We start from the raw sequence: 144179 nt of genomic DNA on the forward strand, positions 1-144179 counted from the left end.
TTCAGAAAGGATTAAAGATTTGTTTCGTTTTAAATGTTTGCCGAAAATGAACCACATCACTGCCTACAAAAACTCACCGTCCAACCTGCGGAAGCATATTGAGGGATGAAAACATTTTATTCCAAGAGAAAGCTTGTAATGAAGTTGTCTGTACTTTTAGAGCTAGCGATAATGTTGCAATAGCTATGCAGTCTGGTTAGTCAAATGACTTTCTATGGATTTGCCCACCAAGTTGCCATTGCCTTGTCTACGGCTAACGTTAACACATAGCTAGTTAACCTGGACACTGTTAGTTAGCATGTAAACACGGAGTTAGACTAAGATGAATAACATTAACTTTAGCATAATCTTGCCAAATAAACAAAATGTAGAAATCTTTCCTTTCTAGTAGCGTTAGCTACCCAATATGATTTTGAAAAGAGTTTGCTAGCATGTCAGGCGGAGCTTCAGCTCTACAGGTTCTACAAACTAGTCAGAAAATCCGGTCGGTTGCTTCAGAGGCGTTAGGTTTTGTAAGCGTTATGGCAATAATGCAATGATGCGTTGACAGAAAATGTACTTTTAATACTTAAGTATTTTTAAAAGCAAGTACTTCAGTACTTTAACTTAAGTAAAAATTTGACTGGACAACTTTCACTTGTATCGGAGTAACATTTAACCAGCGGAATCTGTACTTTGACTTAAGTAATAAACTTGGGTACTTTGTCCACCTCTGCAGTTTTCAAAAAACAATAAAATTTCTCAGTTTCAACATATGTTGTCTTTGTACTATTTTCATTGAAATATAGGGTTTCCATGATTTGCACTTTATCACATTCTGGTTTTTATTTATGTTTTACACAGTGTCCCAACTTTTTTGGAATTGGAGTTTCCATTAGTGTCACAATGTTTTCATAAAACGTCCAATTTCTCAAAAATTCTATTACTTAGCTGATAATATTTGCTAGTTTGTTATCAGAGTAGCTATTACGCCTGCTAGCAAACCAGTACAGAGGTAAATTTTTAAATAAGGATTTGAAAAATATATACTTTTTTTGTTTTTGGTGCTTGGAAACATCGCCACAATCAGCGACATAAACTGAGCTAAAATTAAAAACAATGTTTAAATTGTCACATAGGAGGCTTATAAAAGGCATGTTAAGCTTCATCAGCAATCTTAGTTCAATTGGATCCACTCACAATCCATCTGGGTAAATTCTAGTCCTGGTGGTTAGCTTTTTTTTTTTCTGTTTTTGGTCCTGATCCTTAAATCTGATCATCATCTGAGTTAAAAAGTACAACCCCGATTCCAAAAAAGTTGGGACAAAGTACAAATTGTAAATAAAAACGGAATGCAATGATGTGGAAGTTTCAAAATTCCATATTTTATTCAGAATAGAACATAGATGACATATCAAATGTTTAAACTGAGAAAATGTATAATTTAAAGAGAAAAATTAGGTGATTTTAAATTTCATGACAACAACACATCTCAAAAAAGTTGGGACAAGGCCATGTTTACCACTGTGAGACATCCCCTTTTCTCTTTACAACAGTCTGTAAACGTCTGGGGACTGAGGAGACAAGTTGCTCAAGTTTAGGGATAGGAATGTTAACCCATTCTTGTCTAATGTAGGATTCTAGTTGCTCAACTGTCTTAGGTCTTTTTTGTTGTATCTTCCGTTTTATGATGCGCCAAATGTTTTCTATGGGTGAAAGATCTGGACTGCAGGCTGGCCAGTTCAGTACCCGGACCCTTCTTCTACACAGCCATGATGCTGTAATTGATGCAGTATGTGGTTTGGCATTGTCATGTTGGAAAATGCAAGGTCTTCCCTGAAAGAGACGTTGTCTGGATGGGAGCATATGTTGCTCTAGAACCTGGATATACCTTTCAGCATTGATGGTGTCTTTCCAGATGTGTAAGCTGCCCATGCCACACGCACTAATGCAACCCCATACCATCAGAGATGCAGGCTTCTGAACTGAGCGCTGATAACAACTTAGGTTGTCCTTCTCCTCTTTAGTCCGAATGACACGGCATCCCTGATTTCCATAAAGAACTTCAAATTTTGATTCGTCTGACCACAGAACAGTTGTCCACTTTGCCACAATCCATTTTAAATGAGCCTTAGCCCAGAAAAGACATCTGCGCTTCTGGATCATGTTTAGATACGGCTTCTTCTTTGAACTATAGAGTTTTAGCTGGCAACGGCGGATGGCATGGTGAATTGTGTTCACAGATAATGTTCTCTGGAAATATTCCTGAGCCCATTTTGTGATTTCCAATACAGAAGCATGCCTGTATGTGATGCAGTGCCGTCTAAGGGCCCGAAGATCACGGGCACCCAGTATGATTTTCCGGCCTTGACCCTTACACGCAGAGATTCTTCCAGATTCTCTGAATCTTTTGATGATATTATGCACTGTAGATGATGATATGTTCAAACTCTTTGCAATTTTACACTGTCGAACTCCTTTCTGATATTGCTCCACTATTTGTCGGCGCAGAATTAGGGGGATTGGTGATCCTCTTCCCATCTTTACTTCTGAGAGCCGCTGCCACTCCAAGATGCTCTTTTTATACCCAGTCATGTTAATGACCTATTGCCAATTGACCTAATGAGTTGCAATTTGGTCCTCCAGCTGTTCCTTTTTTGTACCTTTAACTTTTCCAGCCTCTTATTGCCCCTGTCCCAACTTTTTTGAGATGTGTTGCTGTCATGAAATTTCAAATGAGCCAATATTTGGCATGAAATTTCAAAATGTCTCACTTTTGACATTTGATATGTTGTCTATGTTCTATTGTGAATACAATATCAGTTTGAGATTTGTAAATTATTGCATTCTGTTTTTATTTACAATTTGTACTTTGTCCGAACTTTTTTGGAATCAGGGTTGTATGAAGGGAATAACCTTTAAATGGCAACAGGGATTCTTTTATGGTTCCTCCATTGGTGAGGAATGCTAATGGAGGATGCTAATTAGGCATAATAAACCCATAATAAGTCTTTGTTCCCATGAGGAGGTCGATCACGGTCAGTGATTCAAGTTCTGACCCAAAGTTCAGACCATAAAAAAGAGGTTAAAATGGGGCTTTGTAATGCCTTCTGGGTAAATTCTTCTCCTGATGTTCACTTCAACCCCCTAAAAGCTGGAAAGTAATGAATCGAGCCTTAAGATGGAGGCAGGTGTGTTGTCAAGAGGGGGAAGGGATTGAGACAGAGCCCATCCATCCTTGCTGGAAATTTTGGTCATGACCATGAGATGGCAATACACACACACAGGGAAGGTTTGTGGTGATCCTGAAAGACCTGCATTGACTGAAAGCTCGGTTTGATCTTGAACGTGTCCGTGTGGGTTTCCTCAGGGTTCTCCGGTTTCCTCCCACCAATATGTCATTAAGTATCCACCACGATCCTGACCAAGATAAAGTGAACGAATGATACTTAAAGGTGCTAAAATGTTTATGATAAATCCTGAGAGAATTTCAAAGTGAAATGTCCAATAGTGGTCTGAGTCTTTTTTTTTTTTTTTTAAATCTTGTATATAATCAAACAACCATATTTTATTAATCCTTAAGACTCAAATTCCACAAGATAAAGATCCTTTTTTTTTTTTACAGACACATTCCTTCATCATCCAAACATCATTCACTGTACAGACTACATTATAAATTATTAATGGTTATTACAGACATGAGTTTGAGGCTTTAAGTAACAGGAAGGGTATGAGAACATTCCACTCACGTTGTATAAGTGCTCTGTCCTGAAGGGAATCGCATCAACTGTTTATGCCTCATCGGTTCATCAGCTTTATGGGCCGGGCCAGGTGTGTGTGTGAGAGAGAGAGAGAGAGAGAGAGAGAAATAGATACTGAGAAATAGTATCTGTCCTGTGTGTGTGTGAGAGAGAGAAAGAGAGATAAGAAAGATACTGAGAGAGATGAAAAGATACCGAGAGAGAAAGACAGGTACTGAGAGATAGACAGACAGAAAGAGATACTGAGAGAGAGATAAATAGCATCAGTCCTTCTGTCAGAGAGATATTGAAAGACAGATACTGAAAGAAATAGACAGATAGAGTAATATATAAGAGATACTGAGAGAGACATACTGAGACAAAGACAGATGCTGAGAGATAGATAAAGAGATAGAGTGACATACTGAGAGACAAATAGACAGAGATAGAGATACTGAAAGATAAATAGGCAGACAAAGATACTGAGAGAGAGAAAAATAGACAGATACTGAGAGATAGACAGAAAGAGATAGATACTGAGAGACAGATACTGAAAGATAAATAGACAGATACTGAGAGACACAGAGACAGATACTGAGAGATCAACAGACAGACAGATACTGAGAGAGAGAGACAGAGATACTGAGAGACAGATACTGAGAGATAGAGACAGAGGTAGAGAGATAGACAGACAGATAAACAGACAGATACTAAGATACTGAGAGACAGACAGATACTGAGAGATAAATATAGAGAGACAGAGATACTGAGATAGAGAAAGACAGATACTGAGAAATAGAGAGACAGATAGATAGATAGATAGATACTGAGAGAGAGAGAGAGAGAGAGAGAGAGAGATCCTCATGTGTTCCTGCACCTGCCTCCACTTTGTCACACTCATCGAGTTGCTCATCATGGGGTGTGCGCGCACGTACACATATAAGACCCAAATACACATATTGCACAATTCCATTTTAATTACAGAAATTTATTTTTACATACACAAGCTATTCAGTACATCAAACAAATTCTCACAAAACATGTTCAAAGGTCTGATCAGCCTTCCATCCCTGAAACACCCATTAGTCATTAACATTTGTATTAAAAAAAAAAACATTGCCATCTTTTTTCTTTGTCCATCTTCCATCCTGATCCGAGGCGTACACCAGATCTGAAATGAAACGCTCGTATACTTGATACAGCATGGCAGCGTTTAAAGTGAGCTGTGAATCTGTGTACCATTAGATCACTTATCTCATCATCAAGCCATTAACATGACTGGCTTTTTAACATTTGGCTGAATATTAAGTGCACTTGATGCGTGTATTCTGTGCTACAGTAAGTGCACTTCTTGGGATTGCATCAGCGTCTGCAACCTGCAAATCGTTCAGACCTCACAAGCCGGCAAACGGTGTTGCACATCATAGTGCTGCGGAGCAAGAACACTACTCACCTGTGCAACTCTCAGGCAGAAAGGTGTGTGCACAAATTTCAAGACAACCAGTGATTTAAAAAAAACAAAAAACAAATGTACTAATCACATCACACGTGAGGGCAAAGGGAAATCCACCAACAACCAATTGCTCAAGGAGTTATAAACAATTCCACGTTGAGGAGTGAATAAAATGTAAACATGTGAAATCTTACTGAGAATCCAGCTCATGATGAACGGATGGAGGAGTGGAGAGATAATGATGCACAAAGCAGGAAATGATGGTTCAGCTTCACGAGCGGGATGCAAATGTAAACCGGAGCCAAGATCGAGACTTTACGACAAAATCACAGTCGTGAAGGCTTCAGAGTTTCACTTCATGAAGAAAATGGCAATTTCAAGCAATACGTTTATATAAAGAGAATTATTATTATTATTGGATCTACTATAAGCATCTTAGTTTTCTTTTAGGATGATAAAGTGGTATCAAAAGACAAAATATTAAAACAGACAGTTCTTCTAAACACATCACCACAAATCACATCATCCAAGACAAGTTTTGGTGTCTGAAATTTCCTCCCCTTTTTTTTTTTTGAGCTAAATGTAATATAGTTAGCAAACAAGGCAAGGTTACAGCTACCAGTTTAGCACAGAGCAAGCCTAAATTAAGAAAACCCAAGACGAATTACATAAAGCTTGCAAAGAAACAGAAAAGTTACGGACAAACGTCTGTCACCAGCTGTGCAAGATTTTGAAAAGGAATTCAATCGTAATGACGTGTGACAAATTAAAGGGAAAAAAAAACCAAACAACTGTTGACTCTTTTTATGCGCTGGGGGCATTTATTTATTTTCATTCCCCACTTGGAGAGAGAAGCAAGCCCACTCTGCAGTTCTTCTGACCGATCATATTTATCCGATAATGGCATTTCTTTTCTGATGGGTGTGGCCTTTTCCAGGATGACTCCACCCATATCCAGAGTGCAGGAGAGCTTAAATGGATTGATGAAAATGTAAATCATATGCTATGGCCTTCACACTCAGCAGATCTCAACCCAATTGAGCACCCATGGGGGATTTTAGAAAGCACCAGCGCCTTGAAACACAAACTGAAGGAAGATCTTCTGTTCATTGCTCCTGTATAGTTCCAGAGACTTGAAGAATCGATATGAAGGAGCAGTGAAGCGCTTTTCGTGGCTTGTAGTGGCCTTACTAACACACCTGGAAATATAGGCCTATAATTACACGTTCAAACATTGGGCTTAGTCTGATGCTCATATGGAACAGCTTCATCAGCTTGGAGAAAACTTCAGCCACCAAACAAGTCTTGTCTGATCAGCTACCTTTGTCTACATTGTCTCCATTTTATTTCCAACCAAAATGTTGTTTTCGACCCATATCAAACATCACATGACATGAACAGACCGAATTCTGATTGGTGCGTGGTGAGAACACCGAAACGTAGCCCTTTTGGGAATCAAGAGTTCATGAAAATCTTTATATTTTCATATCTATATAGAAAGAGGAAGGAAAAAGAAAAAAAAAAAAAAACTGGCCATGAATGTCTATTGCAAAACAGCACAGTAACAAAGTACTAAATCTCATCTCCTGCAGAAATCAGGACCCTTTCTTCAACATTTGAAAAACTCTAACTCTATAAATATACAAGTCAGATGTTTAGAAAAAACTGCAGTAATAGTAAAACGGCTAAATACAAAAGCTTTTAGTTGAGCGCTGAACATTCTGGACTTCTTTGGTTGCAGTCTTGGCAGCTAACTAGCAAACACTCCGACGATAATGATGAGCAGAAGAATAAGGCACACCGATCCACAAATGGCAACATGCACAATTTTCTGATTTAAAAAAAAAAAAAAAGAGAGGAAAAAGTTGTAAATTAGTCATCTGTGAATAAATCAGTCATCGTTATGAGCTTACATAATGAGATACATACTCGGATTGGTCAGTGCGTTAGTAGAGGAAGGAACCGTGCTTAAGCAGGATTGGTTGATGTGGTAATGGAGGAGGCGGGGGTTATCGTCGATTTAGACGACAAGCCGACGGAAAGGCCGACGATTAGCGCAAGAACTCCGATTATCACCAGCAGGATCACAGCCAGAATGAGGTATTTCTGTCCAGAACATAGAAAAACAACAGACGCAAGGCATGTGCTGATTACATTTCCTTATCATGATAATTAAACAACACTGATATAAATACGGAGGTGATTCTAGAAAATCGCATGTACTGATTGGTCGAGAAATTCTGACTATTTCTCGATAATCACCTCGAGTGACTCGGAAAAACGGCGGCCGATCACGTCGTCACCGCGAGTGAGGAAGAATTACAAAATGGTGAAAGGAAATGCTGCTCCTAAAAGCACTAAAGTTTGGTCTAAAACTATTCAAAAGTAAGGTGGAATTGTGATTTATTTTACGTGACTTGGCGTAGATAAGTGACAAGTCTGCGCCACACCATTATTACATTTACATGCCGCTTTTGAAGTTTGAAATAAATTTTTTCTTAAAATATATTTTTAACACCTTTTTGAAATAATCACCTGTGTATTTATACTGAAACAATTATCCGCCTCAGGTTCGGTGAATAATAACCTCGACTTCGATATTCACTTCGCCTTCAGCGAATAAATTGTTAATTACTATCTCCACATTCACTGGATATGAACAATTGTGCGCTCCGATTGACGATTCTTCTACTAGGATATCAACTCGTATACCGTGAGTAGAGAAAAACAAAACGGCGGAGCGTGTTGCTGAACCAACCGAGGACGAAATAAAAACTCTACTCGAAAACAAAGCTCCAAAAAAAATACAAACAAAATACGGAATGAAAGAATTTGATGGCAAGAACGCATCTGTGTTTATTTTTCAAGAATTATTATTATTATAATAGCATTTTTCACAAATTGCTCCTGTCATTTCGCCAGTTTATTTACGCTCTTCATCTTTAAGCATTAAAATTTACTGAAATTTTTTTTTTTAGACTGATTCAAAAGCTCAAAGAAGTTTGAAAATTACAGAACTGAAATGTCCAAGGAAGAATTAAATAAAGGTCTAAAGTTATTCTATACGGGGCGGCACGGTGGTGTAGTGGTTAGCGCTGTCGCCTCACAGCAAGAAGGTCCTGGGTTCGAGCCCCATGGCCGGCAAGGGCCTTTCTGTGTGGAGTTTACATGTTCTCCCCGTGTCCACGTGGGTTTCCTCCGGGTGCTCCGGTTTCCCCCACAGTCCAAAGACATGCAGGTTAGGTTAACTGGTGACTCTAAATTGAGCGTAGGTGTGAATGTGAGTGTGAATGGTTGTCTGTGTCTATGTGTCAGCCCTGTGATGACCTGGCGACTTGTCCAGGGTGTACCCCGCCTTTCACCCGTAGTCAGCTGGGATAGGCTCCAGCTCGCCTGCGACCCTGTAGAAGGATAAAGCGGCTAGAGATAATGAGATGAGATGAGTTATTCTACACCTCGGCATGACAGCAAGACGGCCCTTTGGGCAAAAAAAACCCAACCAACCAACCAACCAAACAAACATTATTACTCAAGTCAATTCGTACAGCCATCGATAGGATTTTAAGTCATCTGCCTCAGCGGAAATAATTTTGTCGGATGTTTTGCAGAAAGTTTTTATTTATCGAATTTGCAAAAAATAAAAATGCTCCGTTTCCCAAAAACCAGTGAACGTGGATAGAATAAAACAGTTATTCCACTCAATTTGTGTCATACATTGCTTGTAGACAACTCTGCACTACACGCCTCATCGGCTATCAGCTCATATATGACTCGATTTCATGGAATAAATGTCATCTTACACTATTCTGTTTAGGCGATCAGTGGGCGTGTCTATCAGACAGACAGCTCGTTGTGTTTGTCTTTGAGTCCATATCTAATCAGAGTAACACACACTTTAAATATTTCTCAAATCAACACCGAGCACTCAAAAGTAAATTAATGACTGTGCTAAAAGCGTTAAGGTTCTTTCACATATTCTTTATAATTAGCTATAGTCATGTTGACTAGCCAGCTAACATTAGATACATCCTGTCTGGTTTTGTTCTCCGACTGACAAGCATTAGCTGTAAAAATGAATAAACATTTATCAATAAAAGTTTAAAAATCTTGTCAGGGTAGCTCATGTTAGCTAGTTTTCGAGCGTTAGGAGTAAAAATCTTCAAAAGGTTCTCTCAGAAATCCTGTCAGGTTAGCTCATTTTAGCAAGCTAGCTACGCATTCGCTGTGAGGATTATGATTATTTCTGAACTTAAATCCTGTCAGGTTAAGTTTTATTATTAGCAGAGAAGATTTACGAATAGGACCTCGAAATCCTGCTGGGTTCCCTCATGTTAACCAGCTAGCTAGCTAGCACATGCACAAAATTGTACATATTTATGAAAACACCTCAAAATCCTGTCAGGTTTACCTCAGCTTTGCCATCTTGCTAGCACTAGCGGTAAAATTGTGAGTAATTTTTGAACACGGCTTAAAAATTTTATTGAATTATGAAATTCTGTCATGTTAGCTAGCAGTGAGGACTATCAACATGTACAGTATGACAAATATCATGAGTAACAAAGTCCTAGCTAGCTGGTTAGCATAAGGGGTAAGGATTATGAATATTCATGACCTAAAAATATCTCATCTCATTATCTCTAGCCGCTTTATCCTGTTCTACAGGGTCGCAGGCAAGCTGGAGCCTATCCCAGCTGACTACGGGCGAAAGGCGGGGTACACCCTGGACAAGTCGCCAGGTCATCACAGGGCTGACACATAGACACAGACAACCATTCACACTCACATTCACACCTACGGTCAATTTAGAGTCACCAGTTAACCTAACCTGCATGTCTTTGGACTGTGGGGGAAACCGGAGCACCTGGAGGAAACCCACGTGGACACGGGGAGAACATGCAAACTCCGCACAGAAAGGCCCTCGCCGGCCCCGGGGCTCGAACCCAGGACCTTCTTGCTGTGAGGCGACAGCGCTAACCACTACACCACCGTGCCGCCGACCTAAAAATATCTTTTATCAATTCATGAATTCTTTAATTATTAAATCATATCAGGCTAGATTATATCAGCTAGCTACTAAAGCCGAGAGAGGCCCGTCATATAATCCTTTTTTTTTATTCACCTTGTTATCCCAAGATAACGACATAATTAATTCAGGATCTCGAGAAAACAACACAACTAATTCGAGATCTCGAGAAAACAAAACCGTTATTTCGAGATCTCGAGAAAACAAAACAATTATTTCATGATCTCGAGTAAACAGCTTTAATTCAGGTGCGCCAAGAGACTTGTGATATGCTGACTTTGGGGCTATTTCTCATTCTGTATAGACGCAACTTTGGTCATTAGAATGTCTGGAATAATCGATCACCTAATAAGGCAATATTTTGATCAGGGGTTGACACAGGGAGAGATTGCATTCAGTATTTTAATAAGGGATAATTTCAAAATTAGTCCTCGGCACCTCCGCAGAAGACTGGCCCCCCTCTCTCTCTCTCTCTCTCAAGGCATCGTAAAAAGCCATTTCTGCTCTGTTACATGTCCGCCAATTTCTAAGTCTTCGTTGTCTGACCCACAGGGGGGCGCAGCTCTGCTAGAAATCTCAGCTGTTTTCTCGAGATCATGAAATAATTGTTTTGTTTTCTCGAGATCACGGAATAATTTTGTTTTCTCGAGATCTCGAATTATTTGTGTTGTTTTCTCGAGATCCTGAATTAATTATGTCGTTATCTCGGGATAACAAGGTGAATAAAAAAAAAAATGATTATATGAAGGGCCTCTCTCGGCTTCCGTAGCTAGCTGATAAATGTGTAGACACAATTTAGGAATGCCAATGACTGACTGACTTTATTTTAAATATTCAAAAGACTCCCATATATGGACCCGAAGACGTGCCCACACCCCTGTTTAGGACCACGCCCAGTCATATTTCTATATACAGACTTAGTGACAAGGCAACATTTCCATATATGCACTTTTCTGAAGTCCCAGATCTGTAAATAGACCTCACTGGTTCAGTATACATCTGGAGAACAGAATTCTGGGATTATATGGAACGCAGCCTTCATATTTGTCCACCTTATGTCCAGGATAACGTGTGTGTGTGTGCGTTGAATATCACTATACACCCTATAGCTGATTACCAGCACATGCCCAGTCAGTGACCTTGGATTAATTTTTGCTTTAAAATGAGGAGAAGGTGGTAAAAGCAGTTTAAGTGCAGGTTAAAACGATAATAAATGCCACCCTGCAGGTATGTTCAGACGTGTTTAAACCTGTGTGATTAGAGATTAGTAGAAAAGCACTGTGACGTGAAGGGGGACGTGCGCGCACGTGTGGTTTCATACCCGACGGGCGCTCTTCTGATACCTCACGGCTTTCTTCACCTCCTCATTAGCTTTGCCTACATACTCCACTGCGTTCCTGATGTTGTTCTCTATGTTGTCAATCATCTCACCCTGTAAAGACATGTGTGAATACAGATTGAACATTATTAAAATTCAACTATACATATAAAAGAAACAAACAAAAAAATCCACATACTACTGTACACGTTTAGCCAGCTAGCATCACACCCCTGTGTTGCTGGAAATTTTATACATTTTATTCAGTTGTGATGGAAAATCCATATCAATTTCCTAATTAAATATAAGAAAAATGTACAAGGTATGCGTCCGAAATTAATACTACATGTTACAGGGCGACACGGTGGTGTAGTGGTTTAGCCAGGGCCCGCCCATCCTAAGTGTGACGCAACACGAGGGCCTGTTGCGAGCTTAGTCTGGCAAGGCAAGCTATATACAGCTCTTCCAAGCTCCCGAAAAATCGGGAGCCAATCAACTTTGAGCATCTCCAACGGCCCTGGGTAGAGGCGTGTTCAAGGCACTGACGTAGTAGAACTGCGACTGGAAGCCATAGATTGTTTACAGAATCTATGCCGGAAGCGCTTCATTCACTAGAAACATTACGAACATGGAGCAAGTTCTCATTGAAAACGGAGCAAAGAGCAGCCCTGGAGGTATTTATTGAAAGGAAGGCCGTTTTTGCCTTGCTCCCGACCGGCTTCGGTAAGAGTTTAATCTACCAGTTAGCCCTGTCGCGTCACATACGTCAGAGGAAAGAGTGATGTGATTGGTTTAAGCTTCGTCACAGCCTTTTCTGGCTTCGACCAGTAGCAAACTGAGGCATTTCAGGGAGGCGGGTCAACCACGCGCTTTGGGAAACGGTTGGGCTTAATATCTTTGCCAGACCAAATGCTTGCAGAGCTTTGAAGTCACGTTAGCCAGACTAGTAGTGGTTAGCACTGTCGCCTCACAGCAAGAAGGTCCGGGTTCGAGCCCCGTGGCTGGCGAGGGCCTTTCTGTGTGGAGTTTGCATGTTCTCCCCGTGTTTGTATAGGTTTCCTCTGGGTGCTCCGGTTCCCCCCCCCAGTCCAAAGACATGCAGGTTAGGCTAACTGGTGGCTCTAAATTGACTGAGTGTGAATGGTTGTTTGTGTCAGCGACTTATTCAGGGTGTACCCCGCCTCTCGCCCATAGTCAGCTGGGATAGGCTCCAGCTTGCCTGCGACCCTGTACAGGATAAGCGGCTACAGATAATGGATGGATGTTACACAATATTACACTGCGAGCTCTGCCTCTCGACCAGGAGATCGCGAGTTATACCAAATACCATGATCAAAATGGTACGTGCTGCCATCTGGTGAGACGCCACAATACAGATGTGAGTAGGGAGTCAAACTCTCACGGTTACCAGAAGCCCCGCCCCCCCCCCACTGTAATCCTAGCTATGTGAGAGGCTGAGGGCTATAGAAACGGAGATCGGTGCCACCCAGCGCGCCAAGGTCCTGATTAGTACTGGGACGGGAGACTGACTGGGAAGACCAGGTCCTGGCAAGGGGTGGGATGGACTTTGATTTTTTGACAAGACATTGAATGTAAGTAAGACTTAAAGCTGAATAATCTATTAAATGCTGTGGAGACACACAACCCCCCCCCAAAAAAAAAAAAAAATCCTGAACAAAAAACAATGAGCTTAATTCAACAGTACATTACAAATTACACACTGATGAAATGACAGTTTTACAAATAATATCGTCGACTCACTCATTGTTGTCGTCCTCTTAATGGGAAGAATGGTGCTGTTTATTCTGATACATCACTGAAGCAAATGTCTGGCTCCAAACTGGACAGTTTTAATCTCATACTGGGGGCCACACTGATCTGGTTGCGCTAATTTTATTTTCTCAAACAAAGAATCATCATATCTTTGCACTTCGTCCTTGCTCGTGTCGGATGTTTCTTGTGCTTTTCTTTTGACCGACCCGTTATTTTTGACACTTTGAGGTGAAGTCTAATTTGGTTACTCGTAGTTTCTCTGCATTCCCTCCACATTCAGAGGTGACGCTGATATGAAAAGCATAACCTAAACTGACGTAGCTATTGGCAGTGTCGCAAAACTGTTGACTTACGGTACTTCATGCCAGACAAATTCGAATAATCGGCTACGATTTGAATTTACATCGGACTTTATTCAATACAGAAAAGAACTCATCTGTGCTACTCAGAACTTTGCTTTTGGAGTCACATAGACGATTTGAGAAATACTGATAAAACGCGATATTTTACGACATCAACTCGCGGACCACCAGGGGTCGCTCACAGACCACACTTTGAGAAACCGTGACTTATTAGTACAAATGCGGAAGATTATGTAGAAATGATATATTGTAGTTTAAAGCCATTATCTTAGTGTCTGGAATATTTGTTAAGATTTGGACTGGCCTCCTGTCAGTCAGTCATGTTATAGAAACGCCTCCAACGCCCCTTCACATCCTCAAAAACCATGAGGAAAAGTTGTATCTTGGCTTTAAAGCAGTCCAAGTGTGCTCGTAAATGATGTCATGACAGTCGATGCTCATGGTAACTCCAGTTAGCATGAACTGCTGTAAGTTTTGAGGATGGAGCTTTGTGTACTGGGTGGAAACAGGGAGCAGGCTCAATGACTTTGTGGTGGTGGGGTGTTTCACTCATTCTTGGGTTTCACGTGATGTCATATTAGTTATTCAAAACTTGACCTGGTGGTCTACCAAAGCTCAGTTGACAAAGCGTTTGTACGGAGAAGGTGCATTGCTCGCGTGAAAAATGCCTTACGCTTGCGTTGTTTGAATCGATCAAACCATGAAACTGAGAAAAGTTTCTTCAGGGTTCCTCATGAACTAATAAATAAAAGGTGAACGAACACAGGATTTCACAAAAAGATGTTAAGAAAAGTGGCTTTTGAACTTCTCGCTGAAATCGAAGGGAGCAGAGTCGAAGCATGCTCAAGTTCGCAGGGATCACTTGGTGAAAGGTTTGTATTTCCCTCCCAGCTATGTTCTTAGTGTTTTCCAAGTACTTTTCTTGCTATGTGGTGTTATTTTACGGCACCTTTTTTTTTTTTTAAGTCACAAAGTGCTAAAGTCCCCAGCTGTTTCTTTGTTTACTCCTGACTTGATGGCCGCCATATTGAAGAAAACGTGCATCTTGCTTTCTTTAACAGGGTGTTCTAGCGGTCTTTTCAACGACGATGACAGACTGGGCTCCAACACTGAAATTAGGTCATGATAAAGTCAAACAGCAGTTAGAGGAAGATAAAGAGTGCGAAGTACAAACCCCGATTCCAAAAAAGTTGAGACAAAGTACAAATTGTAAATAAAAATGGAATGCAATAATTTACAAATCCCTAAAACTGATATTGTATTCACAATAGAACATAGACAACATATCAAATATCGAAAGTGAGACATTTTGAAATTTCATGCCAAATATTGGCTCATTTGAAATTTCATGACAGCAACACATCTCAAAAAAGTTGGGACGGGGCAATAAGAGGCTGGAAAAGTTAAAAGGTACAAAAAAGGAACAGCTGGAGGACCAAATTGCAACTCATTAGGTCAATTGGCAATAGGTCATTAACATGACTGGGTATAAAAAGAGCATCTTGGAGTGGCAACGGCTCTCAGAAGTAAAGATGGGAAGAGGATCACCAATCCCCCTAATTCTGCGCCGACAAATAGTGGAGCAATATCAGAAAGGAGTTCGACAGTGTAAAATTGCAAAGAGTTTGAACATATCATCATCTACAGTGCATAATATCATCAAAAGATTCAGAGAATCTGGAAGAATCTCTGTGCGTAAGGGTCAAGGCCGGAAAACCATACCGGGTGCCTGTGATCTTCGGGCCCTTAGACGGCACTGCATCACATACAGGCATGCTTCTGTATTGGAAATCACAAAATGGGCTCAGGAATATTTCCAGAGAACATTATCTGTGAACACAATTCACCGTGCCATCCGCCGTTGCCAGCTAAAACTCTATAGTTCAAAGAAGAAGCCGTATCTAAACATGATCCAGAAGCGCAGACGTCTTCTCTGGGCCAAGGCTCATTTAAAATGGACTGTGGCAAAGTGGAAAACTGTTCTGTGGTCAGACGAATCAAAATTTAAAGTTCTTTATGGAAATCAGGGACGCCGTGTCATTCGGGCTAAAGAGGAGAAGGACGACCCAAGTTGTTATCAGCGCTCAGTTCAGAAGCCTGCATCTCTGATGGTATGGGGTTGCATTAGTGTGTGCGGCATGCGCAGCTTACACATCTGGAAAGACACCATCAATGCTGAAAGGTATATCCAGGTTCTAGAGCAACATATGTTCCCATCCAGACGACGTCTCTTTCAGGGAAGACCTTGCATTTTCCAACATGACAATGCCAAACCACATACCGCATCAATTACAGCATCATGGCTGCGTAGAAGAAGGGTCCGGGTACTGAACTGGCCAGCCTGCAGTCCAGATCTTTCACCCATAGAAAACATTTGGCGCATCATAAAACGGAAGATACAACAAAAAAGACCTAAGACAGTTGAGCAACTAGAATCCTACATTAGACAAGAATGGGTTAACATTCCTATCCCTAAACTTGAGCAACTTGTCTCCTCAGTCCCCAGACGTTTACAGACTGTTGTAAAGAGAAAAGGGGATGTCTCACAGTGGTAAACATGGCCTTGTCCCAACTTTGAGATGCGTTGTTGTCATGAAATTTAAAATCACCTAATTTTTCTCTTTAAATGATACATTTTCTCAGTTTAAGCATTTGATATGTCATCTATGTTCTATTCTGAATAAAATATGGAATTTTGAAACTTCCACATCATTGGATTCCGTTTTTATTTACAATTTGTACTTTGTCCCAACTTTTTTGGAATCGGGGTTGTAAGAGCAAAATCTTTGTTTTAAAATCTCTCTTAAAAAAAAAAAAAAACCCTAAAAACACACGGGCAAAAACAATCCAGGATTCATTCAGCAGCGACTTGATCTCGAGGTCCTTTACCCAGCCACATACAAAAAAAGTTCTAATTCTCCGTACTCTTCCACGCTTTCATCTGTTTTGCGGTGTAGAAGGACGTCTGCAACACCAGATAGTTCGAGATGTCGGGGAACTCGACTTTAGGGTAGTTTTCGAGATCGTACGACAAATCCTCCTTTCCCAGACTGTAGAGGTCGATTCAATTGCACATAGCAATCTTCTGAATATATCTAAAGCCAGCAGTGGCTTATAAGTTATCGATAGTTGTTTGCACTACGGCAGCCGTTTTGGTTTGCTAGACCACCAGCTGTTTTACCGGAAATGAAATCGCTAAGAGAAGTCATGTGACTGAAACCCAAGAATTGAAGTGTTAGAGGGCTATTTTTCAAAAATCTGACTTGACACGTGTCAAATATCCCACGTTGCCCTTCACTCAAAAGCCAGGGTTGATAAATATACCTCATCTCATCTCATTATCTCTAGCCGCTTCTACAGGGTCGCAGGCAAGCTGGAGCCTATCCCAGCTGACTACGGGCGAAAGGCGGGGTACACCCTGGACAAGTCGCCAGGTCATCACAGGGCTGACACATAGACACAGACAACCATTCACACTCACATTCACACCTACGCTCAATTTAGAGTCACCAGTTAACCTAACCTGCATGTCTTTGGACTGTGGGGGAAACCGGAGCACCCGGAGGAAACCCACGCGGACACGGGGAGAACATGCAAACTCCACACAGAAAGGCCCTCGCCGGCCCCGGGGCTCGAACCCGGACCTTCTTGCTGTGAGGCGACAGCGCTAACCACTACACCACCGTGCCGTCCATAAATATACCTAAATACGTTAATATGCATCATCACAGGGGCTTCACCTGCGTCTCTACGAGCATAGCCATGTCCACAAACATGTCGTGGAGCTCTTTGATGCTGGACTCGAGTCGTATGATGTCTTTGTGCCGTGACTCGATCTCGTTCAGTGCCTGCTGGGTGATCTGCGAGTCCAAGATGATCTGAGGAGCGAGTGAGAGAGAGGGGGAAGGTGCATCAGTAAGGTCCTGTCTGGAAATGTGCTAACAAACAATCAAAAGCACATTGAGCTGAACAACATGGAGGTGTTACCAGAGTTTGAGATTATTATTATTATTACAGTGTTTTCCCCAGAAAAAAATTAAAGCCCTAAATTCTGGCATGATAATACACAGACAATTGAGCGCCAATGGCGCGAAAGCGAGCGCAGAAGGCGCGAAGCGAAACTAGAGAAGTCCGGGGGCATGCCCTCCCAGAAAACTTTTTGAAAATGGATGCTCTCGGGTGCATTTTCAGGGTCTCAGAGGTTTTAGATGCATGATTACAGGATCGATTTTACCAGTGTTTCAATGATTTCTGACCTAAATAGCATTAATATATACACATTTGAAACTTCACCTTAAAGTTCAACATGCAAGTTAAACTGTTTTGTTACAGATTACTGAGGTCTATGATGGATTGAAAATCTACAGGGATCCCATACGGTAATTATCTATGATTAAGTCGTGTTCTAACAAAAACGTGCATGAAAATACGAACAGTAGTTTGCTTCATCTTGTACAATCCAATGAAGAGAATCGATCATCATGACCTCCTGTTGATCACAAAGGGATCTGAACCTAAGACCTGCCACCTTAAAATAAGTTGCTGTATTACTATAACTGTAATGATTTAGAATGTTTCTGATGCAATTACCGTAATATATGTATAACTAAGATAAGATACACTGAAAAGAAAAGTAAGGCAACTGCATATTATAAAGTTTAAATTTTGGCACTTTATTAAATGGACTAGATTAAGATTAAAACATATTTAAAGGAAAAGAAAACTTAATTCATACATTGAAGTTTGCAGAAAGATTCTGTACTTATAAACACATTCATGAAGAGAATTTGTTAATAAGTGTCAAATGTAGCATAATTTCAAATAATAACGATAAGCGTATTCGGCAGTGTGAGGTCACTGTGAGCCTTTAACAAAAGAATAATCCGGAGCCGCCTTTTGTTAAATGGATCCCAGTGACATCACACTGCCAAAAATGCTTATGATTATTATTTGAAATTCGTGTGTTTATAAGTACATAATCTTTCTGCAAACCCAAACTAATGAATTAAGTTTTCTCCTTCTTTAAAGCAGATCAATTCTCCTTGGCTTTTGCTCGGCCCAATGTTGGGCAACCCTGATATAGTCCATCTCGCTGCCATCCATGCTGATGTGGATCAGATTGTCCAGCGAGTGCTTTTTGAGCCAGTCGCTGCGATCAAAATTGATGACGTTTTCGTTGTCGTGACAATTATCTGGTTTTGTGCTCCATCGCTCACGTGGGTTTGTTGATGTTTAGTCAACCAATCTTTGATCGAAGCCATAATGATAATAGACTAGGTCAAATTTTTGTGATTAAAATCAGTCGGCTTTGTCCGTCTGGTAGGGGACGACATCGGCAGCCAGTGAGATCGTTTATAATGAATCGGAAAATTCCGGGATGTCTGACGTTTTCTTTGGATATTTTTATTGGACGGTTTGAACACGTGATCTTGACATAGCCAACAGATTACAGTTTGTTTACATCATACCACGCGGACATATTACTTTGACAGAATCAACACAAACATTGGGGAAAAAAAAAAAAAAAAAAAAAAGACCGCTTGTTTAATACAAATATCAGTCAGTATGGAAATGGATCTGTTACTTGCTCTCCTATGTATCTAGTTACTTGTGGGTAGGAAATTTAACATATCGGTATAAATCTAAGCGTATCAGCAAACAGAGCAAGCGTATCAGGCCCGATACGCTAAAACGCTTTGGGGAAAACCATGATATTATTATTATTTATTTATAATTTTTTTTTTTTAGCAGGCAACAAAAGACATTTACAAGGAAAAACATAGCAAGGCATGCTGGTATAAGGGTGATGTGATGCAGGCGATACCAAGACACCATGTTGATTATTTTCCTATAAGACCATGTTCTGAAGTGTATTCCGCAACGTTTGTGAGTTAGTTCCTGTTATCGCTTATGTTATAGCAGCTATAAACATTCTTTTTTCTCTCTTGAAGTTAATTAGAGAAAAACGTCACCCAGAAACCACAAAACGTAAACGCTGTGGTGGAAAACTTACGACTCCAGCCGACACTACAGGCTCCTTCCATAAACTTAAAATAGAGAGGGAGATTTTTATTTAACGTCTGTTGTCCTTCATAGACGTCTCTGTGAATGAGCCCTGACTATAGAAGTGATGATGCAGTTAAGCAAGCGCGTTAATCTAAGCCTGTGATTGGCCAGGACTACTGTTGCGGTTCAAGAAAATGTAAATTATTTATATATTTATGTATTATTTGGTGTTAGATTATGAATCAGCTGGACTGGCGTAGATATATACTGTATGTTTGCCATCAAATCATTTTAATAGTTGTCAAATTCAAGACTCCAGCTCATCAAACTCACATCTGAGGTAAAAATGGAGGGGTTCCCGCTCTCCAGCATGTCCTCCAGTTCCTCATTGGTGGTTCTCTTTCCAGCTGCAAAGAACACAGAGTAAGCATTCTGAATTAACACACATCCATGCCGTCTCTGATATTTATGCACAGTGTGTGTGTGTGTTTAAGTAAATGGGCTTGTGTGTAACACTATTGTGTCCCAGGCATTTATATTAATTTTTGTACAAATGTGTTTTGTGTTTGCAAGAGAAACACAACCCTGCAGGACTGTTTATTCAGCTGGGAGAAGCAGAAAGTCAAGCGCTAGAACAATAGCATGACTGAAACCTGTGTGTATACGATCATGCGCACACACGATAGGAAGAAATTCTCTTAAATTTTGCCTCTCCATCCCCTGTACACAACACCTAGAGAAAGCAATCCAACCGAAAACAGCATGACCAAAGTGATGCACACAATATTTACGAAAGCTTCATGCTGCTCCCACTGGAAAGGCGCTCTCTTACACTCCGGGGACGGAAGAGAAACGAGGGAGAGAGGATCGCAGGGAGGAACAGTGGGGGACACTCACAGCTCCTGTTTATCTACATAACATACACATGATCCAATAATGGTTCATGGGTAATTCACCTAAATAATAATAATAAAAAATTATTATTGTCATGGATGAATTTGCAAATATTACTTAATCATTTGTTTTGTCCATTATTCCACAAATTATGCAAAAAAAAAAAAGAAAAAGAGAGAGAGAGAGAGAGAGAGAGAGAGAGAGGTAGCCATGAACCCTGCCTTCTTAATATCAACAAATATACTCAACATTGATCTCAAAAAAGTTTTTTTGACAATAGGATGTATTCAGGTTTACTTCCAGAACGGGTATCGGTCATGTGACAGGGACCACCTAGAAAATGGGTAACTAAGTAACGCACTCCATTGGGAGAAATTTGGAGTCAATTACAGAAAAATGTTTTCAGAAGATTTTATAACAATTTAAAATGCTAGATGGAATGAATGATTTTAGATTTCGTGTATGAGGGAACATGCCAACAAACTGTACTGATGTAAATTAATGGCTGATTTGAATTGAAAAGGCAAGGATTTAAATTAAATCGATTCAACAATAATAAAATCAGTTATGAGTGATTCCACGCTTATGGGTACTGAAATGGGGACATGAACTTATTCACCTAAAACCATTTCTTTTTTTTACCATCAGGTCACAAAACATGTACTCTTTAATGAATGATATGTTAAAAAATAACTTTAATTTTCTGAGATGTAATAAAAACATTTATATGCCAAAGTCAAGCCTATGAGTTCCAAAATGATGTCTGTTACATTACTTCTGTTACGACTGTCCATCTCGCGTCTGTTACAAATTAATTACAATCTAGCTATATACCATGTTAATCTTATTGAAAGAATGTGTATGTTTATTCTACTACACACGTTTATTAATTATATTTGCTAAAACATCACCTTCCTATGTTTCAAAAAGTAATTCTACATTGTTAAAATTGAGAATATATATATCCACAACACTTATGTTACGTTCTGACTTTGGCATATAAATATGTTTTTATTACATCTCAGAAAATTAAAGTTATCTGTTAACATATCATTCATTAAAGATTACATGTTTTGTGACCTGATGGTAAAAAAAGAAATGGTTTTAGGTGAATTTTTAAAAATAAGTTCATGTCCCCATTTCAGTACCCATAAGCGTGGAATCACTCATATATAAAAAAAAAACCCCGACAAAAGCTTGAGAGTGAAATATAGTTCATATTTTTAAACTGATGTGTAAATGATTTAATACACTCGCAAGATGATTTTTTAAATCTTAATAGTAGCTCAACAGTTTGATCAGAGGCTACTAATTTAGTCATATATACATGAGTGTTTTATTGGGAAATACACCACTGGTATTTTTCCACATGAGCTCCCTCTGGGACATGGAGAACCAAAATTGTGACATAAATCTTTATACGTCACTCATGAGAGAATCAATTAACTGTTTTGATAAATTTGGGGACTTTGTGTTTGTGAACGTGTCGATATAATATTATTAAAAAAAAAAAAAAAATCACACTTTGGCTTGAAGATATGAACCGCAAGTCGGCCTAGTGGTTAGCGTGTCCGCCTCTCGATCGGGAGATCGCAAGTTCTACTCACGGTCGGGTCATACCAAAGACCATCCTAAAAATGGTACCTACTGCCGTCTGGCAAGGCACGCCGCAATACAGATGTGAGTGGGGAGTCGAACTCTTGCGGTTACCAGAGGACCCGCCCCCCACTGTAACCCTAGCTATGTACTAGGCGAGAGTCCGAGGGCTACGGAAACTGAGATCGGCGCCGCCTAATGCGCCATACGGCATGGGAAGGACTTGGATATGAAGTTTATCTTCTCGTGTTGAAAAACTCGCATTTTTCATACGAAATACAACACGGATCTGAGTGACACATTTACATAATATTGGCTGGCTTTTTTTGTGGTATATTAGATACTGTATATTCCATTCAGCTACTCATCTTTAACTCGTTCAGTATCATGCTAGCTAAATGGAATATATCTGATATACCATGAAAAAAGCCATTATTATTATACATACACATTCATTTCAGGTGTTCAACGCGTCTCTCATTCAAAATTCTCTCAAAATCTTATATTTTTAACGAAGCAAACCTGGCGGCCATGTTTGTTTACCTATTGTCCCAGTCGCTCACTCGTGAGCGTGGAAGTTTTACACGTCTGGCGTCATATTGTCTTGACAATCACGCGATATCGTAAACCATATTCAATGCTGATTCTCCATTGGGTAGAGTGACGTAATACACGTAGGATAAGCGATATGCTAACAATATTGCATGCTATCTAATCAAATCAATGAAGCCCGCTAGAAGGGAATAGAACACGTTTTTATTCCATTGAAAAAGTGTCCTGTGCGTATAATAATTCCTGATATTTCACTCCGATGATGTCACTCCTAGCGTTTTGCCGCTTACAGTAGACGCGTTGTCAAAATGGCAAACCGGTTCAAAATTAAAATTCTTTTGATTAACTTGCGTTTTTTTTTTTTGTGGATGTGTCCAGATAATATAAAGAACATTACACGGTGGCGTGAAGATGTGAAGTTTATCTTCTCATGTTGAAAATATTTTCAATCGTTCGCTTCACTCACTCGTAACCATGGTCACCACTTGAAGATAAACTTCACATCTTCACACAACCGTGTAATATCCTCTACGTATTGTATCGCAACAGATTCAGTGGCATCAAGAAACGTTACCTTACAAATTGAAATCATGTTTCTTATTGTGTGGAAGCCTGAGGTTTACACCACTAGTATAAACACTGTACTTTAAACTCGGGAATGAAAAGCCTCCGTTCATGTTATTAGATCACCGTTGCTAGGCAACTGGGAAATATTGACGCAAGCAATTCGTCTAGCTAGCTGAGGATGTGATATTTCCTACAGAAATATTGTCTGTACTCGAGTTGAGGGGGGATGGGGGGGGATGCCATCCCCCCTGCAATAAAAAAATGGTCAAAATCATCCCCCCTCTAAAACGGGCATCCCCCCTCCCTTCCCTTGAGCAATTTTATCAATAAATGTGGACATTACTTCTATTTAACATTGGAATTAGAAATGCCATTCCACGTAGCTTTGCTGACTTTAAAGTATTGCTGCTGGTATACAAATCTCTAAATGGTACAGGGCCCAATTACCTCTCTGATATGTTGCAGCGGCCTAACCCAATCAGATCTACCAGATCGCAACAGAAAAATTTACTATTAAAACCAGTTGTTAAAACAAAGTGTGGTGAAGCAGCTTTTAGCTACTATGCAGTACATCTATGGAACCAACTGCCAGAGGACATTAAAAATGCTCCTGCTGTTGGCAGCTTCAAATCTAGGTTAAAGACCAAGCTGTTTTCAGATGCTTTCTGTTAAATAATTAATATTTTTACATTTTTTATAATCTTTACTTTCTCTGCATGTTTTAAATTTACTTTAATTTTATTCTATTTTATTCCGCTGGTTTCTTTTTCTCCTTTTTTCTTTTTGGCATTTTATTATTTTATTTCTACTATTGTTTAATTCTTATTATTTTCTTTTAATTCTTTTAATTAATTGTTTTAGAATAAAAATAAAATTATTTTATGTAATTTTATTTCTCTATTGTTTACTGTTTTTGCTTCTGTAAAGCATATTGAACTGCCATTGTGTATGAATTGTGCTATATAAATAAACTTGCCTTGCCTTGAAACTGAGCATACAATAAGCTACCGCGAGAGAGGGCGCGTACGCGCAAGCGAAGCGTTTGAGGAGGTGACATTCAGTTGGAGTTCCGTTATTTATTTCATTCGGCGTCAGCGACAGCAGCGGATTGCAGCATCATGGCCAAGAGGAGTGGACAGCAAGACCTAAGCAAGTTCGGATTTAAGATCGCAAGAAAAAAACATTTCGGGAGGTAAGTCAAGAGTTACGAATATCGGTCACACTTTCTGTGAGCCCACTATCACGCTGTAAAGCTACCGATATGTCGCCTAATTTGTGGGCGGCGGATAACAACACAGCTATCATAATGAATGTTAGTTTGGAGTCTAGCCAGCTATCGATAGCTTACTCAGGTTCATGTTAGCTTTGATTTGAAAAACAAGAAATCCATGATAAACTACAGTATTTTTCCTCATCTATGCTGATAATGAACTGTTTAAGGCCAACTAAAAAAAGAAGTTTTTAACATGTAGCATTATCTAACATAGCCTATGTACTTATTTTTTAGTTGGCCTTAAACAGTTCATTATCAGCATAGATGAGGGAAAAATACTGTAGTTTATCATGGATTTCTTGTTTTTAAAGTGGAAAGAGGAAGGGAGGAGGAAGCAGAAGCAGGGCAAGACTAGTCTGGTTAACACCAGACCATATCACAAGTGAAATATGGTCTGGAATCTGCCTATTGAATTTCTCGTAGGGGAGGTGTGGTTTACGATTGTCAACGGCCGTTTATTGGACGTTGCGAATGTCTATCATTTGGCGTATATGTAGCCCATGGCCAATCATGGCAGTTGTACCCGGTGACGTAGTTAGAGCGACGAAGAAGACGAAGAGGCGAAGAAAGACTGAAACGCCAAACGCTGTTCTTTTTTTAAAACAAACTTTCGCTCTAAACTATTCAGAACAGTGTCTAAAGCTTGATCGAAAGTTTGGTTCGTATCGCTCGCCGCCATGTTAAATGTGATCCGTAAACAGTCCCAAATAAACTACAAGCTTCCATTTGTCGAGTAGTACGCGTCACCGTCTTTCCACCCCTCCCCACTCTCTGATTGGCTCCCTAACTCAGGCGAGCCTTTAGACCATAGTTTCCATACTGTCTTTTCAGATCGGAATGATTGTGCAAAGCAGCATGGGATTTCCCAGGCTAGGGCAAGACTAGTCTGGCTAACTCAACTTCAAAGCTCTGCGAGCATTTGGTCTGGCAAAGATACAGTATTAAGCCCAACCGTTTCCCAAAGCGCTTGGTTGACCCGCCTCCCTGAAATGCCTCAGTTTGCTACTGGTCGAAGCCAGAAAAGGCTGTGACGAAGCTTAAACCAATCACATCACTCTTTCCTCTGACGTATGCGACGCGACGGAAACTGCTTGAGTAACGGGAAGAAGATAAATACCTCCAGGGCTGCTCTTTGCTCCGTTTTCAATGAGAACTTCCCGTTGAATGCTTTCAATACAGCATCTACCGCTGTGTCAAAGGCTTGCCGCTGCTCCATGTTCGTAATGTTTCTAGTGAATGAAGCGCTTCCGGCATAGATTCTGTAAACAATCTATGGCTTCCGGTCGCAGTTCTACTACGTCACTGCCTTGAACACGCCTCTACCCAGGGCCGTTGGAGATGCTCAAAGTTGATTGGCTCCCGATTTTTCGGGAGCTTGGAAGAGCTGGAGATAGCTTGCCTTGCCAGACTAAGTTCGCGACAGGCCCCCGTGTTGCGTCACACTTAGGATGGGCGGGCCCAGGCTAGGGCAAGACAGTGATGCAGATGAGGGCCCAAGTTGTCAGGGAGATGAGCAAGATATCCCTGATTGCTGGACATCCAATATTTTCAGGCAGAAGAAACAACAATATCCATGGTTAATATGCCAAAGCAAAAAACTTGGCTGCCTAACCTGTACACAGGTTACACAGGGTACACAGTGTGTACTACACACTTTATCAGCACAAAATACTGGATGTCTGGTAAATGAACAAGGTCCACAGACCTACGTTGTGTGCAAACCCTCTTAAAAGCAAACCAGTTTCCCACCGATGGACCAACCGATGGGTCGACACGCGACTAAAAATTTCACCATCCCCCCTGGTTTGATTTTACAACTCGACCACTGAATATTGTGATGAAGATTTTTAACAAAAAACTTCACAACTAAAATTAGACTGTAATTATACTTGGTACTGATTCGATGTTCATCTTGTTCTGCCGTTTCACATCAACGTTACAACTTTATATGCCGTCTGAATTAGACAACACATTTATATTTGAGCGCAGCATAACTCACTGTGGAGTTTATGCTGTTTGTATTTGTAATAATTCATATACTTCTTGCTACTTTAGCTGCTATAACAATGCAGTTTGCTTGATACGATCAATACTGTATTTATAGAGCTGGAAGCAATCACATGACACACCTTGAACACCACCTCTGATCCTGAGCGCACATACAGCCTTAGTCAGTCACATGACCCCTCTCTCAGCCCACTGTGGCGAGGAATATCTGGCCCTCCAGTCTTGCGTTGCCGAGGAAACGCCTACAACACAGTCTCTGGTGACATAGAGCCTAGTCTCATGTGTCACATGCTGAACGAGAACCTAATTAAGCAGCTCCTGCTGGAACATCCACATCCACTGACTCACAACAGTCCCTGTGTACTGTAGACACATCTTCATATTTTAAAAAGTCAATTTACTTTAACTTGACATGATATCGATCAATATCAACGTGGGTGTTGAAATCCTCATACACCCAGTCTGTCCCCCCCCGAAATGTATAATATTCTTGAAACTCAATATTAAAAAAAAAAAGTTACAGGAGGTTAGAGGAGGATAAAAATCACAGCAAAATTTCTCCATAAGATAAAATATCATTAAGACAAGCAAGTGATATAAACATATTGCAGAAATGTAACAGTACAATCCAACACAAAGCATCATGACTGATCTGAGGCTCAAGGGTTACTGCTAAAAGTAGTCGTGGATTTGTTTACACTTCCAGATTTGTTTTATTTAATATTATGTTACTCTAATGCTTGATTTTTTTCCTAATTGGGACCATAAGCAATTTGCTAATGGCAGATTCTACCGTAACTGGATCCATTAATCACTTGCCAACAAAATAAGAAATTTTTCTTGTCCTTTTTTCAGTGAGGTAATATTTTCAAGATTGAAAATATGGTATTTGGTCTTCTAAAACAGCACGTCATTTAAAAATACACTGAGTATATCAATAAAAGATTTTTAAAGAATAAAGTTCTATTTCTTTGACATATCTGACAGACATAACTCCCATTTTAAAAATCACTTTCATTATCCCTGTTGCTATCGTCAGTGAATTTCTGTCAGATGACCTGACGATAGACTCGGCCATTATGGATCTTTGGTAGTTATCGTGTGGAAGCAGGCTTTATCATTTTTGGGTGTCAACAGATAGAGTTGAAATAGATCAACAGCGAAAAATCTATTACGTTCACGAGAGAAGCCCACAGTTATTTTTAAAAAATGCTATCGTCAGTCTGTCAGTCTAATGCACCTGACGATAGCAAAATTCAAGCCCTCGCCACGCACGTGTTGACTGACGCAAAGAGGAAATTCTACTGCGCATGATTTTTGTGACAGCAGACATTTACTTCCGGGCAAGACTTGGAGTTCTGACAGCTAGATTTCATCAAATAAATCAAGGTAAGATTTTCTGTCAGCTATCCTGACGATAGAAATTTTTGACGATAGAAACATTGAGAATATATTTGTGCATTCATAACTAAATTTTTCTGGAGGAAAATTATCCTAAGTTGAGATAAATCAGAGCCACTTGCGATGCGACCCTTTCAGCCGACAGGCCATTTCAATGTGTTATTTCCCCGCAAAAGTGACACAGTCGTGTCTATCGTCACTGTTCTGACAATTATTGTTGATTTCAATTTTGAAAATAAATTTTATCTTTTTTATTTCAATATTTTATTTTATTATTTGGTTCTAGTGATGAGGTATTTAATATTATTACTAAATTTGTCAGATTAATAATGTAAGAAACAGTTTTGTTGCTATTGTCATCTAGAGTGTCTGTCAGAATATGATGGTAGACGTTAGTTTGTCTGTCAGATTTTGATGATAGAAACCGATGTGTTTCTATTGTCATTTAGCATGTCTGTCATGCCAGGCTTTTATTAATTAGTTACCAGGACTACTGTCCTAAAAGTTACTGTGAATGTCCAAGACCCCAAATGCTACTAGAAAAACTTAATAGAATGATCAAAATAATCAATTCAGCAATTTAAGGAGATGGGACTTAACTGGCCTCTGTTATGGTAGAATCTGCCTAATTCCTACACATAAGCTCGCTGTTCCCCATCACACCATCTTCTTCTGAAGCACATGAAGCTAGCCATAACATCTTTTCAAACTGCTCATCATGCTATATCGCAGGGCAGCTGAACACTCGGAATAAAAGCACTATCTGCCCTCTTCCTAATACACCACCAGAAGCTAGTGCTGCAGTGATTGACAGGAGAGACAGAGAGGAAAAAAAATGCCCCTCCCACCTACAGAGCACAGCTAATTTTGCTCTTTCGGATTCCCGGCATTGTCGAGCCCAGACTTGCTGTGTTCTGATGTTAGGGTGTGGAATGTTCTCCATCCACTCAGCTGATCAGCAGCTAATGCTAGCAGTCGATGATGAGATAAAACACTTGAAGTAGTTCAAGCATGTGCAAGAGGATATAGACAGAGACACACACAGACAGACAGACGGATGGATAGTTAGACAGACAGACACGAAGACAGACAAGAGAGAAACACAGACAGACACAGGACACACACAGACAGATAGATAGAGACAGACAACACACACACAGATGGATAGATATAGACAGAGATGCACAGACAAAGACAGATAGATAGAGAGACATGCAGACACCGAGAGAGAGAGACAGACAGATAGAAATGTAGGCAGAGAGACACAGACAGACACACAGATTAACTTTATTGATCCAAAGGTGGGAAATTATGTTACAGCAGTAAGTTAATCAGACATGCAAAAAGAAAAAGTGTACAATATAAAATAGAATTAAAAAAATTATATATAAACTTTTTTAAATTATATATATATATATATATATATATATATATATATATATATATATATATAAAATTTTTGTACACGTGTATATATACACACACTTATATTATATATATATATATATATATATATATATATATATATATATAAATAAAAATGTGTGTATACACACACGTGTACAAAAAATTTATATATATATATATATATATATATATATATATATATATATACACACACATACACACACATATATACACACATATTAGGGAATATTCTAATAATCTGAGATACTGGATTTCTGATTTTCATGAGCTATAAGCCATAATCATCAAAATTAAAACAAAAAAGGCTTTAAATATTTCACTTTACATGTAATGAATATAGAATATATGAAAGTTTACCTTTTTGAATTAAATTATGAAAAAAAAGGAACTTTATGGTATTCTAATTTTTTGAGATGCAATAGTTTTTTTTTAATTAATATATATAATTTTTTTCAAATTACACACACACACACACACACACACACACACACACCAAGAACAAGCCGACTACACAATATACAGATAAAGAGAGGGTATGAGAGTGTACACACACGTAATCCATGGCTGCTAGCATTAGACACACACTCTTGGTATATCTGGTGAGGAGAAATGTTACAAGTACGTGCATGTAAACAAGACTGATCTCTTTGAAGAGAATGTGCGAGAGAGAGAGAGAGAGTGTGTGTGACAGAGAGAGAGGCTCACTGATCTCCAGCTGTCTCTGGATCCTGCTCTTGCTGCGATCTCTGAAGGAAACCTGTGTGCTGTTGTACTCAGTCATGACCTCCACAAACTTTCGAGACAAGACCGTGTACTACAGAGAGAGAAAGACAGAAATAACACAGTCAGCTTCATACTAAAATAAACAGTGAAACAAAGGGGCTACGCTGAGCGTTTTCTAACAAACTGCATGTCTGCTGAAACAGTTAGTCTTCTAAGTCTGAAACACGGGAGATGGTACTGCTTTATACAGAAATGCTTTCGTTTCAATTTTTTTTTTTTCATTCATCTTCAACAAGCACTTTATCCTGGTCAGGGTCACGGTGGATCCAGAATCTCAGGATCACTAGGTGTAAGGCAGGAACACACCCTGGATGGGATGCCAGTACCCCCCCACACACCCCAGGGGTGATTTAGCATTGCTAAGTGGAACATCCTGACATTTCATTTAGCCAAAGCAACTAACAGCTGAGTCTATAACAGTTGGATCATTAATACAAACTTGGTTCATTTTGCTCATTTAAAATCCTGCATCATTTCCAGAAAAGCAGGAGAATGGATTTTAATTAAACTCTGATGCCAAATAATGAAACCGGAAAATAGAAGGCCTGGATATCCAATTCTGAAGAAACAGATACATCAGGAATGGATTTAAATCACAGTGTTGAGATCTCTTCCCTTTTAACACAATTTAACACTTGCGAATAAATTGAAAAAAGGTGAGAGTGTTCTGCCTTGGTGTGTTGATTTGGAGCCAGGTTAAAGGAGGACAGGGCAATGGGGTTCATATACAGTATAAATATTTGTTTCCACATTTTAGAGCTACTGTATTTGGGGCCACAAGACTTTAAACATGGAGTTGTAATATTTTGAAGGGGAAGGAAAAAAATAATAAAAATCAAATCATACTATGGGCGGCACGGTGGTGTAGTGGTTAGCGCTGTCGCCTCACAGCAAGAAGGTCCGGGTTCGAGCCCCGTGGCCGGCGAGAGCCTTTCTGTGCGGAGTTTGCATGTTCTCCCCGTGTCCGCGTGGGTTTCCTCCGGGTGCTCCGGTTTCCCCCACAGTCCAAAGACATGCAGGTTAGGTTAACTGGTGACTCTAAATTGAGCGTAGGTGTGAATGTGAGTGTGAATGGTTGTCTGTGTCTATGTGTCAGCCCTGTGATGACCTGGCGACTTGTCCAGGGTGTACCCCGCCTCTCGCCCATAGTCAGCTGGGATAGGCTCCAGCTTGCCTGCGACCCTGTAGAAGGATAAAGCAGCTAGAGATAATAAGATGAGAAATCATACTATCTGATATGAGGAAAAAATTGCAATATTTCAAGAACAAAAGTTGTAAAATTTCAAATCATAATTATATTGAAATATTGCAACTTTTATCTCACAATATCATACATGTTGACATTTTTCTCCAAGTTGTTCAACTTTACTCTCGAACAGTGGCCCTAAAACGCTGTCGTAGTTTCTCAGTCATTGGTGCTGAACTATGACTTCCTTGTTTTTCATCGTTCGTTTTAGCCGAGTTCAAGTACTAGAGTGGCAGCTACAATTATCGGCACCTTAATGATCTTTTGGCCATTGCAAAAGTAGAAAAGACTTTCAGTATGCAAATTGTGCATGAATAATTACTCAAACTTCCACTGGGCCCCCCCCGAGTTGATTCCCGATTACTTAGCATATCAGATCATGTGACACTGTTCCACAATTATCAACACCCAGATGATTATTTAAAAAAAAAAAAAAAGCAGTATGATGTATTAAGTTAACAAAACAGTTTTTATTTAAAATTTGTTTTCCATAGACTTATATTTAGTACAAAATATCTTTTATATAAATATATGGATGTCAGTCTTCACGTAAATGAGGAAATAATTCTAATGTTTGTAAACAAATGAACTGATAATGTTTAACCTGCGTCAGAAAATCTTTTTGTTCCATTAATTTCTAGTTTTGTAGTTTACCAATAAATGTCAACAGGCGATTGACCCTGCAACCACATGAAAATCCAAGTCAAAGGTCATGTCATTCCTCGAACCAAAATATAAAATGGCTACTGATCTTGTAATATGTGGCAGATATTTACAACAAACTGCAAAAAAAAAAAAAAAAAAATCTGAATGGAATAGAAAAATCTGAATATTACAAGCGTGTAATTTTTTCATACACTAGTAATTTAATTCTGGTCTAATTCTATTTACTGCAATAGGATTCTAAATACTCTATAAACATTCCCATTCTGTTATGAATCAGAAAAAATATATATATAAAATCACAGCATTTTATTTATTTATTTATTTTTTCAAGTACTTCATCTACTTCAACAATGTTACACAAAGATTGATCCATAACAGTTGTAAACGTCACTTAATTCCACAGGGTGTCGATAACGGTGGACACCGGTGAAAGTGATCACTATTATCGACACCTCACGTGACCTCTCAAACGCGCGTTTAGATACAAAATAGCGACTGTCAAATGAAAGAGTAAGAAACAAAGTCGGTTTCGACAAGATCATGAAATATCGGTGAATTTGGTAACGAGTTGTGTCATCAGATGACAAGATCAAAGGGCGGGGGGGGGGGGGGGGGGGGGGGGGTCTTCCGGTTGATTAATTAACCAATAATAACTGTTGGAACTGAAACTCACCTTTGTAAAATAGTTTTTTCCTTGGTAAATCTAAAAAGGTGTCAATAATTCTGGATCGTCTATAATTGTAGCCGCCGCTCTAGTATTAATTAAAACCAAAACTGAAGTCCCTGTTTCATGAAGCTTAAAAAAAAAAAAAAAAAACGATCCAAAACACTTCTGAGAAGACGAGGATCTCCACCTGCGTTCTCTGGATGCGCTCGTCCACTGAGGCACGGTTGGCTTGGTCTTCAGGAGGCAAGCTCTGCTGCATAGCTGAGGATGAAGAGAGGAGAAAGAATTACCTTATACCTCGGACTGACATGGAATTTCTTTGTGCGGAAAAGTAATTTTGAATGTTTTACTTTTGCAATTAAATATATTTGATGTGTTATATTCATGCTATTTCTGAAAATTTGATATTGTGCAATGTTGCCTGATAAAGATGACCCACGATCCACACTGCTATTTGGAGGAGAAACAAATTAGGCCTCAGAAGTTGCTTAATGTACTCCTGCGGCAGCAGAAAACCATTAGTGAGGTGAAAGACTTCTCTAATGGATGCACAATGAAAGGGATTTGAACCCTGGTTATATTGCAGCACTTTCCTTCTCCCTCCCTCCTTTTCACTCTCTCCATTTCTTTCTCCCTCTCTCACTCTTTGTCTCTCTCTCACACACACACACACACTCTTTGTCTCTCTCACACTCACTCACATTTGAGTTTGGTCCGCACCAGATTGGCATTTTTCTTGATTTCCACCGTCAGCTGTTCGAGCTCCTCTTTGGTCCCTAAATTAACAAATCAGAAATCAAATGTTAAGCAGAGCAAAGAGAAACTAGTAAAAACATACATGAACGTAGATCAGAGTTTGGTCAGCGCAAAACATTCACGAAACAAGCGAGATCCTGTTTTCACTTATGTTATAGCAGCTCTTTCCATCACCTCTCTAAGTTAATAAGCCCAATCAATCAATCAATAAATAAGCAAAAAAATAAAATGAAAAAAGGCACACTCTCATGTTACACAGAAACCCAAAAACGTCCTGAAGACTTCACAGTGTCGGTAAACATTCCCATTTCAGCTTTTCCTGACACTTAAGACTCCTTCCAAAAAATTTGAAGTAAACTTTTTTTTTTTTGGAATATCTCCGCGACACTTTTTAAAAATCATGTTAGGAAAAAAGAAACGAAAGAAATAAGTGGCTCTGAAAACATGGACCGTGTACTTAAAAATAATAATAATAATAATAATAATAATAATCTTACGAGCTGTTGGTTGTATGCACAACGGAAGCTAATTTTAAGTTGTTAAACAACAAAGTTAGCTATGATTGCTAGCTATCTGAACAGAATACAATACAAGGTGTGTTCAGATTCAGTATGTTATATTTGGTTGTGGTCTTGGAAAGAATTAGCTCAGTAATTTCCTGGCTGGTTGACTATCCATCCATCTTCTACCGCTTATCCGGATCGCGGTGGTAGCAGCCGAAGCAGAGCAGTCCAGACTTTCCTCTCCCTGGCCACCTCCACTAGCTCTTCTGGGGGAATACCAAGGCGTTCCCAGGCCAGCCGAGAGATGTAATCTCTCCAGCGTGTCCTGGGTCTGCCCCGGGGTCTCCTCCCGGTGGGGCATGCCCAGAAAACCTCCCTTGGGAAGTGTCCAGGGGGCATCCTAACAAGGTGCCTGAACCACCTCAACTGACTCCTTTCGATGTGGAGGAGCAGTGGTTCTACTCCAAGTCTCTCCCGGAATGACCAAGCTTCTCACCCCGTCTCTAAGGGAGAACCCAGCCAACCCTGTGGAGAAAGCTCATTTCTACCGCTTGTATCCGCAATCTCATTCTTTTGGTCACTACCCATAGCTCGTGACCATAGGTGAGAGTGGGAACGTAGATGGGCTAGTAAAATTGAGAGCTTTGCCTTTTGGCTCAGCTTTCTCTTTACCACCACAGACCGGTTTAGCATCCGCATCACCGCTGATGCTGCCCCGATCCATCTGTCCAACTCCCGCTCCCCTTTACCCTCACTCGTGAACAAAACCCTGAGATACTTAAACTCCTCCACTTTAGGTAGCAACTCCCCCCTGACCTGGAGTAGGCACTCCGCCCGTTTCCGGATCAACACTATGGCCACGAACTTGGACGTGCTGATCCTCATCCCAACTGCAAACCGTCCCAGTACATGCTGCAAGTCACAGATTGACAAAGCCAACAGGACCACATCATCCACAAAAAGCAAAGACATGATCCTGCTGCCACCAAACCAGACACCCTCCGCCCCTTGGCTGCACCTAGAAATTCTGTCCGTAAAAGTTATGAACAGAACCAGTGACAAAGGGCAGCCTTGGCGGAACAAGTCCGACTTACTGCCGGCAACATGAACCTAACTCCTGCTCCGGTCATACAGGGTCCGAATGGCCCACAGTAGTGGGCCCAGAACCCCATACTCCCAAAGCACCCCCCACAGGGCACCATGAGGGACACGGTCGTAAGCCTTCTCCAGGTCCACAAAACACATGTAGGTTGGGCAAACTCCAATGCACCCTCCAGGACCCTTGCAAGAGTAAAGAGCTGGTCCAGTGTTCGACGACCAGGATGAAAACCGCATTGCTCCTCCTGACTCCGAGGTTCAACTATCAGCCGGACTCTCCTCTCCAGCACCCTAGCATAGGCTTTCCCAGGGAGGCTGAGAAGTGTGATCCCCCTATAGTTGGAACACACTCTCCATTCCCCCTTTTTAAAAAGGGGAACCACCACCCCAGTCTGCCAATCCAGAGGCACTGTCCCCGACCTCCACGCAACATTGAAGAGGCATGTCAGCCAAGACAGCCCAGCAACATCCAGTGCCTTCAGGAACTCAGGATGAATCTCATCCACCCCCAGGAGCCCGGCCACCGAGGAGCTTTTTAACCACCTCAGCAACCTCAGCCCCTGTGATGGGAGAGTCCTTCCAAGCACCCTCAGACTCTGCGTCCTCCTTGGACAACATGAAGGTGGGATTGAGGAGATCCTCAAAGTATTCCTTCCACTGTCAGATGATGTCCCCTGTTGAGGTGAACAGCACTCCATCCTCGCTGTAAACAGTAGGGACAGAGCACTGCTTTCCCTTCCTGAGCCGCAGGACGGTTTGCCAGAATCTCTTCAAGGCCGACCGAAAGTCACTTTCCATGGCCTCACCGAACTCTTCCCATACCCGAGTTTTTGCTTCAGTGACCGCCAGAGCCACATTCCGCTTGGCCCATCGGTATTTATCAGCTGCCTCTGGAGACCCACAGGCTAACCGAGCCTGATGGGAGCAGTCAGGCTGAAGGAGTCCCCTCACCACAGGTGTCCACCACCGGGTTCGGGGATTACCGCCCTGACAGGCACCAACAACCTTGCAGTCGCAGCTCTGCATGGCCGTCTCAGCAATAGAGGTGCGGAACATGGTCCACTCGGACTCAATGTCCCCACCCTCCCCCAGTATGCAGTTGAAGCTCTGCTGGATGTGGCAGTTGAAGATCCAATGGATGGGAGCCTCCGCCAGATGTTCCCAGCATACCCTCACTACTCGTTTGGGCCTGCCAGGTCTGTCCGGCCTCCTCCCCCACCATCTGATCCAGCTCGCCACCAGGTAGTGATCAGTTCACAGCTCTGCTCCTCTCTTCACCTGAGTGTCCAAGACATACGGTGGTAGATCAGATGAAACAACTACAAAGTCAATCAATCATCGATCTATGGCCTAGGATGTCCTCGTGCCACGTGCACTTATGGACACCCTTATGCTCAAACATGGTATTTGTTATGGCCAAACCATGCATGGCACAGAAGTCAAACGACTGAACACCACTCGGGTTCAGATTGGGCAGGGTATCCTCCCAATCACACCCCTCCAGGTCTCAGTCATTGCCCACGTGAACAATGAATTCCCACAGTAAAACAATGGAGTCCCCTCGTAGTGCACGGTCTAGCACCCCACTCAAGGACTCCAAGAAGGCCGGGTACTCTGAACTACCATTTGGCACATAACAATGACAGTCAGAGACCGTTCCCTGACCCGAAGGCGCAGGGAAACAACCCTCTCATTCACTGGGGAGAACTCCAATGTGAGCAGGCTGAACTGGGGGGCCACCAATAGCCCCACCCCTGCCCGGCACCACTCACCCTTGGCAACTCCAGCAAAGAAGAGTGTCCAACCCCTCTCCAGGAAATTGGCTCCAGATCCTAAGCTATGTGTTGAGATGAGCCCAACTATATCTAGTCGGTACTGCTCAACCTCATGCACAAGCTCAGGCTCCTTTCCCACCAGAGAGGTGACATTCCATGTCCCAAAAGCCAGTTTTGTCAGCCGGGGATCAACACGCCAGGGCCTCCGCCTTTGGCTACCACCCGATCCACAGTGCACCGGACCCTTACGGCACCTCCTGCGGGTGGTGGGTCCACAGGATAGTGGTTCTGTGTTGCTCATTTGGGCTGGGCCCCACGGACATAGGCCCAGCCACCAAGCACTTGCCAATGAGCCCCTCCCCCAGGCCTGGCTCCAGGGTGGGGCCCCGGTATCCCTGGTCCAGGCAAGGGTACTCAGATACCTGTTTTTTTCTTTCATAAGAGTCATTTTGAACCACTCTTTGTCTGACCTCTCATCTAGGACCTGTTTGCCTTGGGAGACCCTACCAGGGGCAATTGCCCCGACAACATAGCTCCTAGAATCCTTGAGGCACTCAAACCCCTCCACCAGGAGGGGCTGGTTGACTAGCTGACGTAATAACATGACTTCACTGGAGGGCAAAACAGACGTCATGTGGCAACGCTAATGAAGTTGGATTCATCTTCACATGACCCTCGGGGATGTTTTGTTCACTTGAAGATTGTTAGAAAGATGTACACGGGTCCGTTATAGCTGACTTCAGCACTGACACAGAAGCTGAATGCTAACAGTCAAACACTATCAGAGTTGTTCTGATGGCTGTAAGGAAATTTTACATGAACTCTGGGTGAGCTGAGGTTGTGTATATTGATTGTGTGTGCGCGCGCACGTGTGTGTGTGTGTGTGTGTGAGAGAGCGAGTGAGAGAGAATGATCTAGAAAAAGGAAATGAAAATAGGTTCTGTGAATTGAGGATGTGGATTTTAAAAAGGAGTCTTTAAAGCAGATGAATGAGTATTTGATGGTGGGAAAGGTGAGGTTTCCTTCACATGTTTCCTCGAGGATGCAGTAGAAGTGTGTGCGCGCGTGTGTGATTTCCTGCTTTTATTGTGCAAGACAAGGTTATATTTAGCCTGAGCTGCACAAATGTGTGCGTGCATTTGAAACAACGACTTCAGCCAGTACCGTGACGCAAAATGAGCATTGTACATTAACTAGCATGACACAAAGTGTTGTGTTCACAAACCAGCAGATGTTCTGGAGATTGTGTGTGTTCAACAATGACATAAAATAATCAAGAAGTTTGTATCACGCAGCATTGTTAAAACTGATCCCTTAGCTCCAGTGCAAAACTTTTAAAAGACTATTCACTTCAAGTCAATCTGGGCCATCGGATATACAGTACGTCAGATGGAGTTTGGAGTGTACTGTGTGTGTATGGTGCAGGTGTGTGTGTGTGTGTGTGTGTGTGTGTGTGTGTGTGTATATACACACTTTCATCAGGGTTGGGAGCTGAGAGGATCATGCTGTGCTTCTTTTTCACCTCATTCACCTGTGAGGAAATCTTATCAAGGATACTCCTAACTTCCTCGACCTGAAACACACACACACAGCAGATTTCATCACCATTCAATCCATTTCTATCATACACTTCAATGTTAGTCATTTTCATTTATTTACCGACAATCGTGCTTTTATCAAAAGATACTTATCTACAGTTCATATTTCTTGCACTTTATATTGTTCAACAGCTCTGTGATTTGACTGAATGTTGCCTCATTAGTAAGTCTCATCTCATCTCTAGCCGCTTTATCCTTCTACAGGGTCGCAGGCAAGCTGGAGCCTATCCCAGCTGACTACGGGCGAAAGGCGGGGTACACCCTGGACAAGTCGCCAGGTCATCACAGGGCTGACACAGACAACCATTCACACTCACATTCACACCTACGGTCAATTTAGAGTCACCAGTTAACCTAACCTGCATGTCTTTGGACTGTGGGGGAAACCGGAGCACCTGGAGGAAACCCACGCGGACACGGGGAGAACATGCAAACTCCGCACAGAAAGGCCCTCGCCGTCCACGGGGCTTGAACCCAGACCTTCTTGCTGTGAGGCGACAGCGCTAACCACTACACCACTGTGCCGCCCTCATTAGTAAGTGATAAAGTGTAAATGGAAAAAAAAGTGTATTAGCCATGTACCTTTCTGAAAAAGCCCTCCATAAAGCCACCTTGATCCACAGGAACCATGACGCTGCCATCTTCCTCATCACTGGGCCTCCCCTAAAGTCAGGAAACATGTAATACACTACCGGTTTGTTTAAATTTAAAAAACACCACTTTTTTTTTTAACCCACTGAAAAACACATTTCCTTCCTGGGAAATTTAATTATTTAAAAAAAAAAAATTTGTTCACTAGTGGCAATACTTTTTTAAAATTATTCACAATAATCTAAAACTATTCCAAGATGGCAACCCTGTTTTTAACTGCCCTGACCACGGGGCAGTGTGACTATTAGCACTTGCTGCAGTTCCAATTTTTGACCACCAAGTGCAATAATAACTCTCCAGAGCTAAACTGGGCAGCGTGCATGCTGCCCCCACAATTACACAACATCTAACAAGGTGATCAAACTAAGGGAACAAATCAATTTATATCTGTCACACAGTAACATGTTTTAGTCACTCAAAATACGTAATTATTTCAACAGACTAATGTGTGCAGCTGTGAATTAGAACTCTATGAAGATTAATATTTTGACTCCGAGTCATCGAGAACATTTTACAGGGCTTGAATTTCTCCAAATCACATTTCTTAATTGTATATAAAAGTATAGTCTCAGTCAAGCTGTTCATCAGTCAGTCAGAGATACAGTCAGAAGGACAGTCAGTCAGTCAGAAAGTCAGTCGGTTGGTCGGTCAGAAAGTCGGTCAGTTGGTCAGTCAGAAAGTCAGTCAGTCAGAAAGTCAGTCGGTTGGTCAGTCAGTCAGTCAGAAAGTCAGTCGGTTGGTCAGTCAGTCAGTCAGAAAGTCGGTCGGTCGGTCAGTCAGTCGGTCAGAAAGTCAGTCAATTGGTCGGTCGGTCAGAAAGTAAAATAGTCAGAAATCAGTCAGTCAGAAAGTTGGTCAGTCAGTTAAAGTTAGTTGGTCAGTCAGTCAGAAAAAGTCAGTCAGTACGGTATATCACAAAGTCAAAAAGTCAGTTGGTTAGAAAGTCAAAAGTCAGTCAGAAAGTTGGTCAGAAAGTCAGTCAGTTGGGGGCACCGTGGCTCAGTCGACTAAGGTGCCATACCATAAATCTGGGGACCCTGGTTCGATTCCGACCCGAGGTCATTTCCCGATCCCTCCCCGTCTCTCTCTCTCCAGCTCATTTCTTGTCTCTACACTGTCCTATCCAATAAAGGTGAAAAAAGCCCAAAAAAAATCTAAAAAAAAAAAATATATATATATATATATATATATATATATATATATCAGTCCAAAAGTCAGAAAGTCAGAAATTCGTTAAAAAGTAATTCGGTCAGAAAATCCAAAAGTTAAACAGTCAGACAAAGTCAAAAAGTCAGTTGGTCAGAGAGATAGTCAGATATTCAGCCAGCCAATAAGACAAATCAATCAATCTAATTTGGACTTGAGAATATTTTATCCCCAATCCAAGTCATAACATTTTGTAAATGTCACAGAATGAGAAAAGACAAAACATACACAACTGTAAAGAACAAACAAGGTCCCCAGACCACAAAACTCGTGTGTGTATGAAACTGCAGGCCATAGGAGAGATTGCCCTTTTCAAAGTGCAACATCTTTTCGCCAACATTCATCTCTCCAAATGTGTCCTAACTGAACTAAATAACAGGACAGTGAGCTTAGTAAGACAATGGATGAGTCCAAAACTCACATACAACAAGAGACGTTGTTTTCTACAGGACTGGGAAGGGAGGACCGGGCGTCCCACATGTCAAATGGGTTTATATTGCCACCCGAATAAGCAATCTCTTAAGAATGTTAAACAATGATGACTCAGTGCGTGAGCTCGCCAGAGCCTCACTCCTTCTGCATTTGAGAAAGCATAGGATCCTCCTCACATCACCTCCTCACATCACCACAGGACAACAGCTTCCTTGGGTTTTAGAAAAAGCCCAATGGAAAACTAGATTCCCATACAACTGGCTTTGGCGTGCGCTCAGATTGGCTGGATTTTAACGACCTCTGCAACCACGCTAATATACAACTGCGCTGTGCCAGCCAAACAAGGACAGACAGCAGAGGTGAATGATAAGCTGGTCACAGATCCATCCATTACAGTGGAAGCAACCATCACTCTGGGCAAGAACAAACAATACCTTGATGTTCAAAATTTGAGAACAATTATTCTGAATTACTTTCAGTTTCGCCTGACACAGCACTGGACTGGGCTATGCTTACAGGGGAAGCTGGCTTGTTTGTCAGGCGCTGATCATAGCGTCTCGCACTCTGTACTGAAAAACAGTCTTGCATGAAGACATCCTGAAGTTCACATTAAAAGCCCGTCTTCAGGTACTGCCTACCAAAGTTTCAAGTTTTTTTAATAGCGCTTTTAACAGACATTGTCGCAAAGCAGCTTTACAGAATTTGAATGACTTTAAACATGAGCTAATTTTATCCCTAATCTATCCCCAATGAGCAAGCCTGTGGCGACGGTGGAGAGGAAAAACTCCCTCAGACGACATGAGGAAGAAACCTCAAGAGGAACCAGACTCAAAAGGGAACCCATCCTCATTTGGGTGATAACAGCCAACACGATTATAACATTTTTAACATGCAGTCAGTTTCGTTGATGTTATAACTCTTCATTGATGGAAACTTGAGTGCAAAACTGTTCATAACAACTGCAGTCCTAAAGTTAGCAAGTCAACTGTAGTCCTCAGCCATAAAAGCATTACTGTAATGGCCCTTTTCCACTACCCTTTTTCAGCTCACTTCAGCCCGACACGGCTCGTGTTTCGACTACCTTAGAGCAGCACGACTCGGCTCGCTTCAGCCCTGCTTAGCACCCAAAACTCGCACGGTTTTGGAGTAGGGCTGAAGCGAGCCAAACCGAGCCGAGTGGGGCTAGGGGCGTGAGCAGACACTCCCCTGTGCACTGATTGGTGAGGAGGAGTGTCCTCACATGCCCACACATGCCCCGCGAGCACGCTGGGATCTGTAAACACCGTAAACCCGGAAGAAGAATAATTACGAACTACGAGAATTTCTGAAGCCTTATGCGCCTCGCCTCATCTATACGCCCTTGCCAGTATCTGTTGGCGTTGTCAGTGACAACAAGCCACAGCACCAAGACCAGCAACACTAACGACTCCATGTTTATTGTTTACTATCCGGGTCGTGAGACTACCGCTTAAGAGATCACTGATGTCACTATTTGCGCCGCCTAACGACATCACGTGACGTCCACCCACTTTCGCTAACTCCACCCAATGTGTCCACCCACTTCCAGCCAGCACGGTTCAGCGCGGTTGTAGTCGAAATGCAACTCCAACAGCCCCACTCAGCTCGACTCAGCCCAACTCAGCATGGCACGGCTCAGCCCAACTCCGCCGCGTTGGTAGTGGAAAAGCGGCATTAGTGCCCAGAGCGTCTTCCAGGTGTGACTTTCAACTGTCCATACGGGGCCGTCCTCTACAGGAGCGATGTGATGAGACTCCAGCCAGACGTAGGGCATCAGGACAGATCAGGCAGGTCCAAAGCCAACCTGTCAACCTGGTACCCCTCCACACTGCCTGCTTCACAGCAACACGGAGTGAGAGACAATAGCGCGCATTATGAACGGATGCCTCGCACACAAAGAACTTTACATCACGCGTCACGACCACATTCTCAGAGAGCTTCGTACTATTGATAAATGTACAAAATTTCACAACAACGAAACTGTTAAAAAGGACTGGCTCTCCATTTCGCATGAGAATAGTGCAATAATGGACTGTGCCATAAGTAACTCACCTAACACTCTAGATATAGTGAATATTAATGAGTCAAAAAAAAAAAAAAGTCACTATCCTAGAAATTGCCTGCTCCTTTGTCGCTTATATGGACGTGTTACACATGAAACCTGCTAAAATACCAACCTTTGCGTAATGCCTTAAACAGCTGTGGCTACAAATGTAATCTCATTTGTAGCCACAGCTGTTTAGGGCATTACACAAAGATGTAATAAGTAAATTAATTAAACTTAATGATCTCCAAGAAGAAAACTTCCTCGACAACCATCAGGAACTACACCATAGACGGCCGACAGCTTGAAAGTACATCATTTATATCGTTGACCTTGGCATAATGGTCTCCAATGATCTCCAAAGCAAATAGAGTTCTTGGTCTCCTTAAAAGAGTCTGCTGGGACGTACGAGACTCCAGCACCAGAAAGTTGCTATGCTGTGCACTGGTCTGACCAAAGCTGGAATATGGTAGTAGTTTGTGGTCACCTTACACTACTAAGCATCGAACCCTCTTCGAGAACATCCAAAGAAGAGCAACTAAATTCATATTGAACTATCCTTAAAACATGACATATACTGTATAGAGAGACTAATTAAACTTAATTTATTGCCTTTAGGATATCGTAGAGAAATATCAGATTTACTTCTATTTTTCCAAGTCCAGAAATGGCCTTATATCTACTGATATTAGAAACCACCTGCGTATTTTTGAACCATATTATCATACACGTAATTATGACCTCAGTAACTAATTTTATTTGAGAACATAATCAGGATTACTATAGGGAATCATACTTTGTCAGGACTACTGAATTGTGGAACTTGTTGCCATCTAGTACTAAGGAAATTAACCTATTTACTACTTTTAAGACCAATCTAATTAATATTTATTTGTCTAAGCAAGGAACGTATAGGCCTCCAGGTTAGATATTAATTTAGCTAAATATATATACATTTTACTCTACTGCCATATTCTTATTTACTTGTATGGACTTTCAGAGTATATTCTTAATGCATGTAGTATTCTAGGGGGTTAGATTGCAATTGGGATGCAAGTTCTGTTTCTTTCCCCCCCGTCACATCCAGTCTTAGTCTGAATTATCTGTTTGAGTCAATAATTGTTCCTCTTTTTTTTTTTTTTTTAAATTTGTATTGTAATGTATTTTCGGTGATTAATTCATTAAATAATTTTTTTAAAAAAATCATTGTTTAATTTTTGGTAGTTTGGGACATGTTCATAAAATGTGTGTTCAGGGGATATAGATTTGTGGATTTACTAAAAGAAAAGCTAAACAATTTGCAAAGCTTTGCTCTGTGTCAGCCACAATTGGTAGTTATTTCATCTGGAAACGTAGATGCCAGCTTTATCCTTGATATGGATATTATGATTGATGCCGTGCTGCTATAAGAAACTAGTCTGGTTAACACCAGACCATATCACAAGTGAAATATGGTCTGGAATCCACCTATTGAATTTCTCGTAGGGGAGGTGTGGTTTACGATTGTCAACGGCCGTTTATTGGACGTTGCGAATGTCTATCATTTGGCGTATACGTAGCCTATGGCCAATCATGGCAGTTGTACCCGGTGACGTAGTTAGAGCGACGAAGAAGACGAAGAGGTGAAGAAGAGAAGGCAAAACAAAAACAGGAAAACAATGGCACCGAACGATTACTGCCGTTTGTGCAAGACAAATATGAGAGAAGCTGATCGAAAGTTTGGTTCGTATCGCTCGCGGCCATATTAAATGTGATCCGTAAACAGTCCCAAATAAACTACAAGCTTCCGTTTGTCGAGTAGTACGCGTCACCGTCTTTCCACCCCTCCCCACTCTCTGACTGGCTCCCTAACTCAGGCGAGCCTTTAGACCATAGTTTCCATGCTGTCTTTTCAGATCAGAACGATTGTGCAAAGCAGCATGGGATTTCCCAGGCTAATAAGAAACTGTTTTAAAGTAATATTTGGGTTTTGATATGCATTTTACTTGCTAATCCAAATAAAGAATTAGTGTGTGTGTGTAAGTAATGTGGATCTGTCACTTAACTCCATATACTGGGGTAAAGGAGTAGATCTGGAAGGTCCTCAGACAGAGTGTGTTTTGGTAAACTGGGATGTATGGATGCTGTCAGCAGGGCTCTACGCTAACTTTTTTTTTCAGGAGCACACATGCTCCTAAGTTAAAAATTTTAGGAGCACAGGGGAAAAAATGGGGGCACAAGCACATTTTCATTTTAAAGGTTTATTGCAGTGCAAACCTTAGACACACCAACACACAAAACGCTAAATTCAATTGAGAATGAATGAATGAACAAACAAATGAATAACGAACAACTGAATGAATGAACAAACAGTAGCTAAACAGAGAGCAGAGCTCAGCAGAGCTAACAACATCAAGGACAGCTCCCACCCTGGCTCGGAGTTCTTTGACTTGCTGCCCTCAGGCAGGCATTACAGGTGCATCAAAGCAAGGACCAACAGACTCAAAAACAGTTTTTTCCCCACAGGTCATAACCACCTTGAACAATTAGCCTTTTTCACATTATGTCACTTGCAGGGGAACTCATATCCGTTTTCAGCCTTTTGAATGGAAGAAGAGGTATACGGCGGCAACATATGTTAACAAAACTGTGTCATTCACAGATAAGATTGATAATAATATTGCGCATTGTTGTTTAACATTACGTATTGTTAGCGACCATTCCAGTCACCTATCTGCCTTGTTTTGGAAAGGAAGCTTACTGACTTTCTATGGTTGCTACTTGTTAGCCAGCAGATTAGCATGCTGCCTCTTCTTCCATTCAAAAGGCTGAAAACGGATGTGAGGTTCTCCTGCAAGTGACATAATGTGAAAAAGGCTAATTACATGCACTGACTGATGCCACTTCTGGCAGGTGCAACAATGCACCAACAAGGACCTAAAAGGACAATATTCTCACACTTACCTGATACAGTGCAATACTTATTACAGTGCAACCTCACAGAGCAACTTTTTACTTTTTATAGCTTTTATATATTTTATATTTAGATTTCTACACTTTTACATCCATACCCAATACAATACCAAATACAGTGCAATATCCTGAGTTTTGTAGCTGAACTGAGTTTCTATAACTAATGTGCAATTAACATCTGCAACTCAACATGCCCAGTTGTATATATATTCTTTGTTTTTCTGCTGTGTTGTGACATGCACCATTTGTATATACTGTATATTATTTGTTTTTCTGCTGTGTTGTATGTTCCCATCTAAATGTTTGCACGGGGGTGTGTGCTTTCCATCTCATCATATAATTTTCCCACACCTTCTCCCGTCGTTCTAGCTTTCTTCACTACACTTTCTTCCTCGTCCGTTCTTTTATTCTTGTTTCCACCATCATTGCTTTTAAAAAAACGCCGTTATTCTCTGCATAGCGAATATATTTCTCAGCTCGGTCCGAACCAGCTCTCAGTTATCTCTCAGTTGAATGATCTGATGAATCCCTAAAAAGCACTTTTCCCACCTAATGCCACACCTACAACATACAACCGTGGGAAAGAGGGGCAATCACAGAAAGATGAGTAGAAAACGGGAAATGTTACGGGGGATATTTATTGTGATAGTAGGCTATTGTAGCGTCAGCACAAAAGCACCAGACTCAAGTTTAACTGAAAGTGTTATTCAGTAGCCTAAACTTATTCAAGCTACAGACCGAGAAGAATAAAAATGCTGAAATCTCACGTCCCGGTAAAACGCACTAGCATGGCAGAACGGCAAAAAAAATGAAACTTTTTCACTCCCCCCCCAGGCTACCGTGGGAACCACCGGAGTGCAAGACAGAGGCAATGCACACAACTACAGACAGGAAGCAAGGCGCAGGCAGAACACACACACAACACTGAACACACACACAACAATACAGGCCGTTACTCGTTACACTGCCATGATGCTACAAGCATGTATCTCTCAGAGGGAGCAGCCCCTCCCCCACACGCGCGCTGAGCGCAGAGACACAGAGTGTCACACAGAGAGTGCAGGATTTTCTTAGTCTGGCTAACGCGACTTCAAAGCTCTGCGAGCATTTGGTCTGGCAAAGATATTAAGCCCAACCATTTCCCAAAGGCATGGTTGACCCGCCTCTCTGAAATGCCTCAGTTTGCTACTGGTCGAAGCCAGAAAAGGCTGTGACGAAGCTTAAACCAATCACATCACTCTTTCCTCTGACGTATGTGACGCGACGGAAACTGCTTGAGTAACAGGAAGAACATATACCTCCAGGGCTGCTCTTTGCTCTGTTTTCAATGAGAACTTCCCGTTGGATGCTTTCAATACAGCATCTACCGCTGTGTCAAAGGCTTGCCGCTGCTCCATGTTCGTAATGTTTCTAGTGAATGAAGCGCTTCCGGCATAGATTCTGTAAACAATCTATGGCTTCCGGTCGCAGTTCTACTACGTCACTGCCTTGAACACGCCTCTACCCAGGGCCGTTGGAGATGCTCAAAGTTGATTGGCTCCCGATTTTTCGGGAGCTTGGAAGAGCTGTAGATAGCTTGCCTTGCCAGACTAAGCTCGCAACAGGCCCTCGTGTTGGGTCACGCTTAGGATGGGCGGGCCCAGGCTAGGATTTTCTCAGAGTGCTCCCTCCAAACAACGGGGATTTACACGAAAACGGAAGGAGATATTCACAAAATTCTTTCACATTGAGCACTACAAGGCTCTGATGAACACATTGATGTAATTTTCTTGTCTCTAGTGTAAAAAATGATATTAGGTAGGCTATCCAGCGCTGGATTTACATACTTTGCAGTTTAACGTTTGATACATTTTAGAATGTTAAACTCGTCGCATCTGTGCTCAGTGCTTTCCTAAATTGTTGGCCGCAAGAAGCCCTCGCACGAATGCGCTTTTTTCGTCGTTCGCATGCCGAAAAATTCGCTCACAAATGCGAGCGAAATGTGCGCACTGTAGAACCCTGGCTGTCAGTCCCCACTCGCTTGCTCACTCGAGTTTGTTGACGGTGTAGTGGCTGCTGCTTTATGTCCCGGGGCTCCCTCATGCCTGTGTTACCTTCTGGCTCTCCCCTTTTAGTTATGCTGTCGTAGTTAGTTGCCGGAGTCCCTGCTTGTACTCAGTGAAATATGTATACTGTTCCTACTTATCCAGGTGACATTGGGCATACCCAATAACCTGTGTTCCCCCCCCCAAAATCTGTCCCTCTGAGTTACATGTTGGTCCTGAGATTGAGATGCTGACCTCTTCTGCTCCTCGGACCTGCCTGATCCATCCTGGTGCCCTACGTCTGGCTGGAGTCTCATCGCATCGCTCCTGTAGAGGACGGCCCCATGTGGACAGTTGAAAGTCACACCTGGAGGATGCTCTGGACTCTTACAGTAATGCTTTTGTGGCTGAGGACTACAGTTGACTTGCTAACTTTAGGACTGCAGTTGTCATGAACAGTTTTGCACTCAAGTTTCCATCAACTAAGTTTATAACATCAACGAAACTGACTTCATGTTAAAACTGTTAATGTTATAGTCATGTCGTCTGTTGTTGCCCAAATGAGGATGGGTTCCCTTTTGAGTCTGGTTCCTCTCGAGGTTTCTTCCTCATGTCGTCTGAGGGAGTTTTTCCTTGCCACCGTCGCCACAGGCTTGCTCGTTGGGGATAGATTAGGGATAAAATTAGCTCATGTTTTAAGTCGTTCAAATTCTGTAAAGCTGCTTTGCGACAATGTTTATTGTTAAAAGCGCTATACCGTACAAATAAACTTAACTTGATACTGAAACACTGCACAAATCCTGCGCTCTCTCTCTCTCTTAAACATAATATTCCTTCATAAAATATGACTCATTTTATTTTATATGGATAATTTAAGCCCATCTAACTCCAATATTGTTAATAGACATCACAAATTAAAGACTGCACAAATTATGTATAAAGCAAGACATAACCTTCTTCCGGGTGAGGTACAAAATACGTTTATGGAAAGGCAGGTTGGGTATAACCTGAGAGGGGAAATGAATTTTAAGAGAGTAAATGTTAGAACAACTATGAAAAGTAGGTGCATAACAGTCTGTGGCGTGAAATTGTGGAATGGTCTGGAAAATTAACTCAAAAATAGCACCAACATAAAACTGTTTAAAAAATTATATAAAAACATGTTAATAAAAATATATGAGAATGAGGACAGGCAGACTATATAAGTGATGATGAAATTGAGAGCAAGTCTGTGACTGGTCTTCTTGTATTTAGTGTATAGTTATAGGTATGTGTATATGTATGTACTGTATATATGTATTGTGTGTGTGTCTATATGCATAAGTATCTGTATACATGATTTGATTTGGTCGATACCATGTTGGTATGTTTTCTTTTTTGTTTATTGCTTTTGTTTTCTTTTGTATATATAGTTTATTATGGTGGAAAGTGACGTTTGATTAGCGGTGGTATAGAGGGTTAGGATTGGATAAGTTATTACTTCTTCCTAATCCTTTCTGAACATTGTTATGTTATTGCCTTGTGGCTACGCTATTCTGTTTGTTTATTATGATGTTTTGATTATTGTATTTTTTATTTAAATTTTTATTTTTATATCTTTCTTCTTTATTGTTCAGAATAAAGTAATCAATCAATATAGTCTTACTTTGAGCCAAATATCACATCCATTGTAGCAAATGGAGAGGAAACACACCCTCATTTTCCTGTTTTATGAACGAATTCAAATTGTATTATTCTGCATTACTTAGTTGAAAAGACTGGAAGTATTTCTCATCAGATTTCTGAGTCATTATTGTTTTAACCTATTTCCAGTTGTATAGTGTAGCTCCTTTTTTTTTTAAATAAAAGACACTATTATACCCCCTAGTTTTTGGGTTTTTTTGTTGCTGTTTGTACTATAAAAAAAACACCTCTGTGAAACATGGTTGGGTTTTTCCCCCTCTACGAGAGATTGTATTGTATGTTCTTGTATAAATAAAATACAAGGGGGGAAAAATCCTGTGCTTGCACAACACCCAGGGTTAACTCCCAAACAACTTTCTGATTCCTACATAGATTTACATAGAAGACTAGATTCCTCACCGTGTATTCCAGAGCGGCTGCACAGGGCGGCCATCTTACCACAGACAAGGGGTATGAAGACTTACGCAAGCCCAGCACAGCCCACATTATGATTTACAGGAAATCAAAGTACTGACTTTGATGACAAGATGATGTGTGTGTCTGTTTTAATTGTAGATGTTTATATCAGTATGTTTAGTTTTATTTTAACTGCACATTGGAGCCTAGTCAAATGAAATTTCAATCTTCTGTGTCAACATATATTGACTTTGACATTATAATCAGCTTTGAATGTTCTTTTTGTAAATGTAAAGATATCTTTTTATCTCATCTCATTATCTCTAGCCGCTTTATCCTTCTACAGGGTCGCAGGCAAGCTGGAGCCTATCCCAGCTGACTACGGGCGAAAGGCGGGGTACACCCTGGACAAGTCGCCAGGTCATCACAGGGCTGACACATAGACACAGACAACCATTCACACTCACATTCACACCTACGGTCAATTTAGAGTCACCAGTTAACCTAACCTGCATGTCTTTGGACTGTGGGGGAAACCGGAGCACCCGGAGGAAACCCACGCGGACACGGGGAGAACATGCAAACTCAGCACAGAAAGGCTCTCGCCGGGCACGGGGCTCGAACCCAGGACCTTCTTGCAGTGAGGCGACAGCGCTAACCACTACACCACCGTGCTGCCCCATATCTTTTTATCCTTGGAAGTATAACCACATGTGATTAATTAAATGCTTTTTTTTTTTGTCACAAACTACCGTGAGTCGCTGTCACTGTTTTATACTATTACTTACTCGGGCAGTGCATTTGTTATTATGCTATGATGTGAGTGCATTAGGTTTTTGAGGTGGATGAAGTATTTCTGAAGTTTTTTAAAGCTGTTTATTTAACTTTAGCTTCCCCTACGGCCCTATCACATGTAAAAATATTTTCACTAAAAATTGGAAATAAATTGTATGGTTATTTGTCCTAAGGCCGCAGTTATCCATAAGTATGCAGTGTTAGGCTTCTCACAGCAGAGGAATTTCAGCATGCATCCTGTCTTACAGTCTGTAGTAGACTGAAATATTTTCGCCAAGCTATGCGTATTTTTTTAAAACATAAAATGATTATTCATCATTAATATCATAAATACATACTTCCGTTTGTTTTTTTTATATAACAAACCAAACCGTTTGAATATCGATTGAAATTTGAAGAAGTTACGATCATCTGAAAAGTACATATCGCTACCAGCACAATGTAATGGGTAAGCCAGCTGTCTGAGGTAAGATGGCCGCCATGTGCGGACGTTCGACTTCATTGACGGGCAACGGGGACGAGGCATCTAGTCTTCTATGGATTCCTACATCACCTCCGTGCACTATGTACACTATTTAGTGCACTACATATCCAAAATGGCCGTCGTTTGGGATTCAGCCTGAATTTAACTGCCCTGACACTAGCGTCTGAAATAACAGTTTGAGCCTCAAAAATTAAATAAAAAAAAAAGAAAGAAAAAACCTGCTGAAATTCTGGTCAAACTTATTTTACTTACCGATTTCAGTTCAGCCAGACGGTCCCTCATTTTTAATGAGCTTTAAACGGGGGAAAAAAAGTTAGCTTTCTGCTAATAAGTCGTGCCGGTTTGTTTCCATAAAAACACCGAAGTCCATCCCAGCTCCGAGTGACACATCAGCAGGCGGGTAGTAAATAAAAACGGACAAAAATTAACAGTCAGATAAACATTTTAAAAGGTCAGTTAATGAGAAAATGACTCAGTAAATGTGTTGTAAAGCCGCAGCCTCAGGGATGCTTCCTGTCGCAGCCTCAGGGATGCTTCCTGTCGCCACAGTGAGCGAGCGAGCGCGCGCGCTGCATGTACATCTCCGCTCGCGCGAGCAAGGAGGAATGAGCGCGTGCGCTTGAGAGCGGAGGGAGGGGGTGTGTCCTTAGTGTTTCCATGAAAACAAACAAACAAACAAACAAACAAACAAACATTTTAGATTGATCTCAAATCGTTTAGTTTTATTACAAAATTATTCAACGGCAAGAAAAGGAATAAATCAATCCACAATGCAATTAATTAATAATTGATCAATTTCAATCTAATACAGTTCTCTGTGATGTTTTGGGATATATGATGCCTAAATCCTGTCTTGTTTTTTTTGTACCTGGGTCATTTGGAGGGCACGGTGCATGAAAGTGACCAATATTTGGTCAGGATTCTTCTGGTGGCTGGGAAGAAGACTATATTTTACTAAGAATTGGCTTAAGTCTGACACTCCAAGTTACCAACAGTGGATGGCAATCATAGATGATATGTTGGTGATGGAGCATCTCACATCTCATCTCATCTCATTATCTCTAGCCGCTTTATCCTTCTACAGGGTCGCAGGCAAGCTGGAGCCTATCCCAGCTGACTACGGGCGAAAGGCGGGGTACACCCTGGACAAGTCGCCAGGTCATCACAGGGCTGACACATAGACACAGACAACCATTCGCACTCACATTCACACCTACGCTCAATTTGGAGTCACCAGTTAACCTAACCTGCATGTCTTTGGACTGTGGGGGAAACCGGAGCACCCGGAGGAAACCCAAGCGGACACGGGGAGAACATGCAAACTCCACACAGAAAGGCCCTCGCCGGCCCCGGGGCTCGAACCCAGGACCTTCTTGCTGTGAGGCGACAGCGCTAACCACTCAAGGCTGGTGTATATAACTATATCCAGGAGGACTCGTTTCATTTAATGCTATATATTCATTTACAAGTTGAAAATGAAAGAAGATGTTTATATAAAAAGATGTGGGAAATGGTTGACTGGACATATAAGGGAAGACATGATTAATCAGATGTCAGTAACATTTACTAAAACAGTCTCACACAGGCTCTGTTTTTGTTTGTTTGTTTATATCTTTTGTTATTGTCTTTTGGGTTGTTTTTTTCCAATACGATTGAGGAGATTGTCTTGTATTGACAACTATGAAAACTAAATAAAGATTGTTTAAAAAAAATCTAATACAGTGTTTGTCGGGCATTTTTATTCAGAATTCCACCCACTTTGGGTATATATGGGTCGGTCTCAGAAACTGGTCTCTCATTTGGGACATTATGGTCAAAAAATCTCATTTCATTATCTGTAGCTGCTTTATCCTGTTCTACAGGGTCGCAGGCGAGCTGGATCCTATCCCAGCTGACTACGGGCGAAAGGCGGGGTACACCCTGGACAAGTCGCCAGGTCATCACAGGGCTGACACATAGACACAGACAACCATTCACACTCACATTCACACCTACGCTCAATTTAGAGTCACCAGTTAACCTAACCTGCATGTCTTTGGACTGTGGGGGAAACCGGAGCACCCGGAGGAAACCCACGCGGACACAGGGAGAACATGCAAACTCCGCACAGAAAGGCCCTCGCCGGCAACAGGGCTCGAACCCGGACCTTCTTGCTGTGAGGCGACAGCGCTAACCACTACACCACCGTGCCGCCCCTGGTCAAAAAATAAATTTACCTAACACTCAATGCTTCTTTTGTCATGTTTAATAAGAATAAAGATAGCATCTTGCTTTATCTGGCCTCCACTGTGGAAAATTATTTTGATTACAATTCAAATGCTTTTGTAAAATTGATTTCCATATAAAATAACGACATCATGAAGAATTAAAGCCCCTCCTTCACAGATGAGTGAAAATATTGGATAAATTTCCTCTTTTTGATTGCTTGGGTTAAAAATGCCAAATTATGATGACTGAATTGATGATTCACTTAAATATGAATAATATGATACATTTTGGGTATTTGATATGGCGAAATAGGACACAATGGAAAAATCGAGAACACACCGGAAAGATGAGAATAACGGCGGTGGTAAAAGAACAGCGACTGTACCAGCTGAAGGTCGCGCGGGTCTCTGCTGTGGCGCGCGAGCAACGGGACATCACTACCACACCGCATGGAGCACGAGGCAGGGCCGGGGCAAAATGACCGGCCGTAGATTCTATCAAAAGTTCGATCTAAATTGACCGTGGTTGCAAAAATACGCAAACACTACAAAATATGAAAGTAAGATGAAAAAAAAAAACATTCTCTTGCCTTATACTGCAAGACTAAAACAAAATAAAACCGTCAAAACGCACCTTTTCAGTGATAACGTCCGAACAGATCACCTGCGTAACAGAGACCACAAATGGAAGCGCGATCAACTTCTAACTGCTGGAGTGGAAAATTCCATTCTACACATGCAAATTGTTAAATGTGTGTCTTTCCCGCACACAAATAACACGCTACGGTAAAAAATAGACCACGACTCATTTTATAGCTCAGAAATTCATACAAGACCAGCTACCATCGTAACATATTCTGTAAGAAACATATTCTATACCTAACTTTCAGCTTTCGTTTTAAAAAACAAAATCGCAGATTTATAACAAAATTTTTATATGGCGTAGTGATTTTAAGTTCCTACTTTTGGTGAGGTTGTGACCTTGACCCTGAGGCTTTCCGTTTAGATCAAAACACACGATGGTATTGGTTTTGGGTTTGCGGAAAATGGAGTTACAACGGTGATCAAATATTCTGCATGATGTTTTATTACGGTTATGATTATTCTGTGAGCGCACCAATCCTTAGGTGTATAAAGTTACAACTTAAAATACGATTAGTGATAACTGTAGACTTTTCAGTGGACTACAACCTTTTTAAGGGAATGCGATGTAGTCGACCATTTATCATGTCCCAGATCAAGCCGCCATTTTTCCACAAATTTGTAGAATTTTTGCCAAATTCTGAATATTCACATCAAAGATTTAGTTTTATCTGTATTATTTCTTTCATCATTTGATTTCAAATTAAAACCAACATCACCATTCAAAACCATATAGTTTATTGACTGTGAGTATATTTAGTGGGCTACCCCCACAGTACCCAGTTTCTGAGACAGACCCACACACACAGTGGGGCAAAAAAGTATTTAGTCAGTCACCAATTGTGCAAGTTCTCCCACTTAAAAAGATGAGAGAGGCCTGTAATTTTCATCATAGGTATACCTCAACTATGAGAGACAGAATGAGAAAAAAAAAATCCAGAAAATCACATTGTCTGATTTTTAAAGAATTTATTTGCAAATTATGGTGGAAAATAAGTATTTGGTCAATAACAAAAGTTCATCTCAATACTTTGTTATATACCCTTTGTTGGCAATGACAGAGGTCAAACGTTTTCTGTAAGTCTTCACAAGGTTTTCACACACTGTTGCTGGTATTTTGGCCCATTCCTCCATGCAGATCTCCTCTAGAGCAGTGATGTTTTGGGGTTGTCGCTGGGCAACACGGACTTTCAACTCCCTCCAAAGATTTTCTATGGGGTTGAGATCTAGAGACTGGCTACGCCACTCCAGGACCTTGAAATGCTTCTTACGAAGCCACTCCTTCGTTGCCCGGGTGGTGTGTTTGGGATCATTGTCATGCTGAAAGACCCAGCCACGTTTCATCTTCAATGCCCTTGCTGATGGAAGGAAGTTTTCACTCAAAATCTCACGATACATGGCCCCATTCATTCTTTCCTTTACACGGATCAGTCGTCCTGGTCCCTTTGCAGAAAAACAGCCCCAAAGCATGATGTTTCCTCCCCCATGCTTCACAGTAGGTATGGTGTTCTTTGGATGCAACTCAGCATTCTTTCTCCTCCAAACACGACAAGTTGAGTTTTTACCAAAAAGTTCTATTTTGGTTTCATCTGACCATATGACATTCTCCCAATCCTCTTCTGGATCATCCAAATGCTCTCTAGCAAACTTCAGACGGGCCTGGACATGTACTGGGTTAAGCAGGGGGACACGTCTGGCACTGCAGGATTTGAGTCCCTGGCGGCGTAGTGTGTTACTGATGGTAGCCTTTGTTACTTTGGTCCCAGCTCTCTGCAGGTCATTCACTAGGGCCCCCCGTGTGGTTCTGGGATTTTTGCTCACCGTTCTTGTGATCATTTTGACCCCACAGGGTGAGATCTTGCGTGGAGCCCCAGATCGAGGGAGATTATCAGTGGTCTTGTATGTCTTCCATTTTCTAATAATTGCTCCCACAGTTGATTTCTTCACACCAAGCTGCTTACCTATTGCAGATTCAGTCTTCCCAGCCTGGTGCAGGTCTACAATTTTGTTTCTGGTGTCCTTTGACAGCTCTTTGGTCTTGGCCATAGTGGAGTTTGGAGTGTGACTGTTTGAGGTTGTGGACAGGTGTCTTTTATACTGATAACGAGTTCAAACAGGTGCAATTAATACAGGTAACGAGTGGAGGACAGAGGAGCCTCTTAAAGAAGTTGTTACAGGTTTGTGAGAGCCAGAAATCTTGCTTGTTTGTAGGTGACCAAATACTTATTTTACCGAGGAATTTACCAATTAATTCATTAAAAATCCTACAATGTGATTTCCTGGATTCTTTCCCCCCATTCTGTCTCTCATAGTTGAAGTGTACCTATGATGAAAATTACAGGCTTCTCTCATCTTTTAAAGTGGGAGAACTTGCACAATTGGTGGCTGACTAAATACTTTTTTGCCCCACTGTATATATAGGGTGGCACGGTGGTGTAGTGGTTAGCGCTGTCGCCTCACAGCAAGAAGGTCCTGGGTTCGAGCCCCGTGGCCGGCGAGGGCCTTTCTGTGCAGAGTTTGCATGTTCTCCCCGTGTCCGCGTGGGTTTCCTCCGGGTGCTCCGGTTTCCCCCACAGTCCAAAGACATGCAGGTTAGGTTAACTGGTGACTCTAAATTGAGCGTAGGTGTGAATGTGAGTGTGAATGGTTGTCTGTGTCTATGTGTCAGCCTTGTGATGACCTGGCGACTTGTCCAGGGTGTACCCCGCCTTTCGCCCATAGTCAGCTGGGATAGGCTCCAGCTTGCCTGCGACCCTGTAGAAGGATAAAGTGCCTAGAGATAATGTGATGTGATGTGTGATATATATATATAAACACTGCTTCTCACTCTTGCCAGACTGAACAACTGAGCGCAAGATGAAATATTTTTTCCCCTTTGTGGATTTACTGTATATAACTTCATGAATAATTAATTTGGTCACAGTTTCCTCGGATTTAATACTAAATTATTAAACTGATGGTTAAAGCCAAGAGAAAAGGAATCCAGCAGGCAATCATGTCAATAATTAATACATTTAAACCTTATAAGACTTCAGTAGTTTCTCCAGAAGTCCAATTTTTATGTAAAATAAACATTTATGAAGGGGGGAATCCCATAAGCAATTATGTCAAAAAATAATAAATTATTCTAGACATCCAGTTATAACATTTATGTATTCCATTTGATGCCATACACCACTATACACTAAACCAGGTTTTTTTAAAAAATTATTTTTATTGTTTATTGCACATACAAGAACAAAATTGGCTGAACAAAATATAACACACATAAGACATGCAGGGGAGGCCTGAAACCTGATGGTTTGTCGAGGGTCTCCTCTTGTGAAAATAAAAATTACAATATTAGGGTCAACTTACATAAAGCATAAAGTTTAAAAAAAAAAGAATACATAGTAAAATAACAATAATGACATCGATTTACTGAAAAAAATGATAGGGCTAAGCTAAAGATCGACTTACTAAGCAAATCTAATATTAAACATGAAAACATCATCAATTATGAACAATTTATTAATAACAAGGATTTGGAAAGATGGATCAGTGTAATTTAGTAGTTGGATTATTCAAGATTTCCTTTATCAGTTGCTAAACCAGGTTCTCAAACTTTTCTGCTTTAAAGTGCTGATGACACGTTTTTGACATCTTTGGCGATGTTTTATAACATAAAAAGTAATTCCCGATGATCCATATATTAATTCACGAAGGCGCCTATTTTACAAGTTATGATAAAAAACGCGGCTATTTGGGCAAATTTGACGGGACTGCAGCACCCAGGAGACGAAAGAGGAGGAGGGGCTACAGTATATGATGTCAGCGAAAGAATCTTCCTCCTCACTTACCAGTTTGTTGTTGATGCGAGAGGTGTTCAGTTTATCATTATTAGTATTATTATTATACATTATTATTAGTGCTGTCAAAAATGTCGCGTTATTAACGCGTTCACTTGACTCAATTTTAACGGCGATAATTTTTTTATCGCGAGATTAACGCTCTGTGACATGATGTAGGTTTTTCATAAGCTTTTGAAACTGCCAGGAACTTGGAACAGAGACTTTGCTTAGAAAAACGATAGCAGCTAGACCGTAATGCCACGCCCCGCACAGCCAGAGTCCTCTGCCCTCCCCCCAAAGAACCAGCGCGGGCAGGGCGCGCTCGCCCTGCGCCTCGGGACGAAGAGCCACGGTGCTCGGCTTAGGTTTCGTTTTCCCATCGGCGGCTCCAGCCCGACTTTGCAGTGGCTGTGACGTGTTATGCTCTGCAATAAAAAAAAAAACATTGGTACAACCAGTGCTCGAACTATGCCGATATTTTCGGGGGTGTGTGTGTGTGTGCTTGCGCTTGTCTCAGAATGCGGATCTCCATCGCGCGCTCTGAGACAAGCGCGTGCTCCACCGCGGATCTCCATCGCGCAGATCTCCACTGTTGGCACACTTCCTTTCTACTAGTTTGTGTCCCCAACCTGGCAGCAGCAGTCGTTGTCACATCGGTTTATTTTATCTTTGATGTAAACACAACACTTCGGATATGCAAATGCTTCCCGTTACACACGATTGCTATGTCAATAAACATCATTTTGCCAATATTTTAGAGACCATCCAACATTTCGCAAATCATGTTTTCAAGGGATCTCATGTCTGTTTCAGGGGATCTCGGATCCCCCGAGTACCCCCGTAGTTCGAACGGTGAGCAAGCCCATTCACTTTTTTATGCTGATAAGAGAATTACAATGGTTTTTCATGTGACAAAAATGTGCGATTAAATTGCGATTAATCGCGAGTTAACTATGACAGTCGCGACATTAATCGCGATTAAATATTTTAATCGCTTGACAGCACTAATTATTATAATATTATATATATATAGTTATCATGCCTTCGCGTTGTGTTGCCGGCTTTTGCTCCAAAACCCACAAGGATGGGGTAAGTTTATTCAAGTTTCCCAGAGATCCTGAGCTGCATGCGAAGTGGGTGAAGCAAGTCAGGCGCACTCGTGACAAGTGGGAGCCCTCACCAACATCCGTCCTGTGCTCTGAACACTTCGATTTGGATTGTTTTGACACCCTTCCCAGCTTAAAAGAATCTCTTGGGTGTGCAGTTCAGCACAAACGTGTGCTGCTACCATCAGCAGTGCCTACAGTATTCCGGAGGGGGTCTACTAGTAGCTATGCCGGATCCAGCAGTCGCCTGGGACAAGGCGACTCCTCCAAAGACAGTCCAACTGTCAGAACATGTGTTGAGAAACGACATAAGATAAAGGTACGTAGAGCTATAGAGTGCTCCGACATGATGCTAAAAATAGTAACCATGCAGTGTGCGCGGCCATCTTGGAAGTGACTCGCTCCAGAGCGCTCATAGAGTACACATTCATGATAATCATAAATGTAATCATAAAGTCGGCGTGATATCAGTCACGTATTTGCTTGTGAAAGCTTGTTTCTCAAAGCAAACACTGAGGGAAAGCTAACTTAGCCAGACAAGTAGGCTACAGATTGTCATTTGCTTACGCTGATGTAGGTTATCAAATATTTTGCTTCATTCAAGGATAAAACTAAGAAGCCATAAACTAGAAGACGTGCCTGCCAATATTATCCTAAACGTATCACGGATCAGGCGTAGTCGTAAGCTTATTATGTTAGCCGTTTACACGCTCCATTAGGAACTATGTATTCAGTGTAGCATACGGCTTACATGATATAAGCAGTGTTTACACATGCAAGACAACAATACACAATATTAAAATATTGATTCTGTAACATTTTGAACAAATAAGGGTTGACCTACCAATCCTTGTTATCCAACCTTGTGGTGTTCAATGCTGGGCTGTCTGCCTGTCCGCTGTCCATCTCGGGGTCGGAGTCGCTCTCAGATTGCACAGTAACAGGTTCAAACCTGTACGGTTGGATGCACCCGTGTTCGTCATCACTTGATTCTTCCGATCTCTCCCACTCACAACACAATTCTAGACTCCCAGAAGAGGAAGAGCTAGAGAGTTCACCGGCGTTTTCATGCGCCATTTCCATTGAGTCGAACAGCCAGTGAACCGCAGCGTGTTCTTCCGCTGACGTCACAACATGGCCGCGAGCCACGGACCCAGTTTTCTTGCGCTGTGCAATTAAAAGTTGGATATTCGCGTAACAACAGCTTCTTTTCACGTAATTATAACAGAAATCTAACATGTTTGCCATGTTGTATAGTTTATTTAAGAAATTGCATAGAGTCACGTTCGTGTCATCAGCCCTTTAAGGCCCACCTATTCATACTTGTAACCAGGGTGCGATTTGTCAAAAAACCAGAAGGGGGGATGTTTTTTTAAAAAATCATGAAACGTCACAAAATTAAGGTAACAATAGGCTAACAGCTCAGTAACATCCGATGATATCAAATGAATAACACTAAATGAAAACGAACACTAAACCAGAGATAGTAAATTCATCTTCCTATCTCTCTGACTAAATACACGAACACTAACACACAACAAAGTTCGCATTGCTTGTCGCGTTGCTGTGATGTTTCTCTCCCTCCGGATTAAATGGACAGTGACTCGAAAATCACTAAAATACATGAATACTAAATGAACAGTTTGCTCTGATGGCGCAGTTCACATTGTGCGCAGCTTTCCGATTTAAACTGTTTTTTTTTCTCATCCTTATACTTCCTGTTTCATGGACTGTAACGGATTTGCTTATTTAGTAATTTTAATACAGAATTTACTTTGAAATTATAATCAGACACTCCAACGCCCCCCCCCCCCCAAAAAAAATCGGCCGTGAAAAAGGCGGCATCCGCCAAAAGGCGCGCTGTTTGCATCCCTGACGGGGTTTTATTGACGGGGTTGTCTCCGAGGATTTTTTTTCAGCAGAGATAAAAACCAGAGGGGGGGATGATCCCCCCCAGCAAATTGTACCCAGCTTGTAACGAGTCAGGGCCCATTAAAAAAGATCCACAAGTATTTTGGCTCATCTATTCTCATCTCATATCATTATCTCTAGCCGCTTTATCCTTCTACAGGGTCGCAGGCGAGCTGGAGCCTATCCCAGCTGACTACGGGCGAAAGGCGGGGTACACCCTGGACAAGTCACCAGGTCATCACAGGGCTGACACATAGACACAGACAACCATTCACACTCACATTCACACCTACGGTCAATTTAGAGTCACCAGTTAACCTAACCTGCATGTCTTTGGACTGTGGGGGAAACCGGAGCACCCGGAGGAAACCCACGCAGACACGGGAAGAACATGCAAACTCCGCACAGAAAGGCCCTCGCCGGCCACGGGGCTCGAACCCGGACCTTCTTGCTGTGAGGCAGCAGCGCTAACCACTACACCACCGTGCCGCCGCTCATCTATTCTATTAGAATCTAATAATCTATTGTAACGTGTATTAATGGGATGCAGCATCACTCCCTGTTACAGATGGGAGCCCAGGAATTAAATAAGTGCAATTTGATTGTGGGTATTGTATTTAAAACTGTATGGATGTACCAAAAGCGAACATAAAACCATGCATGCGGGTCATTCTCAGTCAAAACGGATTAATGATCCAAAAGTGGAGTCTGGTTGATTAACACAAGAACTTACTGCCATGTTTGTGTACAACAAACAAGCAAGTTATTAAAATCAAGAAGTACACGCAAAAGAAGTGGCTATAGAAACCACTCAATGGGATTAGATCCTTACACGCTAACAAAGAAGGATTTTTCCTATGAGTTGGAAAATGATCCATCTGTTGAGTTCCCCGACATCTCAGACTACCTGGTGCTGCAGACATCGTTCTGCACGGACACACAGATGAAAACCTGGAAGAGCATGGAGGAGTACAACTTTTTATATGCGGCTGGGTTAAAGATCTGAGGATCAGGACACTACAAGATAGACAGCGGTAGACGGATCTCAGTGCAGGAAGAGTGTTTATTAGCAGGCGTGATATTTAAGTCAAGTTTATTTTTATAACGCTTTTAACAATAGACATTGTCACAAAGCAGCTTTACAGAAAATTAATGAGCTAATTTGATCACTAATTTATCCCCAGTGAGCAAGCCTGTGGCGACGAAAAACTCCCACAGACGACATGAGGAAGAAACCTCGAGAGGAACCAGACTCAAAAGGGAACCCACCCTCATCTGGGTGATGACTGATAACGTGATTATACTGTAAATAACTCGCTTCTATAACAGTGTCCTATAGAGTCACAGAGTACGACTGTGTCACCAGGAAATTCATTATAGTTTTAACATGAATTCTGTTTTGTTGAAGTTATAAACTGTTCATGACAACCAACTGCAGTCCTAAAGTTAGCAAGTCGACTGTAGTCCTCCGACATAAATGCATTAGTGTAAGTGTCCAGAGCCGTCTTCCAAGTGTTTTTTTTTTTTTAAATTTAACAAAAGCAGAATATTTCAACAACCTTATACAACCCCGATTCCAAAAAAGTTGGGACAAAGTACAAATTGTAAATAAAAACGGAATGCAATGATGTGGAAGTTTCAAAATTCCATATTTTATTCAGAATAGAACATAGATGGCATATCAAATGTTTAAACTGAGAAAATGTATAATTTAAAGAGAAAAATTAGGTGATTTTAAATTTCATGACAACAACACATCTCAAAAAAGTTGGGACAAGGCCATGTTTCCCACTGTGAGACATCCCCTTTTCTCTTTACAACAGTCTGTAAACGTCTGGGGACTGAGGAGACAAGTTGCTCAAGTTTAGGGATAGGAATGTTAACCCATTCTTGTCTAATGTAGGATTCTAGTTGCTCAACTGTCTTAGGTCTTTTTTGTCATATCTTCCGCTTTATGATGCGCCAAATGTTTTCTATGGGTGAAAGATCTGGACTGCAGGCTGGCCAGTTCAGTACCCGGACCCTTCTTCTACGCAGCCATGATGCTGTAATTGATGCAGTATGCGGTTTGGCATTGTCATGTTGGAAAATGCAAGGTCTTCCCTGAAAGAGACGTCGTCTGGATGGGAGCATATGTTGCTCTAGAACCTGGATATACCTTTCAGCATTGATGGTGTCTTTCCAGATGTGTAAGCTGCCCATGCCACACGCACTAATGCAACCCCATACCATCAGAGATGCAGGCTTCTGAACTGAGCGCTGATAACAACTCGGGTCGTCCTTCTCCTCTTTAGTCCGAATGACACGGCGTCCCTGATTTCCATAAAGAACTTCAAATTTTGATTCGTCTGACCACAGAACAGTTTTCCACTTTGCCACAGTCCATTTTAAATGAGCCTTGGCCCAGAGAAGACGTCTGCGCTTCTGGATCATGTTTAGATACGGCTTCTTCTTTGAACTATAGAGTTTTAGCTGGCAACGGCGGATGGCACGGTGAATTGTGTTCACAGATAATGTTCTCTGGAAATATTCCTGAGCCCATTTTGTGATTTCCAATACAGAAGCATGCCTGTATGTGATGCAGTGCCGTCTAATTATTGATTAAACAATGCTCACCTATTTCAATTGGGCTGATTTTAAAGCATTTTCAGCATTCTGAATATCTGGGTTCTAGGTATCATTTAGAATCTACCTATCACATCTGTTCTGTGTGCATTTTCTTACATAAAATAGTTTTTTTTTTAGTTGATTTTTATTCTCTCGACCTGTTGCCTCTGTAGTCCTGGCCTCTCCGTGCCTACTTGGTTCACCAGCAGGATCAGACTGGCTTATCTGCTGCTCTGAGGCTATAAAAACATTTAATTAAGGGTTAGCCTATTTTGCTGAATAACGTAACATGCTTGAAGCTTTTTTTTCCCCCTCACAATTTAACCTATATTGTGATTGTGTAAAATTGATAGTGATTTAGGCTAAATAAATTAGGCTATCGTGCTAACATCTTTCTGAATGTCTGAACAATTTAACATATATTTATCATATATCTGTATGTTATCTTTTACATTACAAATAACTATCTTAGTTTAAATAAATAACTGTTAGACCATCCTCTAGCTCAGTGATTCTCAAACTGTGGTACGCGTACCACTAGTGGTACGTGGGCTCCATTCTAGTGGTACGCCAAAGAATCACTTAATTAAATATAAATAAAATTAAAAAATAAAATAAAACGTGAAATACTATCCATAATATCCGAATGGATGAAAAATATCTTATCAACCGATGACAAGAAAATGAAAGCGCAGATGCTAACGACAGTGGCAAAACCAGCCCCAGAACTGCTAGGAAATGGCAGAAACCAGTGAGGAGGAAGTATGACGAAAAATACATAAAACTGGGATTCATTTGGAGCGGGACAGAGGAGCTGCCCAGGCCGCAGTGTGTTGTATGCGGGGACGTTCTGAGCAATGAGTCCATTAAACCATCGCATCTCAAACGGCATCTTACAACCAAACACAGCACTAAAGGACAAACCAATGGATTTTTTTTTTTTACGAAAACGTGATGAACTGAAGCAGTCCAAGTCCACCATTCTGTCCTATGGTACACCTGTAGCCAAAGCACAGGAAGCTTCATATCGTGCCAGCCTCCTGATCGCCAGAGCCAGTAAGCCGCACAGAATCGGGGAACTGCTGCGTTTACCATTAGCCAAAGAGATGACACGTATCATGTGTGGAGAGAAAGCTGCCAGAGAGTTAAACTTGGTGCCGCTTTCAAATGACACCGTGTCAAGGAGAATAAATGACATGGCTGACGATGTTAAAAAGACACTGATTGAGCGCATTGAGAACAGTAGATATTTTACCATACAGCTTGATGAGACTACAGATGTTGCAGATTTGGCCAATTTATTTGATTCATTATTTAAGTACAGTGTTTTATTTTCCTATATTTAAACAGTGTTACTGTTCAAAGTACTGTGTGTAATGTTACAGTGGCCAACAATATTAAATATACTTGTTAAATAAAACCTCCGCCTTGTTTTTAATGAATACTTAGGTCTACTACGCTACTGTATTTTAATGTTGGTCATTATGGTGGTACTTGGAGAGCCAAATATTTTCTGAGGTGGTACTTGGTGAAAAAAGTTTGAGAACCACTGCTCTAGCTGTCCCTTCAGTAGTCATGGCCTCCTCGGGATCATCAGTAGCGTCAGAAGAGGTTTGCTGCTCCGATGCTACAAAAACATTCCATTAATGAGATGCTATTTAATGGGAAATTTGGTTTCTGAATTTATTCCAATCGTGAATTCGTGAAATGCACACAGTGAATACACAGTGAGGTGAAGTACACACTAAATTATACCTCTAAATTATGTTTATTATTGTCAGCTTGAAACTGGATATTTGTAATTAATGGTGTGTCTTGGGCTCTACAAAATAAATTATGCTAAGTTGACATTGCAAATGTTACGCAATAGCCTTACACTGACAGTAGGCTACAAAATTATTTCCATATCTCTCTTTACTGGCTGCAACTGAGGTCTGACCTCTGGAAAACAGGTCTGTTACAGTAATTTCACACATTTGGCAGCATCTTCCAACGCCTTTCTTCTTTTTGTCCTGGCCTTTTCGGCTCCACCTGGCCTCTTCCTGCCCTCCATCACCACTGACTGACGCTTCGCACTATTCTGTTGCTATATTTAATTTTACCACTCCAAAAAAGACGACTCATGGGCCCAACCAACTTCAACATTTGGGAGGGGAGAATTCATCAGATGGTAGAACCCATCTAATTTACTGCGCTGTAGGGGCTGCACTGGCAGTTGAATAGAGAATGAATGCAAGAAGATTATTAGATAAGTGTCAAAATTATTTTTCCCATCTAACCGGCCCAAATTTGAGACCGACATGAGCCGGCCCATCGGGAATCCTCCCGATTACCCACTCCGGCTCTGTCCGTGTGTGCGCGCAGGTTTACCTTTGACAGCGCACTGACAGTTCCATCATTCTGTCGCTAAATGAACAGCTGATCACACCGAGGTGCTCGCTGACTGCCGATATTTATTAGCTTGGTCCTGCATTTCCTTTCCTTCGTATATAACATAACGTCTTTTCTTCTCGCTTTCCGTTACTGTAGTCGGTCCTCCATTTTTCTCTCCTGTTTCAAATTTGTATCCCACAATGCCTTGTGAAAACAGGGAAAGCACACCACGTGACGCATGACAGTATCTTGAATCGGGTCATGGTGAAGCAGGAAAAAAATAGTGGCGAATTTAGGGCCATGTGGCCTGAAATTCATTAATTGTTCTATTTAAAAAAAAAAAACTAATAAAATTGGAAGTCTGTGATTCAAATTCAGTAGCTTTTGATCCACTAAACAAAAATAATTGGGTGTCGGGGAAAATTCTTTTATGACCTACACGTGAAAAATCTGAAAGGCAGTCAAGCTTTAAACCTTATCTAATAAAGTAATCAGAAAAACATGGCTTGATTGCCATGTTACATTAGATTAATGACATTTAGCAAATGTTTTTATCCAGTGTGGAACAACACCCAGAGCAGCTTGGGAAGTATTTGGCGGTTAGGTGCCTTGCTTAAGGGCACTTCAGCCATTCTTGCTGGTCCAGGTAATCGAACCAGTGACCTTTTGCTTCTCTAACCGTTAAGCCATGGCATCCCATGTCAACAGAAAACTTAACGAAGAAATAAACAGAAGATGAACATGAAGAAACTAGTCAGATTTTATTCATCAGATTTGTGATGTGCTGTAGATATTTAAGAAAGGTCATCTTTTTCATCTGGATTGTGTAAACGAGCAAACCTTCACCAGCTGTGCCAAAACCCCCATAACCCTGTGAGTGACTGTTCTGTGAGACAAGGTGTAGCAGCAAAACCAAGGCTAACAATAAAGTTTATTATAGTAGCCTCGTATAAAACTGATATGACACTATTTTGTGAAAGACCACCACCTACTGGACATGGAGAGCAAAAAACTCCCCTCCCCCAGCCCGAGGCCTTTTACTTCAACTGGTTTTATTCATCACTTTACGGTCAGATAAATAAGGGCTTTTCAAAGTGTGGGGCGCGCCTCCCCTAGGGGGCGCAACGTGAGGAAAAATAAACCAGAATAAGTTACTATTGCGGACATTTAGCGAACTTCAGCTAGCCTTTGCCAGAAACAAAATGGATCGATTTTTAGTACCAAGCGTAAAGCTACAGTGAGTGAGGAGACAGAGTCTGGGCCAAGCAAAAAAAGAAGTTGACCACAATTATTTAAAGTTTGGATTTTCATGGACTGGATCTGAAGATGCTCCACTGCCCCAGTATGTTGTCTGCAAAGAGGTGCTAGCTAACGATGCTATGAGATGTTTAAAACGTGTAAAACAAGATGTTTAAAAAAAAAAAATGTTTAAAATGTGTGAAAGAAAAAAAATTGTGTACAACAACCATTTTTTAAAAATACGAATGGTACATTAAGTATAGCAACAACAAAAATTGTGTGTGTGTGGGGGTGCTGTTTATTTGCTCTCGGGGGGTGGGTGGGGTGGGGCTGACTCTCCCACACTTTGAAAACCCCTGAGATAAATAATTCAAGAACCGCAGGATAGAATTTTCCAACCCACATAAATAAAGATGTTAACCTTATAAACATTCACTGATCAAAGTATAACATGTAGATTTAAATAGCACATGAAGCTCTCTCGTGTTTTATCGATTTTGGAGCTTTTTTCACGTTTCCAGATTTGACAATTAGCTAGGAGTTATTTTTTTTACAGATGCTGTAATTAGCATTAATTAATTAGACTGGTAGATGATGTTAAGATGAAATACAGCAAACTAGTTCAAGTCAGATATTACGGGTTTCTGGCCAGTCTAAAGCCCTCTAGTATTTATGAAGTGTATTCTACTTGCTTTTTGTAATTTTATTTTATTATATATTCCCTGTGCTAAATGAAGAATAAGCAATACCACCTCATGGAGCAGAAACATGTATGAAGTGGGGACGTTCAGACAATCGGCAGAAGACAAACCACTTTTATTTGATGCACCAAAAACCCCCCCCAAAAAAACCCCACACTATTAAAAGGAAACAAAATGTCAAGATTCTTGAACCCTTACTGAACTCTTAAACACTACAAAAAAATTACCAGGCTAAATAAAGCCTAAAGTATAAAATTAAAGGCATGACAAATTACAATTATATCTGCATTTTACCAAAAAAACAAAAATATATAAATTGGGGGAGGGGGAAGTCATGCTTCATGGAATGAATACATCTCAAAACCAGAAACAGGCAACACAAGCAGCTGCTGAGGACATCTCCCCTTTACAGATAGTAGAGTAAATCGTCCAGGTTGATGCTGGGCTCCCTGTGGATGCTCTGACCAACCAGGAAGGCCAATTTGTGGGCGTACTGACACGGTGCAGGAACTCGGACGATCCCCTTCATAGGATGGGTGGCAACCCCCCCAAAAAAAAGGCATATGAGAAAGAGAGAAAAATAAACAAACAAGATCAACTGTGAGCTACTGCTCACTTGCGCATCACCCTGCTCTTGCTTATATCAGAATGCAAGCGATCAAAGGAATAGGACACTTATGAATGTTGACTTCAACAAATAATGAACCCTGAAACAAGTAAAGCGCAGTGTCTCTCGCCAGGGATTTCCAACAGCATCCTGGTAAACTCATTTTGAAATAGCGTCAAAATCCACCCCATGTTTCATAAATACATGCCAGTCAATAAACACTGTGCAACAGACCTGAAAACGGTATAGAACCCCAAGCTGAAGTGCGGTACCAAATGGCTATGACTTGTGGTTGTTGAGAGAAAAAAAAAAAAAAGGGCATTTCGGACAGATGGCGGTAAACCAGTATACCCCCCCCCCCTTTGGAGCTGGGATACAAAGAACTTAATCCATAGTTGAGCAAGATAAACTTCCAAATACACTTGACATTTACCCTCATAGGAAGCTCGGTGTGTACCAACCACTACCAGGCAAAAATTGACCAGCAGTTGAAAACTCATCAGAAATGCCAAACAAATAGTTATGGCTAAACTTTTAACTTTGTATTTACATGGCTTAAGAAAAACAAGAGTCACCAGAAGATGACACCTTCTCCCCCCCACATGAAACCCCACTCCAAAGTCCCCCCCCCCCCCCCCCCCAAGTTAAATTGGTTGCCATGGGGGGGATCCCAAAAGGCACAACTCTGTCAGGTTTCCTAACAGCTTTTGAGTTATGGCTCTGGAAACTAAAACGTTTACAGGCAGGCAGACAGAGCGAGGGCTATATCCCCCCCCATTATATGCCTGGGGAGGGGAATAGATGAAAACTCATAAGCTTGGTCTTCTTGACTTACACATGCCAGCCATTTTGCATAAATAACCAGAAGGCTGCTTATTCGTAGATTCAGATTATGTGACTACATCGGTCTTTTAAGATTACGGTACTCGTCACACTACAAAATAATCCCAATAAAATCTTGACTGAATTGTGTAAGATTATGCAATATTATGGATTCCATTTTAGAATAGACAATGCAGATTTTCGAATAATAAATGTGCAATTAAAGGTAGACTGCCTTTCAGATTCAAGTGTAGGTCATAAAAAACACTTCTCCCTGACACCCAATTATTTTTGTTTAGTGGACCGAAAGCTACTGAACTCAAAATCAGACTTCCAATTTTATTCTTGAAAATAGATCAATTAATGAATTTAGAACCCAAATTATTCGCTATTTTTTCCTGCTTCACCATGACCCAATTCAAGATACTACGTCACACATCACATGATGGGCTTTCCCTGATCACGCAAGGCATTGTGGGATGCAAATTTGAAACAGGAGAGAAAAATGGAGGACGTGAGCGTGCAAATGAAACGTGAAAGACCGACTACAATAACGGAAAGAAAGTGAGAAGACGTTACGTTATATACAAAGGAAAGGAAACGCAGGACCAAACTAATAAATATCGGCGGTCAGCGAGCACCTCGGTGTGATCAGCTGTTCATTTAGCAACAGAATGATGGAATGGTCAGTGCACAGTCAAAGGTAAACCTGCGCATGCACACACACAGACTTCCTCTGTCTGCCTGAAGCGAGCGATTTCATGCACATTATTTGCTTTAATCCGCTCAAATTAAAAAAAACTTCCCAGCCACAGAATGGCCTGATCTTTTGTAAGATATTACAGAAATTAACATACCACAATGACCACATTTCAGAGCGAACGAAATTTCACTGATTTTATGAAATTGAAAGGCCGTCTACTTTTAAAGAAAACGACTACAATCAATGTGTAGAAAGTAAGCTTGTATAAACAAACGCATACGCGGCTTTTACCTGCCAGTTGTAATACATGTGGCAGAGTTTGTAGGTGAGTCTCTGCATGTGGTCTGGTTTGAGGCCGCTGCTGTCGTACACCACGTTGTAGTGAGTGGGGGCGACGCTGCCCAAGCGCACTGCCTGACTCACAATAAAGAAGTCATACCTAACAAAAATCAAACCATCACCATTTAAAGACAACTCAGTTTGAAGTTGGAATCATACTGACCGCCAGACAAAAAGAACGACTAATCAAGTCTAAACGCACCACTCGGGTCGTGTGACTTCAGTATCGACAACCGTCCCGGAAGGAGGGTTGCCCAGTCTGGAGTCGAGGAGAGCGAAGAATCTAGAAGAAATGCGTTTCTTCACCACCACTACAGTCAGTTTGGGCCTGTACACAGAAACAGTAACAGCTGAGAGCAACCCCAAGAGTGTGTCTGTGTGTGTGTTACTGAGATGTGTCAAATCTCACGCGTAATCTTCACCCATGGCCTTGATGGACTGCATGATCTGAGGCACTTCATAGTTGACTACACTGTGCAGCATGCCATCACCCACGCCGTCTCGGTACACAACGATGCGAGACGGCAAACATTTGTTGTATTTGAAGTAGGCCTTCAGTGCAGCTGAGGAAAATAAAAATCACTCCGAGAACTCAAGTTAAATTTACTATAGAACTGAGTAGACTTAATTCACAAGCAAGCAATCAATCCACCTTGGACTGACAGAAACAAAGGAATAATGGCAATGACTAAACTCTAATTCATTCACTTGTTCCTACTTCATGACGACAGTAATCCAGGAGTATAAAACTAATTCATAGACTGCCATGTAACAAGATAATTTATGATCACATTCATCATGGACTGCATCACATACCCTGCAGAGCCACTTTGAGTCCGTCAATGATCTCTTGACCACGATTCTGCAGGACACACTTTGAAAACCACCTGAGAGAAGAAACACCACAAAAATACTGTCATTACAGAGCAGTGCCACATACTTCCAGACCCATTGAGTAAGATTAAGATGACGGTGAAGAGGAAACGCCTTCAGAGGATTCAAGACTAAACTTTGTGATCCTGTCCTTGTTCAGATACAAGGAAATGGAAATGCAGAGGACAACAGCATGAGAGATTAACAAAAAAAAAAAAAAAAAAAATCAGCTGAAGTCTGAGTAAAGAAACCTGAGATATAAGTAGTGGTGTTAAGTCACTGAAATTTCCTTCAGCCTGGGAGTGGAGAAGGGGAAAATATACAAGTTAGACTGATAACGTTTATTCTTTATTGTAGTGGAAACTCAATGCGCAGGCTTACACATGATATATAAGGGTTTAATAAAGGCTTCCTACAGCGTCAACATAAACCACGTTTTAATTACCTGGACATGCCCTGGTTGAGGCTGGCCACCAGCGCACCAATGGATCTCTTTCCTGCAGTAGTGTCGTGGTAGCAGTCGATACCCACGATCATCAGATGCTTCAACTAAAAGAGCAAGAGAAGTCACAGGAGTTAACAGAATAATATTAGGGTTCGAGACATTACTGTCTACTAGTTACAAGATCAGATACGCTTTTAGCAACCAGTCATTTTCTTATATTTCCAGTTACATGAAAAAGCACCCAGCACATGACCAGAACCATACCGGGATCTCGACGCTCCACAACTCTCCTCCCATTTTGCAGTTCATCTGCAGGGCGATCTTTGTGGCTATGGTCATGAGGGCCTGAGGTCTACTGAGGGTGCGTGCCACCACACATTGGCTTGGAGTGGGACAGTCCACACACAGGTACTTCTTCACACAATCATATTTATCCTTACGGTTGGTGGGCAGGATCACAACCACCTTACATGTACAAAGATTTATATATAAAGCAAATGCTTCAGAACATCACTGCAGTTTCACAACAACTAGTAATGGTAAATCTATAGACCAAGGCTGTTAATCTTAACATTACACTGCTATATGGTTCGCCCCCCTAAAAGTTAAACTGCCACAGGAATCAAATAATATCACATACCACAAAAGGTGAAACCAACCGAAGAAAGAAATTACTTAAACTGAGAAAAAAAAAAAAAAAAATCAATAATGTATATCCTTGATAAACATTCAGTTAATAATTCTCATAAACAGCAATAAATCAGTTTAATTTTTACTTATTTACAAGGAGATTACATACCAGTTTTATTTTCACTTTATCAAAACCTTGCGTATCAGCCAATACCCACCTGACCTTTAATCTCTACTAAAATATTTTTTCCTGAAGCAGTCACTTCACTGTTAAACATTCACACAAAAAACCTGCATAATTATAATAAAAATCAATCCTAGCATAAGAAAACATCTTTATATGTAGATATTTCCAGTTCCAAAAAGCAATTCCTTTTCTAAATCCAACTACACTCTTTACCATTTGTTATGAATTACCATCTGGCGTTTTCTACAAAAGTCAATAGTATTGGATTGGTGCTCTCTCCATTACTTACCCATGGTAATGGGCGCTTTCTTTTTTAAAAATAAAGCCCTTTCAACATGGTTACCGTCAATCCCAATGTACACATTGATCTTCTAAAATCATACAAAGATAAACTGTCAAAAAGGTTATGAAAGGCATGTACGGACAACCTTGTCTAAACATTGGGACCATATTGTGGAGGCTAGTTATCTACGTACTTTATTATTCTATCCACATTCACTGGATATGAGCAATCATATGCTCCGATTGGCTACTCTACTACTAGGCTATCAGCTCATATATCGTGAATAGAGAAAAACAAAAATGGCACAGCATGTTGCTGAACCAACCGAAGATGAAATAAAAACTCTACTTGAAAACAAAACCCCAAAAAATACGAAGACCGAGTCATCTATATCCCCCGCCCTATATACCAAGTTAATATAATATTTGTCACATCTTTCAAGTTCTGCTGCAGGAAACCAACCCTACCGCTTTACACTGACCTCAGCAGCCCATGACACAAACCCACCGGACCTTTGGTCCAAGTGAGCTAAATATTAAAATTTCACATTTCTTTGGATCAAAATGCACATATACATTACTTAAATCGACACATATACCAACTTTCAAGACCACACCACTCAGTTTTCAAGTTCTGCTCCGGAAACAAACCTATCCAAGACTAACCTGAGAGACCAAGTCTGAAGTTGTTTCCATGGAAACATGAAAAATTAAAATTTCTCAAATTTCTTAGAATGAAAAGGCACATCTACGTCACCTTGTTAACATGTATACCAAGTTTCAAATCCGTATCACAAATAGTTTTGGATGCGCGCTCCGGAAACGAACATTGCTCTTAGAAACCAAGTCAAAATATATTTTTAGGTAAAAATTTGAAACACTTTTTCCCCCAAAAAATCCAAAATAGCAAAAGGTACCAGTTCACATGTTGCTTGATAAGTTTTATGAAGATATCTTCAGTAGTTTTAAAGATATAGCCTGGAAATAAAAACGTGATCAGACGGACAGCCAGACAGAAATTGTTTCTATATCCGCTAAACTTCATTTGGGCAGAGGATAAAAAGCAACAATATGGAATAATGGCCCGGTCACACCGCCCGAACTTTGCTGGAGCGTTCCTGGAGCGGTGAAAAAAATTCATCACTGCTCGTAACCGTTCACCACCGTTTAACAAAAGTTGGCCCCTGTTAAAGCAACGCCGTATACGCTCGGCCACCGCTGATGTTTCTCGAGGGGCCCTCCTACCACTCCGAAAGTTTTGAGCTGCACAAAATATTGCGAGCGGTGAGGAGGGGGCAATTTTCCGCCCCGGCAAAGTTCACCCCTGCTCCACCAACGCCCAGTCAAAGTTTGGCACCGCTAGAAGCAAGTTCGTGGACGCTTGGGTCCGCTAGGCCAACGCAGAAATCTTGAACGCTGGACCACCGCTGCTTCGCCAGCGGTGCCCGGGCGGCGATTAAACGTTGCACAAACTTCGGTGGAGCGGTTGTAAGCGTTTTACGAGCGGACACGGGGTTGCTGGAACGGTGTCGGGCGTTGAAGCAGCTATCCATGGCGGCGATGAACTTTGGTTTGGCGTTGGTATAGAGGTGTCGGAGCGGGACCAGAATTTGGCTATAAATACAGGGAGAAATGGACCAGGAGCTCATTTGGAATCGAGCTGCCGTTGAGTTCAGACCTCATCTATATCGAATTTGCTCAAAGTTACAGTAAAACTGTATCACCATGGATGCTGAGAGACTTGCTATGATTGGTGCTAAACCAACTTTATACCCCTGCCGAGCCAAAGCCCGCATGCGCAGAACGCCGCTATACCAACGCTTGCGTCACCACTAAACCAACGCTCGCTACCGCTAAACCAACGCTAAAGCAACGCCGGCTTCAGCGGTGCACCGCTAAGCCAACACCCGTGTTTTCGATTTTTTCCCCCATTTTGTGCGCGGTGACGAGCATTGTCGAAATTCGGCCCCCCCCCCCTACCGTTCAAGGAACGCTCCAGCAAAGTTCGGGCGGTGTGACCGGGCCATTAAAAGTATTTGATCGGAAAAACTTGTTTCCCAAGAATTTATTATAGTATTTCTCACTAATTGCTCCTGTCATTTCACCGGTTTGTTTACATTCTAAGCAGAAATTATTTTGTCAGATGTTTTGTATAAAAGTTATCAAAAATTTAACACCAAAAAAAAAAACCTCCTCCGTTTCTCAAAATCCAGTGAACGTGGATAGAATAAAATTATTCCACTCAATCTCATCATACATGGCTTACAGCCAACTCCGTGCTACATGGCTCGTTGGATATCAACTCATGTACAGCTCAATTTTGTGGAATAACTGTTTAGTCTGAATTTCAACCAATCAGCACACGCAATTTTCTATAAAATCACCTATGTATTTATATTAAGGGCTCATATTAATGGTGGTTTCTTACAATCTGCCTTATGCACCATTAAATGAATATTGCATAAGACACAAGGATGAAGTATCCTCGAAACTCTATCAGTTTTCTGGGTTAGGAATAACAATTTACAGTGTCATGATTAAGTCTACCCAGTGTGAAAGACCCACCATCTGAACCTGCTGCCCCACATTCTGCTGCAGAGCTCTCAGCAGAGCCTCCTGTCGGTCATCATACTCAATCCTGGTCAGAGGGGAAAAAAAAAAAAAAAAAAGTGGGAAAATGTGAGAACACTGCACCACACTTATTTACAAGTAGGACATGATCCCTGCTCAGCATCTCTCAGGTCAAAATTAACACACTAGGCACAATGACCACTACAGTCTGATACGAATGAACGAAAGCAAAGCTGCTCAGGAGCTCTGAATTTTAGCTGAAATTCGTGCCCGATTAATCAACTGCAGTTTAATATGGACAATATTAAAACACACACCTGCTTTACCTAACTTAAGTTATTAAAGCATTAAATAAACATTGTAGTGCTACACTCTAGCATCCCTTTCATAATGCTCGCTAGTACACCTGGAGTGAAATTTAAAGGAGCCCAGGAGGCAGTAAGTGTGTTGGCTCACATTCCTGCCCTCTGTACGCGGATACCCATGGGCCCGGACACTTTGTTGAGGGTCTGCAGCAGGGATTGAGCGATGTCAGCGTTACGGCGCGTATAGAACAGCAGCCAGTTCTCGAGAGGCATGCTGCTGATCAGAGGAAGACCTCGCATCTCTTTAGACCAATCTGCAGTCCATGGGTTGTACTCGTACTGGGCGCGCGCACACAAAAAAAGGTGTTAGCAAGGATATGACACATGCACATACAGTTCTGTTCTCCCCCTTACTGTTTTTGGTCCTTGTAGGATCCTCTCAGCAGGAAGAACTCTTCCAGTCAGATTCAGCAGCTTGTTCTCAAAGCTTAGACCCCATGAGCTGAGCACAGACTGAACACTGGCATTCCTGGAAGAGATTCAGCGTGAAAACTTCAGCAAGACCAAGTGTGAACTGGTTTAATGTCTTGGTGCAATTGCACTGCTAGACCACATTCGGCTGTCGTTGATGCTGCATTAGTCATGTGCACAGCATCACGTAGGCTTGCGTACGTTTATTTCTCAAATATTTAACATAGCTACCATTCAATTTAAGAATAGTCAGCAAAACATGTTACCCAGAAGAGTCTCTGAAGTAAATACACAATTATTAGGACGCTACAGACATTTTAAAACACGAGTCTAATTAATTTATTCAAACTCTTTTGCATCTAAAAACGCAGTCAGTTTTAACCATTACTTGCTCATGTGGCCGAGGAATCTGCTGAGGCGATTCTCCCTCTGCTCTGGGGTCAGTCTGGTGTGAGATGAAAGATCCTTCATGATGTTAAAGTCGTTGCGCATCTTATCAGTCAGACCTGAGCACAAGATAAAAGTTGTCAATAATGAATCAGTGTCTGCGTTTCTCCCACCCCTCAGACTGACCTGTGAGGTAGCAGAACTCTGGGATGAGTAGAGCAGGTCCTGGTGGAGGAGCTCCTGCAGGGCCCAGCCTCTTAATGTGACTGACCAGCAGAACCTGGTTCCCATCGGTGATCTGCAGACCGTATTGCTACAAATCCACAAAGAAAAGGATGACAGAAACTGTGTCAACAATGAAATGAGGCTCACATCTAAATGTAGGAAACTCATGCATCATTTATAACCCACCTACCTTCTGGTAGTACTCTTTGAAAGTTACATCAGTGTCTCCTTTCTTAAAGGTGTTGTTGGGCGTTTGGTCCCAAGCAATGTCATCAATCCTGTAGGTCTTGTTGTTATATCTTTAAAATATTTAATAAAGCGTGGATTTAACATAGGGCTGCTCGATATTGGAAAAAACCAATATCACGATTTTTTCAGTAAAAATCGATATCGCGATTTTTAAAACGATATTTATACACCTTTTTTTAAAGCCCCGATCATCAACACCCGAGGCACCGGGCCACATTTTTATAGTACAGGCCTCATAGGCTACCTGTCAACCCTTCCCGTTGTACCCTGAAACGCCTTTTACTTAAACTATTTACTGTGCAAGCCCGTACTGTGCAAGCCCGTACTTTACATAGGTCCTATAGCCTGCACAAGGCTCATGTTCTCCTCACTCAACATTTCCGATCACAGAGGATGGAGCCAGCGCTGGTATTACCAGTGATTACTGCGTAACGTCCACACTGGCTCGTAGCCAGCCAAGGATAAAATCTCTCTCTCACACACACACACTACAACGCAAGCTTGTGTGTTGTTAAGACACCAACATTAAACATGCGCACAATATAGAGACAAGTCCTTAAGAATTAACATACATGAAAATAGGCTTCTCTTCCTTCATCTTCCAAATGTGGACTCCGCTATCTTTTTGGCATGTCAGCATTGAAATACCATTTGCAGAGATATTTCACTCGCCATTAAGAAAAGTAAAAGCAACACATGATTAGGGCTACATGATTAGCAGGGGGACACCGTTTTAAGCGCACGGAATTTTAAAAACAATGTAATTACATCTGAGTCCGTCTACATCGCGCAATAAACCCGTCCTTAGCAGAACCTACTTCAAAGCATGATGCTAGCTGCAGAAGTCAAAATCAAATGAACCCAAGTAAACGGCGGGCAACATTAATAACCAAATTGCCTTACCTTAAAACGCTGCCTTGACCACAGGACGACTCGCAATTATTCCACTTAAATCCACACGGTTTAACACATCTAACACAGCTAGCAAGCTGGATATGTGCTAATATTGTTGTGCTTGTTTTCTTCCGTAGATGCCATTTTTACATTACCCAGTCCCACATCCAAAAATATGATGTAAATATATGTTAATTGTATTATTATAACTATTAGCAAGCAAATCAAACAACATATTAACAAATCAATATATCAAATCACCTGACACGTATGAAAACAGAAGAACTGATTTTTTACTGTTGCGGAGATATCGCGGGAGTAGAATGGATGACGTATGCAAGGCTACGGTGTGCCTTAGGGGACAGAAGGGTTCGTTTTACCTTACTGTCACGTCAATGTTATTGTTGCTTTATTGCCATTGTAGAAATATTGTGCACGTCCCTTTTGACAAATGACAAAAAATCGTTTCATATCGATATTATGAATTTTGATATCGTTTGACACCAATATCGATATCGTGATAAAAATACGATATATTGCACAGCTCTAATTTAACATCAACGTAACAAAAACACTTAAAAGTATTCAAGCACTCAAATACATATGTAGGTTTAACAAAACTGTGTACAAACTTTAACATCCACCAAAACGCATTTAACACTTAAAAAAAAGTTTAGATGATTGGTGCAAAAATGCTACTCGTATTCAGCTTGCTGGGAGAAACACTGGAGTTGGTCAAAATTATTTCTGATATTAACTAGTATGAATATTAGTGTGACTGTCATACAACTTAGTAAATAAATAAATAAATAAATAAATAAAGAGGCAGATGTACTAAGTAGACAGCCTTTTGATTTCATAAAACCGGCAAAATTTAGTTCCCTCTGAAACTTGGTCATTGTGATATACGTTTATTTCTGTAATATCTAAATAAATAAATCCCCACACAACACCCCAGGCCATTCCATGGCTGGGAAGTTATTTAATTTGAGGGAATTCCCTAGCAAATAATGTGCATGAAATTGCCTGCTTCGTGCAGTCAAGCAGACAGGAGGAAGTCCAGTGCACGCATGTGCAGGTTTACCTTTCGGCATCATCGGCTTTGGGTTTTACGGCAGCTGGCATCCAGTGTTGTATTACTGCCATCTACAGGTTTACCTTGACCATTACATCATTGTCCCTAAATGAACAGCTGATCACAACGAGGTGCTTGCTGACCACCGATATTTATTAGTTTGGTCCTGCGTTTCCTTTCCTTCACAACATAACGTCTTCTCGCTTTCCGTTACTGTAGTCGGTCTTCCATGTTTCATCCGTGTCCTCCGTTTTTCTCTCCTGTTTCAAATTTCTATCCTACAATGCCTTGCGTGAACGGGGAAAGCCCACCACGTGATGCATGACAGTCTCTTGTTTTGCGTCAAATAATAGTGGCGAATTTAGGGCCATGTGGCCCTAAATTCATTAATTACTCTCTTTAAAAAAAAAAAAAAAACACAATAAAATTGTAAGTCTGTGATTTGAATTCAGTCGCTTTCAGTCCACTCAGCAAAAATAATTAGGTGTCAGGGAAAATTCTTATGAGCTAAACCTGAAAAATCTGAAAGGCAGTCTACCTTTCATAAATGAGACAGACTTTGTATGTTGTGTGCGGGTTATTACTTGGTGAGAACAATGACTCCAACCAGCTCCTTGGTGCATTTTTCAACAAAGTGCTGGTCTCCATGCTGTCTCAGACTTGCCATAAAGTCGAGAACTGTCTCGCTGCGCAAAACCTTATGGCTCACATCAAGGCACAGCATGACGCTGGACTCGTACTGCAGGATGTTCGTGACAAAGCCAGGCCAGATGGTCAGCCTGCAATGAAGAACACGGGTCAGCGACAACTACTTACTCTTATGTCATGGTATCGGTTTTACACCCTGCTTGCCCAGTGTGTTAAACCTGCAGGAGTAGAGCTCCTGTACACAGACACACCACCAAATACCTGTGCTGAGGGATGTTCAGGGGGTCCTCGGGGTTGTAGTAATGACGACCGATCTGCTGCATGTTGAGAATCTTCAGAATTCTGCATGAATAAATAACTCCAGCTGAACACTTGAGGCAAAGTTAAAAAATAAACAAATAAAGCTGCCAGATTTACTGCTTAACACATTCCTCCCCTCATACCTCCTGAAGATAATGTTGTAGAACTGCAGGCACACAGGAGAGGATGGGGGCAGCTCATTAGTCAGCGTGACTGTAATCTGGACTTTCTCTCCAGATCTGCTCTCCGTCCACAGCACCGTCTCCTAAAGAAACGCTACTACCGTTAGCTACCATATACGACTCGTTTAATTTACCAAAACAGCTAAAGCAATCTCCAAGTAATACAACAGCGTTCTCTCTAGCCTCTGCACATTGTGTACTGTAAGTGATTACCATGGAAAGTATTCAACATGTTTCCTTGTTGCACAAACAGCAGAAACTCCTTTAACCAGAAAATTGTTATTAAAAAAAGAAGCCCAAGGGTAGTTGCTAAATCCCATTTAAAAAAAAAAAAAAAACCCTACCAAGTCGTACGTACATTTAGTGGTATCCATTAGACAGAAACTTAGTATAATTTTTAATGCTAGTCTAGGCTGATAAAACATGGAGTATTCCTTTGTCTGCATGTAACCATTTACAGTGTTATGAAGTCGGTGAGGCAGGAAGAGCATGGTTCCATCAAAGGTCATCGTTTTGCCCAGTAGCTCCTCGTGATCATACAACAGACCAGAGCGCACACGCCGAGACTCCAAGGGAGGTTTAAAGTCCACATGGTACTGATACAGAGCCCACTGGGGCCGAGACAACAGGCGCATAAAGTTCGCCCTGAGCTCAATGGGTGAGCCAGACAATCCTAAAACAAACAAAAAAAAAAACCCCACATCATTCCAAAATAGCTCATGAAGCAAGAGTGAGACAGAAAAAGGCAAATCTGCTTTTGAAAATACATCACTCAAATACACTTTCAACTTAATACTGTATAATTGACACTGAAGAAACTAGGGTGCTCAGTCACATTCGCTCAACTCTTGCTTCTTAGTATAATCTAAGAATAAAATCGCATTTTAATAAAAACACTTAAAAATTAATGCAGCTATACAGGATTACAACACAAATGTACAACATTGACTATAAATACTGTAAGAAAAAAAAAAAATGAATAATTTTTTAAAAATACAAATGAATAATTTTTTAAAAATACATAAACAAGTGAAGTCAGCGCTGACCCGTCTTGGAGTCTTTGACATGTTCCATAAGTTGCCGAGTGTTAACTCCAGAATCATGGAAGTCCCGTCTGCGTCCTCCTCTCTCCCCGAGCTTCACTTGCTGGAAGCCTGCGGAAATCTGGAGTACAGCTGGAGAAACAATTGGACAAAATAAGAGACAGACATCAATATGACTTACTACCATCACGAAAAACTTTTACAAATCAAATACAGCAACATAGCATTAGATTTCAGGAGACGACAGTCGCTTATACGACAAAGGTAAAGCAGTCACAGCTACAGAACAACATAGACTTAGCTAGCAAGCCATGCAGCCATGTTTTACACGGCCAATTCCCAAAACACACTGCCATGAACCCCCAAACACGGCCTATAAATTTTATACTAACCCGTGATAACCAAGATTTTGTGAAATTGTTGTTTTGCTAAGTAATTTTGTGCATTTCTGTGGAGATTTTTGTTGACGGTCAGCGGTTTCCGGGGGCGTGCCTGGCACATGTGCTTTCCATATATGTAAGTTAAACCAAGAATCAAATTTACCGCCAAAAATGGAACGCTCTTTTTGGTCAAACTTCGAAACGAGGCAAAGCAAAATGCTACGACTTTTGAGAGCTTCTCCGGGAAAGGTTTAGAATGAGCAAGTCATGTATTTAGATAAATATCTTTGTGAATTTGACAAACTTTATACTTTCTATGTGCCCACTGCCAAATAATATTGTAGTTTTTAAATGACCTAAGGTAGATGAAACATAAAACTTGTCCCCTTCCTCAGTCACACCGGACTCGGTGCTAGAGAGCCCACTTCCGCGGTCATAAAAGACTGTTCCCATGGTAATGGCATGATAATCACTTTCACTTGGTTTCTCTTGCACCAAGATTTACATTATCTAAAATAGTACTTTCATAAACTACCATCATTATTGATTTTTTTGTACTGTTAACAGTATTTACATTAAATAACTGCAGGAAAATTTCCTTTCATTTGTAACTTAATTTCACTTATTTTTAACTCCTGATTATTGCACTTCACAGAATCAAAATGATTCCTAACATTGTGATCTAACATTTGCATATTTCGTAAAATCAAAATTTGTTAAAGGTATCTACTATTCAGTTGTGTATATATATTTAATATTAATCTTCAGAGTCGGCGGAATCTCATTTGTTCTTTGTTGTATATAGTAAAGGATGTATTCTATGAAATAGGACTTGATTGCAGCAATTTGTATTTTGTTTTTTTTGTCTTAAGTACACTAGAAATTATAATTTAAGGTTTCTTCTTTTATTGCAGGAATTTGTAGATGATTTTATTGATAATTACAGTGCTTTGCAAAGTTCTGGTTAATGAATAAGAAATGGAATTTAAACTTTATTAAGTTAATAAATGTGTTAAATGCCCAATAAAATAACCTCCCCCAAGTTACACATGCTACTTTCAGAAAAACACTCAACCTTCCCAAACCTGGCTAAGTCCCTGCAGAACAAGAGGGTTTTTTTTTTTGTCTTTAGATTAAATAACTTCTTGTGAGGCTGAAGTTCACAATTTAGGAGGGAATATCTGTAACAACAGCCTTATCAACACACCAAAGGGTCAAAAGTCATAAATGCTTCATAGATGCCACCACCTCTTCACTTGTGTAAAAGATGATTATCCTGACAGAAAATAATACAAGTAATAGCTGTGGTCAGCTAAAATGTCTGTGGTAATACTGACAGGATGCAGTGGTAAAGTAAAGCTACCTTCTGCTGTCACCGCTCCCGGGGCCGATTTCTGTCTTCCCCTCCCTACAATCTCTCCTTCAATGGGCGGCGGCCACACAGGTCGAGCTACCTCCTGAGATGGCAGTGGTTGCTGGACATGAACATGTGTCAGAAGGTTTGTATGCAAAAATTCATGCTCAAATAAGATGTCCAAGATCTTGTTCATTTTATATTCAGCAACTAACTACTTACCCATGCTCCACAGCATCATCAATAAATCATTAGGGTCATTAGTTATGACTGATCTTTGCCCCCCCCAAAAAAACCCCCATAACTATTGTATACAATGATATTCAAAAGTCCTTTGTCAGTTTTTAGCCTTTTAATATAGTCAATTGATGCCTTGATAGTTTTAAACCAAGTTATCATACTTTAATATAAATACAGAAGTGATTATAGGAAATTGCGTGCTCTGATTGGTTGAGAAAGTCAGACCATTTCTCCATAACCACCTCGAGCGACTCAGCAATATGGCAGCCAAGCACTGTCACCACAAGTGAGGAATTAGAAAAGAAAGAAAATGCTGTACCTAAAAGCACTAAAGATACTATGAAGTTTGATCTATTCAAAAGGTAAGGTGGAATTGTGATTGTTTTTAAATGGATAAAATCAAAAAGTATTTTATGTGCATCAGCATAGACTTTTGAAGATTGAAAATTTTTGGAATACGATTAAAAAAAAAAAAAAGTCACTGGCGTATTTATACTAAAACAATTATCCACCTCAGGCTCAGTGAATAATAACCTCAACTTTGTCTCAGATATCATTTAAATAATACTGGCTGGCTTTGAGTGGTCCATCAGATATATCCCATTCAGCTAACATGACCTTGAACAAGTTGAAGATGAGTAGCTGAATGGAATACATCTGATGGACCAAGAAAAAAAAAGCCAGCCAATATTATTATAATACATACACATTCTTCATATTGGCATTATTGAAGGCCAACGCTAGCTTACCTGCAACTCGGTGCTGTTAGCACGACAATCTAGTTAGCTTCCAGCTGGCGTAGCAGTAGCATTAGCGCAGGCCAATGCTAGCGTAGTCAAGCCGAATATTATTTTTTCCACTGTGTAATTTATTTGGTTACTTTTAAAATCAAACAAACATCGACAAGTACACACAACAGAGCGACCTGGCAGCCAAAATTCTCTCAAAATCTACTTTTAACAAAGCAAACCTGGCGGCCATGCTTGTTTACAAACTGTCACAGTCACTCGCTAGTGCAAAAGTTTTACTTCCCCTTTGAGTCTCTTTTCCAGTTTTTCAATGTCCATTGGTCTGTTTATCTCTTGTAAATATGCATGAAGAATATATAATGAAGTTTTGGTAGCCTTTCAAGTGTTCAGCGCATCTTTAGTTTGTTTATTTAGTGCTTAAACCTTGCACTGGATTAGCCTCATCATCTCTCTTTCCCGTCCGAAAAAGAAACGATTGTGCGCATGCGCAGCAGAAAAGTTGGACATTGGATCTTTGCATGAACGCTGATGTGTGACATCATGTCTTGACAACGTGCAATATTGCACGCTCATTCTCCATTGGGGAGAGTGGTGTAATACATGGAGGATAAGTGATGTGATAATATTGCATGCCATCAATAAACCCGCTAAAAGGGAATAGAATACATGTTTTTATTCCATGGAAAAAGTGGCCCGTATTTATAATAATTATGGATATTCACTTCACCTTCTATGGAGGAAAGTGGCCTTATGGTTAGAGCAGCAGCTTTGGGACCAAAAGGTCACTGGTTCAACGATCTGGACCAGCAGGAATGGCTGAAGTGCCCTTGAGCAAAGCACTAAACCCCCAACTGCTCCAGGTAGAGATTGTATGTCACTCTGGCTAAAAGCATCTGCTAAATATCCCTAATGTAACATTAATTTTAACCCATAACACCACTTATAATACATAGGGCCAAATTACTCAATTCTGATTGGTCAATCAAGGAGGGCTTTTTTTCCCCTTAACACAGGACCGTATTTCTGAAATACTATTGGCTGCTTGGTTACGGTTACAAAAATTAGCAAATTCTCCTTTTAGATCAAGCACAGTTTTTTTTTTTTTTTTAAAGTTTAGCAATCAGCTTTTGTAAAGAAGTTCCAATAAAATTTTGTAAATCACTTTCAAAATCCTCGTGTCATGATGAAAGACACTTTAAAAACTGATTCAAACGTGCAAGATAGTCTCGCGCCCTGATTGGTTCAGAAAACGTGAACGACAAATGTTGTGAACTTGAATGGCTTCCCAAGTATGAATTTGGCTCTATATATTATAAAAACAAGTAATCATATGGTTCCTTGTAAAATTAAGGATCGATATCACTCGTGATTTCAAAGTTTTGAAATCGCCACTTCGAAATCACTCATGAAATTAATCCTCAATTTTACTCGGCCCCATACGATTGCCTATACTAATATCCATTTGCATCTTTTATATTACACACAATGTTCTTTGCAAAATTAAAGTTTATTGAGTCTGTGATGACATGCCAATGCACTTTTAAGCACATCTGGCCATTCATTTCAGTAAAGAGTCACAATGCTGTCCCTTACCAAACCTTTACTTTATGAATGTACAGCAGGCAAAATTTTTACATTTTAATTTAAAGTGCATATCCTGGACCAATTTCATGTTTTCTTTTTTTTTTTTAATATGAAAGTATGTCCCTTTACACCAGGGGTGGGCAATTATTTTTTCCATGGGGCCACATGAGAAACAGAATTTTGTGGCGGGCCGGACCAAAAGGCTGAACTAAATTCTGCATAATATTAATTGTATTTCTTTATATAAAGCAATAAATAACATTGTTTTTACAAGCTGCTAAGACTGGTAAGAGTATGGAAAAAACGAGGTCGCCTTACAAAAAATGTAATTTATTCAATCAAATTTCCCAAAACAACGGTTAACAAAATGTGAACATTTGTACCTTTTTTCAGTCACATTCACCCCAAAACACAATAAAAGATATCACAATATTGTCTTTCTACTTCAAATATCAAGCAAGATACATCATATTATAATAATGATGCCCACATTTGTAGTCTAATCACCTCATCTGGTGTTTTTCAGTTTTTTTTTATTTGTTCAGTGAGAGAGATCTAGTCTCTGTTGGTCTTTAACGAGTGCATCAAAGTCAGGTTGAATGTCTGAGGTGGAGATGCGAAGCACAGCTGATCAGTCGATTCGGTGTAGGTATCAGATCTACAGATCGGCTCGGGCTCCGGCGCCTGCTGGTGATGTCACACTATGTGATTGGCTGGACCGTTTGAAGGATGACGTACAAGTTTGTGGTTGGTCTGGACAAATTATGGAAGTAGTTATCGCGGGATTAGGTTTTGTGAGATTTCATGTCATGTTCTTGTCGCGCGCATTGCGTTTTTGTTGAACATAACTTCAAAATAAAAGCAATGCACATTCAGTCCATGCATGAGCTAAAATACGTTTATTTTGTAATTTCTAAAATCAACCTTACGCAGGTCGGTCAGAATGAACCAAAGGGCCGGATGTGGCCCGTAAAATGCCCAGGTCTGCTGTACACACTCATCCAGAAGGGTAATTTTGCACAAGGCCATCTGTCTACAGCAGAAAAAAATAAACTATAACAGAATGCGTCTGGAGCCAGATTCGTGACATCACCTGTAGAACCGCCAGCAGGCCGTGCGAGCTTTGCACGGTTTCAATGCACAGCCTGTGTAGACCAAGTGCTCCCATTTCTCTCTCATTGTCCGGTCTTTTGGAAAACGATGAGTACTAATCCCATCAAGATTGGTGTTGCTACACCCTCCTACGATACATCTGTTAACCATTTTAATAATTACGCGATAATGTTGAAGAAACTTGCAGAAAACCACCAGGTCGTTTTCTCATAAACAAACCAGCGCTGACGTAGGATTCAGAGGAAGGCATCCCGCACGTGATGTCACGAAAATCAATGTTTCCCAGGAAATCCAAATGGCAAGTTTTTTCAGAGCAATTCACCTCAAATGGTCTGATTTCAACTGAATTTTTCTGGTATTGTGCAAGGTAAAAAAAAAAAAAAAATTTGCAGAATGTTAGATATTTGACCAAAGTTTAATACAAAATAGAAAAATAGAGTGCTTCGAGGTCAGCGCGAACCCAGCGGCGGCCATATTGGAAGTCAAAGGTCGCTGTGTCAGTGCATTATTGTTGTTGTTCAGCGAAGCAAAAAGGGGTGACAATGCCGAATACGTGCGTCATTGTTGGCTATAGTAGCCGGGGGGGGGGGGGGGGGGGGGGGGGGAAGGGTGGCAAAAGCTTCCACAGACTCCCTAAAGTCGTGACTAACCAGGGAATGGCAGCACAGGAGAAAAGCGAGCGGAGGAGACGACAGTGGCTGGCTGCCATTAACCGATCAAATTTAGGACAACTTGACTGTATCCGGATTTGTTCTGATCACTTTGTGACAGGTACGTTAAATTGTCTTGAATTTCATAGTTACTAAAATAAATGTGATACAAACTATTCTCTTTTCTATGTACTTTCAGCAATGATTAATGGATGTGTGTGTCACATTAGGTAGCTTATGTCTACTGCAGTGCATTGTTGCATCAAATGGCATTTAAGATCTAGGCCTAGTAATGTTTATGTACACATGCTTTAGTTCACAAAATGGACTTGGGTGAAACACTAGATAGTTCACAAGATCGATGTACGTCACATGCGGCAACAAGCTGGGGTCAGCTTTCCATTCCTTCTCACTAACAGTGTATGGATCTACATTCCCAATGAAACGTACCTTCTCAGCATAACGCTCCCGTGCCTGCTTATCCAAACTTTCACAGTAGTGCTCCATGTCTAAATTATTAAAAAATCCAAACTTCTAAGCCCTCTAACGCTAGCCTGGAAAATCCCATGCTGCTTTGCACAATCGTTCCGATCTGAAAAGACAGCATGGAAACTATGGTCTAAAGGCTCACCTGAGTTAGGGAGCCAATCAGAGAGTGGGGAGGGGTGGAAAGACGGTGACGCGTACTACTCGACAAACGGAAGCTTGTAGTTTATTTGGGACTGTTTACGGATCACATTTAACATGGCAGCGAGCGATATGAACCAAGCTAACCAAACCAGCTTCTCTCATATTTGTCTTGCACAAACGGCAGTAATCGTTCGGTGCCATTGTTTTCCTATTTTTGTTTTGCCTTCTCTTTCCTTCTGTTTTTTTTTTTAATTATTTATTTTTATTGTCAAATATCATTGCATACATTGTGTGTGCGCGCGCATATATATAATTATAATAAAACAGTCTGCCAGGGGTTATGGCATGGAAATAATAGTAAAAAAAAATAAAAAATTAACAGCAACAGAAAAATAAATAAAATTACATGAATGCATTGTACAGCACAAAAAGGGAATAAGACTTCACAGCTTTCTTATTAAGAGAACAAGAGATGGACGCTATATAATGATTTACATAAATGGAGAATTCAATTACATTTTGAAATTTTGACTTGTGTATATAATGTTTGGCTAAAATGATGAGGTTAATTAAGTAAAACTCAGAAGTGGCATTCCTGTCTTGAGTAACAAAACCAAAGAGTACATTTTCCCATTTCAAAGCAAAATCAGGGTAGACAGAATCTATAATATATCTTGATAGTTTAGACCAAAAAGTCTTTGTATGAGACCATGACCAAAATAAGTGTTTCTCTGTGATCCCTACAAAAGGTGCAGTTTACATCAATATCTTTTTTAAGTTTCTGTAAATAGTGGTTGGTTGGGTAAAACCTATGTATCAACTTAAAAGAAATCTCTCTGACCTTATTAGTCAAGCAGAATTTATGTGGTAGCAGCCACACTTTATCCCAGCAAATGTCCCCTACATAACTAGACCAGAATGATAAAGGTGGCGCAGTGGTGATTTCTTGTTGGAAAAGTTGACGGATTGTTTTGTTTGAATTCTTATGATTTGAAAAGCAACTTCTTCCAACGTTAGTCTCAGCAACATCACGCACGACAGGGTCATATGACTGACCCTTAAGGCCTCTAAATAAAGAAATTATGCCCGCAGGGATGGCATCAAAAACAACAGAAAAGTCCTTCGGGGTGACCTTCTGTTCTTCGCCTCTTCGTCGCTCTAACTACGTCACCGGGTACAACTGCCATGATTGGCCATGGGCTACGTATACGCCAATGATAGACATTCGCAACGTCCAATAAACGGCCGTTGACAATCGTAAACCACACCTCCCCTACGAGAAATTCAATAGGCGGATTCCAGAACATATTTCACTTGTGATATGGTCTGGTGTTAACCAGACTACTCTAACGCGGAAACGAATCGGTGAATGTATACTCTATGAGCGCTCTGGAGCGAGTGACTTCCATGATGGCCGCGCAGACCGCAGTGTTACTATTTTTAGCATCATCTCGGAGCACTAATTTACCCAAGATGTGCCCTTTAAGGTTCTGAGCTTTTTCCTTGTCTCAACTACTTTCCTAACGTGCACCCAGAAATAGAAATCCATGCTAGAGATTAATATTTGATTAAGATGTGTTTATGTTAATGAGGATGATGATGAGCATCCTTACCGCGCCTGGAGCTACAGGCTCCTGGCCGCGCGCTCTGCCCCGGGCTCGGGCTCTCGCACGTCCGGACATCACGTCTCTTTAATCCAAACCTTTCCAAGCCAATTCCACCGAAACTATAACTGAATAAATAATGTTTATATAGTTTATTTCTCAATGAATACAAACCCGTCCCAATATGTGCAGCTCAAACATCTAAGCACGTGCCACAAACCTTTCAAGCGCGTGCTCAACACCTGCTGCCTGGCGCTGAGGGAACAGTTAGCAACTGTTAGCATTTTTTTTTAACCAAAACTATTTCCAACAACAAAAAGATCATTATTTATTTACCCAAATGTCGAAAATACACAATATCTGACTGACAAGACTAAAAATAAAACATTAGGCTCAAATTCATAGAGAACTTTTCTTAAAGCTCAATAAAATATCTAGTTTTTTTTTTTAAAGTGCTAAACTCGTTGTGAAAATACCTCAAAAAAAAGTTTTAATACACATCTAATGACAAACTTTATCGAAGTGAAGTATTAGTATTTGACAAAGAAATAAAGTTGTGTGTAGGATAATGGTTATGCTAACTTTGGATTATTTATGAGGAGGGATGCTGAGTCATCCAACAAATTAACAAAAAAATATATATATAAATTAACATTAAAAAAAGTTACCGTACTTGGAGAACTTTTAATAGCTATTTATTACACTGAACAAAAAGCTTTCTTCGATTACTTTAATCTGAATTAATAATTAACAAGGGCTAATTATTTAACAAGGTTGGCTTTCATTTGCTCATTAGTTTAATGCGCAATTTATTTAATTAGAATTAGTATAAAACGATGATAAGTATGCAGTTATAATTATAAGTAGACTATTAAAGAAAGTAAACTTCATATTTTTCCTCATAAATACTTACTTTGGCTGTTCAGTTCTGACCAGGAGCTCAATTAACCAGCTGCCTTGTCTTGTATTGTCCTCTTCACCAAAATGTATCCATCCGCGCCATATTTATTTGAAAAGTTAAAAATATATACGATATAAATACAGTATATTGATTTTGTTTCCTCTGATTTTTTTGTATTTTAGTTCTTAGCTCATATTTCGTTGTCTACTGTTTGTTTTTAAGTCAAATTATTAAAATAGTTAGGTACTATTTTCTTTGGAAGAATACTATAACTAGTTAAATTCGTGCAGTGAGATGGACACCGGCGCTACTTTTTCTGTTCGACCAGATGGCATGAGCTCTAATTCAAAATGGCGGCTGTCCACCAGATGACGCTCAAACACAGATAAATACAAACGTACAGAACTTGTGGGAGTGAAAGACGTTTAAAAGATGATAGTTTCCTTTAATAAGTGATAAAAATCTTCCTTTTAGGTTAAAGAAATAAACAAGCTGTCAGCATGATCAAACTTTACTTCCTCTTCGAATGTATTCCACAATCAGTGAAATGGCGGTGGTGTGAGTCTCCAGAAAGCACTGAGATAATGAAGGATAAAGAAGGTTTCTCATAATTATCACTCAAGTTCTCATAATTATGACTCAGTACCTCAGTTATGACTTCTCATAATGACTTAGTATTTCATAACTATGAGAAAATGTTCTCATTGTTATGAAATAAGGGCGGCACGGTGGTGTAGTGGTTAGCGCTGTCACCTCACAGCAAGAAGGTCCGGGTTCGAGCCCCGTGGCCGGCGAGGGCCTTTCTGTGCGGAGTTTGCATGTTCTCCCTGTGGGTTTCCTCCGGGTGCTCCGGTTTCCCCCACAGTCCAAAGACATGCAGGTTAGGTTAACTGGTGACTCTAAATTGACCGTAGGTGTGAATGGTTGTCTGTGTCTATGTGTCAGCCCTGTGATGACCTGGCGACTTGTCCAGGGTGTACCCCGCCTTTCGCCCGTAGTCAGCTGGGATAGGCTCCAGCTTGCCTGCGACCCTGTAGAACAGGATAAAGCGGCTAGAGATAATGAGATGAGATGTTATGAAATAGTAAGTCATGATTAAGTATGATGGGTTTCTGTACTTTAAAGTGCATATTCTGGACCAATTTCGTTTTTTTTTTAATATGAAAGAATGTCCCTTTACACACTCATCCAGAAGGGTAATTTTGCACAAGGCCATCCACTGTTAACCCGAAAGTTCATTCTATTCAAACAGTTTGAGTAAATACCACTTTTAAATATTAGTTTTATTGCAGGGCGGCACGGTGGTGTAGTGGTTAGCGCTGTCGCCTCACAGCAAGAAGGTCCTGGGTTCAAGCCCCGGGGCTGGTGAGGGCCTTTCTGTGCGGAGTTTGCATGTTCTCCCCGTGTCCGCGTGGGTTTCCTCCGGGTGCTCCGGTTTCCCCCACAGTCCAAAGACATGCAGGTTAGGTTAACTGGTGACTCTAAATTGAGCGTAGGTGTGAATGGTTGTCTGTGTCTATGTGTCAGCCCTGTGATGACCTGGCGACTTGTCCAGGGTGTACCCCGCCTTTCGCCCATAGTCAGCTGGGATAGGCTCCAGCTTGCCTGCGACCCTGTAGAAGGATAAAGCGGCTAGAGATAATGAGATGAGATGAGTTTTATTGCATTACTTAAACAGTATGAGTATATGAAGAGTATATGAGACAGTCATTGGGTGTACTCATCTCATCTCATTGTCTCTAGCTGCTTTATCCTGTTCTACAGGGTCGCAGGCAAGCTGGAGCCTATCCCAGCTGACTACGGGCAAAAGGCGGGGTACCCCTGGACAAGTCGCCAGGTCATCACAGGGCTGACACATAGACACAGACAACCATTCACACCTACGGTAAATTTAGAGTCACCAGTTAACCTAACCTGCATGTCTTTGGACTGTGGAGGAAACCGGAGCACCCGGAGGAAACCCACGCGGACACGGGGAGAACATGCAAACTCCGCACAGAAAGGCCCTCGCCGGCCATGGGGCTCGAATCCGGACCTTCTTGCTGTGAGGCGACAGCGCTAACCATTACACCACCATGCCGCCCATTTGGGTGTGCTCATTTTGGAATTTAAACAAACTTAAACTATCATGTTTTACCTCAGGCCACAGGGCTGCCCTGTTGTGATTGGCTCAAAACTCAAGACAAGTCTGTGCTTGTCTGTTGACGGCTACAGAGGAAGTTGCGCCATTTTCTAATTTACACAGAGCAATTTAAGGTCTTTGCACTTTTGACAGCAAGCTAATTAGCATTTGTTACTGGCTACAGTCGGTACTCGGCACGTTAAAAGTGGGTCAACGTTGTAACGACATAACGTTACTGTACAAGCAATGCTTATTTAGCGGTAACAAACTTAAGCCCTATATGTTGAAATTCCTATCTTATTCATTCGTTAATTTATCACACAGTCTTACGTCAGTCAACTTCTTCCCTCCTTCTGTGAAAATTCAACGTCTCAGACGCGGACACAAGTGGGCGGGGGATGCGTTTGATTAAGTCTCCTGGTTGGCTGGTGATAGATTGGTGTCATTATAGCATGTCGGAGCGGTTCATGCCAGGCTCGAGTCTGATCCACCACTGATGAGTTGCCCAATAAGAATCCAGAATGTCATCAAAAGACGTATTTTTTTCTCAATAGACGCAGGTGATGTTAAAGCCTATTGGCAGTCACGAGGTAGACTACAAAACCGCAGAACCGCAGGGCATCAAGGCCACTGTGGCCTTACGGCAGATATTTTTTTCCAAGGGCACAAGGCCAAATTGAGAGGGCATGAGGGCCATGGCCCTCGTGGCCCTCGTGAAATTCCTGCCCTGGTTACTGATATAGCAAAGTGTTTTATTCCCCTTAATCCCATAGCAATTTATGATCTACACTTACTGGCCACTTTAATAGGAACTTGGTCTTGATTCTCAGATTCCTGTTCTTGGCTGCAGGAGTGGAACCCAATGTGGTCTTCTGTTTTCTTTTGCATGCTGAGATGCTTTTCTGCTCACCACGGTTGTAAAGAGTTGCTATGAGTCGCTATATCCTTCCTGGCCAAAAAATTCGAACCAATCTGTCCATTTTCCTCTGACCTCTCTTATCAACAAGGCGTTTGTTTCCACCCACAGAACTGTTGCTCACTCACTCACTCGATGTTTTTTGTTTTTCGCACCATTCTGTGTAAACTCCCGAGGCTGTTGTTTGCATGTGAAAACCCCAGGAGATCAGTAGTTTCCGAAATACTCAAACAGGTCCATCTGGCTCAAACCAACACCCATGCCACAGTGAAAGAAAGTCACACTTTGAGATCACAATTTTTCCCATTCTGATGTTTGATGTGAGTGAACATTAATGAACCGAAGCTCTTGATTTGTATCTGCGTGATTTGATGCATTGTGCTGGTGTCAAGGAAATGGCTGATTAGAGAACTGCATAAAACACCAGGTGGATTTATGGGTGTTCCTAATAAAGTGGCTGGTGAGTGTATGTCCAAAAATTACACGAGGGTATTTTAGTGAGGCCCAGAATTATGATGAGTGTATAAATTATAAGTGTTAATGAGAACTCTGATCACAAGTTTAGTCTTATTTGCTGTGTGTGGTTTGTTTTTTTCCATTTTAGAAAGATACTTACTTCCAAGATTTACACTTCCGTTATTCTTGTGTCATTATGGTATTTTTGGCAGCAATATCTTGTAGCCCTGTTATTTTCCTTTCTGAGGCCTGGAATATGGGTGCAGTGAAAGGACTTATCTATAACCAGGGTGACACAGGGGACATGAAAACACCATCAAGGAGTCCACCCTGGACCTCTGCTTTTCAAACGTTGTTTTCTCAGGCATGTGCGACACTAATGTGAACAACATTGCATGTTTAATGCTCTAGTTGTCTGTGTAGCTGTATTTATAAGTACAGTAAAAGCAAATGTGTTTTATTAAAAGAGCATCACTGGCTTCTTTGTCCTGATGATTTTAGGCCAAATATAGGGTGACCAGATTTCCCTTGTCTGAAACCGGGACACTTTTGCGCGCGGCCATGCTCGTGCACGCACACCTTTTTTTTTTTACGTAAACGTGACACTCAGAGGTGCCCTTATCATTTTGTTGAAACTCACATTTATCAACATCTCACATGAAATAAAACAAACAGGCATGTTGTTATCTAGTAGCATAGTGGTATACAGATCAGTTAAATTATGGTCAGACAACAGATTTTGTAATGGCTGAGAATAGGCCAGGCTATGTCCATAGGCCAAATTTAAACTGATTTATTTCACCTGTGGCGGCACGGTGGTGTAGTGGTTAGCGCTGTCGCCTCACAGTGAGAAGGTCCTGGGTTCGAGCCCCGGGGCCGGCGAGGGCCTTTCTGTGTGGAGTTTGCATGTTCTCCCCGTGTCCGCGTGGGTTTCCTCCGGGTGCTCCGGTTTCCCCCACAGTCCAAAGACATGCAGGTTAGGTTAACTGGTGACTCTAAATTGACCGTAGGTGTGAATGTGAATGGTTGTCTGTGTCTATGTGTCAGCCCTGTGATGACCTGGCGACTTGTCCAGGGTGTACCCCGCCTTTCGCCCGTAGTCAGCTGGGATAGGCTCCAGCTTGCCTGCGACCCTGTAGAAGGATAAAGCGGCTAGAGATAATGTGATGTGTGTGATGTGATATTTCACCTGTTTGTGAGAACACCAAGAAGAATGCATATGCACATGTAGGCTATATCTCTAAAATTGTATGCACTATAGCATGAACTTAAAAAGTAGATATGTGACCTCAACATAGCCTAGGTCAGAATCAACCTTACTAACCATTCCCCACAACTGAATGAATAAAGCAAGAAGATGTGTACAAAAGTGAACACTTTAATGGAAGGTGCAACAAGCTGTTCAACACAGCAATATGGCCAAACTGGCAGAATGGTATGTTAAACAGAAACAAAAAAAGAGACAAGTGATTTGAGAATATACACTCAAACAAAACAGCAATAAAGGAGGAGAGGGGCGACAGCCCGAGGAAAGCCCCCACAGGAGCGCACAGCATTTGCAACATAGGCTACCCAACTTAGTACAAGAACAAAGCACAGGAACAAAGCTAAGGTGACTGTCAATCCACCCACCCTAAACAAAATGCATTAGCCTATGTATATTTACAAGAAGAGCGAATCTTTTCCAGTTTCAATGTGATCCTGTATATCGGCGTTACCACCGTGGGCTACGGAGAAGGAACACTTACAGTGTGTGCAGTAGGCTTCGTGCGCATTGTTCTGCACCTCTCGGAGGAAGGGGTAGGTGCCAGCTGTAAATCTTTGGAAAAGGTACATTTTCTTTTCGGCATAATTGCTGCGGCATTACTGCTGCTAGCTGCTAGACAAAGAACATTTGCGCCAGTTAATGTCTTTTTTATTGTTGCATGGCAACACGTTCTGTTGTCTGGAATAATGTGGCTAAATGAACACCCATGCCACAGGGCCAGGGGGCAGTAACCAGGAAAGTTTGCGATTCCTGTCAATTCATCAAAATAGTAAATGCAGACATTTCTCCGCTAATGATTCCCACGCTGCTCAGTCGCAAACGTCGCGAGTGGCGAAAACCGGGACATATCCGTGTCCCGACAGACTTTTGTCGGGACTCGGGACACACAACCCCAAATCGGGACTGTCCCAGTAAAGCCGGGACATCTGGTCACCCTAGCCAAATACGACAGTCAGTTGTAGCTATGGAGCGTGTATTGTATCCCAACTGTCGTAGCCGCTTTAAACATTTTCACGGTTTGTGATTGAGCTGTGGTTGTATTCAAGGTATACGGGCTAGATGACATCTACAGCATCTGGCCAGTGATTAGGTCTATACTGCATCTTCTGAAAGAGTTGAACAATTAATTTGCACAAGATGAAGTTGCATCCCACTATAATTTGACTCATGAGATAGATTTGAACATGACATCAAAAAAACAATGATGTTACTAAAACAGTGTCTGGAATTTATCAGACCCTTGCTGAAAAGAAAAGCATTAAAAATTTCCAGTGGTTCTTAAAAACAGCTTTATATTTCTCATGAATGTACGGTATTGTAATGGAATGTATTGTCCCGAATGGTTCATGACGATGTATCTAATTTTATTCTGATGTTTATCGTTTACTCATGAAAAAAAGCCATGTTGGGTTCTGGTGCTGTTTCATGGTAACCCTCTAGTTTGGATTTATTATTATTATTATTTTTTTTTTTAATGGTAACATTTCACAGATTTAATGTTCCTCTGTCATTATGATGGTATGTATTGTTTTGAAATGGCTTCATGGACCATTGCATTTAATGCATGATATAAATAATTCCTTTAACATGTTGGAAAAAGTATTCAAGTCTGAGCAGAGTTCTTCTGTAACTGTTGGGGAAAACATGGGAAACTCAAAACAGACAATAATAGGAGTTCAGGATCAAACTTCTGATCTTCTGAATTTGATGGAAAGTACCATGTACTGGAAGCCATTAAGCCAATTCTGTGGGTAGTAAAGAAAAGAGCAACTGGACTTGCTTGAAGATTCTTGAAGATGTTTCACCTCTCATCCGAAAGGTTTCTTCAGTTTTTTCTGACTAATAGGGAGTATTACTGTAGGTATTTATCCTCTCATGGATGAAAAGCAATCCTAAGGTGTCGTTGAGTCATCCTGTTGGAGTGGGTCACTGGGGGCTGGGTGGGAACAGCCTAGAGAGTTGTTGGGGTTATCAATGGGTTGTTGGTTCTCTCTGTCCTCCTGTGAGTCACTGAAAACAGCTGGGTTTTGGTGTGCATTCAGCTGTCTGGGAAGTGTGCCAAGGACTGCATTGTAGGTGGCTGATAAATGGTGTCTTTTGCAATGTTTTTTTCTCCTTTTTTCCCCCCAACAGGGTCACTCCTTCCTTAAAGGTGCCATAGAATGGAATGTATTTACCTTGGCATAGTTGAAAAGAAGAGTTTTGTACATGGAACTGATATACCATGAACGTCAAACTGTTGTCTCTTCTTTCAAATGCAAAACATGAATATGAAAAAGAGGGCGGTAAAACGGGCCAATTCCAAAATCCTGGAGTGTTTTGTAACACGATAGACTCATCTATATTCTGGCCCCAAAAATTGGATACACCAGCCCATGTTCTAGCCCAGGCAATATTACTTCTGCTTCCAGCGCCAGTGGCTGCCTAGCCAGTAGCTCCACCCTTTCCTTCAGGATCAATAAAGTAAGTAAGTAAGTGTATGTGTGTCTATCTATCTATCCATCTATCTATCTATGACCTGCACAGTTGAAATGTCAACAGATCTACAGGTATTGTAAAGAACAAAACAACAACAAACTAACAGAAGGATTGTTCTCCCAGAACAAAGCAACACCAAAAACTCTTGAAAGATGCAGCAGAGCATTCATGCGAGCTTTGGAGACATGGTTTTTGACCGGAATGAGCTCAGGGGCTTAACACTGCAAAATAATCTTCCAAACTTTGCATGCATATTCGCAGAAATTTTCCAAAGACACTCACTGGGGAATTCACTAGCTGTCTTCCCTGGAACAAAGTGATGCTGAGCCAGAGAGCTCATGAGAGACTCCGCCGCTTTTGACCGGCACTCCCCAGCATACTTCTCTTCAACTTGCTCTCACTCAGCAACCAAATAGTCGAATTGAAACTGCTGGCAAGAACGACAAAGGACTTTTCTGCTTTCTGCTTCAGTAAGATTTAGTTCAATAAAACTATCCCTACAAGACCTCACTCCCAATCAGAAAAGCAAAGGCAGGGGTAAGTGTATGGCACATGGCGGTGTAGTGGTTAGCACTGTCGCCTCACAGCAAGAAAGTTCTGGGTTCAAGCCCAGTAGCCGACGGGGGCCTTTCTGTGTGGAGTTTGCATGTTCTCCCTGTGTCTGCGTGGGTTTCCTCCAGGTGATCCGGTTTCCCCCACAATTCAAAGACATGCGGTTAGATTAGCATGGAGTGGCCTTGGGCTGAAGTGCCCTTGAGCAAGGTACCTAACCCCTGACTGCTCCCTGGGCGCTGTAGTATGGCTGCCCACTGCTCTGGGCGTGTGTTCACTGCTACGGATGGGTTAAATGCAGAGGATGAATTTCACTGTGCTTGAGTGTGCATGTGACAAATAAAGGCTTCTTCTAAAAAAAAGGCTGTGTGAGTTTATCCACTTTTTGATGATTGAAGTCGCATCATCTTAAACTGAATGTTTCATAGTGAGCGAACAACTTTAATTTACTTTGTGTTGTTATTGATATCAATAGCATGTAGCTAGTCCTGTATGGGTAACGTTAGCTACTGACAAGCTCCAATTAGCTAGCATAGTTAACTAGACAGTATAACAACCTAACTTATGTACACAGAGGATAATTTTATATTCCTGCCTGTGTCCCATTCAAAGAAATATGTTGTCATATTAATCTACTGAGGAGCAGCATGGTGGTGTAGTGGTTAGCGCTGTCGCCTCACAGCAAGAAGGATCTGGGTTCGAGCCCAGTGGCCGATGGGGGCCTTTCTGTGTGGAGTTTGCATGTTCTCCCCATGTCTGCATGGGGTTACTCTGGGTGCCCCGGTTTCCCCCACAGTCCAAAGACATGCAGGATAGGCTAATTGGTGGCTCTAAATTGACTGTAGGTGTGAATGTGAGTGTGAATGGTTGTTTGTCTCTATGTGTCAGCCCTGCGATGACCTGGCAACTTGTCCAGGGTGTACCCCGCCTTTCACCCGTAGTCAGCTGGGATAGGCTCCAGCTTGCCTGCGACCCTGTAGGACAGGATAAGCGGCTACAGATAATGGATGGATGGATTAATCTACTGTCATGTCGGCATCAGATGGCACTTCTGAGCTTTCCCGGACTGCATTTCCCATCGTGCACTGCAGCCAGTGGCCACAGTGATCACAGACAATCACACCCTAGTGATGCACACCAGCTGCAAACCAGCTAATTAGAGTGAAGCTCATCAAAGTATTAATGAGCCAACCAAAAAAAAAGGCAAGGTGGCTTGTTTCAATCTCAGTCCAAATCCATCCATCCATTATCTGTAGCTGCTCATCCTGTTCTACAGGGTCGCAGGCAAGCTGGAGCCTATCCCAGCTGACTATGGGCAAGAGGCAGGGTACACCCTGGACAAGTCGCCAGGTCATCGCAGGGCTGACACAGAGACAAACAACCATTCACACTCACACCTACGGTCAATTTGGAGCCACCAATTAGCCTAACCTGCATGTCTTTGGACTGTGGGGGAAACTGGAGCACCTGGAGGAAACCCACGCGGACACGGGGAGAACATGCGAACTCCACACAGAAAGGCCCTCACCGGCCACTGGGCTCGAACCCGGGGCCTTCTTGCTGTGAGGCGACAGTGCTAACCACTACACCACCGTGCCACCCCTTGGGCCAAATCATAGGGTTGTAAATGAACTTGTAAAACCACCATCTGAGCATTTTTCCTACATGACCAAAGCCACATACCTTCTATTTAGACATCAGAGAACAATGTAAAATACTGAATAAATGTATTCTATGGCTCAGCCCTGCGATAACCTGGCGACTTGTCCATGGTGTACCCCGCCTCTCGCCCATAGTCAGCTGGGATAGGCTCCAGCGACCCTGTAGAACAGGATAAGCGGCTACAGACAATGAATGGATGGATGGATTCTATGGCACCTTTAAACTGCATATCATGGGTAAATTCAGGAGCAAGATCAATGTAATTCTCCTATTTTACATTAAACTTTGGTCAAATATCTGTCACATTTTGCATTTTGTGCAATTTTTTTACCTTGCGCAATACCAGAAAAATTCAGTTGAAATCAAGCAATTTGAGGTGAATTTGTCCGCCTCTGAAAAAACTTGCCATTTGGATTTCCCGGCAAACATCGATTTTTGTGACGTCACATGCGGGACGCCTCCTTCTGAATCCTATGTCAGCGCTGGTTTGTTTATGAGAAAACGACCGTATTATTTATATCCCCGATGTTGTCTCCATCATCTTCACTACTTGAATCATCATCAAATCCAAACAGATGAAGCCCCAATTCTGACATCTCATTATATTCTTCATCCAAAGGCAGAGGCTCCAACTCTCCCGCCGTGGGCAGGAGATCTCCCGCTTTAGGGAACATTTAGAAAATCCTCCCGACCTCCCGCTGACAACATAAAAATCTCCCGCCCGCCCTTACTACACACGATTAGTTAAAAAAATATATGACTTGATACTTTTATGTTGACGAAAATTAATAGTTGACTTTCCGCTTTTCATGTGTCTGACATGTGTATGGGTGGACTCAAGTGTGTACCCCGCAGTATATGCCGATTCCCTGGTCGGTACACCGATCGGCATAACGGGGGGATTGGAGTGAATGCTGGAGGCATGCGCGTGCAGATCAAGTGCGCATATGAATCGAGCGGAATTCAGTACGCCGCGGGGTGCACACTTGAGCCCACCCAATGTCTTAGCAGTTACCGATAAAGCATACAGATGACACTATTAATGATACGCACGAGAGAACGAGAAAACCCGTGACACTCAACCATTTTGTTTGCTTTTTTGCGTCTGCATTTCTTGCCTGCTCATCTTTAACTTTATGTTCTCTTGAATGAGATAATGAAATGAAGTTCCATTGGTGGAAATGGCGAAAGCCAAACTACGAAGAAAAAATATCAGAAAATCACCAAGATAAAGTTCGGATCGCCCGTCGCGATGGTCGCCAGGGACGAATGGCGGACGATTTTGGACGGCAGCAAGACGACCCTATATCTGACAAGGTTAGATCACCAGAGCAGACGTTAGATTCTAATGAACTTGTCTGACTTTTTTTTATCGGACTTTTACTAACTTAGACTTAGAGGGTCTACCATTGGCAATTTATAATCGCCATTATTGACATTAACATTGACTTTAGGCATATTAAAGTTTGGTCTATAGTCACTGAATTTATCTAGATCTGTTACTATTAATAAGATTTAATTGACACGAAATGTGGTGAATCATTCATATTCATATATATATAAAAAACTCGTCTTCGCGCCTACGGCGCTCAAACTTGTCTCCCTCCAAGCTACTCGCAGAGAGGGAGACTCTCCCTCTTTGCAATTTCCCAAGTTGGAGCCTCTGCAAAGGTGAAGTAACATTGCGCTCAAGTGACAGTTCCATATTTCAATGCAAAATCGCGAGCTGCTAAACTTGGTTTACACAGGCTGTGCACTGAAACCGTGCAAGCTCTCGCAGCCTGCTGGCGCTTCCGCAGGTGACGTCATGAATCTGGCTCCAGACTCCCTTGGGATTTTTCCAGACGCGTTTTGTTATTTTATTTTTTTCTGCTGTAGGTATGAATGTGAGTGTGAACGGTTGTTTGTCTCTGTGTCAGCCCTGTGATAACCTGGTGACTTGTCCAGGGTGTACCCCGCCTCTCGCCCATAGTCAGCTGGGATAGGCTCCAGCTTGCCCGCGACCCTGTGCAGAATAAGCAGTTACGGATAATGGATGGATGGATAATCTACTTTCTACAATTTGCATAACAGGTTTGTACTTTTAATCAATCAATATCACAATAACACTGAAAAATACAAGAAAGAAAAATGAGAATAAAATTGTGTCTTTGCATGATCTTCACAGGAAATTCGGATGATGCACCTTCTAACTGAATATGTGACTTGTGGAATATTGCGCAAAGTTCATCACGGTGAATGTGTTTAGGTAATAGGTTTGAGTGAATGAACTAAAATTTACTTTAAAATAACAAAAAAACTTATAATAGATGGATTTTAAGGTTTTAGCCTGATATAGTAAATGGATTCACATATTATTTCTTCTTCCTCCTTGTCCAGCACTATTGCCAGGTTGGGGTCCATGTGGACCCTACTGATCCACGTCATATTAATTGAAGCATGGTTTTACGCCGGATGCCCTTCCTGCTGCAAGTGCTTCTGGGTTTGGGAAACAACCATTCACACCTATGGGTAATTTAGAGTAGCCAATTAGCCTAGCCTACATGTCTTTGGACTGTGGGGAAAACCAGAGCGCCTGGAGGAAACCCACACAGACAACATGCAAACTCCACACAGAAAGGCCCCTGTCGGCCACTGGACTTGAACCCAGAATCTTCTTGCTGTGAGGTGACAGTGCTAACCACGACACCACCGTGCCGCCCAGATTCACATATTATTAATGGAAAATAATACACTTTTGAAATGTTTTGTTGATTACCTTTCAGGGTAAAGTGTAATTATAGTGGGCTGGGGTAGGAAAAATAATACGGTTGTCTCTGTGCTGTAGGTTTTGTCGGATTTATTAATGTTTTAAATTATTGATGTGGAACATACACATGAAGATGTGTGGGGGGGGCTGTACACTAGATGAAAGTAGTGATTGTGCATCATGCCTGGGCAATCACTTCTTTGCTACCTGGTAAAAATCTTTCGAATCTGAAAGATGGTAGTGTTATTTACAGTGTATGTAACATTATGTTACAGGCATTTAGCAGACGCTCTTATCCAGAGCAACGAACAACATACCCAGAGCAGCCTGGGGAGCAGTTGGGGGTTAGGTGCCTTGCTCAAGGACACTTCAGCCATTCCTGCTGGTCCAGAGAATCGAACCGGTGACCTTTTGGTCCCGAAGCTGCTTCTCTAACCATTAGGCCATGACTTGAAAAGAACTAAATCCTGTAGATTGAGAACTAAATCCTGTTTGCAAGGGTGCTTTCTCATTTGCAATGCATTTTCAAGACAACTTTGGGTAATAAATTAATTTCACTCACACCCATACGGTATGTGTTAGAACAAACCGCCAATCTGGATTTTGCATTTTTTTTGCATTGCTTCACAGCACCCTTATTGTCAGAGAAACCCAAGCTCAAGCCTCTATTCAGTATCAGCTATTTTGAATTCTGACCTGCATCCTCGATCGTTCGAATCATAATAATTATAAAGGGCATCGCAAACAGATCAGTACTGGAAGGAAACCCAGCACTGTATCACAGAACCAGGCTGAGTTTTTAATCTTTATGTCTGCCTGCCCGCATTACCTCCCTTCAGCAGTTCTGCTAGATGTGAAACAGGTCAAGGGCGCTGCACCGTCTGGCTCCGATTGTGTGTTATCATGTGTAGAGGAAGCTGATTGTGCCAAAGGCCTCAGGAATTCAAGTGTGCAATCAGGGAACCTTTGAAGGTCACATTTTCTTTGTGTGTGTGTGTGTGTGTGAGAGAGAGAGAGAGAGAGAGAGAGAGAGAAAGTATCCTGTTAATTTGCACTTTTTTGTTTAGTCATATTTTTTGTCCTGCCTCCCATCAGGCAGGCGCTTCAGATCTATACGCACACATACCAACAGACTTAAAAACAGTTTCCTTCCAACTGCAATAAACTTACTGAACTCTGATATCTCCACAGTCTGAGATATGACATGTGCAATACATCTCATCTCATTATCTCTAGCCGCTTTATCCTGTTCTACAGGGTCACAGGCAACCTGGAGCCTATCTCAGCTGACTACAGGCGAAAGGCGGGGTACACCCTGGACAAGTCGCCAGGTCATCACAGGGCTGACACATAGACACAGACAACCATTCACACTCACATTCACACCTACGCTCAATTTAGAGTCACCAGTTAGCCTAACCTGCATGTCTTTGGACTGTGGGGGAAACCGGAGCACCCGGAGGAAACCCACGCGGACACGGGGAGAACATGCAAACTCCACACAGAAAGGCCCTCGCCAGCCACGGGGCTCGAACCCGGACCTTCTTGCTGTGAGGCGACAGCGCTAACCACTACACCACCGTGCCGCCCATGTGCCATACATTGTTTTTCTATTCAATCCACAACCTGTACATATTGCTTGATTTCCATATCGTTTCTGTTGTGTATTTATGTTCGTTTTGTATACAGTATATTTAATTACTTTTAATTACCTTTCTTAGCTCTCAGGGTTTTGTTTTGTTTTTTGTCTTAATATTTTGCACCTTAACTTTTTGCACCTTGAGAAAATGATCTGGATATTCAAAAGTCAGATTAAGACCAAAGACTTTGAGTAAAGGTAATACAGTTAATGGGATACAGTTATAGTAGACAGAATATAGTGATAGAGTTCACCTTTAAACTGAGATGTTTAAATCTGAAAATAAAATTTCATAAAATTCTGAAAAGATTTTTTTCTTCATCAGGAAAGGTGTAAATTCAATAAGGTTTTTTACTCTGAGTGAAATATCCCTTAACGAAGAGACAGGAGGCAAAGTGGCGGAGTTGAGGATGTTAAGGTTTGCAATGGGAGTGACAAGGTTGGACAGGATAAGGAACGAGCACATCAGAGGGACAGCACATGTGGAGAGCTTGGGAATTAAGCTAAGAGAGATGAGACTGAGGCGGTGTAGTGGTTAGCGCTGTCGCCTCACAGCAAGAAGGTCTGGGTTCGAGCCCCGTGGCCGGCGAGGGCCTTTCTGTGCGGAGTTTGCATGTTGTCTGGGTGCTCCGGTTTCCTCCCACGGTCCAAAGACATGCACACTCAAAAAAACCAACATGGGTGTTTGTTACATGAACCTAAGTCTAACATGTCATGGTTGACATTTAGGTCACTCAACAAAATTGTTTCTGGCTAAGTTAACGCATTTTACTTGGGTGGAAATACTTTCCATAATTTTATTATGTTCACTGAGCAAGTTATTTGCAAGTTATTTTTTTGAGTGCAGGTTAGGTTAACTGGTGACTCTAAATTGAGCGTAGGTGTGAATGTGAGTGTGAATGGTTGTCTGTGTCTATGTGTCAGCCCTGTGATGACCTGGCGACTTGTCCAGGGTGTACCCCGCCTTTCACCCGTAGTCAGCTGGGATAGGCTCCAGCTTGCCTGCGACCCTGTAGAACAGGATAAAGCGGCTAGAGATAATGAGATGAGATGAGATGAATATATGAACACAACAGACTCTACATGGACAATTACAAACAGAACACTTGTTAAAATATATAAAAATGATTTTTTAAATAGTTATTAAAGTATTTCTTAAAATCACTTAGACTATGTTCAGACTGCACCCTGAAACGACCCATATCCGATTTTTTTGCCCATATGCGACCTGTATCCGATTTGTTATTGACAATCTGAACGAAACAGATCCGATTTTTTTCACATGCGACCCAGGCCGCTTGGATATGTGGTCCTAATTCCGATGCATATCCGTTATTTTCACATGCGACTGCAGTCTGACCGGACAGGTCGCATTCATGCGACCTACACGTCATCAACAAGAGACAAACGTCACTATTCTGCGTTGGCTAATCCCGCCTCTTTGGTGGAAAACAACAACATTTGTACAGTTTTCAGAATTTAAATAGACTTTTATAGAATTGATCAAGCTAATGGTGGATTTGGTAGGGACCTGGATGTTGATCTGTTAGCCTGATTAAATAAAACAGTTTCTATAACTGATTTATAACTTAAACCATCCTGTATTACAAGATTATAAGATTGTTCTGGAAATTTCCAGTAATTTGACACCTTCGGTCTCATTAGTCTGCTGCCCACATTAATCAGATTATTGTGTGAGTTCCGCCGCCGCCACAAAAACCACATCGCCAGGTCTCGCCTCATCTCCATTCTTTACTTGCAAACTTGAAGAGTGCGCTTTTTTTTTGTTTACGTATTACGTAGATGTGCTTATTACGTGTCAATTTGCACATGCGGGACACTTTTGGGTCGTTTTCCGTTCATATTGGAGATCACATACAAGTCTCATATAATTGGTAATGTGAACGGCCTAACAAAAAAATCGGATTTCACAACAAATCGGATATGGGTCGTTTCAGGTTGCAGTCTGAACGTAGTGTTAGATATTGATGTGGTGCGAGGTAACAGCTCATAAAGTGTTTTCTAAAAAAGATCTGCATGAAGTGTGTCCATCCATCCATCCATCCATCCATCCATAACCACTTATCCTGTACAGGGGTACATAGGAAACCGGAGCACCCGGAGGAAATCCACACAGACACTGGGAGAACATGCAAACTCCACACAGAAAGGCCCTCATCGATCACTGGGCTCAAACCCGGAACCTTCTTGCTGTGAGGCAACAGTGCTAACCACTACACCACCATATTGCTCCTGCATGAAATGTGTTTACAGTAGAAATGCAAGTTTTAATTATTGTTTGATTGTATGGTGTGTAAAATTTACAAAGGCTTTTTTAGTTCCTTTAATGCAGTATTTAAATAATATTGATAATATTGGCTGGCATTGAGTGGTATATCAGATATATTCCATTCAGCTAGCATGATATTGAACGAGTTGAAGACGAATAGATCTGATATACCATGAAAAAAAGCCATTATTATTATTATTATACATACACATTCCTTTCGCGTGTTCAGCACATCTTTCTCTTTCAAAGTTCTCTCAAAATCTTCCATATTTAATGAAGCAAACCTGGCAGCCATGTTTGTTTACAAATTGTCCCAGTCGCTCGCAGGCACGGAAGGTTTACATCTCTGACGTGTGACGTCACGTTGTCTTGACAACTATGCAATATCGTAAACCATATTCAACGCTCATTCTCCATTGGGTAGAGCGATGTACTGTAATACACATAGGATAAGCGATACGCGAACAACATTGCATGCTATCAAACCAAATGAATGAAACCTTCTAGAAGGGAATAGAACACGTTTTTATTCCATGAAAAAAGTGTCCTGTATGTGTAATAATAATATTTATCTCATCATATTTTATCATGAAAAATCAGCTGACAAAAAAAATCATTCATTCATTCATTATCTCTAGCCGCTTTATCCTGTTCTACAGGGTCGCAGGCAAGCTGGAGCCTATCCCAGCTGACTACGGGCGAAAGGCGGGGTACACCCTGGACAAGTCGCCAGGTCATCACAGGGCTGACACATAGACACAGACAACCATTCACACTCACATTCACACCTACGCTCAATTTAGAGTCACCAGTTGGGGGCGTTGTGGCTCAGGTGGATAAGGCGCCATACCATAAATCTGGGGACCCGGGTTTGATTCCGGCCCGAGGTTGTTTCCTGAGCTCTCCCTGTCTCTCTCCCGCTCATTTCCTGTCTCTACACTGTCCTATCCAATAATAAAGGTGAAAAAAGCCCAAAAAAATATCTTTAAAAAAAAAAATTTAGAGTCACCAGTTAACCTAACCTGCATGTCTTTGGGGGAAACCGGAGCACATGCAAACTCCACACAGAAAGACCCTCGCCAGCCACGGGGCTCGAACCCGGACCTTCTTGCTGTGAGGTGACAGCGCTAACCACTACACCACCGTGCCACCCCTGGTTTGATATTGATATTTTTATGTTGTGTTGTGTTTACCGTGTAAGAATTTTAAGAACCCTTGGTTAATAAGTATGAATTTCACTGTCAGGATCAACACTAAACCTGTCTAAACATGTTTCCACAAATGCAACCCACGTAGTCTACATGTGGAATAAACTGTCTTTGATTAGCAGGCATGCATGCTAATTAGCGCCAACATTAGCATCCTGCATCTGTCCCGTTCTGTATCTCTGGATGAGTGCAACTAATCAAAGTGACACAGCAAACATGGTACGATTTCCAAGTTGTCATAAATGTTCAGTTTCACCCTCATCTCGACAGTTTGCTTTGCTAACAGCAGGCCTAACACTAAAGATATCTGTCAACTCCTTGGACTCACGTAATAAAAGATGTGAAAGCTTTTAAATTGATGTCATTAGACCATGACCTAGGTCACGGTACATTGGGGCCTTGGTGTGTATCTCTGGAAATCATGTTAACTACTCCCTGAAAAACATGTGTTTCAAAGCCAGAAGCAGAACAGGGACGAAACCGAGCCCCATTTGCTCCACTCGTTCTGCAGACTTCAAAGCTGTTCTTCATCTTCAATTAATTGAATTGCACTCTTAGTAAGTACAGTTCGTCGTGTCTCAAATATCTTCAGACGATTAATGGGAAGCAAGGGGATTGCTTTTGGCCTGGGCAGAAGGATGAAATCGTGGTCAGATGTTTCATTTTGCTAATTCTTTCATTGCCAGTAGACTGCATGCTGAATTGGCTGAACATATTCAGCCTGTCTGTTGCAATCGCACGTTTCTAGAAGAATCTTTATCTCAAAGGACATTTGTTTCCACTTACGAGTTCAAAGAAGTCCATTCATGTTAGTCAGAGCTGGTTAGCATGAAGATAATGCTGTCATTTTGTATTTTTACAGATTAAAGCGCGGAGCATTTGGTTTATCAGGGAAACTTTGCCCGTTCTGTTCTTTCTTTTTTATTATTTATTTTTTTTAAGTTCGGTGTGCCCCATAAGGCCCGCTAAAGGGGAATGATAAAGTACAGTGCCAATCTAATGTGAGAAACAATGATGGTGGAAATGAAAATTAATAAAGAGCTAAATTGCCTGAGATGGACGTACATGCCAATTGTCATCTCTGTTTCTCCACATCTCCATAACCTTTTCAAGTACCAGTTATCAGTGGTGCTGATACATAAAATAAATGGTAAGTGTAGGCTTTTGTATGGGCCTACACTGAGTAGGCTAACACAACAGATTATGAAGGTAACCTGAATCCAATTCTTAGTACCGATTTAATATCATGTTACACTATTGTCAAATTGGGTGGCACGGTGGTGTAGTGGTTAGCGCTGTCGCCTCACAGCAAGAAGGTCCAGGTTTGAGCCCCGTGGCCGGCGAGGACCTTTCTGTGTGGAGTTTGCATGTTCTCCCTGTGGCCGCGTGGGTTTCCTCCAGGTGCTCCGGTTTCCCCCACAGTCCAAAGACATGCAGGTTAGGTTAACTGGTGACTCTAAATTGACCGTAGGTGTGAATGTGAGTGTGAATGAGTGTCTGTGTCTATGTGTCAGCCCTGTGATGACCTGGCGACTTGTCCAGGGTGTACCCCGCCTTTCGCCCGTAGTCAGCTGGGATAGGCTCCAGGTTGCCTGCGACCCTGTAGAACAGGATAAAGCGGCTAGAGATAATGAGATGAGATGAGACTATTGTCAAATTGTTCATTTTTTTCTTCTCCTCTTACTGCAAACATTCATTTAGTCAAATAATTAACAGTAATTCCACGAAATCGAGTCGTACATGAGCTGATAGTTGAAGAGGCGCATAGCACCGAGTCGGCTATAAGCCATGTATGACAAGATTGAGTGGAATAACTGTTTTTTTTTCTATCCACATTCACTGGATTTTAAGAAACAAAGCTTTTTTTTTTTTGCAAATTCGAATATATAGATTTAGGCACTGCCTAAAAGCGGAGCTCCCATCTGTTTCTGGGTTGTAGAATTTTCTTATTAGCCAGCCTCTTTTGTTTTATTTCTTTACCGTTATAGTTACTATACTGTTTCCTTATGTTGTACAAAACATACACAGAAAGAGAATAGCTCTGGCCTGATGAGTAGAGTCAGGGCAGTGATTTTATTTACAAATTCAATTTCACCATTGGGGCGGCACAGTGGTGTAGTGGTTAGCACTGTCGCCTCACAGCAAGAAGGTCCGGGTTCGAGCCCAGTGGCCGGCGAGGGCCTTTCTGTGTGGAGTTTGCATGTTCTCCCCGTGTTCGCGTGGGTTTCCTCCGGGTGCTCCGGTTTTCCCCACAGTCCAAAGACATGCAGGTTAGGTTAACTGGTGACTCTAAATTGACCGTAGGTGTGAATGTGAGTGTGAATGGTTGTCTGTGTCTATGTGTCCGCCCTGTGATGACCTGGCGACTTGTCCAGGGTGTACCCTGCCTTTCGCCCGTAGTCAGCTGGGATAGGCTCCAGCTTGCCTGCGACCCTGTAGAAGGATAAAGCGGCTAGAGATAATGAGATGAGATGAGATGAATTTCACCATTGGGGCGGCACAGTGGTGTAGTGGTTAGCACTGTCGCCTCACAGCAAGAAGGTCCGGGTTCGAGCCCAGTGGCCGGCGAGGGCCTTTCTGTGTGGAGTTTGCATGTTCTCCCCGTGTTCGCGTGGGTTTCCTCCGGGTGCTCCGGTTTTCCCCACAGTCCAAAGACATGCAGGTTAGGTTAACTGGTGACTCTAAATTGACCGTAGGTGTGAATGTGAGTGTGAATGGTTGTCTGTGTCTATGTGTCCGCCCTGTGATGACCTGGCGACTTGTCCAGGGTGTACCCCGCCTTTCGCCCGTAGTCAGCTGGGATAGGCTCCAGCTTGCCTGCGACCCTGTAGGGCAGGATAAGCGGCTGCAGATAATGGATGGATTTCACCATTGCTGAGACAAGAATACAAAAAAAAAACATATTGGAAAAATAATATCATATAAAGTATGAAAAATAAGTATATATTTTATCGACTTTCATCCAAAAATTAGAATGAAGAAGAATGAGTCGGATTTTTTTATCGAGAATCACCAAAAAAATGAAAAATAAAAATTCAGGCATGACGCACGCATGTTGTGCATAGAGATTTTTCCACCATGACTGGGTTGCATGTGATGCCAGGCATGTGAGTACGTAACACACAGCGACATCGGGCGACAACAGCGACAAGTTACTCACTACTATACTGTCACGACTACTATTCTACTTCACACTTCACTACTCACTTCACTAGTTGTTGGGTTTCCTGTGGTGGCAGGCACGCACAGGACCGAAACCATCAGAAAACAGCTCAATGGGTTTCTTTATGTATCCACACTCTATGCCTATGGGGGATAGAGCCTATGGGGGCTATAAATAAAAACTTTATACAAAATGTCTGACAAAAATCATTTCCGCTTAGAATGTAAATAAACCGGCAAAATGACAGGAGCAATTTGTGGAAAATGTGATGATAATAATTGAAAAAAAAAGATACATTCTTACCATCAAATACTTTTATTCCATATTTTGTTGCAGGGTTTTGTTTTTTGTTTTTTATGCTTGGGTGGGGGCGGCACGGTGGTGTAGTGGTTAGCGCTGTCGCCTCACAGCAAGAGGGTCCAGGTTCGAGCCCTGTGGCCGGCAAGGGCCTTTCTGTATGGAGTTTGCATGTTCTCCCCGTGTCCACGTGGGTTTCCTCCGGGTGCTCCGGTTTCCCCCACAGTCCAAAGACATGCAGGTTAGGTTAACTGGTGACTCTAAATTGACCGTGAGTGTGAATGGTTGTCTGTGTCTATGTGTCAGCCCTGTGATGACCTGGCGACTTGCCCAGGGTGTACCCCGCCTTTCGCCCGTAGTCAGCTGGGATAAAGCTCCAGCTTGCCTGTGACCCTGTAGAACAGGATAAAGCAGCTAGAGATGATGAGATGAGATGTTTGGGCGGGGGGGTTCTTCTTTAGGGCAGTTGGCAAAGCAACTTAAAGGTGCATTACTGCCACTGACTGGGCTGGAGTGTGGAACAGGAGATTGGGGGGGGACGACTACATTCTTTTAGCTATTTATGTTTTTTTTTTAAACTTGATATAAATTGTGTGGGTTTTGTTTACAAGTCTTCGTCTTCATTGGCTGTCCATCGCTAGCGATGATGACTGCTTGATTAGGATGCACAGAAACGCACATGGGCCGCGAGGCCTGCACCAGAGCAACAGAGTCGCCCGCAGTGGTGGCACGAACGGCGCGGCCGAGCTACCATGGTCTCGTGAGGTCTAGTATGCTATTCTCCTATCCTAACAAAGCACCTTGCACAGTAAGGTAAGACAAACAATGTCATGCCCCCATCATGTTGTCTCTCTGGACCTACAGACCTCATGCCAAGTGATGCACAAAAGTGCCACAGACCTGACGTGTATGGAAGTTGCCCTGCAGTGACAACTGACTTGCCGAGTGATGCCATCCGTTGGCCATTTGAGTGGCTCTTCCGCATGCCATCTGGTAGTGTGCCATTGACCCTGTTGGGTTCATCTGCCACATTGCACCAAAAAGCGCCCTGCTGCCAGCGCCTTATTGGTGATGTACTATTTAACCCATAACTGGAACCCAGGCAGGTGCTACCACTCCAGGTCAAAGTGGACCTGAGGGCAATGGTGATTAAGGAGTAACTCCACTTTCCCCAATACTCAAGTCCTCCCGGACCTGAGACTCACCACCGGTTGCAGTTTAAAGTCATACCCAGGACTATAATGTTTTCAAGTAGAGTTTTTATTTCATCCTCAGAATCGCATATCACTTTAAACCTTGAAGCAGATGAGCTACAGCAGCAGAGGACCACTCAGGGTCCACTCCTGTCAGCAGGAAACAGGTTCACCTGTATTGCACTGCTGTGTTATGATTGGCTGATTGGATAATTGCATGAATATGCAGATGGACAGGTGTTCATAAAGTTGACAGTACGTGTACATGACATGGATAAGTACAACTTAGTTCAAGTCATGGACAGAGTACGTTTACAATTGACTAAACGTTTTCAAGATGTCTGAAATTATCAAGCATGCAGTGCTTGAAATAAAACAAGCGACACTGTGTGAATCTCCATCAAAGTGAAAACGACATTCATCCATCTTGATCACGAGCAGGTAAATGTTGATGGATGGAAGATTTCTCCCTCAGGACAAAGCCTCCAATCACTTTCAGATCTCAGATATGAAAGCCAGCCTGATGTCTGCCCTCAACTGCCATTCGAGGTGCCAAGAGCTAGCTCTGAAAGCTTTCCCTGGCTGTGGATAAATGATGCGGGGGAACTGGGATGTTGGGGTGGGTGGGTGGGTGGGGCATGGAGGAGGGGGAGGGGTGACTTTGCAGCAGAATCTTTAGCATTTGAATCATTAATGTTTCATCAAAGTGTGTGGGAAAGAAGAACGGGAGCAATCAGTCTATGGAGCGCTCCTGTAAAAACCACCATTTTTGAAACAGCTTGATGTTGTGATTTCAGAAACGACTAGGCTGTGGTTATTCCTTTCATCAGGCCAGAAGGAGAAGCAGAGGAATTATTAAACCAGCTTGCTTGAAATAAAAAAAAGCCAGTTTTAGTATCTTTTCTCTGATCTTACTCTGCGGCAGTCTGTAGAAAAGTCATTTAATGTTTTTTTTTTCTTTTCCGCCCTGGTATTAATGGCTCCTTTAGGATATGTTTAAACCATGGAAATTCTGCCTTAAAACGCAGAACAGTGGAGAAAGTGCAAAACACATGAGATGGTTCATCAAAAAGGCCTGGCACTGACTAAAAAAAGGTGTGATAATAGACAAGCAGCATAACTTTGTAACTGGAAGCACAAAAGGAAGGCCCGTATTACATGGAAAAGAAGACATGCATTATGTTTTGCAAGCACACAACTAAACAAAATGACTAAGATGCAATAAACAGCATGACAGGAGAAATTTATGATTGACACAGAAATCATAAAAGGTGAAAAGCATCTGCTTTTGAGCAGGGACTAATTCTTCCCGAGCTCATTAGGGCTTTGCCTTCAATCTGAGCTCAGAGCAAGCAGCAAATGCACCAGCTCATTTGCAGACATGAGAATTCTCTGCTGATGCATGCTGACTGCTCTTTCAGGGACTGAAATGAGAAATGAGAAGTGTTCATTCAGCATTCACGTCAAGGTCTATTTCTGTGCATCCTACCGACTCGCCTCTCGCTGATCGTGTTTACATCAAAACAAATGATGACTGATGAAAGGGAGTGGGTTGGAAGCAGGGGTGGAGGGCGCAGGATTCATTTCTCCTTGCAGAACCGAGACAGGAGGAGTTTCAAATATCTGGTCAGACAGACAAATGTTAAGACGTTAAGATGTATCGAAAACCACCAACATTTAAATATTTTACCAGTACAAACTTTTTTAGATGATAGAATTTTGGACGATTGTGCAAAATTCTACACCACCATGGGCGTAGGGTGGTGTAGTGGTTAGCACTGTCGCCTCACAGCAAGAAGGTTCTGGGTTCGAGCCCAGCGGCTGGCAGAGGCCTTTCTGTGTGGAGTTTGCATGTTGTCTGTGTGGGTTTCCTCTGGTTTCCCCCAAAGACATGCAGTTGGGTTAACATGGGGCAGCCTTGGGCTGAAGTACCCTTGAGCAAGGTACCTTTGACTGTTCCCCAGGTGCTGTAGTGTGGCTGCCCACTGCTCTGAGTGTGTGTGTGTGTTCACTGCTTCAGATGGGTTAAATGCAGAGGATGAATCTCACTGTGTTTGAAATGTGCATGTGACAAATAAAGGTTTCTTCTTCTTAAAAGGTTTGATTTGGAAAAAAACAAAACACAACAACATAATAAAACGCTTAGGGGCGTGCTGTTATAAGAAAATGAGACTGTCAATGACGGCATAGCTCACTCCAGCCCTGTCAAGTCCAGAAGGAATGATCAGCTCAAATATTTGCCAGAAAGAATCCAAAATTGTTAGGACTAGGACTGTTTTGGCCTCTAGAGGCCGCTGTCATTTCCTTTTCATATCGTGTTTATTTTGGCCTCTAGAGGCCGCCACTGTTCCTGTGTTTTGTGTTTGTGTTAATTGCCTAATTATCTTCACCTGTGTCCTTAATTAGTTTGTCTATTTATACCCCTGAGTTCAGTCCTCTTGTCACGGAGTCTTTGTGCTGTTATGTTTATCTCCAGTTTCCTTTGTACTGTGTTTTTTGATCTTCTTAGCTTTTGAATTTTTGCACTTTGCTTTTCTTTTGGATTATACTCTTTGGTTTTTTTTTGTCTTTTGTTTTGCCCTGTATATAGTGTATATAGTTTAAATAAACCTTTTGATTCTTTTTCTACTTCCGCCTCACGCCTCTGCATTTGAGTCATCCCCCTGGTGGCCTAGTGGGGGTTTGCTGGATTATCACACCAACGAACCAGGTTCGAATCCCAGCAAAACCCTAACAGAAAGACTCCGTCATGACCGACTCAGCAGAGGCTGCTTCAACTGTCTACCCGGCCAACCTTCAGGGAATTATGGCAGCTTTGACACGCTTCGGAGCGACCATGGACGCTCATGGACGTACGCTCACCAGCCAACGTGAGGCCCTCGCTCGCCACGAGGAACTGCTTCAGCAAATTGGGAAAACCCTGGCACAGCTGACATCTCTGCCTGCATCTCCTGCTCCTGATCCAGTTCCTGCTCCTGATCCAGCTCCCACTCCTGCTCCAGTGCCTCCTGCAATGCTGCCTTCTTCACCTCGCGAACCCAGCCTTCCTGCACCACAGAGGTATGACGGCAAGCACAGTGAGTGCCGAGAGTTCCTTACCCAGTGTCAACTCACCTTTGAGCTTCAGCCTACCACCTACACTACGGATCGCCGCAAGATTGCCTTTGTGATCACCTTATTAGCTGGTAAGGCGCGAGCCTGGGCTACTGCTATCTGGCAAAGACAGGGACCTGAGTGCTTTGATTTCCAGCTGTTTTCTGAAGAGATGCTTCGGGTCTTCGATCAGGCAGACATCAGTACCGACGCAGCCCGAAAGCTCATGTCCATCCGGCAAGGAGGAAGCGTCGCAGATTACGCCATCTCGTTCCGAACACTCTCAGCAGTAAGTGGATGGAACGAGACTGCCCTGGTGTCAGCCTTCCACCATGGTCTGTCTGACCCCATCAAGGACGGTCTGGCCTCTATTGGATGCCCAAGTGACCTCGAAACCCTCATCTCACATGCTATTCGTCTGGACAACAGGATGAGAGAACGCCACCAAGCCTTGAGCCCCCCCAGCCTCCCTACCTCTACCTGGAGACCGTCTACCTCCTTCAGTGACTGTCCAGAACCCATGCAAGTGGGTCGTACTCGCCTCTCCGCATCTGAGAGGGAGCGCAGAAGGAGGGACAAGTGCTGCATCTACTGTGGCAAGCCTGGTCACTTCCGAGCATCATGTCCCGAACTCTTGGGAAAAGGACTGCCCCGTCCAGCCGAGGGAGGGTTGTGACGGGGCCTACCCTCTCTCCCGGACTCCCTGGCCAAGGAATCTACATCCCGGTCTCCATCTCCTGGGGTGAGTCTGTCCACTCTTGTCAAGCTTTGATAGACTCAGGGGCGGCTGGGAACTTTATGGATATTCACTTCGCCCAAAGCATCAATATTCCGACTGCACCTCTTGAAGTCCCACTGTCTGTGTCTGCCCTCGATGGCCAAGCGTTAGGTGATGGAAGAGTCACCCAAGTTACTTCTCCAGTTTTCCTCCAGTCTCAAGGTCACAAGGAAGAAATATCCCTGCACCTGATTCCTTCACCTGAGTTCCCAGTTATTCTAGGCCTTCCTTGGCTTACTCGCCACAACCCTCGCATAGACTGGGTAACAAGCCAGGTTGTGGAATGGGGCCCTGCATGCCATGCCTCTTGTCTGCTCTCTAGCTCTCCTGTGTCTCCTGCCGAGCCCCCTGATCTCACCGAGTTATCTCAAGTTCCCACAGAGTACTGGGATCTCAAGGAGGTATTCAGCAAGAGCAGGGCCGCCGTTCTTCCTCCGCACCGGGCCTACGACTGTGCCATCGACTTGCTCCCTGGGACTACCCCTCCTCGTGGCAGACTGTTTTCACTCTCTCAGCCAGAACGCAAGGCCATGGAGGAATACCTCAAAGATGCCCTGGTCTCTGGGTTTATTCGACCCTCCACTTCACCTGCTGGAGCCGGCTTCTTCTTTGTCGGCAAGAAGGATGGGGGGCTCCGACCATGTATTGATTACAGGGGCCTGAATAAGATCACTGTGCGCAACCGATATCCCCTTCCGCTGATGTCCACAGCTTTCGACCTGCTCCAAGGCGCCACCGTCTTCACCAAGTTGGACCTACGGAACGCATACCACCTCATCCGTATCCGACAGGGAGACGAGTGGAAGACTGCCTTTAACACCCCGTCTGGGCACTACGAATACCAGGTGATGCCCTTCGGACTCACCAACGCACCAGCTGTTTTTCAGGCCCTAATCAACGACGTCTTAAGGGACATGATTAACCTATACGTTTTTGTCTACCTCGACGACATCCTTATCTTTTCCAAGACCGTGCAGGAGCACCGCCACCATGTCCGCCAGGTTCTCCAGAGGCTGCTACAGAACAATCTGTTCGCCAAGGCCCAGAAATGCGAATTTCATGTTCCCGAGGTCTCCTTTCTGGGATTTATTGTACGGACAGGCCAACTCCAAATGGACCCTGCCAAGACCCTGGCCGTCCGGGATTGGCCTACTCCCAAGTCCGTTAAGGAGGTTCAGCGGTTCTTAGGATTCGCTAACTTCTACCGCAAGTTCATCAGGAACTTCAGTTCTGTGGCAGCACCCATGTCAGACCTCACCAAAGGGACAGGTGGATCTTATGGCTGGTCTCCTCAGGCAGAAAAGGCATTCAAAGACCTCAAGGACCGCTTCTGCACGGCACCCATTCTGGTTCTCCCGGACACCTCCCAACCATTCATCGTGGAGGTGGACGCCTCGGACAGTGGTGTCGGCGCGGTGCTCTCTCAACGTTCGGAAGGAAAGCTGCACCCCTGCGCTTACTTCTCCCACCGCCTGAGTCCTGCTGAGTCCCGGTACGATGTGGGGGATCGAGAACTGCTAGCGGTCAAACTGGCCCTTGAGGAGTGGAGGCACTGGCTGGAGGGAGCACAACATCCATTCCTGGTTTGGACTGACCACAAGAACCTGGAGTACCTCCAGCAAGCCAAGAGACTGAACCCTCGACAGGCTAGGTGGGCCCTGTTTTTCAGTCGGTTTGACTTCACCCTCTCATACCGCCCCGGCTCCAAGAACACCAAACCTGACGCACTGTCCAGACTGTTCTCTGCCACTAACAGGGAGAATGAAGTCGGGCCTATTATCCCTGTGTCCCGGATTGTGGCCCCTGTCCGCTGGGGAATTGAGGAGGCTGTCCGACGAGCCCAACGCCAGGACCCCGGTCCTGGGACGGGGCCACCAGGCCTCTTGTACGTCCCACATCAAGCCCGGGCCAAGGTTCTCCAGTGGGGTCACTCTTCCCCTCTCACCGCCCACCCGGGAGCTCGGAGGACCCTGGACTTCCTGAAAAGACGCTTCTGGTGGCCTAACATGGAGAAGGAAGTAAGGTCATTTGTCCTGTCCTGTGAGGTTTGCACCAGAACCAAGAACCCACGACAGCGTCCCCAGGGTCTCCTGCATCCTCTGACCATTCCCCGGCGTCCCTGGTCCCACGTGGCAGTCGACTTTATCACGGGTCTCCCTGAGTCACAAGGTAACACGGTCATTTTGGTCTTAGTTGACAGATTCTCCAAGGCCTGCCGCTTCATACCACTGTGCAAACTCCCCTCTGCTCTTGAAACTGCGAAACTTTTGTTTAATCATGTCTTCCGAGTCTTTGGTCTTCCACAGGACATCGTCTCAGACCGAGGGCCCCAGTTCTCCTCCCGAGTGTGGCACGGGTTCTGCAAGGTCATCGGAGCCACTGCCAGCCTCTCCTCTGGGTTTCACCCACAGTCCAATGGTCAGACGGAGAGGCTCAACCAGGACCTGGAAACCACCCTGCGAGGCCTGGCTATGGATAACCCGACATCGTGGAGCACCTGGCTGCCATGGGCGGAGTACGCCCACAACACCCTGCAGTCATCGGCCACCAAGCTGTCGCCATTCCAGTGCCAATTCGGGTTCCAGCCACCTCTGTTCCCGGACCAGGAGGAGGACGCGGGGGTGCCCTCGGTCAACCAATATGTGAGACGGTGTCGCAAGACCTGGAGCAAGGTCAGGAAGACCCTCATACAGACCTCCAGAACCAACCAGACTCAGGCCAACCGCCATAGAAGACCTGCACACGCTTTCCGCCCTGGGCAGCGTGTTTGGCTGTCCACTAAGGACCTTCCACTGCGGGTGGAGAACCGCAAGCTTGCTCCTCGCTACATTGGCCCCTTCAAGGTGGTGCGCAGGGTGAACCCTGTCTCCTACCGGCTCCAGTTGCCCCGGACTCTGAGGATCAACCCCACTTTCCATGTTTCCCTGTTACGGCCCGTACTGACGTCTACGTATGCCCCTGCCCCTAGGAACCCCCCACCCCCCCGCATCTTCCAGGGGCAGACTGTGTTCACTGTGAATCGCCTGCTTGACTCCCGCCGGGTCCGCGGCGGGTTGCAATATCTGGTGGACTGGGAGGGCTATGGTCCTGAGGAGCGCTGCTGGGTTCCTGCTCGGGATGTCCTTGATAAAGAACTATGTCGGGACTTCCATTCGGCCCATCCGGATCGCCCTGGGAACGTCAGGAGACGCTCCTAGAGGGGGGGGTCCTGTTAGGACTAGGACTGTTTTGGCCTCTAGAGGCCGCTGTCATTTCCTTTTCATATCGTGTTTATTTTGGCCTCTAGAGGCCGCCACTGTTCCTGTGTTTTGTGTTTGTGTTAATTGCCTAATTATCTTCACCTGTGTCCTTAATTAGTTTGTCTATTTATACCCCTGAGTTCAGTCCTCTTGTCACGGAGTCTTTGTGCTGTTATGTTTATCTCCAGTTTCCTTTGTACTGTGTTTTTTGATCTTCTTAGCTTTTGAATTTTTGCACTTTGCTTTTCTTTTGGATTATACTCTTTGGTTTTTTTTTGTCTTTTGTTTTGCCCTGTATATAGTGTATATAGTTTAAATAAACCTTTTGATTCTTTTTCTACTTCCGCCTCACGCCTCTGCATTTGAGTCATCCCCCTGGTGGCCTAGTGGGGGTTTGCTGGATTATCACACCAACGAACCAGGTTCGAATCCCAGCAAAACCCTAACAAAAATGGCGAGGAATTGACTGAGAAGAAGCGATTTTTGTTGAACTGCTCATTAAGGCTTAATTAATCCATAACTTCATTAATAATTGTAATTCAGAAAATCTGGATAGAAGTTATATGCACCATAGGTACCCCTACCTTCATGCCAGAAAGAATCAAAATCGGTGAAGAATTCAGGGAGAAGAAGTGATTTGTGTGGAAACTGCTCGTTAGTGATTGATTAATTACGCCATATCTTCATTATTAATTGCAATTATGCAAATTTGGGTAGAAGCTATTATATGCACCCCAGGCAGCCCGACCTTCCTGCCAAAAAGAATAAAAATCAGTGAAGAATTGAGACAGAAGAAGTGATTTTCATGAAATGTAGACGACGCCGGATGAACGGATGACAGACAACACACGATGGCCTAAGTTCATCACCTGTCAGCCGGATGAGCTAATAATCAACAACTGGGTGGTGTGATGTGCCATGAGTTACTGATAGGCCTGGAATTTCGTCATTTTAGGGGCAAGGCCACTTGGCCTTTTGTGCTGTCAATTTTTTGAGGGCACGAAGGCCAAAAACCAGGGCACCAAGGCCATAAAATAAAACAATGATTTTAAGTTCACGTCTATAATGAATTTAATTTAAGGACTAATGACTCTTCTGAGGAGGGCAGCACGGTGGTGTAGTGGTTTGCGCTGTCGCCTCACAGCAAGAAGGTCCAGGTTCGAGCCCCGTGGCCGGCGAGGGCCTTTCTGTGTGGAGTTTGCATGTTCTCCCCGTGTCTGCGTGGGTTTCCTCCGGGTGCTCCGGTTTCCCCCACAGTCCAAAGACATGCAGGTTAGGTTAACTGCTGACTCTAAATTGACCGTAGGTGTGAATGGTTGTCTGTGTCTATGTATCAGCCCTGTGATGACCTGGCGACTTGTCCAGGGTGTACCCCGCCTTTCGCCCATAGTCAGCTGGGATAGGCTCCAGCTTGCCTGCGACCCTGTAGAACAGGATAAAGCGGCTACAGATAATGAGATGAGATGAGACTCTTCTGAGGAAGACTGGAGTCTCAGTCGAAACTATCAAGCAGGTAAAGAAACATCTACACTATTATGTCTGAAGATAAGAAAATATTGAACACATCTAAACTTATCAATCCATCACTCACTTCAAAAATTGTAAAACTTCATCTCATCTCATTATCTCTAGCCGCTTTATCCTTCTACAGGGCCGCAGGCAAGCTGGAGCCTATCCCAGCTGACTACGGGCGAAAGGCGGGGTACACCCTGGACAAGTTGCCAGGTCATCACAGGGCTGACACATAGACACAGACAACCATTCACACTCACACCTACGGTCAATTTAGAGTCACCAGTTAACCTAACCTGCATGTCTTTGGACTGTGGGAGAAACCGGAGCACCCGGAGGAAACCCACGCGGACACGGGGAGAACATGCAAACTCCACACAGAAAGGCCCTCGCCGGCCCCGGGGCTCGAACCCAGGACCTTCTTGCTGTGAGGCGACAGCGCTAACCACTACACCACCGTGCCGCCCATATTGTAAAACTTATTAAACCTATATCCTCCCATAATTTTTGTTCAGTTGACACCGAATGTGCAAGAGCATCTTCAGACTGTACTACTACGCAGATTTTTGATTAATCAACACTGAGCCTGGAGTACATCAAAATGTTTGACTGTAAATGGAACATATACTAGCATGCAGGCTACTGATTAACCCATAAGAGCCCAGACCGATTTCTCAATCAAGGAAAATTATTGAGGAAATAAAATGAACGAAATAGCCGACAAAGAAAACATTTCTGACCTTTTATTTTTTAAAATAGCACTTTCATGTCTCAAGATCTGAAATATTAAATTGCAAATTTGCAGAACACTGCAACACTACGGTCAATTTAGAGCCACCAGTTAACCTAACCTGCATGTCTTTGGACTGTGGGGGAAACCGGAGCACCCGGAGGAAACCCACGCGGACACGGGGAGAACATGCAAACTCCACACAGAAAGGCCCTCGCCGTCCACGGGGCTCGAACCCAGACCTTCTTGCTGTGAGGCGACAGTGCTAACCACTACACCACTGTGGCGTCAAGTAAATTATTAATTAGAAAAAAAATTTTTTCAGTGAATTATCAGAATATCTATAAAGTCCTTTGTGTATTTCCTAATTCTATGCTTAAAATGTCCCAAACCCTCAACACTGTTACTCATTGAAGAGCAAAACGCAGCCAGTCAGCAAAGAAACCTTGGGGGAAAATCAAATTGTTCCCTGAGATGGGTTATGCATGTTTTTATGGATTTGGTGTTGAAAATGATTTAAATAAATTCATTTTTAAGAGTTAAAAGGGATAAACTGTAACTCATGCACAATTTGCAGCTGGAAATTACAGCTGGATAATGAGTATAAAATTGAAACATTGCACAAGTATTAGACATTATTTTGGCCCAGCATCCAAAGACTCTTAAAAACCATAAAACCACATATCAGGCCCATAACACACTTGTTCTTGCCACAACTGACCCACCCTGATGTGCCAAAACCATATTTGGCTTGGAATAGTCTGGTAGCTGTTATAATATAAGCTATATAATAAGCGACAAAGTTTGTTTGTTTGTCTTGAGCTAACGTCGCCATTTCTCAATGGATTTTCACCAAATTTGGCAAGTAGGTCTGGGGATTTTTGCAGATATAAACAAAATTCATGTATGGGCCCCAGGGGGTCCCTGGTGGGCCCCTGGGTGGTGGATGTTTGGATTTTTGTTTGTCTTGGGTTAACATCACCATTTCTCGAAGGATCTTCACCAAATTTAACATGGAAGTCTGGGGGCAACCCAGAATTTTGCAAAAACCAGGCAATGCCGGGTAACCTACTAGTATAATATACAGTGGTGCTTGAAAGTTTGTGAACCCTTTAGAATTTTCGATATTTCTGCATAAATATCACAGGCTCTGAGCGAGAGCGGGCTGAGAGGCTGCGCGGGAACAGGCTCTGAGCGAGAGCGGGCCCGGGCCGCGGCTGAAGCCTCAGATTTTCCTGCCGCGCTGCTGCCGCCCCGCTTGTTCTTTCTGCGCTTCCCATTGCTCAGAAGCTGAAAGGGGCTAAGAAGCTATCAGTGGGCATGTTGTTATGATAACGGGACGACATGCCACCAAAAAAGAATACGGCACAAGTTGAGGAGGTCGACGATATTAAAAGATCGCTCGACATGTTGACGGAGGAGGTTTCTGCTGTTAGACAACAGCAGAAAACCATCATGAGCCTGGTGGAGGAAGTTAAAGCCTTGAGGCTAAAAATCACCGAGAAGGACAAGCGGATTAACTTGCTGGAGAACCGGGTGGCTGATCTGGAGCAATATACCAGAATGAACGACATCATAATCACCGGCTTGGAAGTGAAACCTCGTTCATATGCACGGGCAGTGGCGATGCGGAACGGAGAGGAGCCGAGCGAGGAGGACGCGGCATCGGTGGAGCAACAGGTGGCGGCGTTTCTCCGCTCAAAGGGAGTTGAGTTAGACAGGGAGAACATCGAGGCCTGTCACCCGCTCCCAAGGAGAAACGAGAAGACAAAACCGGCAATAATAGTTCGGGTTACAAATAGAAAACACAAAAACGAACTGCTGAAACAGGGAAGACGGCTGAAGGGATCAGACGTTTACATCAATGAGCACCTGACAAAGAAAAATGCGGACATTGCCAGAATGGCCCGTTTACTCAGAAAACAGAAGAAAATACAATCAACATGGACTTCAAACTGCAAAATATACATCAAGTTAAATGGAACACCAGAACAAGCCAAAGTACTAGTCATCCGGGAGCTGGAGGAGCTGAGCAAATATTAATGAAACGTACAACAACAAGGTATCCTTAAACTACAGCCATGACAACTCCTGATAATAAACACACATTAGGACTAGAAAACTTTGTATATACAGAACATAAAATACAGGACATAGAACATGATATTGATCCGGATAACAATTTACTCAATGATATAGAAAACAGCTGCAGTTATTACACAGATGAGCACTACAACGCAACTTTCCAATCAAAGCATAACATATCAATCATCCACTTCAATAGCAGAAGCCTATATGCCAACTTCCACAGTATTAAAGAATATTTGAAAGAGTTTAAGAACCCATTCAACATCATAGCAATTTCAGAGACATGGATCAGCACTGACAGAGATGTGGACTTTGAGATGGAGGGTTATGATCTAAATCATATAAGCAGAGTGAAAAAGAGAGGAGGAGGTGTGGCAATATATGTGGACAAAGGACTGGAGTATAAGGTGGTGGAGAGTATGACAGCAGCTATTGATAATCTGGTGGAATGTATCACAGTGGAAATTTGTATGGAAAAAGTAAAAAATATAATAGTGAGCGGCAGCACGGTGGTGTAGTGGTTAGCGCTGTCGCCTCACAGCAAGAAGGTCCTGGGTTCGAGCCCCGGGGCCGGCGAGGGCCTTTCTGTGCGGCGTTTGCATGTTCTCCCCGTGTCCGCGTGGGTTTCCTCCGGGTGCTCCGGTTTCCCCCACAGTCCAAAGACATGCAGGTTAGGTTAACTGGTGACTCTAAATTGACCGTAGGTGTGAATGTGAGTGTGAATGGTTGTCTGTGTCTATGTGTCAGCCCTGTGATGACCTGGCGACTTGTCCAGGGTGTACCCCGCCTTTCGCCCGTAGTCAGCTGGGATAGGCTCCAGCTTGCCTGCGACCCTGTAGAAGGATAAAGCGGCTACAGATAATGAGATGAGATATAATTGTGAGCTGTTTGTACAGAACTCCAGCATCAAGTATTGATATATTTGAAAACTGGATGGAAAACATGTTTTCTAACTCAGTGCAGAAGACTGTGTTTATCTGTGGGGATTATAATATTGATCTGTTAAATCCAAAAAAGCATAAAATGACAGAAGATTTCATAAATACAATGTACAGTATGGGTTTATACCCCAAAATCACCAAACCTAGTAGAATTACTTCTCATTGTGTCACATTAATAGATAATATATTTACAAACAGTATGGAAAATAATACAGAAAGTGGGCTTTTATATAATGACATCAGTGACCATTTGCCTGTATTTATTGTCTATCACTGTAATTACTGGAAACCTAAGGATATGAATCAGCTGAAATACAAACGGATAAGAACCGAAGAAAATATAAGGACACTTAAGAGTGAATTACTTAAACAGAACTGGAAAGTAGTATATGAGGAAGAAGATATTGACAAAGCATACAGTGGATTCCTAAATATCTTTAAAACACTATATGATAAAACCTGTCCTGTAAGGAAATACAATGATGGACAAAAACAAGCAAATGGTCCATGGATCACCAAAGGATTAAAAAATGCCTGTAAAAAAAAGAACACGCTGTATAGACAATTCATAAAAAAAAGAACTTTGGAGGCAGAAATTAAATATAAAAAAATACAAGAATAAATTAACCATCATTATGAGGACATGTAAGAAGGAATATTATAATAAATTATTAGATAGTAATAAAAATAACATGAAGGGGCTATGGATCTATAAATAAAGGGGCTATAGATCAATAAATAATATGGAAGAAGTGGTAAATGGTTTTAATAGATTCTTTGTAAATGTGGGACCAGATTTTGGCAGAAAAGATTCAGGATAAAGACACACCTGGAGGGGCGGAGGCTGCTCGATGGGAGAGAAATCCTAAATCTATATTCATTGGTGCAGCTGGCATAAAAGAGGTCATAGATATTGTAAGGAGAAGTGAAAGTAAAACCTTCACTGACTGGAATGATATTGATATGAGTTTAATAAAAAAAGTTATTGAAGAAATTGCAGAACCATTTACTCACATATGTAATATGTCTTTTCAATCTGGTAAATTTCCAAACAACATGAAAATAGCTAAAGTTATACCTTTATATAAATGTGGAGATAGACATCATTACACAAATTACAGGCCAGTTTCTTTACTCTCTCAGTTCTCCAAGATCCTCGAAAAACTGTTCACAGCAAAACTAGACAACTTCATTGAAAAATATAAACTTTTAGCTGACAGTCAATACGGATTCCGGAAAGACAGATCAACAACCCTGGCATTAATGGAACTTATTGAAAAAATCACAAATGGTATAGACAATAAAAAACATGTTATGGGAATTTTCATAGATCTAAAGAAAGCATTTGACACAATAAATCACGACATTCTATTCAAAAAATTAGAGAGGTATGGTATCAGAGGGGTTGGTTTGGACTGGGTGAGGAGCTACTTAAGTAACAGGCAACAATTTGTAAAAATTGAAGATCACACATCTGATTATTTGCCCATAACATGTGGAGTACCGCAAGGGTCTGTCTTAGGTCCTAAGCTGTTTATATTGTACATTAATGATTTATGTAATGTATCATGTATAATGAAATGCATTTTATTTGCTGATGATACAAACATCTTTTGCGCCGGGGACAATGCACAGCAGCTTATGGAAACAATCACAACCGAAATGAATAAATTAAAAAGGTGGTTTAATGTAAACAAATTGTCATTGAATTTGAGTAAAACAAAGATTATGTTATTCGGAAAATATAAGTCGAACCCTCAAGTTGAATTGAAAATTGACAACATAACCATAGAAAGAGTTTATGAAATAAAATTTCTGGGTGTGATTGTTGATCATAAAGTCTGCTGGAAACCGCATATTAATCATGTTAAAGCAAAAATAGCAAAGATTACTGCAATTTTGGGGAAATCAAGACACATTCTGGACTATAAATCACTACATACTCTGTATAATGCACTTATACTTCCATATCTGAGTTACTGTGTGGAGATATGGGGTAATACCTACAAATCTAACCTGCAGCCGTTATGCACATTACAAAAAAGAGCAATAAGAATTGTCAATAATACGGGATATCTTGAGCATACAAACGCATTATTCGTAAAAGCACACACTCTGAAATTCACGGATCTGGTTAAACACAAGACTGCACAAATTATGTATAAAGCAAGACATAACCTTCTTCCGGGTGAGGTACAAAATACGTTTATGGAAAGGCAGGGTGGGTATAACCTGAGAGGGGAAATGAATTTTAAGAGAGTAAATGTTAGAACAACTCTGAAAAGTATGTGCATAACAGTCTGTGGGGTGAAATTGTGGAATGGTCTGGAAAATGAACTCAAAAATAGCACCAACATAAAACTGTTTAAAAAATTATATAAAAACATGTTAATAAAAATATAGGAGAATGAGGACAGGCAGACTATATAGGTGATGATGAAATTATGCATAAGTATCTCATCTCATCTCATTATCTGTAGCCGCTTTATCCTTCTACAGGGTCGCAGGCAAGCTGGAGCCTATCCCAGCTGACTACGGGCGAAAGGTGGGGTACACCCTGGACAAGTCGCCAGGTCATCACAGGGCCGACACATAGACACAGACAACCATTCACACTCACATTCACACCTACGGTCAATTTAGAGTCACCAGTTAACCTAACCTGCATGTCTTTGGACTGTGGGGGAAACCGGAGCACCCGGAGGAAACCCACGCGGACAACATGCAAACTCCACACAGAAAGGCTCTCGCCGGCCCCGGGGCTCGAACCCAGGACCTTCTTGCTGTGAGGCGACAGCGCTAACCACTACACCACCGTGCCGCCCGCATAAGTATCTGTATATATGATTTGATTTGGTCGATATTATACCATGTTGGTATGTTTTAGTATGTTTTCTTTTTTGTTTATTGCTTTTGTTTTCTTTTGTATATATCAGGGGTGCCCAAATTGATCCATAAAGGGCCGTGTGGCTGCAGGTTTTCATTCCAGCCATGCAGCAGCACACCTGATTTGGCTCATTCAATCAACTGAACTGTCTTCACACAGTCAAATACTTGCAGCCACACCCACCCTTGATTAAAGGGTGGGTGTGTCAGTTGATTGAATAAGCCAAATGAGGTGTGCTGCTGCATGGCTGGAATGAAAACCTGCAGCCACACGGCCCTTTATGGATCAATTTGTGCACCCCTGGTATATATAGTTTATTATGGTGGAAAGTGACATTTGATTAGCGGTGGTATAGAGGGTTAGGATTGGATAAGTTATTACTTCTTCCTAATCCTTTCTGAACATTATGTTATTGCCTTGTGGCTACGCTATTCTGTTTGTTTATGATGATGTTTTGATTATTATATTTTTTATTTAAATTTTTATTTTTATATCTTTCTTCTTTATTGTTCAGAATCAATCAATCAATCAATCAATCAATCAATCAATCAATCAATCAATCAATCAAAAAATATGACCTAAAACATCATCAGATTTTCACACAAGTCCTAAAAGTAGATAAAGAGAACCCAGTTAAACAAATGAGACAAAAATATTATACTTGGTCATTTATTTATTGAGGAAAATGACCCAATATTACATATTTGTGAGTGGCAAAAGTATGTGAACCTTTGCTTTCAGTATCTGGTGTGACCCCCTTGTGCAGCAATAACTGCAACTAAACGTTTGCGGTAACTGTTGATCAGTCCTGCACACTGGCTTGGAGGAATTTTAGCCCATTCCTCCGTACAGAACAGCTTCAACTCTGGGATGTTGGTGGGTTTCCTCACATGAACTGCTCGCTTCAGGTCCTTCCACAACATTTTGATTGGATTAAGATCAGGACTTTGACTTGGCCATTCCAAAACATTAACTTTATTCTTCTTTAACCATTCTTTGGTAGAACGACTTGTGTGCTTACACTGTAAAAAATAGAATTACGCTTTGTTCAAGGCAGATTCTACCATAACAGAGGCCAGTTAAGTCCATCTCCTTAAATTGCTGAATTGATTATTTTGATCATTCTATTAAGTTTTTCTAGTAGCATTTGGGGTCTTGGACATTCACAGTAAATTTTAGGACAGTAGTCCTGGTAACTAATTAATAAAAGCCTGACATGACAGACATGCTAAATGACAATAGAAACACATCGGTTTCTATCATCAAAATCTGACAGACAAACTAACGTCTACCATCATATTCTGACAGACACTCTAGATGACAGTAGCAGCAAAACTGTTTCTTACATTATTAATCTGACAAATTTAGTAATAATATTAAATACCTCATCACTAGAACCAAATAATAAAATAAAATATTGAAATAAAAAAGATAAAATTTATTTTCAAAATTGAAATATCAACAATAATTGTCAGAACAGTGACGATAGACACGACTGTGTCACTTTCGCGGGGAAATAACACATTGAAATGGCCTGTCGGCTGAAAGGGTCGCAAGTGGCTCTGATTTATCTCAACTTACGATAGTTTTCCTCCAGAAAAATTTAAATATGAATGCACAAATATATTCTCAATGTTTCTATCGTCAAAAATTTCTATCGTCAGGATAGCTGACAGAAAATCTTACCTTGATTTATTTGATGAAATCTAGCTGTCAGAACTCCAAGTCTTGCCTGGAAGTAAATGTCTGCTGTCACAAAAATCATGCGCAGTAGAATTTCCTCTTTGCGTCAGTCAACATGTGCGTGGTGAGGGCTTGAATTTTGCTATCGTCAGGTGCATTAGACTGACAGACTGACGATAGCATTTTTAAAAAATAACTGTGGGCTTCTCTCGTGAACGAAATAGTTTTTTCGCTGTTAATCTATTTCAACTCTATCTGTTGACACCCAAAAATGATAAAGCCTGCTTCCACACGATAACTACCAAAGATCCATAATGGCCGAGTCTATCGTCAGGTCATCTGACAGAAATTCACTGACGATAGCAACAGGGATAATGAAAGTGATTTTTAAAATGGGAGTTATGTCTGTCAGATGTGTCAAAGAAATAGAACTTTATTCTTTAAAAATCCTTTATTGATATACTCAGTGTATTTTTAAATGACGTGCTGTTTTAGAAGACCAAATACCATATTTTCAATCTTGAAAATATTACCTCACTGAAAAAAGGGCAAGAAAAATTTCTTATTTTGTGGGCAAGTGGTTAATGGATCCAGTTACGGTAGAATCTGCCTCAAGTAATTCCATATTCACAACTGAATGGACAAGAAAATATGAATAATTATTAACGAGCAGAAAAATCCACATCAAACTGATAGGGTGCACCTCAATGATGTGTAAATATACAATAGTGAATAATCTGAATTGAAAATACATAATTGCCACAGGTGTTTATTCAGCGCATGCTCTTAATGACCAAGACACGGGGTTTCCTCTCCCAAATGCAAGGGCTGGGCAATGTGGTTCTCTCTCCGGTTGAAGTTCATGTTGACATGTTGAACCTTATGGCATTTAGGTTGTGCAGGCCCATGTTCTGAACCAGCCAGTGTGTATTTAGGCTGTGCAGGGTCATGTTCTAAGTCAATCTGCATCTTAACAGTTAGAAGGGCCATGTCCCCCCCTTAAACATGAATGTTTTGACATGGATGTAGCTTGTGCTTCAGAGCAGCTAGATTAGCATGACAAGACGCCCCAATTACAAGTGCACTTATTATTGCACTGTATCTTGGCCTGTGAAACCAAGTTCAAGTACTGAAGGGCCATGTTTTGATTAAAGAAATGAAACCCCATGTAGCCTATTCACGCTTAAAAAGACGGAAAATAGATTGAACTCAGGGGGCATGCGCTGTAATTATACAAATACTTGATTTTGTTCAAAAGTGCTTATTGAAATAAAGTTTTTTAAAAAAGTGTGAAGTTTACTGTACATTATTGAAGTTTTGTAATTGTGTAGAACAATGAAAAAAGGCATGTATAGTTTAATGATAAATTGTGATAACCTCAATTGCCTTTTTGTACTACTGTGAATGCCACTGTTCAGCAAAAAGAGAAATCTATGTTGGCAGAATCTCATCTCATCTCATTATCTCTAGCCACTTTATCCTGTTCTACAGGGTCGCAGGCAAACTGGAGCCTATCCCAGCTGACTACGGGCGAAAGGCGGGGTACACCCTGGACAAGTCACCAGGTCATCACAGGGCTGACACATAGACACAGACAACCATTCACACTCACATTCACACCTACGGTCAATTTAGAGTCACCAGTTAACCTAACCTGCATGTCTTTGGACTGTGGGGGAAACCGGAGCACCCGGAGGAAACCCACGCGGACATGGGGAGAACATGCAAACTCCGCACAGAAAGGCCCTCGCCAGCCACGGGGCTCAAACCCGGACCTTCTTGCTGTGAGGCGACAGCGCTAACCACTACACCACCGTGCCACCCCCGTTGGCAGAATGAGGAATTGAAAATTTAATTAATTAAGAATTCTTAATAAAGATAACAGTGTTATCATAGTTTGGATTATCATGGGCACATCGTTGGCAAAACATAAAATTCTTAATGCAGACGGTTGCCTTGAAATTTCAAGTATTCTCAACTATTCTTTTTTTACAGTGTAGGGTCATTGTCTTGCTGCATGACCCACTTTCTCTTGAGATTCAGTTCATGGACAGATATCCTGACATTTTCCTTTAGAATTTGCTGGTATAATTCAGAATTCATTGTTTCATCAATGATGGCAAGCTGTCCTGGCCCAGATGCAGCAAAACAGGCCCAAACCATGATACTACCACCACCATGTTTCACAGATGGGATAAGGTTCTTATGTTGAGATGCAGTGTTTTCCTTTCTCCAAACAGAATGCTTCTCATTTAAACCAAAAAGTTCTATTTTGGTCTCATCTTTCCACAAAACATTTTTCCAACAGCCTTCTGGCTTGTCCACATGATCTTTAGCAAAGTGCAGACAAGCAGCAATGTTCTTTTTGGAGAGCAGTGGCTTTCTCCTTGCAACCCTGCCATGCACACCATTGTTGTTCAGTGTTCTCCTGATGGTGGACTCATGAACATTAACATTAGCCAATGTGAGAGAGGCCTTCAGTTGCTTAGAAGTTACCCTGGGGTCCTTTGTGACCTTGCCAACTATTACACGCCTTGCTCTTGGAGTGATCTTTGTTGGTTGACCACTCCTGGGGAGGGTAACAATGGTCTTGAATTTCCTCCATTTGTACAAAATCTGTCTGACTGTGGATTGGTGGAGTCCAAATTCTTTAGTGATGGTTTTGTAACCTTTTCCAGCCTGATGAGCATCAACAACGCTTTTTCTGAGGTCCTCAGAAATCTCCTTTGTTCGTGCCATGATACACTTCCACAAATGTGTTGTGAAGATCAGACTTTGATAGATCCCTGTTCTTTAAATAAAACAGGATGCCCACTCACACCTGATTGTCATCCCACTGATTGAAAACACCTGACTCTAATTTCACTTTCAAATTAACTGCTAATCCTAGAGGTTCACATACTTTTGCCATTCACAGATATGTAATATTGGATCATTTTCCTTGATAAATAAATGACCAAATATGATATATGTGTCTCATTTGTTTAACTGGGTTCTCTTTATCTACTTTTAGGACTTGTGTGAAAATCTGATGATGTTTTAGGTCATATTTATGCAGAAATATAGAAAATTCTAAAGGGTTCACAAACTTTCAAGCACCACTGTAATATATCCATCCATTATCTGTAGCCGCTTATCCTGTCCTACAGGGTCACAGGCAAGCTGGAGCCTATCCCAGCTGACTATGGGTGAGAGGCGGGGTACACCCTGGACAAGTCTCCAGGTTATCGCAGGGCTGATACAGACAACCAACCATTCACATTCACACCTACGGTCAATTTTGAGCCACCAATTAGCCTAACCTGCATGTCTTTGGACTGTGGGGGAAACCGGAGCAAACCCATGCAGACGCAAGGAGAACATGCAAACTCCACACAGAAAGGCCCTCACCGGCCTCTGGGCTCAAACCCAGGACCTTCTTGCTGTGAGGCGACAGCACTAACCACTACACCACCGTGCTGCCCATAATATAATATCTCATCTCATTACCTCTAGCTGCTTTATCCTGTTCTACAGGGTCGCAGGCAAGCTGAAGCCTATCCCAGCTGACTCTGGGCAAAAGGCAGGGTACACCCTGGACAAGTCACCAGGTCATCACAGGGCTGACACATAGACACAGACAACCATTCACACTCACACCTACGGTCAATTTAGAGTCACCAGTTAACCTAACCTGCATGTCTTTGGACTGTGGGGGAAACCAGAGCACTTGGAGGAAACCCATGCAGACACGGGGAGAACATGCAAACTCCGCACAGAAAGGCCCTTGTCAGCCACAGGGTTTGAACCCAGACCTTCTTGCTGTGAGGCGACAGCACTAACCACTACACCACCGTGCCGCCTCCTAATATAATATAATATAATATCTCATTATCTGTAGCCGCTTTATCCTTCTACAGGGTCGCAGGCAAGCTGGAGCCTATCCCAGCTGACTACGGGCAAAAGGCGGGGTACACCCTGGACAAGTCGCCAGGTCATCACAGGGCTGACACATAGACACAGACAACCATTCACACTCACATTCACACCTACGGTCAATTTAGAGTCACCAGTTAACCTAACCTGCATGTCTTTGGACTGTGGGGGAAACCGGAGCACCCGGAGGAAACCCACACGGACACGGGGAGAACATGCAAACTCCGCACAGAAAGGCCCTCGCCGGCCACGGGGCTCGAACCCGGACCTTCTTGCTGTGAGGCGACAGCACTAACCACTACACCACCGTGCCGCCTTCTAATATAATATAATATAATATAATATAATATAATATAATATAATTATTATTTATCAGACAGGCCAAACAACATGTAATTTGAATTGTTCATTATGTAGGAACTGAGTTAAACCAAAAATGTAATTTAATTACATGATCCCCTGCTGAATAAAACTTTTGACCAATATACCATTTTTAGACAACACCACCACAACCACCACCACCAACAACAACATTTGGGCTGGTTTTGCTGGTGAAACTAAAAAACACACAAAAAAAAAACAAAAAAAAAAAAAACAAAAACCCAAATTTGAGTAGGAAAATTTTCTACATTCTGGATGAAAAGGAAAACCCATGAAGTCTGATATGCTCCAACTGAATTCAAACCACAATTATATATGGTTTCAAATCCTATTAAAATCAAACATCTGGATATACAACTCAGTTGAACCAATCTGTTAGGTTTTTTCCCTCTACATAATTTGCTATCCAGTGATTTTTGAAACCAGAATTCTCAACAACAGAAATAGAGCAGTAAGGCAACATAAAGAATCAAAAGAAACTAGAGTTGCACAACCAACCTGGATTTCAGAAACAATGTCAAAGAGACCTGCTGCGCATGCAGATTGGAAGAGAGTATCGTAACACTGGTTTAAACTGATTTTCTTTCTCTGATGACTCAGAAGTGCATACAGCCATCGTGTCAGGAGTGACCACTTGCAGATATAATGAATGGAGTGTATTAGACACTTCCTTTACCAGTTTTGCTTTGAACTATCTACAGTCTCATATTGGCCTGTCAACTAGCCAGCATGCTAATAAGCTTATCTGGCTTGCTAAGTATTCTACGTATATGACATAAGGGAATAATGTATTTTCCTTGTTTCCGTAAAGCCTGTATTTTAACATATTGTGCACTTTATACCTCATGTTTACATTTACGCTTAGTCAGTCAGTCAGTCAGTCAGTCAGTCAGTCACACAGTCAGTTATTTAGTCACACAGTCAGTTGGTCAGTCAGACAATCAGTTGGTCAATCAGACAGTCAACTAGTCAGACAATCAGACACACAGTTAGCCAGTTATTCAGTCAGATGGTCAGTTGGTCAGTCAGACAGTCAGTTATTCAGTCAGACAGTCAGTTGGTCAGTCAGTCAATTGGTCAATCAGACAGTCAGTCAGTTAGACAGTCAGTCAGACAGACGGGCAATCAGACAGTCAGTCAGATAGTCAGACAGTTGCTCAATCAAACTGTCAGTCGGTCAATCAGACAGTCAGTTGGTCGGTCAGACACTCAGTCAGTCAGTCAGTCAGTCAGTCAGTCAGTCAGTCAGTCAGTCAGTCAGTCAGCCAGACAGTCCTTCAGACAATCATTTGGTCAGTCAGACAGTCAGACACTCAGTCAGTCAGACAGTCCTTCAGACAGTAAGTTGGTCAGTCACACAATCAGTCAGTCAGTTTGTCAGTCAGACACTCAGTCACAGTCAGTCAGTTAGCCAGACAGTCCTTCAGACAGTCAGTTGGTCAGTCAGACAGTCAGAGTCAGTCAGTCAAACACACAGTCAGTTGGTCAGTCAGACAGTCAGTTGGTCAATTAGAGAGTCAGTCAGTCAGTCAACCAGAGCCAGTGAAGTCAGTGTCACAGTCAGTTGTACACTTCCCTGTTGTCACCATTTAATTCCTGTCCGTGTCACACAGAAGGCTTTTCTGTTTCCAGTAAACCACAGCAGAAAAAGGCATTGAGTGCTTTACTGAAAGATCCAGATGCCAAGCTGAGAATTCCACTTGGCCTTTGGCTCAGAATAGCCATGCACACGGAGACGGCTGCATGTGCAAACATTAGCTCAGTTACTTTTCCTTCATCAAGATGGGGTCGGGGACATGGCTGTGTGTGTGTGTGTGTGTGTGTGTGAGAGAGATTTTGACTGGAGCAAAGCCCTATGAATCCCCTCTCTCCCTTCTCTTGTCCCCCCATGCTGAGCAGGGAAGCTATGTGATCTTTCTTCAAAGTCAACAAAAGCATGGGGACACAGCTGGGCAGCTGAGGGAACAGAGAGTCCGAGCGAAGCGGTGGTGTCCCACTGGGGACGCCGAGACGCAACGATACAACAGCTTCACACCAGTCAGCCGTCTGTTCTTCTCTGTATAAGATTCAGATACCGGAGAAAACCACACGATTCAGTTCAAACAGTATATTAGATACAAAAATCACGTAATTGATTTATGGTTCAAAGGCTGTTTTTTTACGCATTTACCCCAAATTTAGTTGCTCAGCCAAAACATGTTTAGTGTCTGATGTTTGCTCCTGGATTTATTCTTCGGCAGCTACAAGACGAATTTACCAAACAACGAATAGAAGTCGATTCAGACTAGCTGATGTGGTTTAAGTTGGATGTTACACTAAAAATGAAATGATGAAATCTAAGAATGTCATTTAAAGGCACGTAAGGTGTGTACAGTGGTGCTTGAAAGTTTGTGAACCCTTTAGAATTTTCTATATTTCTGCATAAATATGACCTAAATCATCATCAGATTTTCACACAAGTCCTAAAAGTAGATAAAGTTAAACAAATGAGACAAAAATATTATACTTGGTCATTTATTTATTGAGGAAAATGATCCAAAATTACATATCTGTGAGTGGCACAAGTATGTGAACCTCTAGGATTAGCAGTTAATTTGAAGGTGAAATTACAGCCAGGTGTTTTCAATCAATGGGATGACAAGAGGAAACAGGGGAAAATCCAAAACACTTGGACACAAAACTGCAAAATATTCATAAAGCTGGCGGGATCTCCAGAAGAGGCCAAGATCCTGGTCATCCGAGATATTGGGGAACTGGACAAATTCTGAGGGAGCCAATCAAAGCAACTTACAATCATGACACAAGGACGGGACACTGGACACAAGAACTGGACACTTTCCTTTATACTGAGCATAAAACACAAGATATGGAAAATAATATTGATCCGGAAAATAATCTTTTCAGCAACATCAATATCAGCTGCCGGTATTACACTGAAAATCAATACAATGCAACAATCAGAGAAGGAAATAAGATATCAATTATTCATTTCAATACCAGAAGTCTGTATGCCAATTTCCATAAAATGAAGGAATATCTTAGTCAGTTCAATACTCCATTCAATATCATAGCCATATAAGAAACTTGGATCAGTGATGAGCTGGGAGTAGATTTTGAGCTAAACGGGTATGAACTTAATTATATCAACAGAAAGAACAAAAGAGGAGGGGGAGTGGCAATATATGTTGATAATAGTTTGGAATATAAAATTAATAATAAAATGACGGTAGCTATTGATTGGATGGAGTGTATTACAGTAGAAATATGTTGTGAAAAAATGAAAAATATAACGGTGAGCTGTATATACAGATGTCCTGGATCAAGCATAGAAGTTTTTATAGATTGGATGGAAAGTATGTTTATAAAATCAACACAGAAGGTCATGTACATCTGTGGTGATTTTAACATTGACCTCTTAAATCATAAGAAACATAAAATGACAGAAGAGTTCATTAACTCAATGTTCAGTATGGGACTGTATCCAACTATTACCAGACCAAGCAGGATCACTTCTCACAGCGCCACTTTAATAGATAACAGTGGCAGCTGGTAGTCTTTCAAACAGGGGAGGCTGGCCGGTTATGATATTTCCAGATTTTAAAAGAAAAAACACATCAATTTTGCCCATACTCTTGCCTCTGATCTGGCTGATTGTTGGCAGGGTCACAAACTGTGAAATAACAGGTTCTTTTGGCCCATTAGCCTACTGTCCAATATACATGATGGTGGTGTTGGGGGGATATATTTTAACATTTTATATTTTAAAATTGTGGCATGTTGTTTAAAAATTGATCATTATTGAAAGCAGCTCTTTGTCAGGAACCTCAGCAGTAACAGCAGAGTGTTCTGGAATAGGCACAAGCACTGACCTTGGGGAGCCAAACATAGAGCTGGGTGCCACACATTTCATTCAATGACACTTTCCCTATATTTTACTTATTTTGACTGAGAAATGTTTTATTGACAATTTTGATAACCCTTCACTTTTAATCCAGGTCTGTAGTGTGAAATGTTCTCGGCTGTGTTTTTGTTTAGAAATGTTTTCCAAATTGTAGCTGTGTTTAATTCATATCCAGAAAAATATATATTCCAATATAATATACTCAGCATAAACATTTAAAATAGATTCTATATTTTTGGTCCATCCATGACGTATTACTAAAGTAGCCTATTTACTGTTGTTGATGTGGGTCACTTGCTGTTAGCCAATTCACTTTCTCGTACCAGGAGAGCTGAAAGGAATGAGTATTATTCCCTACCTTTTTCACCAAGTCAATTTGAGGCGTTGGTCTACCCTGCTCTTTAATTTTAATTTTTTTCCTCGAAAGGAAGACTGGCAAATGGCTTCGCCAAAATTAAATCAGCAATGCTTGGCATCCGTGCGCAGCTTTCTTGCTAGCTGACTAGCCCCCTCAAGTTCAAGTTCAGTCACTCAAATAAACGAAATTTCTGGAACTAAGATAGCAAACTTGACAACACCTATATTTACACTTTATTTACAATGAAAATATATACAAACTAAAAAAGCTGGTAGAAACCGTATGTAATGAATGAAATCGAAATGTAAGCTGATCTCTTACAATACACCACAGCACTTGGGAATCCGCATGAGACTGAACTGAGATTCACCGCTGCCTGTCTATATTTGAAACGAGCTGTCAATCAAAGAAAATATCCGGCCGCTTTCACCAATCACCAGTCTCCTCGCGGAAACTGCCATGTCCCTCCCACTGTGAGGCTCGGAGTCCGTGGGTGGGCATTTTCGCAGTATTTGTCCAATAATCGTCTTGCATTTTGAGATTGAAAAGCACATAGCTCCCAAATGCCATTGAAGTCCACTGAGGCTGGGCTGCATCGCGTTGTCACGAGGGGGAAAAACTCACGCACACATTAGGCGAACTGGGGAAAGTTATAACGGAATGATTTCGCACTGTAGTTGGGTTGAGCACATATATTTCTATGATTCTGGATCTGAAATAGCAATGTTATAAGGTCGGCTATAACATAAGCCTAGCGCAATTCATCCTACACGATGTTCGTCATTTTTAGAGGAGGCTGAGCCTCCCTCGTTGTCTTAGAGCAATCGCCCGTGATAGATAATATATTTACTAATATCCTGGAAAATAATATAGAGAGTGGACTACTATTAACAGACATCAGTGACCACCTACCTATTTTTAATGTATATTACTGTAATTATAGCAAGAAAAAGGATACTAAAAATTATAAATATATAAGAGTGAAAACTGAAGAAACCATGATTGCACTAAAAATGACTTAATGATACAGGACTGGAATGTAGTTTATAAAGAAAAAGATGTTGATAAAGCGTATGAGGAATTTTTAATAATATTCAATGAACTATATAATAAAAATTGTCCTATAAAGAAATACAGTAATATACATAAATATACAAATAGTCCGTGGGTCACCAAGGGGCTACAAAATGCCTGCAAAAAGAAAAATATATTATACGGACAATTCTTAAAGCATCGAACTATAGAGGCAGAGGAAAAATATAAAAAATATAAAAATAAATTAACTAATAGTATGAGGATATGTAAGAAAGACTATTATAATAAATTAGTGGAGAAAAATAAAAACAATGTCAAAGGTATATGGACTGTACTAAATGGTATTGTGAGAAATGGATCCAAAACTACAAATTACCCGGAGTACTACACTGAAAATGACAAGACCATAAATAATATGGAGGATGTGGTGAATGGTTTTAACCAATTCTTTGTAAATGTGGGACCAGATTTAGCGGCAAAAATAAAGGAACCCGAGACAACACAATGTGGGGACATAGAAGATATGGGGGACAGAAATCCAAGTACAATTTTTCTAACTGCAACTGATGATGAAGAAATTATGCAAATTGTAAGAAAATGTAAAAACAAAACCTCTGCAGACTGGAATGATATAGACATGTTAACAGTAAAGACAGTTATTGAGGGAATTGTGAAACCACTCACCCACATCTGCAATTTATCTTTTCAGTCAGGTACATTTCCAGACAAAATGAAAATTGCAAAAGTGATACCATTGTTTAAAACCAGAGATAGACACCATTTCACAAACTACAGGCCTGTTTCTTTACTCCCCCAATTCTCCAAAATACTCGAAAAACTTTTTTCAGATAGACTGGACAAATTCATTGAAAAACACAACCTCCTTACAGACAGTCAATATGGATTCAGAATGGACAGATCAACATCGATGGCACTAATGGAACTAATAGAGGAAATCACAAACTGTATAGACAATAAAAAAATAGCAATTGGAATATTTGTGGACCTAAAAAAAGCATTCGATACCATTGATCATAGTATATTATTAAGTAAACTAGAAAAGTGTGGTGTTAGGGGAGTTGGGTGGAGCTGGCTGTCGAGCTATCTAAGAAACAGGCAACAGTTTGTGCAGATAGGTGACCATAAATCTGATTTCATGAACATTACATGCGGGGTACCACAGGGGTCAATATTAGGTCCGAAATTATTCATATTATATATCAATGACATATGTAGAGTTTCGTAAGTACTGAAATTTGTTTTGTTTGCAGACGACACCAATATTTTTTGTTCCGGTGAGAATTTGCAGCAGACTTTGGAGACAATCACAACTGAAATAAATAAACTAAAACTATGGTTTGACAAAAATAAATTATCATTAAATCTAAGCAAAACAAAGATCATGTTGTTTGGGAGACACAAAATAGATTGTAATGTAGAATTGATAATAGACAATACTAAGATAGAAATGGTACAGGAAATTAAATTTCTTGGTGTGATTTTGGATCATAAAGTCTGCTGGAAACCTCATGTAGGATACGTACGAGCAAAACTGGCAAAGTGCTCGGCAATTCTGTGGAAAACAAAACATATTCTTGATTGCAAATCTTTGCATACTCTATATTACTCGTTATTTTTGCCATATCTGACTTACTGTGTCGAAGTCTGGGGAAACACCTACAAAACCACTCTGCAGCCGATATGTACAATACAGAAAAGAGCAATAAGGACAATAAACAAAACAGGATACAGAAATCACACAAACTCACTATTCATAAAATCACACATGTTGAAATTTATGGATCTGGTCAAATTCAGAACAGCACAAATAGTGTACAAAGTGAGAAATAATCTACTGCCAAAAAATATACAAGGAATGTTTAGTGAGAGAGAGGGGGGATATAATCTAAGGGGAGACCTAAATTTTAAAAAACCAAAGGTTCGAACAAATATTGTATTAAAACGTGCGTATCGAGCTGTGGGGTGAATTTATGGAATAGACTGGAGACAGAAATAAAACAAAGTGCAAATATAAATATGTTTAAAAAAAGGTACAAAAAATATTTTTAAACAAGTATATAGAAGAGGAAGTATGTTAACGGAGGATGATGAGGGATAAATAGAATAGGGTTGATTGTTATATTAGAACTAACTTCGTATATGGTATATATAGTATATATTTATTTATGGGGATAGTTTATATATTCATATTTACAGGGATAGGTATGTAGCAGATATTTATTTTTGTAATTATATATTTATATAGATATTTATGAAGTGTATATATGGTATGTAGTATATATTTATTAGGGCTGTCAAAGTTAACGCGATAATAACGCGTTAATGCGATCTCAATTTATCGCGATTAAAAAAATAGTGCCGTTAACGCAAATTCTAATTTGGCCCTGCGAGTCACCCGTAGTTCCTGTTGAGGCTTGTTGCGTGCTGCTTCAATAAGAGTAAGTGTGCGTGATGGAGAAAGTCATAGACATATAAACATAGACGCCGCCTGCTGCGTAGAATCATACGTCATCCTCGCCGCCATATTGGATGTGGCAAAGTGGAGATTTTTCAACCGTCTCTGGTATAGCGTCTAGACAGTAGCCGAGAATAAAGATGCCTCATTCATGTGCTGCGTTTAACTGTACCAACAGGTTTACCGTCCAAACGAGATCACATGGGATTACCTTTCACAGGTGAGACTGGAAAAATACTTTTCAATACTGTTCCTTCAGTCTTCAGTTTCCCAGCTCATCTCCACCGGGGAGGTGTATAGCTATAAGCAGTGAGAATTAGATAATACAGCGCCACACTATGATGAACGTTTTTGAACGTATGATGAATGTTTTTAACCTTTCTGAATGTGAAGGAATCAGTGATGTATTTTGTCTTGGTATGACGTTAGAACCTGGCCGAACTCAGTTTGGCGCTCATTCAGCTCACTTTATTCAACGAGAGTAGGTCTGTGTGGTGACTCAATAAATAAAACAGTAATTTTTTTTTAAAATTTTTGTTATGTATTTTTCTTCTTTTATGGCAAATACTTCTCATCAAAAGAAACTAATGAAGAGTAAAATAAAACATTTTTTATTTTCACAGTGATATGCACTTTATTTTTCATCCCTTGGTTTTCTCATCTAATATGGAAGTTATGGATGTCAGTGGCTGTGACAAGACGTGTTATGCTCTGCAATAAAAAAAAAAAAAACATTGGTACAAAGCAAGCCCATTCACTTTTTTATGCTGATAAGAGAATTACAATGTTTTTTTATGTGACAAAAATGTGCGATTAAATTGCAATTAATCGCGAGTTAACTATGACTGTCGCGACATTAATCGCGATTAAATATTTTAATCGCTTGACAGCACTAATATTTATTTTTGTAATTAAATATTTATATAGATATTTATGAAGTGTATATATATGGTATGTAGTATATATTTATTTTTGTAATTATATATTTATATAGATATTCATGAAGTGTATATATGTTATATATATTTTTATAGCTGTATTAATGTAGTTTAGATTTCAGGGTAGTTAAAAAGGGGTGGGAAATTAAAAATGTATTGTACTTCTTCCCACTCCTTTTTCGAACAATGTGCGGTGTTTTGTAATGTCTTAGCTCTTTATGTTATTTTATTTATTTTTTTATTTCTCATTTTCTTTCTTTTGTATGTACAAATAGTTACATAAATTTTTTATACATGTTCGAAATAAAAAATAAATAAATTCATTCATTCATTCATTCATTCATTCATACAATCAGGTGTGAGTGGGCACCCTGTTTTATTTAAAGAACAGGGCTCTATCAAAGTCTGATCTTCACAACACATGTTTGTGGAAGTGTATCATGGCACGAACAAAGGAGATTTCTGAGGACCTCAGAAAAAGCGTTGTTGATGCTCATCAGGCTGGAAAAGGTTACAAAACCATCTCTAAAGAGTTTGGACTCCACCAATCCACAGTCAGACAGATTGCGTACAAATGGAGGAAATTCAAGACCATTGTTACCCTCCCCAGGAGTGGTCAACCAACAAAGATCACTCCAAGAGCAAGGCGTGTAATAGTTGGCAAGGTCACAAAGGACCCCAGGGTAACTTCTAAGCAACTGAAGGCCTCTCTCACATTGGCTAATGTTAATGTTCATGAGTCCACCATCAGGAGAACACTGAACAACAATGGTGTCCATGGCAGGGTTGCAAGGAGAAAGCCACTGCTCTCCAAAAAGAACACTGCTCCTTGTTTGCACTTTGCTAAAGATCATGTGGACAAGCCAGAAGACTACTGGAAAAATGTTTTGTGGACGGATGAGACAGGGCGGCATGGTGTTGTAGTGGTTGGCACTGTCGCCTCACAGCAAGAAGGTCCTGGGTTCGAGCCCAGTGGCCGGCGAGGGCCTTTCTGTGTGGAGTTTGCATGTTCTCCCTGTGTCTGTGTGGGTTTTCTCCGGGTGCTCCGTTTTCCCCCAGAGTCCAAAAACATGCAGGTTAGGTTAATTGGTGGCTCTAAATTAACCGTAGGTGTGAATGAGAGCATGAATGGTTGTCTCTGTGTCAACCCTGTGATAACCTGGAGACTTGTCCAGGGTGTACCCTGCCTCTCGCCCATAGTCAGCTGGGATAGGCTCCAGCTTGCCTGCGACCCTGTAGAACAGGATAAGCAGCTACAGATAATGGATGGATGGATGAGACCAAAATAGAACTTTTTGGTTTAAATGAGAAGTGTTATGTTTGGAGAAAGGAAAACACTGCATTCCAGCATAAGAACCTTATCCCATCTGTGAAACATGGTGGTGGTAGTATCATGGTTTGGACCTGTTTTGCTGCATTTGGGCCAGGACAGCTTGCCATCATCGATGGAACAATGAATTCTGAATTATACCAGCGAATTGAGGTATTTCACCTGACGTCACAGGGTCACGCGACGCCCCGGTGTCCAACATTTTGAACGTCAAGCTAGCTAATGTCAACAACATAGTCGCTATGTTACTGTAGCAATGTTTACGTTCAGTCATTTGGATGACTGTTAAAACCTTTCAGTTTCAAGTTTTTCCTTTACTGTATTTACTAGTTTAATGAGCTAGCGCGCTAGCTAACATTGTGTTCCTTTGCTGTTGGTAGACTGTAGGACAGATCAGAGGCAGTGTTGCCAGATATTGCTGACGTTTTCCAGCCCAAAATATGTTCAAAACCCGCCAAAATGAACTTAAAACCGCCAATCTGGCAACACTGATCAGAGGTAATGTCCTACAAACAGGGCTTAATGAACAAGCCGGAGCGCGCTCCGGAACCTCGGACGTTGGCTCCGGCAGCTATTTACACTGGATCCGGTGTAAATAGCTGCCCGATCATAATTACAGTAAACTAGTAAATACAGTAAAGGAAAAACTTGAGACTGAAAGGTTTTAACAGTCATCCAAATGACTGAACGTAAA

At 41.7% G+C, this 144179-nt stretch overlaps 2 protein-coding genes across 3 annotated transcripts; both read right to left on the reverse strand.

Moving 5' to 3' along the window:
• Positions 1–4678: 4678 nt before the first annotated feature.
• stx2b (syntaxin 2b) lies at positions 4679–51730 on the reverse strand. Of its 2 annotated transcripts, XM_060931275.1 has the most exons (11): positions 51402–51730; positions 39047–39127; positions 38340–38439; positions 33436–33510; positions 32922–32995; positions 30078–30186; positions 19988–20061; positions 17389–17526; positions 11517–11627; positions 7102–7278; positions 6913–7003 (listed from the first exon to the last, which is right to left on the reverse strand). In XM_060931275.1, the coding sequence occupies exons 1-10, from the start codon at positions 51429–51431 to the stop codon at positions 7141–7143; spliced, it is 930 nt and encodes a 309-aa protein (XP_060787258.1). In that variant the 5' UTR covers positions 51432–51730; the 3' UTR covers positions 6913–7003; positions 7102–7140. The 2 variants fall into 2 exon arrangements, with proteins under 2 accessions (XP_060787259.1, XP_060787258.1); XM_060931276.1 differs by lacking the exon at positions 7102–7278 and having other exon boundaries at positions 4679–7003.
• A 16301-nt stretch (positions 51731–68031) lies between these two features.
• Positions 68032–89562, reverse strand: piwil1 (piwi-like RNA-mediated gene silencing 1). Its single transcript, XM_060930673.1, has 21 exons — positions 89528–89562; positions 89317–89435; positions 82747–82858; positions 81007–81135; positions 80419–80633; positions 79922–80043; positions 79740–79820; positions 79415–79609; positions 76803–76911; positions 76574–76700; positions 76389–76506; positions 75944–76058; positions 75681–75868; positions 75219–75291; positions 71819–72019; positions 71555–71658; positions 71053–71123; positions 70646–70799; positions 70439–70564; positions 70189–70336; positions 68032–68288 (listed from the first exon to the last, which is right to left on the reverse strand). The coding sequence occupies exons 2-21, from the start codon at positions 89383–89385 to the stop codon at positions 68172–68174; spliced, it is 2574 nt and encodes an 857-aa protein (XP_060786656.1). The 5' UTR covers positions 89386–89435; positions 89528–89562; the 3' UTR covers positions 68032–68171.
• Positions 89563–144179: the final 54617 nt, after the last annotated feature.

The sequence above is a fragment of the Neoarius graeffei genome, chromosome 10 (genome assembly GCF_027579695.1).
Source record: "Neoarius graeffei isolate fNeoGra1 chromosome 10, fNeoGra1.pri, whole genome shotgun sequence".
Taxonomy (NCBI): domain Eukaryota; kingdom Metazoa; phylum Chordata; class Actinopteri; order Siluriformes; family Ariidae; genus Neoarius; species Neoarius graeffei.

Excerpts from the sequence above, each read along its gene's own strand:
- stx2b (XM_060931275.1), bottom strand. The coding sequence starts at position 51,431 with ATGAGGGACCGTCTGGCTGAACTGAAATCG. Across the intron at positions 38,440-39,046 it reads TGGAGGGCTTTTTCAGAAAG|GTCGAGGAAGTTAGGAGTAT; the intron begins GTACATGGCTAA and ends TGTGTGTTTCAG. Across the intron at positions 30,187-32,921 it reads AGCGCATCCAGAGAACGCAG|TACACGGTCTTGTCTCGAAA; the intron begins GTGGAGATCCTC and ends CTCTCTCTGTAG.
- piwil1 (XM_060930673.1), bottom strand. The coding sequence starts at position 89,385 with ATGTCCGGACGTGCGAGAGCCCGAGCCCGGGGCAGAGCGCGCGGCCAG. Across the intron at positions 70,800-71,052 it reads ACTCAAAGTGGCTCTGCAGG|CTGCACTGAAGGCCTACTTC; the intron begins GTATGTGATGCA and ends TATTTTCCTCAG. Across the intron at positions 68,289-70,188 it reads ACATGTATTACAACTGGCAG|GGGATCGTCCGAGTTCCTGC; the intron begins GTAAAAGCCGCG and ends CATCCTATGAAG.